The sequence below is a fragment of the Piliocolobus tephrosceles genome, chromosome 2, assembly GCF_002776525.5.
Source record: "Piliocolobus tephrosceles isolate RC106 chromosome 2, ASM277652v3, whole genome shotgun sequence".
In the NCBI taxonomy this organism is placed as follows: domain Eukaryota; kingdom Metazoa; phylum Chordata; class Mammalia; order Primates; family Cercopithecidae; genus Piliocolobus; species Piliocolobus tephrosceles.
The window spans coordinates 149,388,403-149,532,581 of NC_045435.1; the positions used below are offsets into that span (position 1 = coordinate 149,388,403).

Below are 144,179 nucleotides of genomic sequence, written 5' to 3' on the forward strand. Positions count from 1 at the left end.
TGTTTTACAGAACTAGGAGTTGTGGTGGGCACTTGTGTCTTTAAAAAGGAGGGTTGGTTCACTAAAAGAATCGTAATTCATAATTTTAAAAAATTCCTATATGTTTGGAATTATGGTCTCAGCATAAACTGATGATCAACTGAAAAAAGATGAATAAATTCCAGGGAATTCAATAACCATGGATACGGTGAAAAAGCAGCATGAATACATGCTGTATTCTCCTTTATTTAGAAAAACCACACAAAAATACAGCACAGTTGATGTGTTTGTTACCAGGGCTTGAAAGTCGAATCAACCACTGTGTAAAAGATAAAATAAGACTGCACGGATATCAGGATTTTCCCAGCGTGCTTTATTCATAGCCATCTGACACAACAGGACCTAACAGAGCTTTTAGGAAAAACTGAATTCTCAGCCCACAATCACTTTCCAGGAACTTCCCTGCAAACAGTGCTGTGCGCTGGCAGGATGGAAATCTTAGCAATCTCCCTCCTGCTTCCACAGTTCCCTCCTCTCTAAATAAAATTATTTATGGGGACTTAATGAGAGAGCAAGCCTTGTGTGAAAGGAATTCAAGAAAGTGCGGCTTCTAAAAATACACCTAGGCAGCTCTACAGTCCTTATTGTTACAACCTGACGTTTTGCAGTTCATGCCATGAACCTAACTACACTTCTTGCCAAATACACACACGCGTACAAAGAGGAGGAAAAGTAAAAACTATGTTTTCTCTTTCTGCAATCCCTTTAACTTTGAGTAAACAGTAGTAATTTTCTGTTGACATACTCAATGCAAATTTCCCAAAAGCTACACAATACAAAACAAAAGACCTGTTAGCTTCCTCAGAGCTGAGGGGAGGAGAGGCAGGGGGAGAGAAATAAAGTTGATGGAGCTCCAGTTTCTCCTAAGCCTGCGGTCCTGAGCCTCCTCCAGTCACCCTAGTCTTTTTGTAGAGATATTTTGAGTTTCAGTCTCCACTTGGGAAGGTTCCTTGACCCCTTCTCTCCCAAGTCCCCTGTCAATTAAATCCTCATCTCTCCCGCTTTGCCGCCAGCTTTCTGGGGAAACTGGACCTTGCTTAGGCGTCTTGTTCCAGTGGGCTGAAAAGTACAGCTGGTGACGTGAGGATAAATATTTAAACAAACGGGCTGGGTCACAGCGTGGGGGTCTTCAAGAGAGGGCCTGCTCCTCCTTCCGCCACGTGTTCCTCACTTGGGGTGCAAGGCTCCTGGATAGGGGGCTAAGAGGGACGAGGGTGGGATGAAGGCAGATGGACAGACCAGGCTGTAAGTGAAGGAGGCCCTCTAGGAAACATCGTCTCGACCGAACATTGACAGAGAGAAAAAAAAAAAAAAAATTGGCCCACATGCCCCTAGTGGGGAAACATACACCCCACGCAGGCTGGGTTGAGGTGGGGGTGCTTCGAGGCCTCTCACCTGACTTCCTCCTCCGCCTGCACACACACTACAGTAACCCCCTCTACTCACCCCCAAAAACCCAGCCAAACAACGAACAACAAGAGGAAGCCGCAGGCGACAACAGGAGGGGTGCGCGTGGTGGGGGCCCCGGAGAGGTGAGGGGGCAGGGTTGGCGGGCGACGAGAACCGCGCCGCGCACCCCAAGCGCACCCCCAATTGCCCACACTTACCCCTCGAGGCTGAGGGTCCTGTCTTCCGCGCCAACCCCCGTGCGCGCCCCCTCGCCCGCCCTCGCCCCTCCGGCCCGCCGCCCCCCACACCCCGGCCGGCGCGCTGGGAGGGAGCCCGGGAGCCGCGCGCAGCGGCGGCGGCGGCGGCGGCGGCGGCGGCGGCGGCTCGGGCTCGGCTCGGCTCGGGCTTCAGTGCGCCTAGTGTAGCCAGCGGCCGCCGAGGCTCCCACCGCCAGGGGGAGAAGCCGGGCGGGCGCTAGGGAGGCGGGCCGGGCCCTGGCCGCCCCGCTGGCCAGCCCGCGCCGCACAAGCTCTGAAGCGGCGGCTGCGCGGGGTCTGCCGAGCCCCCGGGCGCAGCGTGCCCGGTCCGAAGCGCCACGGCTGGATGCGCGTCCCGGGTGGCTACGGGCTCCCGCGGGGGGCGCGGGGGGCGCTCCGGCCGCTCCGGTGCGCCTCCAGACTGCGGGCGCCGCGACCGCCGAGCCGAGAGCAGCTCCCGCCGGCCCCTTCCCCCTCCCGCCCCCGCCGCCGCCCCCTCCCCCTTCCCCCCCCCACCCCGCCCGTTAACATCTCCTCCCTCCCCCTCCTTCTCTTCCTTCCCTTGGCCCCGCGCGCTCGCTCGCTCGCTTCTCGCCTCGCTCTCCCCTTTAAACGCCCACTTCGGATGGGGAAAGAGGACAACTTGAAGTCAAGTTGCAATTAACTTCCGCGGCAGCCGCAGCTCCGGCGGCGGCGGCGGCGGCAGGAGAGGCAGAAGCCGCCGCCTCGGAAGTCCGACGCCGGCGCGCCCGCCCGGGGAGCCGTTCCTGGTTTCAGGCCCGCACTCGACAGCCACCGCCGCCCCCTACGTCCATGCCTGAGTGAGTTCTGCTCTTTTGCCTCCCTTTTCCCCTTGCTACTCTTACTGTTTTATCTCTGTCTCTCTTTCTCCGGAATCAAACCAAACTTCTCTGTAGCACCCACCCCGCGTCCCCTGTTGGGGCGGCTGGGCTCCCCTCTCGTGGGCGCAGGGCTTCAAGGGTCTTCTGAGCCCCTTTTCTCACGCAGTCGGACCTCAGAGGGGTGGGCTGGTAAAGTAGGGGAGAGCGATCGGGATAAGGGACTTGAAGATGCCATTCGTTCTCTGTCTGGGTGTGGACACATCACCACACCTGCCCAACAGACCCTGGCTGAACAAACTCCTTCAGGTCACCGGTATGGCCCCTTTCAGAAGAGGAAAGGGGAGTGGAAAAGACCGAAGGAAGCAAATGGGGAAAGGGGGAGCCTCTCTGTGCGTTCTGGAGCCGGGCGGGCAGTAAGGTGCCTGGAGGAGTGGGCTGCGGGAGTGCTAATGTTCCCCCGCCGGATCGCGAGTCTGCTCAGCATCCTTTCCCGGTCCATCTCCGCCTCCCTCCGCTCCCTGCCGGCGCGACTGATTGTAAGCATCGGCGAAGAGGGGCCTGGGAAGTTTGTGGCAACTTCTGCATCCCGGGAGCTACTTGGGCGCCGGGGCGCTCCAGTTGGAGCCCGGAGTTTGAAAGCGGCGGCACTCCCCATTTCGAGCCCTTGCTGGCTGTAGCGAGGCTGGTCCGGGAGAGGCTGCTGGCGTGAATGTGGGTTTGGAGTTGGGCAAGAGGCAGAAGAAAGGGCCGTCCTCTTAGCTGGGGCCAGGACATAACAGGTGCAGCCTCGGAGTCCACACCATGTCTCCCTCCTGCTCTCCAGACCCGAGCGCGGTGGCCTTTTCCTATTGCTCCAGTGCCAAGGCTCCTGGGGCGGCAGAACTGGGGTTTGGGAAACCACGACGAGAAGGACGAAGCAGGCAGGTGGCAGGTCTAGGGAGTGCCACGTGCGTACCGGCGAAACACAGGTTCCTCTTGGGATGACCTCAGAAGACCAACAGGAGAAAGGGGCATAGGGATCTCCTTGAAGGTTTTGGCCTTGGCCTCCACTGGGGTGTTGCAAATTTCACTAACAAATGTCAACCACAGGGTCCTCTCTCAAAGTGTCCTGGTTGGCAACTTTGACCTCTGCGCCCTTCCTTGGTGAACTTTCTCAGCGGCTTTCCGGACTTACAAGCAAATGTTCTAAGACTTGGACTCCACATGGTTATAAAAGAGACAGGGAAAACAGAAAGATGCCCTATTCCCCCAGAGAACCTTACTGCTCTGACTGACTGGGGTTCCATGTTTGCATACTTGGAGGCCAGGGGACCTGACTTTCTCAAGGGGGAGGGTGTAGGGTAAGAATGAGTAAAATGTGACCACTCGGGGTCAGGTTTTGTCCTAAGCAATCTCTGATATTTACGGTGTTTGTACTGCTGACAGAGTAACTCATCCCGTTGAAACTTACTTGAAATTTACACTCTATCTAAAGTGGATTTTTCTGAGATGTCAGTAATGTGAGATTTATTCTGTGGTCAAATGTAGCTGCAAAAATCAAAAACAAAAACCCATGCTTTAAGTCTGAAGAAAACCAGGGTTGAGGTGTTTGCTCTAAAAACCTCTCATCTCCTGTATGGTACTAGTGCTATGATTTAGCAGTAGTCCTTTATTTCTATTGCATATTATTTTCGTAGAACAGTAGTACATTCATATACTGGCTGCTCCAGTCTGCTGGCAAATATTAGCATTCAAGCTTACATTTTTGACAAATGTGCAGACAGGAATAGCATGAATAGGCATCTTAAATATTAACAACCTAGGCATCTGTTGTGAAACAAATTTAATATATTTACTCTGTTTTTCTCACATTGTTAGAAAAGGTTATAATAAGTGCATAATTTCAACTTTAGTTAGCAGAAGTAACTGGCTGTATCTTTCACTACCTCTCCAAGTGTTTAACACAATCACCAGACATAAATACTTTAATCAACTTGGTTAAGCACATTATTAAATACACTGTAGACAATGTGTATACTATATTAAATGTAACAGTAGCAAACTTTATTCTATTTATACACATTTTAAATGACTATGCATTTTATAAATATACCAAATATGCTTATTCTTCATCTTCATTTGATACTTATTCATTTTTTTCTAATGAAAACAGTATTTTAAATGTAGAGTTGTTCAGTCATATGCAATACATAATATGTAAACAGTAGCTATAAAATACAAGACATTGTCAAATTTGGATAATACTACATCTAACATTATACAAGGGAAATAAAATCATGATTCAATTTTGTATTTCTTTCTGAATAATGAATATAAATGATGTATGAAAAAAGAACAAATAGGGATTTCCCTCCTAAAGTACTAGCTCCTTAAAATTTGGTAGGAGGGCAGGATGGGGTGAGAAAAAAGAGAGAGAAGACCTAAATAACTTCCAAAAGTCTGAATAGTTATTTCCAGAATCAATGCATTCCTCACTTTCCCACAAGCTGAATTATGTAATAAATAATAGTTCTTTGTATGTAAAAGTATTCAAAAGGAATGTTTTTTGTTCAGATTTGTAAGAAATTAATATATTCTTTGGTCAATAATCTACAAAAGTAATTCTTTTGTCTCCCAGCATCTTAAGAACGACAGCAAAATGAATATTGGTTTATTTCTGCAAAGAAATCTGTTGCCAGCTATATGAACTTGTGATTAAATAAGACATGATATGCTGAGTGATGGTAAAGAAATGCTACATTAACTTAGTAAAGACTAAAATATCTGGAGGAGAATTTTTAGTTCTTTTTCATATGACAGGTTGTGGATTGTAAATTAGGCCTAAAAGGTCAGGTGACAGGCACCTGTTCCTCATTATTGTAAAAATATTTTGGTTACAAACACTATTAAGCTAAACACAACATGGATATACAGCAGGGACTCTATAAAGCACTCTAGTGGGTTTTCATCTGCTCTGTAAATTTCCAAAAGGACTATACATAGATATACCCTTTACACACATCGTTTCTTCCATACATGTTGTCTTGGATGACTGTAATTAATATATTAGTACTTGGAATTGATGAAGCATATAAAATAAATGCATATGACTAAAGCAATCTTCAGACTATTTCTAGATGATGTAGTTGAATGCAAAAATGTTTTTTAATCTCTTTTTCTTTTTCAATATATTGATTATCAGAATTCTGTTCATGTTATAAATAGAAACCTCCCCAAATTGCCTTTTACACTTTTTAGATAAGATAGATTCTTATTTTAAATGATGCCACGAAGTATTTTGCTCAGTACTCATATATAAAAAGAAAATTAGTTGCTATATACTGTCATAGCTTTATGGCATACATAAAATAGAAAAAACACGTTTTACATGAATGCTGTTAGGAAGGGTATCATCATTTGATCTTCAAACTTGCCGCTTCTCTCAGGAGAGTTCAGCAATATTTCTATTGGAATTAAGGAATGGGGTTTGATTTTTATGAATGGTTTATCTTCAGATATTTCAGAGAACAGAATAAGCATACATATTGAAAAGACTAAAGTGGCCCAAGGTTGCAAAGTATTAAAGGTGCCAGGTGCTTTTAATTAACAAATGAGGACTACCTCGAGTAAATCAGATAACTCAGATTAAGTTCTATGATATTTCAAAATGTTTTCTGTCTTTTTCGGTTTTGTATGGTTTGTGCTTATTATATTAAGTATTCATTTTTAGCATTTGTGATCAGATTACAGAACAGTCATTACTCTTGCTTTTCAAATTGATTTGGTTTTCAAACTCTAAAACTCTGTGATGAATTTTACAAATTGGTTTACATTTTGACAGAACAGAGTTAAGTTAATTAATAGATCAGGCACGAAAAATCATCCACAGTAGGGTATATTTTCTGGTAAAATGAAAGTTATGTTTCAGCATGATGAGCATCAGGCTTCAGTAATCTGTTCCTCGTGTGGAATGAACACTTCCTACTTCGAGCTAGCAGGCACCTACTGTTTATTTACGCTGCATTAAACTGACAGTGCAGCAATCAGAGGAAAAATATTACTTACCTTCCTGAAGTAAATACCAGTTTATAGGTTAGTGCACGTATTTATATTCCTGTCACCACTAAATAACGGCTCTGTCTCCATTTTAATATCTACCTATACTATAATCCAGGGCTTCAGACTCTTCCTAGTTGGGGATAGGGGTCGAGAGGAGTTTTTCTTATTTCCCTATGGCAAAACTTTAAAGACAAGTAATTTCATCTTCTCATTTCTGTCATGTGAGAACCAGTTGAAAGAAATGTTATGCACTTTTACTTTGCATACCTCAACTGTAACATCAAAACCCCAAAAGAATCTGCATGCCACTTAAAATAGTTATCTTAAAGCAACCTCAGGATAAATATGTTCAAACACATTCAAATGTGTTTTGCTAAATTAACTTTCTACAACGTTCCAAAAAGATTAAACTATTTGATTCCTCAGATAATAACTTCAATAAAATGTCTCCTCTTCCAAGTCTTACATGAAATGTTTGAGTTTTTAATGGAGTTCTGAAAATATGAATACAAAGTGGGGCTCATTGATTGATTTATTGATTGACTCTCTGAGCTTTTCTCTGAAAATAGTCTTACCTCCTTCATTTGACTTCTTGTTAATCTGCCATCCTTAAAATAAGGGCGATTTCTACCTTGTTATAATACTAAATGTATTTGTTGTTTTTCTTTTAAGTTAAAAATCCTTTCTCTTTCAAGACCCCTTTGAAACATCAAAATACTGTTAAAGTTGAATTCCAGAACTCACAATTAATTTGAGAAAAGGCTTATTTTCACTTAAATTATCTAAGAAGCGGTTACACTTAACTGTCTATACACAATTATCAATACCTAATCACATATTCCACTGACATCAGGGTAGAATATAGTCTTAATACAACATATAAATCAAATCTGTTACAGAAGATTCTTCTCCACTATACCGAAGAAAAAGTGTCTACTATAGTAATTTATATATCGTTCCTAAATGATGTTCTCAATGGTAAGTCTATTTAAACTTGATGTCTTCATAGAGTGTGATCAACACATTAACACACATTATTTCATACTTTTGAACTTATGCCAGTGGTACCTTTTGCTGTTTATTTTTTTAAGTCTTTTTTGAGATTAGACATTTCAGAGTAAATAGATACAGATTGTGTGTATATCTATTCAGGGTGAGATTTAGTAGTGTAGCATTTCTCCAACATATTGACCTATTTTTATGCTTTCAAGTTATTTTGTATCACTTCTACAGTTGTTGCAGTTTGAAAGTTCATAATCGAAATTCTAATAACCTCTTTCAATGGAATTTCAAGGATGTAATTCAGTTTATGTGGTGATGTAGTTTAGTTGCAAGAGATGAAAATTAGTTAACTGGTACCTCAGGATTTATGTCCCTGGTTTCTGCTGAAATTTATTCAGTCCAGTTATTTGACATTTGGTAGAGAAGTGGCTTGTAATCAAAAATTAAGAGTTGGTTCAGTTTCCAGTGGAGGAAAGATTTTGCTGGATAAAACATTTAACTGTGCAATATTTTATTACACTCATCACTCATTTTAGAGCCTGTTTATTGTTGCACACATTTTTGAATACCTAGGGGTGCACATCCCCAGATGAGGCTGAAATGCTTACAGAAGAAGCAGATGTCAGACTGTACCTGGCTGTGCCTTTACTAGTACCTATGTGAACTTGAGCTGGCCCCCCCTCCTCTGCACCCCTTCCCCCCCAGGTGTGCAGGAAGTAGAGGGCGTTATACTGGGTGAAGTGGGTGGACTCTACCCAGAGCTATGACCTGATTTGTGACGCACCCTCAGAACTGCAGTAATGGTCCAGCTGCTTCACAGGCAACTGGTAACCACCTCATTTGGGGATGTTTCTGCCTTGCTAGCAGTGCCAGAGAAAACTTCATCATTGTCACCTCATCAAAGACTACTTTTTCAGACATCTCCTGTAGGGCTAGATTCGGAGAGCAGCTTCTGATATTTGGAGGGTAAGTGCCAGAAAAGTTACTATAATGTTACATATGGAGAATCAGGACTGCAGCCACAGTGACAGATAGGCATTGAGTGTTCGGGGGAGGGCTTTCTGTTGGGATGTTGCTTTTTCTCAGCTATAGAAAATTTGGGACCAGATACTAAGAAAAATTCTTCAGTGGGCATTCTTTTTTGGGTGGTGAGATGTAGTAGCAAGTTCCCAGGGAGAATTATTAGACCTTCTTGAAATATTTAAAGAAAAGGTAGTCAGTAATCTGTGTGAGGGGGCAATTCTTTAGATTCAATTTTCCTGGAAGCTAGGCATGTAGTAGAGTTGATTGCTAGAGATTCCTCTATAGTCTTATTCAGTGGTTCCTGATATGCCATTAAGAGCATGTAAGTGACAATTTGGCCTTTTAATGTTTATAATGTTAAGGACTTTAAGGCAAAAGAGGTTTTATGTTATAAATATTTTATTGTAATAATTATTGTAAATAAAATAGAACCTAGTGTATGCAGATATCTTTGAAATGGAGATAGTCTTGAATATAGCATATCCATAACTAGCTGTTTGATATTGAATGCAATTGAGTTTTCCTGTTCCAGTGAAACAGACAATGGGAATCACTGGGGACTAACAACAGGGCTATGTGATTCTTGATATAGCAAGCCGTTCTTTCCCCCAGAAAATATTTTATCAATGAATAAAGTACTAAATTAAAATGCATACAGTTTTAATTTTTTTAACAAATCTATAGAATTTGTAAAATAATCCAAATGCTTCCCATTGTATTTTCACCAACTGAAATGATACTTGGATAGATGTTCTGTTTAATGGTAGACAATTATCTCTAGACTGTGAGAGGAAAAAACAGTATTTTAATAACTACGTTTTAAAAATGTTCTTAGAGTTCCATTTCCCTTTGGGTGGTTTAAGAGGACTCAGAAACAATTTAGTACATTATCTTAAAAGTTTAACAATGACAGCTTGTATAAAATCACTGTATTTTAATAATACTATATGCTTATTAGTGTTATTAGAGGAGTAGACAGTTAATTACAGCCTTTTCTGAGGCATGTTAACTATATATTAACAACCATGTTAAAAAAGAATGATGTATACCCTTAACATACAAGCGGCTGCTTGCTTGATTCTTTAAAAAACTTCTTTTAGAATGTATGAGTCAGGGTTTTGGTTCAGAATTATGAAAGGTTTTCTATTAAAGCAACTTAATTTTAAAACTTTTCACTGGGTTATAAAATTTTTCTCCTTTTTTTTCTTTCTATAGTGTTGACCTGATAGTTTTTGCCAGTGTCATTAGAAATTATTGCCCCTCAGTGGTTTTAGTTTTTCCAAATTGTATTTTGAGATACCCATGTTTTCTGGTTTTTTGATGACTTTGGCCAACATAATCCATTAAAACCTTATTCAATTGATTTTGCTCCTGTTAATACTTCTTTTTGTGTTATAATTTTAATCACTTTTTCTTTAGCCAAATTGTGATTACTTGCAACTCTATATAATCTAATGTTTTACATACATTTCAGCAGTCAATCACAGAGGTAGTTCCAAGATTATTTCATTGTCTAAATCTCAAACCTGGATTTTCACTATGGCTTCCGGCATGACAAAACAATGGGTGACTGAAACTAGAGGGATTTAAAGCTAGACTTAGCCTTACTTAGACAATTCCATCAAATTGGTTAACTATTTGAATTATCTTGGTTGATTTGAATTTGTAGATCTCGTAACCTCGTACTATGCCTCTTAAAAACGCACTAGTATTCCCACTTTTTGAAGTTTGTAGAAGCTGCTATATATTTCTGTAAGTATTAAACTACAAAAAGTAAGTAATAAGGTACGTCTGTGTTATATAAAATAGAAAGTTCGCAGTTAGCATTCTGTGCCTTGTACATATTGAGCACTCATTAAAGAATTGCTAAATTAAAAATAAAATATAAAATGTAGCTTGTGCCGATAAAGATTTATTGGCGAAGAGACTTTTCTTTCTAATTTTCTGTTTTTACTGGGGTTATCTGAACACTTAATCTGCATATGCCTCATTTTCTGGATAATTGGATTTTTTTTTTTTTTTTTTTTTTGGTAGCACCTGGGTCTCTGTTCTATCCTCATTGTCTGACCTTCAGTATTAGGTTAAGTATCCCTGCTCAGCTTCATTCTTTGGTGTTTGGTTGTGGTAACAAACAATACTGGAGTCAAACGGAGCACTCCCCTGAATTCCTTGCAATTTGAGCCACCAAGTAGCCATCCTTCTGATATTCCAGAATCAAAAATACTATGGACTAGTGCCTCAAGGCTGATTGACCTTCTATCTGTTCTTTCCTACAATAATGATTTTTTTCAAGCTCCCATTGAATACATGCTACTGTAATTATTGCATAAAGAGATATTTTTCATTGCATCTTAAATACATTGTTTGAAAAGTATTCTAAGATTTGGGGTGTTTATATATGAATATTTTACTCCATTCCTTAAAACTAGTTCTGAAATTGCAGTAGGGTTGTGTTAGCTGCATCTAAAATATTCTGAAAAGTTCTAGGCATTCTATGAAAGTTATCTAAAAAAGACACTTCCTTTTAAAATTTATTTTCATTTTAAAATATGAGTGGGGCTGCTTGTAAGACAGTCCTATTTAGTTACACAAAAGACAGTTTTTTAAGTGGTGCACTGCTGTGTGACCTATTACATTATCATGCACATTCTGTCTCTTTAAAAACACAGTCTCCTCTATTTGCCCTATTAATTGTTGATATGTTGCCATCCACGAGACAAAAATTAGAGCTGTAATTAAATAATCATGTGATGCTCCTTAGTGCCAATGAGAGCAAACTCATTTTTCCAGGCCCTGATGGTCACTGATTATTGTATTACTACTGGCTTGCTTTATTTTTTTTAATGATTCTCTATCTGTAGATTACCTAACTACTGTCCTTCTTTTCAAAATTAAAAAAAGTAGAAAACATTCAGCCAGTTAATTGGCTAGAGGTCCTCAGGGACATAAGGTAGACATACCTTTTTTGCTTTTGGTCACCTGGTAGGTTCTTTGGGGAGGCTACATCAATGGTGTGGTTGCCTGCCATTTAATTTACACTGGTGTTTTGGCTGGGATGGAGGCATATGGGGAATGCCAGGAGAATTACAAAAGGAGCCGGGTATTAAAATTCAGAAATGATTAAAATTGAAATAAAAGGATGCTGCTTCTTTGCCAGTACTCTGGCAGTCATAATGACACATAGAGATTAGTTTCCACCTTCATCTTTTCCTTCTTTCTCATTTCCTCTTGTTTATTGTTGACACATTTTCCTTATGTCTGTCTCCTGTCTCTGTATCTTTTTGCACCATTATGCATTCCTACTTCTCCCTCTTTCTTTAAGCATGGAGAAGCCTACTTAACTGTATTATAACAATAACAGAATAGGTTATTAATATTTAATATGCACATGATTAAAATTTCTCTCCCTTAAACATAGGTCAGCTATATTATTACTAACCGGCATGTAATTTTTCATTTAAAATATTCTTATTCTGCCCCATGCCGTTTCTGAAATGCAGTCTACTTTAATAGTGATTTAATACACAACGTTTAGAAAATTGTGGTCGGCTAGTGAGAAAAGAATTTACCAGTCATGGATAATCAATTATGCATGAATTCAGATGTAACAGATGGAATCTGGTGAGTTAAAGTTTCTCTTTGCCTTAGCGGTTTTTTTTTTTTATTTGTTTGTTTGACACCTGTCTCTTATATAGAGATAAACATCTAACATAGCATGTGAGAAATTTATTTATATTTGTATTTTCTCTTTCAAGTGAACTTAATTTTTTAAATTAAAGAAAGAGATTTTTCATGTGGTCTTAAAGGTTATCAGACTCTCTCCATTCATTTTATAGATACGAAACCTGATCCTGCTTAACTAATGAAGGATCACTCAGCTAGTGAGTAGAGTAAGAAGCAAGACCCAAATCTAGTTTCTCTATCTTTTCTCCACTACTTTTCCCACTATGCCATTTATGCTCCTTTTTTTGGGAGTTACTTAATAATAGGGATATTATACTAACTCTGAGTTCTAAAGGCTTTCTGATGAAAACTGTGGTAGACTAGTTTTAAATTGTGAAATACTCTCTTGTATGACAGGCAAATATTATCTGTGTACATATAAAAATATTATGCTATGTGTATATTTTATACATATATATATACTTATTCATACTTTGATGTTGGTCAAACAATTGGATTTTTCAAATCTATTGAGAATGCCACAAGATTTGGTTTTACATCCTAAACTGCGGCATATGCCAACCTTGAAGATACATTTACACTTGGTTGCAGTGTTGTAAATTTTTAGTGACAAAACTCCTTTGTGCAAAACAAACTAAAAAGTTATTTTTGAGAGCCTTGTTACCTCAAAGAAGAGATAAAAGGTTAATTTTTATTAAATATAATGTGAATATGTAGTGTTTCTTCAACTGTAGAAGTAATAGAAGAATAGTGGATATTGACCTTTAAAGCGGTCTAGTCTCAAAACAGAAAGCTGGCTCCCATCAAAATTTTTCATAATGTGCTATTTGTTTCTCTCCCAAGTGTATTTATGTATTAAATAATACAAATGAAAAGTCTTTACAAAATAAATAAAAATAAATGATTAAAAAACAGCCTCAAGGCTCTCTAGTTCTTTTTTTAAAGTTCTACTGTGGCATTATTTGTCAACTTTTTCTTCATGTTGGCTCAAAATGTCCATGTATAGTCCATGCTAGTTATCTAATACATTTTTAAATGAACTCATTAATAAAGAAAAAGGCACCTACAAGATAGGTAACTGGATATGCTTTAACTATAGCTATACTGTGAAGCTGTTTTTTAGTATTTTATTTAATGCTTTTATACATAATAAATACATCTTTGTAAGTTGGTTTCACTATATTAGCATTCCTTAATTATGCATAAAGAAAAATATAGATATGAACTTCAATAAAATGCTTTACACACGAATTTCCAAATCATTAAAAACTCCATCAATACAAGAGTTCTTAATATAAAATCAGTAGGAATAGATGATGTAAAAACTGTGGAACAGTATAGGAAAAGATATTTCAAATTATTATATGTAGAAATACTTTCATCCTTATTACTGTCACTAAAAAAGTGACCCAATTAAATTCGAAAGCCTTTTTTTATACAAAATTTTCTTTTATTAAAAAAGTAGAATCTAAAGTCCTTATATGTAGACAATTTGCAAATTAGTACTTTATGCAATTGTTACAATTGCAGCTGTGCTGCATACATGAGCATGACACTCAAAGTACTGTTTAACTGACAAAATCTATTTCATGCATATAGGTAATTTTTACTGTTTTGAAAAACATTCCAAAAGAATTTTTTGGACTTAAGGAACTCTTGTTTGTTTTTGTCTATGCTCCTTTCTCTTTTTCTGGCTAAGATATTGTATTGAATAAAACCTTAAAAGAGAACCATTTTCTTACACTGAAGGAACCTCAAAGTGGGTGGGATCTTGGTCTCTAATTACCAATCCATGTTAATTATCCTTGGGTCAGGTATTCATCATATTAATTATGTAGCATAGACTGGACTGTAGCTGTTAGCAGGTAAGGACAAAGCAATGTAAGATTGGGGGTGGGGATGGGATTGTTCAATGTAATATAGCTCATTGTTTCTCTGAGGCTTGGCATGATATTTTCATGATATTGGAAATACTGGAAATATATCTGCCAATGTTAGGCATACATGAAATATTGTTTTGCTTCCGTGTTTTTCTGAAAGTGTTTATGTGGTAATATATATATATATAACAAAATGTGCCATTTTGACTATTTCTAGGTGTACAATTCAGTGACATTAATTACATTCACACCATTGTGCAACCATCGCCACAGTTTGTTTCCAACTCTTTTTCTATCAGCCCAAATACAATGTGCTTTAGTTTTGAATATAATTTCTCCTTCACTTCAACAAATTTCAAGTGTTATAGTAGTATTTAATTATTGTCCAGGTGTGAAGCATTTGATGCTGATGGTGGCTTTCCTTCCCAATGGACAATGCCTCCTCCAGTGCCTTGTGGTGGGCATAGCAGTACAATATCAAATATTGCCTTTGGCTGATATTGCCACAAAAATGACCTGGACAAGGATTCAGGACCATTGTAACCTCAAATTCTTTCTCCCTCCAATTAAGCTAGGAAAGATTAGAAATAACATTCACATCAACTAAGGAAATTTGGTTGATATGTACATCTTGGTTAAAAGTTGATTGGGAACAGTTGCTGTTTGATTTCACTGGAATTAAATATTGGAGGATTTTACCTTGAGCTTTCTGAGAATATTAAAGGCACGGCAGCTAGGTCTAGGATGCTTTGCAGTTGGCTCCTTGACATGGACAATCTAAATACTTTGGTTCTGTTCAAGCGCAGTGACAGTCTGGAAATAAGTTGAACAGTTTTCAGCCCTTCAAAGAGAAGCCCACTCAAGGTTGAACAGTTGTCTGGGAGAAAAATCATGTTATATTGAAAAAAGAATTAGAGGAAACTTGGATGGTTCTGGCTCCAGTAAATAATAGACTGGTTTGAGAACTGTACTTCCATGTATAATTTTGTGGTTAGTCACTTATGTCTATGATGATAAATCATATACCTGCACAGGATTTCTGGCACCCCAGTAAATCTCAAACAAGTGCCCAAATGCTAGTTTATTATGGTTCCTCCAATAGCATGTATTTATTTGCCAAATCAATGATCCAATAGCTTCCTGACCCCACTTTTATTGCCTTTTTAGAAATTTGAAACAAGTAGCTTGCCCACACATACATTTCTCAAATTTTGGTCTACTGCTGGTTCCTACAACAGCTTTAGCTTTTCCAAGTGACTCCAGGAGTGAGTTAAAAACCACCTCAGAGATGTCCTGGCAGGCATATTTGATTCTTTATCTCTAAAACATCACCTAACCTGGTAGATGCCAAACCTGGCTGTACATCAGAATCACCTTGAGAGCTTTAAAAAACTGAATGTCTTCTCCTCACCCTCAGCCATTCTGATTTAATTGCAGTGGGGTTTAGCCTGGACATCTGGATTGTGATCTCAGTACCTGGTTTTACTTCCTGAGATTGTCAAAGAGAATCCAGAAATATATACATAAGTAAACCTTAAAGATGCTTAGAGTCTTGCAGTTTGGAGAGGCAGACATATAGAGAGATATGAAATGTCACATTGCATTCAGGACAGGCAGTGTGATGGAGCTCGGAGAAGGAAATAACTAACAGCTGAAGAAGGCTTTGGACTGAAAAGGCGAAATCAAGCCGCACATTAAAGGAGATAGCAGAAATGAGGTCCTCAAGTGAGAAGGGTCAGGAAGGGTAATCCACGAGCTATAGGAAAAAAATGAGGCATCTTTGTGGACTCTAGGGCAATTTCAAGAATGCTTCCTTCTTCTTACTCGATTTTGGATCTGGGTCTAGATAAAGGTACCAGTTTTGATGACATTATTACCATTGTGCCTTGTCAAATAAGTGATCCATACTGACATCCATGGAAGGAAAGGCAGCTAAAAATTTTTTTCCAATAAAGTTCCCAATAAAACAGTATTATTTCTGAGTAAAAGGCCCAGATATCCTGTCAGTTTCCAGAGGCCAGCTGCAATGGCTGCTCATTTTCCCTCTCCAGATCTCCTAAAACAAACATAAACATTGGTTTTTTTCCCCCTCAACTATAATGACCTTTGTCTATTAAAACTGTATCATGAATTACCACTCTGTATTTACATCTATGCCAAGTAATTAGGAAACAACTTTTGATCGCTATCAGTCTAGCTAAAACTGAAACCCAACTTCTTAGGGGAAGAAAACAAAACCAAAAAATCCTTAAACCCTATATTTAGAGTTCATTATCATCACTCCTTTAACTCCCCTGCAACATTTTGAAGCTTTTTGCCATTATTCTCTGCTATGCATCATTATTTGTTATCTGGATGCCCTCCCAGTTCTAGTAGGAAAAGAGCCATTTCTAAGGGTAGCTATGCTTATATAATGTAGGTACAGGGTTAAGGGTGGGAATGACTGTGGTTTTTAACTTCACCTATGAGATATTTAAATGTTCATGGAAAGCAGCTTTTGGAGTAAACACATTATTTAAAATGTGTTACAGAACCCTTTCAAGTACAGACATGTCTAGAAAGTTCTTAAATTTGTGTTTAGCAGTATACAGGTCTCATTTCATGCAACTTTACAGATCTATAGGCTAATTCTAAAATGGAGAATTATCTTGATTCAGACGTCATTGGAATGTCTGAAAGCCATTTAGCACCTCTAAGACTCCTCCTGGCCAGGTCTTGGATTCCCTTAGTTGTCTTTTAAAGGAGTTCTCTAGGATAAGCACTGTCCAGTGGAACTTTCACAATGGGGAAGTTCTATAATCTACGCTGTCCACTATTAGAGTATTAGTCATATGGGGCTATTGAGCACCTGAAATGTGAATGAGGAATTAAAATTTTATTTAAATTAATTCAAATTTAAATGATATAGCCACCTTCTTCAATGTTCCCTCTTCCTACAATCTCTCTAAAAAATTGTCAATGCAATTTATAGTGGAAATTGGTTGCAAGTGACACTGTGAGCTTTTGTTGCCATGTATTCATTAATAAAATAAATATTACAAGGACACTGTCCAAATTCCTAGTAATATGGCGGCGAGCAAGACACCCAGTCCCTGCTCTCATAGGGCTTACAGTCTAGTAACGGAGACATTTATTAAGCCAATAATTACCCAAATTGTTAATTAATTAAGACTGTGATGACTGTTTCAAAGGAGAGATACAAGATTCTGTGAGGGTATATAATGGGGGCCAGAACTTCTTGCATAATTACTCAGCGAGTTTAATCAGAGTTCTGATTATTAACTACAAGAAAAGCATGAAGCAGCTTCCTTTCCCCAAGTTCAAGGCTGGGTCAGGCTGGCTGCAGGAGGCACAGCTCTCAGAGTAGGGCAGCTAGCATGTGCCATGCCATGACCTCCAAAGAAGTGAGATCTGTTTAAGACGTAGGATCTTAATCTGATTAAGCTGTGTGCACACACATACTGCAAACTTCTGAACTTGAACAAGTAGATTTTTCCCAATCTATGCAGTTGTAATGATGTCAGTCACAGATAATATGTGAGAAGAAGGGTGCAATGTTTACAGGATATTGCATTTCTTCTCCAATATATATTTTGACAAAGTTGTTTGGGCTGCAGCTCCAGCTTTTTCCTCGCTGCTCTTTCAAATTGGTATTTGGTCCATTCAGGAAACGATGCAGAAATCTGTCCTGACGTCCCAGACAGACAAAATGGGACACATGACAGCAAAACATATGGCTCAGATACACATCCTTATATGGCCAACATAGACCATATTCCCAGAAATTCATATATGGAAAACACCACCTGCAGCTAAAGCCAAAAAACAAAGAGTTGACACGACAAAAAGAGCAATATGCTACATAAATTGTGCTGCTTTAAAAGTGTAGAGATAGCCAACTGTATTTGAATTTAAAAAGATGAAAAAAAAAAAAAAGAAAAAAACCATGTCCTTAGAAAGTGTTATGGTGGTAAGCATTGCTTTGCTAACACAGCCACTGGTGGAGTTGCTATATCTTAAAAGCATTCGAATTCTAAATGCTTTCTCTGTTTATTACAAATGTATGTGCTATTCAGAACTCTGAATGTGTTTTAATGCATTCGGATATCTGCCTGCATATTTATCTTAATACATTGCCATCTGAAACATGCAGTAGTCCTTTCATTAAGGTTTTAAAAATTTTGTGTGTAGCCAGGATAATGCCTTCTCATGTGATAGAAAATTGATGCACTCTATTTTAAATGTGCATCCACATGTTAAATAGTTCATGTATTTGAATTGCAATATTTTATGTTCTTGAGGTTTTCTATTTTGATGGCCAGATTTACAACGTTTATTTTAACTTTTTTCAATACTTTCTTGCATCATAATTGCTTAATATAAGATCCCTGTGTTGATGTTTTTTCCTCCCACTGTGATAGTTTATGTCCACATATGCCTAGGAAGGTGGTATTTTCTTAATTATTGCTATGATTTGAATACTTGTCCTCTCCAAAACTCATGTTGAAATTTAATCCCCAATGTGGCAATATTGAGAGGTGGGGCCTTTAAGAGGTGTTTGGATCATGTGGGCTTTGCTCTTGTGAATGGATTAATCACAAGATTCGTGGATTAATGGGTTAATGGATTAATGGGTTATCATGGGAGTGGGACTGGTGGCTTTGTAAGAAAAGGAAGAGAGCCCTGAGCTAGCATACTCAGGCCCCTTGCCACGTAATATCCAGTACCACCACGGGACTCTGCAGAGAACTCCCACAAGGAAGAAGGCCCTCACCAGATGAGGCCCCTCCACCTGGAATTTCTCAGCCTCCACAGTGTAAGAAATAAATTCATTTCCTTTATAAATTGCCCAATTTCAGGTATTCTGTTATAAGGAACAGAAAACAGACTAAGACAAATTTCTTTCTTTTTTTGTTCTTTCTTTTTATGTGGCTTTACACTGACCAATACTCAGTGGCTTATAAATGAAATATTCTAAAGGGTAGTTAATATATAGTAATTAATTTCATCAGTGATGTATACCACTAGTACATAAACTTCTATGTGCCATTTTACTTATGTCATTTCTTATAATATAGTTGGGGAATAAAAAATGTGCTTGAGGGAAAGTTCATTGTGCTATATTGTTATTCATTATAATATAGTCATTATTAGATGCTTTTATGCTCCTTTGTTCTTTTCATCATTTTCCAAGGCCATGTCAGTCCTTATTACATACTTCTGTGTTTTGTGTTTATGAATAGATTTGTGACTCCTAGATAAAAGGTGCTATTCAAATTTAAGGATTGCTGTATTAATTCCCATATTATATTAGCATTGACCAGGTCATCAGGAGGGTAAGGCAAACAGATGGCATTTTTGTCGTATTTATTTCTGTAAAATGATGTTGCATATTTACAACATTTTATTTCAGTCTATCTTAATATTGATATTTCCAGTGATCTTTGTTTAGTGGTGTTTTCTCTTAGTTTAAATTTTATTTTGCCCAACAGCTTTCTCATTTCTTATACTTCGGCTAACACATCTTCCTTCAGATTTCCCCACATTTTAACTTTTAAAAATTTACTATCATTTGGGCTTTTTACTAAAAATTTGCCTTAAATTTCTTTTCCTATTTTGGATGCTGTGTTTTCTGTTTGATTATCACGTTCATTCTTTTGCTCAGGGCTTGGGTTTGTGTGCCAAGATTCATGGTTGCCTTCCCAGATTTTGACTAACCTTTCTGGTTTGTGGGTGAAACTTGGGTGCTATTAGAGTGATATATTTTCATTGTGTTTCTCCTAAACTTACTCTCCCCCAGGAGGTCATCATTTCCTACACTTTTCTGCTTTACCTTTTGGCTTTTCTTTAGATTTGTAATGTAAACAGTGTGCCTTAAGTGTATTGGTGGCTTTACAGAGCTTAATTTGCATGTTTCCCTCTTATCTCAGTACTTGTGCTAACTTGTTGCTTTTTTATATGTAACAAAATGTTTATCTGACTAATTTTTCTCTTTTCCCTACCAGCATATTCTGAAAAATAATTCTTAATTTTGTTGTTGAATGATTAACTGCCTTCAGGGTGCTAAAGTGGTAGAACTAAAACCTAAGCGATAAATGATGCATTTCTATTTTGGGTTGGATTGTAACATTCTTTATTTTTACATGAACTATATTTAATAGATTGTCTAAATAAGAGGATCGTACTTATGTGGTAATGACCATTTATCTAATTGGGTAACCTATCCTAGATTACAGCAGAAGTGTTTATTGCTACAACAGATGTATTTACCAACCCAAACTTTCCTTTTTTGCCCAGGATAAATTATTTGAAGAATGATAGCGTATTTTCCTTTATAACAACAAGTCAGGCCTCTTTCAAGTGACCCAAATTTTGTTTAACTCGGCCACGTATTTCTTCTTCCAAAGTATTCTATGGCTCAGAAGTGAGAGCGATTTGAACCAACGTCTGACTAGTACAGAAAGCTCTTCCTCAGTTCTTTCTAATATTGGCTCTTCGTAGTTTAAGGACCACCCTCCTTAGAGGATAAACACTCGGAGCGTTTCGAGGCTCCTGGCCTTTATTGCTCTACAAATGTTTCTGCACCCTCCGCGCTTCTCCGGAGAGATCTGCCATCCGTCTGTACCCCTGCAGCCACTTCCTGATGTCTCCCAACCTCAGTCCTCAGCGCCTGTCACCTGCGTACCCGCGCCCTTCTCCCGCGGGGCCGGTGCGTCCCCCTGTCCCCCCACCCCGCCTGTCCCTCTGCGACGCTCCAGGCGTACTACTTTTTCTGGCTTTTGTGGCGTGTGGGTGGCTGGTTAGTTTTCTCCCCTGGCCCTCGCCCCCTCCTCCCCGTCATTTTCCTTCCCCCCGCCCCCCGTGCCCGTCCTGCCCCTCCTCCCTCCTCGCTTCCACTCACACACCTGCCCCTGCCGCCCGCGCGTCGCGCGCTCCCCTCCCCGCTCCGGCGGACGCTGCCAGGGAAGCCCCCTCTCCTCCTCCCCTCTGCGCCCTCCCTGGCGCGTCTGGCGGCGGCCGGCGCTAGCCCTCGCGCAGCGCCCTGTTATTCTGGGTATTGTGTGTAATAAATGTCGGGCCGCCTCACTCTAATCAAGCTCATTACAAATTCTTGCGCGCCCAGGGCCGGAAATCGTGCGCTCCCCCCCTTCCCTCACTCATTCACTAGTTACTTGTCTTTCGGCTTTTTAACTCGCCGCCCCCGCCCCCTCCCCCAATCCCGGCCCTCCAGCCCGGGTTTTAATCCCCATCCCTTTTCCGCCCGCTCCGTGCACCCTGCCCCCCCACGCCGCCTTCCTCCTCGGCTCCGCACCCCCTTCCTCCTCTCCTCCCCCCTCCTCCTCCGCCGCCGCCGCCGCCGCAGCCACTTTCTCGCTCGCTCCCGTTCCCCGGACGCGGCGGATGAGCCGGCCCCGCTGGGGAAGGCTCCGGGCGGCGGCGGGCGGCCGGGAGGAGGCTGCGTGCTCGGGGCTGGGGCTGCGAGCGGGGTGATTTTGTATTAAAATGAGGAGGAGGAAGAAGAGGCACCCACAGCGGCAGCGGCGGCGGCGGCGGCAGCAGCAGCAGGAGCAGCGGCGGAGAGGGCTGCAGCCCGGGCGGACGCGCGGAGCCGAGCGGGGCACGGCGGCGGCGGCGACAGCAGCCGGGATGAGTCAACTAATAATTTAATGGGGGCAGAGACGGCAGCGAGGGGGAGAGCGAGCGAGGGAGAGAGCGAGAGAAGCAGCCCCGTCCGGGGACTCGCGCTCACACTCACGCACACACACACAAACACACACACACCTCTCCCTGTGCCACCCAGCAACACCCGGCCTCGTCACAACAACAACAGCCGCGGCCGCCCTCTAGCCTGCCTGGGGGCCCAGCCGAAAGCCAGGGCGACTCCAGAGGACGCTGCCCGCCCCCCTCTTTCATTTCAGGAAACTCCTGATCAGTTTTGTTGGGGTTTCTGGGTTTCGTGCCCCCCCCCCAAGTCCTAGTGCCATTGTGGTGCTCGTTGTTTACCTCGGACTCTGGACGAGTGAGAGCTTGGCGACTTTTTGGGGGGAGGGGGCGGGGAGTTTGTCGCTGCCTAGGCGGTGGAGGTGGCTGGGGGTACCTTCTGATTTTCCTCCTCCTCCCCCTCCCCCCGAACCTCTTTCCTCACTTGCTGGGATCCCAGACGCTCACAGCCCCGCGTCAATGGGCAGGGAGAGGGTCCTTGGGGCTGTTGTCAGCGAGGGCAGAATCAAAAGTGGCATTTTAGTGCCTTTCCGGGGCTTTTCTCGCGACCCTCTGCCCCCCACCCTCGCTGTCCCCCGCTAGATGCCCTCGTTGGGGGTGCGAGGCTGTGGGGAAAAGTTTAAGGTTTGTTAATATTAGTCGCGATTGTTGGGGAGGGGGGTGGGGGTGATTGGAAGGGAGGCAAGGTGGCCTTCCCAGTGCGCGTTCTTCGGGTTTGTTGGAGAATAATATTGCAAGTGACAGCCAGAAGTAGACTTTCAGTCCTCACACCGAAGAATCCGAGCGAGCAGGAGGGAGTGAGAGACGCGAGGGGCCTTTTTTTCCTTTTTGGAGACATTGTCCGCAGTGATTTTTTTTTTTTTTTTAAGAGAATCCTCAGTCACCACCTCGTTTCCCCAGCACCATCACAGTGTATAGCTCATAACGGGTTTTGCTTTGTTTTTACGATTTCCCCCCCCCCAACGAATCACTTGTCAGATCAATTTTATCTTCTTCCTCCTCCCTGCTTCCCACTCTCCCCTCCTCCCCATCGCAAACCCCGTTCTCTGAGGTTAGACATTTTACAAACGCATATATGTTGGTTTTCGAATTGTGATTTTTTTTTAAAAACCCATTTCTCATGGCCACTCTTCTAGACATTTATTTCTGCCCTTCCCCCGCTTAGGGGGGCGGGGGTAGGGGAAAGGAAAAATAATACAATTTCAGGGGAAGTCGCCTTCAGGTCTGCTGCTTTTTTTTTTTTTTTTAATTAAAAAAAAAAAGGACATAGAAAACATCAGTCTTGAACTTCTCTTCAAGAACCCGGTCTGCAAAGGAAATCTCCTTTGTTTTTGTTATTTATATGCTGTCAAGTTTTGAAGTGGTGAGTTTCAGGTCGGTTTTGCTAATTTCACTCAGTAAAACTGCAGTGTTTCTGTTTCTAGATAGTACTTTGCTTCTTTGTCTCTTTAAAAGGTCACAGTGAAAGCTTGGCCTGGATCGTGCCGGCCATATGGAATGGATAAGGGCACAATCTTAAAATGTGATTATGGGGTTGTGTGGGGACGAAGGAGGCGATCCAGCTAGAAACTCATTGAAAAGGATCTCACTCTGCAAAAAAATCGGTTCTTAAAAAACTAGAATTTCGTGCTTTTCTTTCTTTTTAAAGGAAATAATTGTTACTGAGTTCACTGTTTTATTAAGTAATTATCATATATGGTCTTAGTTTATGGGCAGATAAATGGGATTTTCAGAAAGTAACTTGCTTTTTGTGTGGCAACCAGACATTACACTAAAATGGGTTGTAACATGTGTAACTCAAACTCTTCAGCCTGGCATCTGTTGAGACCATAGTTAGTTCCTGCTGCTGTCATCCAGGCAGGCCTGTTGGAGATTGCTCTTTTCAATTCCAAACTGTGGTTTGGTGAACTTTAGCCCGGGCATAGAGTTTAAATGAGTAAATTGGGTGTTTTATGCGCATTTAATTTTGGTTTGTAATGTGAAGCTTTTTACACCATGACTTAGTGTTTAATAGATGCTTATAGGTGGGTATTCAAAGGACAGTTTTTCATGACCTATATGATACTTTGATTGTCAATACATTAACTAAATTATATCACTTTCATTTGCTGTACAGTTTATAGTGTTGTTAAGCTTCATGATTACTTAATATGTTTTATTGCATTAACTTTGATGCTGTTGTCTACACCCCCTCCCTTTTTTTCCTCTTTAATTGCCCCAAGGGCTAAACATTTTTCTTTTCGAATCATGTGTTTTAAAATTCATCTTCTGCTCTAGGATGAGGCAACCAATTTCAGAAACAGCAGCTCTGTATTATCCACATGAAACATTATAAAGAGTGGTTTGAATAAGTTAATAATCATTGCTTTCTAATTTTGGCTTTAGACTGCAGTTTAATATAATGGAAAAGAGTGATCTTGATAAAAAGTGGTTTAAAAAGGCACATTTATTGTTAATGAACCTCATAACCAAAAACAGATGGGACCTCGATCAACGGTAAACCTTTAGTTCTCAGTGTGCCACTCTGGAGTACAAAGATAAATAGCCGTTAATTTTTCTCAAAGTTTATAGTTCTTCAATTGGCATTCTTAAGGTTGCTTTTAAACTTCCAGATTAACCTTGCTGCCCCCCTTTTCTTGATTATATGGTAAGAAGTAGGCTATGGTTAAACAGAAGAAAAAAATGTTTGCAGAAAAGCCATGCTAACACAAACTGGCTCTCAACAAATCCAGATTTAAATAGCTTCAGTGTAACAATTGACAACAAAAACAAGCCATGTCAAATTACTAGACAGCTAGGAAAAATGGTAATTATTCTCTCTGGTTTTCCTAAATATGATGCCTTAGTTTCATAAGCTCAATATTTCAAATACCATCAAAGTTCGTAAAATAATTCTACTTACCTATTCTTATCAATTCTAATTAAAACTATGCTTTAAAAATGACTTTGATATTATCTAATCACTTTACTATAAATGATGTGAAAATTGATGTCTAATATATAACGGAAAATAATTATCTGTTAATTTTTTTGAAGTTAATTACAATGTTAACGCCATTGCATGCTGAGGTTATTTCTGAATACTGGATATTTTGTTTTACCAGTATCATCAAGGTTTTGTGTGTCTGTGTGTGTGTTTTTTAATTGAGCTTGGCACTCCAACCTAATGTGCATATCACAAAGTGTATTCTAAATTTTTAAAAAATATTAATTGTTAACAGCCCTCTATTACTAATGGACACCTAAATACTACAAAACACATGAGTTTTAATGCATCAGTACATTGGATATTTGAAAACCCTTCACTTCTTCCTGTTTCCTTAGGGGTAAACTGATCCAATCACATGTTTGACCCAAAACTTGACTAGATCTGTCACATAACTCTTGAAACTTTGATAGTAGAAAACTTTTTCTATGCATTAACTTATAAAAGCCAATGGGGAGTTTAAAAAGCAGTTAGATGTTTGTTACCTTCTTTTGAGATGGTTTATGATTTTTCTCATAAGAATTTATATCATATACATACAAAACATTTTATATGTATATGTATATTACATGTACATACACATATAAACATACACATTAGATTTCTAATATTTTGAACTGTGATCATCTTTCCATCCTTTATTAAAGTGTTTCTGCTGTATTTTGTAATGAATTTCTAATTGTTAAAAATTGGGACTACATAAATACAATTTGCTGTTTTCTTTTTAGCTATACTTGTGATAATTCTTGTTCTAAAAGTAAGCCCACTTCTCCCCACTTAGTTTTTTTTTTTTTTAGGCCAATTGCCTTTTTATTCATGTGTATTGGTACAGTTTCCACAGATCATTTTGTTAATTTAAATAAGAATGTAAGGCTATTATCTAGAAATATAGTAACATCTGTATCATATCTAGATAGGCCATTTTACCAATACATTATATTTGTGGAGAGATATCTAGAGCTAAAACATTTACATAGGACACATATATACACGTAGGTCCCCACCCAATTATAACATGTCTTCTTTTTAAATTCTGGCAGGTGATCTTTAGACAGTGACTGAGTATGGATCATTTGAACGAGGCAACTCAGGGGAAAGAACATTCAGAAATGTCTAACAATGTGAGTGATCCGAAGGGTCCACCAGCCAAGATTGCCCGCCTGGAGCAGAACGGGAGCCCACTAGGAAGAGGAAGGCTTGGGAGTACAGGTGCAAAAATGCAGGGAGTGCCTTTAAAACACTCGGGCCATCTGATGAAAACCAACCTTAGGAAAGGTAAATACTTTCAAGCCAAATCCTGGAAAGCTGAAAGCCCTATTGTCTACACAAGGCCACACTGGGGGGAGCTGGGGGGGAGTGGCAGAACATGTTTTGTATACCCTGCCTTTATTCTCTTTATGATCTTAAATTAGTTACATTCTGGGTCCTTAGTATCAATCATGTTGGAAAGTATAGGCTCCATGCTTGGGTGGAACGTTTTACTATAGACTGGAATCATTGAACATTTTGGATAATAAGGACTGAATTAAATATAATGGTTTTAGTTTACGCAAGGGTCCATTCAAAAGGTGTTACAGTAGAGGATCGTAGGCGGCTGTTGCTTTAAACTAACCTGATTAAGAATAAAACACTTAGGTGGTTTGAGAGCTACTCTAGCTTCTTCCTAAGATTTTGAGTTGTAAGGCAGTTTCAGAGATCTTGGAAATCTTATGTAGACGTTTGGTAATGTTATTTTTTGTGGCTTATTTTCTTAAGAGCAAATTCATTAGCAGTAAAAGTTCTGATGATCCTGGTTTTTAATTTTTGTTTTAATTGGGTATTTTTGATGAAGAAAGAGCAGATATAGGAAAGTTTATAAGGGGAAGATGTGTAACTGTGTGACTCTTTTCTACCGATATTAAATTGATGCAGTTTAACAACTTTGACTGTGTTTAACAGTGTTGTTCCTGTAAAGCAGTGCCTACCCTAGGTGTAATGCATGTGCCTCATAAAGAGCTTCATTTTGTGTCTGAATAACGTGTAGGAATCAGATTTTCCTTACATTTGCTAAGCAATGGATAAAAATGCTGTATTTTAGCAACCAAGAATATTAAGTAGATAAAGTCAGAAGGCAGAGGAATTTCATTGTGTTTGATGCATAACATTTATCATACAATCATTTATTTTTTCCTTGGTTTGGCGAAAACAAAGAATATATTGATCCTGAAATGAACAGACACAGCAGTCCGTATTGTTAGATCTTTATCTATTAAAAATGGAAAAACAGCACTTCAGCAAATTCTTTGGCCTCTACTCATGATTACCCTATTTATTGATTGTTTGCCAAGAATGTATGCATCTTAAGAAAGCCAGGGTAAGAGCATTAAAAATATAATTTATTACGGCTTTTCAAACAGAGTGCATTAATATTGTACTGTGAAGCACTGGGGCTCTATAAAAAAGACTTTCTGACGCCTGCAAACATGTAAGTTCCATAAATTCCTAAATAGGAGATTTCAGCTGTCTCTGGTATTATGTGATATTTGCACAGCAAACTTTAATGCCAGGACAGTTTTAGACAAGGATTCTACAGACTTCACTGCTCCTTATGGCAGACGTGCTGTTTACACAGGCTCATAAACCTTCAGCAAAAGCTTCTAAGACTGCCTTCAGGTTTAAATCATGTGGTATTTTTAGCATTCAGCAGTGACCAGTGCTCTCCCCTTTAAATGCTGGAAGGTTATGAAGTTGCTGTAGTTGGAACTCTCGCCAAACACTAGCACGAATAATCAGACAGTTCAGAAAAGGCTTGTGTTCAGCATTACTCCCAGGAACGGGAGGGTAACCGCAACAGTTTGCTAGAAGGTCTGTAATTAGATGGTACTATTGTCACTTTATAGCCATCTTTATTATTTTAGGGTACCTCTAAACATGATCAATAAAATACACAATAAATCTAATATATTTCAATAGTTTGAAAACCCCGCAGTTGTTTTATAGATCTAAGGAAAAGCGTATTGTGGAATACATGTTTCATCCTACAAAAGGAAAAATCAATGTGTATGTTTTTGTTGTACTTACCCAACTCTTTGAAGATATCAGGACAGGAGGAGGAAGAACTAAAAGTACAGTAAATTCACTACCTGCTCAAATGCTTTTTTGTTTTGTTTTGCTTCGGATGTATTCTAAAAATGCAATTTAATTGTAGGAGGGTCTCAGATACTCCAAATAACAAAATTGCTAAAGTCTTTTTGTGGGTTTTTATTAACATTTTCATCTTATTTTTCATGTGGATGGTTTCTGTCTGACAGGTGCTAGATGAAAATTATGGCTGAGATGAGAAAACACTACTAAGAAAAAGGGATTGAATGCTTTTGTTTGTTTAGGCGATTTTGCCAAAATACCTTCAAGCCAAGGAAGGAATCACCAGTTTGCATATTGCTATTTTTGCTGTGGTCTCCCCAAGTTGTCTTCTGATCCCTGACGGGTTCTCTCTCTGGTATAAAACAGCTGAATGAATGACAAAAATATTGGCAAGCTCTGCAGCTTGTTTTTCATGCCTAGCCTGTTGGTACCTCCGAATGAGTTTGTGAGGTTTTCTAAGTAAACCTAAAGGGGTTTATTTGTCAGACCTAGAATCTCATGTGAACAGTTCGCTAAATAAAGCTTTGGTGAAGACTCATATGTAGAAGGATGTAGCTGTTGATTGCCGGCTTTTGTTCAGCAGAAACAAGCAAATAGAGAATCTTTGAAGGGCCTCTCTGGTGTCAGTAGGAAATCCTGATTTTTTTTTAGCTACGGTTGGTGTGTACTAAGACATCTTCAGAAGTTGGTAGGATTCTGTGAGTCCAGAGGACAGAGCTTATAGAGGCATTAGTATTGTAGGACTAATTGTGGATCCTGGGTGCCCTGTTAAAGTAACCCTTGTCATCATTTATGCTAAAGATGATACCCTTCTGGCAGTTTGCCACAGTACAATTCAGATGCATCTGCTTTTAACCCTTTTCCGTTGTCATTGGAAGTCTGACAGTGCGCTGCGTAAACACCTTGAGTACCACAGCATTCCGTAATACCAATTTCTAGAAGCAGCCTCTTTCTAATAGTGGTGTGGCCTGTGCTTATTAATCATCTGGCTACTGAGTTACTATATTGGATTAAAATTATATAAAGAGAGAGTACACCAAATCTATGCAGATTCCTTTTTCTTAGTATGTCCTGATAAGGTCAGTTTCCTTTTCTCTCTCTCATTTTTACCTTATTTGCTATAACAAAGATTGTTGATTTTAAAGACTTGAGGGTACCGTGCTATCTTTTTAGGTAGGTTAAATGAGTATTCATAATGCAAATGTTATTTGTCTAGATTATGCACATATTGAAATTCTGTATTATGATGACTGGTTTGGTTAAGTACTTTTTGTGGAACCAGTTAGAGTTAATATCTAAAAAAGGAAGAAAATGAAAATTTCTTGGTCGAAGATAATTTGTTTGGACACAAACAGGAAAAGTTTATTATTAACAAAATCATGTAGGCAGTAGAAAGGTGGGTTCTTCTGAAGATAGACAGTGAGTTATGTTTGCATACTGTATACTACTCATAGCAAATTAGGGAAGACACATTTTTCTTTCGTCACCATTATTATTTGATCAGAAAGGTAATTCTGCATTCATTGCTTTTGGAAAATGCACTGTTAATTTAGAGCACAACTTACCTTAGGACCAAGTTCACATTCTACTTAAATATTTCTGTTACAACTTTAAATAATATGAGAATGTATATATTTGTGTGCATGTGCCTGTAGTTCTGTACCCAGTCTGCCTTGGAAGCACAGTGAATCTCTTGTGATTATTTATTTTCATGGCTAATTTTTCCTCCCCCTACCAAGCTGTATTTCTGAAGACTGTTGGTTTTCCATCCCTCTTTCTTCATCTTTTGGTAGGAACCATGCTGCCAGTTTTCTGTGTGGTGGAACATTATGAAAACGCCATTGAATATGATTGCAAGGAGGAGCATGCAGAATTTGTGCTGGTGAGAAAGGATATGCTTTTCAACCAGCTGATCGAAATGGCATTGCTGTCGCTAGGTTATTCGCATAGCTCTGCTGCCCAGGCCAAAGGTAAATAATGTGTACGTGGGGTTGGAAAAATTGCTTGGCATTCTTTGTTTACCTTGCAGAGAAAGCACTGAATATTTTTATTCAAAGAACTGTAGCCTGTGTATTACATTGGTTCCTTTTAGGCTGTGGCTTTAAAAAATTGGCTTAATTCAGTTTAGTTTAGTTAACACACATTTTGCTCATGTGGAATGTCGAGGTAGATTTTTTTTTTAAATTACTTCAGCTGAATCATTAGTATGCTTATTGACCTTAATAATCTGCTCCACTGAGGACCCACAAGGAAGTGAGGAGCGTATTTGAGCAGATGGACTGTTGAGAGTCAATTTGCATTTATGACTGAATATCTAGTTCTGTTTCTTTTATTCTGTTTCTGATGGTTTTATGGGCTGTAAAGTATTTTTCAATGCTGATTCCCACTGCAATAGAGAATCTTATCTAAATCATAAAGCCATTTAGAACTGGTTCAGCTATGTCTTATTAGAACTTCCTGTAAGTTAGGAAAATGTGGCCTTATGCATAGGTTTTATTGATGGGGTTTTATTTCCAAAATAATAAACAACCCTACAGTCATTTACATAATTTTACAATTTGGAAAGCTAAGCTGTGAATATTTTCATTGACCTGCCTTTTAGAGGGAAGGGAATCATTCAGACAGAAATAACGGTATTGCTTGTGGTAGGGGTAGTAGGAAAGAACACCCTTCTACTAGATATATTATTTGAGGGTAAAATATTTAGTGACATATCCTCTTTATCTGAAATAGGGCTAATCCAGGTTGGAAAGTGGAATCCAGTTCCACTGTCTTATGTGACAGATGCCCCTGATGCTACAGTAGCAGATATGCTTCAAGATGTGTATCATGTGGTCACACTGAAAATTCAGTTACACAGGTGAGTCAAGACAGCAAATCTAGGGTGAAACATTCTTCTTACCTGATCTTTTGAAATGAAGCATCTCTCTCTGGTCAAACTTCAATTTTTTTTTTTACTCCGTGTTTCAGAAAGGTTAATACAGATCGATTCGATTTTGTTACCCTCTCCTTCTGCCTTTTTTCCTAACTTCAATGTATAGTTTAAAAGCAACTCTCCCCCCACACACACACACAAAATGTGTGGGTTTGTGCAGGTTATCAAAAGAGAAGACTTTTTACGTTTAGTCAATTAAATAATGCATTACAAGAAGGCATTTTACATAAAGTTTACTTAAGAAAAAAATATTTTTGCATATTATGAACAGTGCCATCTGTGTACATTTTGTGAAAGACTGTCTTATTCACTATTACCACGATCTTATTTATTTATTTTTTTATGATTTTAATTCATATGTACAGAGTAATGAAAGGAAATCGGTTAATACGTTAAAGCTTTTCACGATGGCTCAGGAGAAAGCAGTACACCTTAAATTGTCTTCCCAAGCGCATCAGAGCAGGAAGGTAGAAGTAACATGAAAAAATAGCCACCACAGGCAGCTGATGTATAATTCATGCATCGATACAGCAGATGTGTTGTATAAAGTAATTAACTAATCGGAACAATCAGGAGACCGAGAGCAATCTCCAGATGCATCTGTTTGATGCGCAAAATGAAATCTGTCTGTCTTAAAGGAATGTTCTGCAGCGGGATGCAATCTTGTAATAATCCCCTTTCTAATCTATGTCTCAAATAGTTGCCCCAAACTAGAAGACTTGCCTCCCGAACAATGGTCGCACACCACAGTGAGGAATGCTCTGAAGGACTTACTGAAAGATATGAATCAGAGTTCGTTGGCCAAGGAGTGCCCCCTTTCACAGGTACTTAGCATAGCATGTAATAAATAATAAGACATCATGGGCAACCGTGATTTGAGGTTTGATGGAGCTCCCTGGTTTAAAGCAACTGGTATCTGAAGCAATAATCTGCCAAAAATGTAAAGTGACTTGACCACTGGTGACCTTTTAAAATATGCCTGGTGTGTTGTGAACAGAGCCTATACGCTTTTTCTCCCTTGGGGAAAAGAGCCAAAGGACTGTTTACAGGAAAAACAGTTCAGTGGAAGACTCCGCTGGCTAATTTTTAGATTTGTCTTCTGAGTGCTATGAGCATGATGGCTACATTCTCCTGAATGCCCTTATTTAAGAAAGAGTCAAGGTGGTACTAATCCCACAAAGCTTCGGTGAGAGGGAATGGCAGTGGCAGTGTTCATGCGTAAAACTTCACCATGCTATCTGAATAAAATAACAGTACAGTTCTTGGATATTCATTACCAGAAAATTAAAAGTATTTTAGTACAAATAATTATGAAAATAATTACCCTTAACTAAAAGTTGAATAGTGGGTTAATTCATTAGGATTTTGTGACCAGTTTTGTGGCTTTGGTTTACTACTTTTCTGGTTTTTTTTTTTCAGTGGAATTTTCTTTTTTCGCTCTGAGATACCTGTCATACCATCAGGGATATTTGAAATGAAATAAAGATTTTTAAATTATTTTCCTTGATTTCTTTGTTTAGAATAAATTTGGTGGAGGGCAGCTAAAACTCTAGATAGAGACTGCCTACCTGCTTACAGACAGAAAATCAAACATCATTTTTGATGAAACTCAGCTGATTTCAATTAAAAAAGAAAAAGGATGCCATGAATCTACTCTTAAAAGGCTGCTTAAAATGGGTTTGGGTACTGAAGGGATGACTATAACACACGTAAATATATGATCTGTTATAGTCATCCCCTCAGTACCCAAACCCATTTTAAGGCCATTCCATGATACAGTATTATTAAAATGTTGGTCCAACTAGATTTTTACCAAATTTTTAATGTTTTCTTTTAATTTGAGTTTTAATTCTGAATATTAGTCTCAGCCATTTGAACTTGAACTGTATGACGCTGCTGTCAACATTTATGCAATTGAGAGATCTCAAAGTGTATTTCTGCTATATTCTGAGTAGCAGATATTCTCAAAATGTATTTCTAATATGAGGCTCATGAAGATTATTGGGTACCTGTGAAGGGAATCTTGTGGGCTTTGTGCTTCTGTTTCATAGAAACTCCATGCATTTCAGATTTGCTAAGTTACATTCCAACATTTTTACTTTGATATTTGCTACAGATTTTAGGAATGAAGCAAATGAATTAAGTTTATATTTAATAGCTTTCTATATTCTTCTAAAATAAGCTATAGCCACAGTTTACATATTCTCTGTATTGCTAAGTGTCCATTTCTTGCAATTCAGAGAAAACTCTTTTTTGTCATTTCAGTTACTCCTTCAGCTAATCTCCTATCTTCCCTCTCTCACCCTTGGAATAGAGAGGATAGGAATTTATAACCATCAAATAAAAATAATTTAAATTAATTAAACACAATTAAATCAATAGGATGATAGAATAAAGGGGTGACTCTTACTTCTGGGACTTTGTTTCGCAGACAACTCCAGATAACCTGTTACATGGTTGCTAACATTTGAAAATTTGAAACGATCTAGAAATAAACTTGTTAAAAACTCAGTTAAAACATAATATAAACACCCAGTACTGGAATCGCATGTGTCTTTATGTTACTAAATGTCCCATTGATCGTGGAAGCATATTCAGATGAAGACTTAAGGCATTTACTATGAGCTGAAGAAGAGGATGTTGGTACAAATATTTATTGATACAGTCAGTGAGAACTAATTGTTAAATGACATCAACATTCAGCCAATAAACTCCACCTCACTGTAACTTATGAATAGAATTGTGAATTTACTTAATGTTATCATAGAAAATGAATTGCATACAGACAATTATAACATTAAGTAGAACGACAAAATGTAATTCAGGACTTGGTTTTGGAGTCATACATTGATGAATTTCTGTAGAGAGAGGTTTGCAGATACATGGCCTCCTGTGGCTGGATACCTCACTGTAATCATTAAGTGGTGGAACTAGGCTACAATTTCAACATCAGTTATAATTACAGTATTCTTTTCCTTAAAAAAACTTCTAAAAATTATGCATAGTTTAGCAGTGAAGGCAAATATTTGAAATTAATTTAATATTTAACAGTATGAAAAAATGTAAATTGTTCTCTAAATGAGGGAGTTATTTTATATTTTGCTAAACCATCTTCTCTTTTTCTACGAATCTGATACTCCAGTCAGAATGTTTTCAATATAAACTGTTTTCTGTGTGCTTCTTTATTATGTTTTTCTGTCTAGAGTTATTAAGATGAGAGATGCAAGTTCCCTAAAGCCTATGTCCAAAGTATATGCCGAATTTGACAAAACTACTCTTTCTCCTATGGTTAAGATTTGGTGATGAAGATGGTCATGGTGAAAAAAGCCTAGCAAATAAATATGGCCTCAGTCTTGTGCAAAATGGGACTTAACACCAAGAAATGCCAAGTGTTAAGCCCTTTCTTCCCCTGTGGAGTGTTGATTCATTCATGCGAGAGAACCTTTAGCGTGCAATTCAGCATACACGTTACTGTACAGTAAGGGTTTTATTTTGTAGAATATGATAAAGTACTCCAGTAGCAAGTATGGCTACAGGGGCCCTAAATATTATGGTTAGTAGAAAGTTCACCCTGTGGAAAGGTAAATTCCTTTTATAGAGCAGGGGCTAGGAGGAGTGGAACTGGGGAACCACCAGGATTTTGCCTGGGGTGTTGAATAAGGCCTACCTCCTGTGCTTTTAGGACGATTGTCTAATACTTGGTAAGCAAATGTCCATTTGAACTTGGCTTCTTAGAACCAGAAGGGATTATCCTTCCTAGGCTCCTCCCTTTGACAGTTGAAGGAGCCAGTGTCCCTGGAGATTAAAATCACGGTGCCGGTTAATGACTAACACAAGTCCTGACTTGCTAAGCCTATGTCCTTGCCTGTGATAAATGTTAAAGTGCTGATTTAGCTACTTGGGAGGCCGAGGCAGGAGAATCACTTAAACCTAGGAGGTGGAGATTGCAGTGAGCCAAGATCGCACCACTGCACTCTAGTCTGGTGACAGAGTAAGACTCCATCTCAAAAAAAAAAAAGAGGAATATTTACATTTGGGTACAATAATGTTTCCTTTGATAATATTCATAAGGTGTTCTCCAGCTGCAGAAATTCCGTAAGTGGGCTTGGTTTGATTTACAACTCATACCTTTATTTCTGTTATCACTTTCCTATCATAAATCTGCCCAAATAGATTGACATTAATTTATTAAATTCTTTGTACCACGTGTTTTTTTATTTTTGTAAAATGTTCTAAGACATAAGAAACGCCTAGCTCATTATAGGTCTGAGGTTAAATGTTTTGTTGTTGCTTTTGTTTTTTTCGGTGGATGTGGTTAGATAAGTTGAATGTTGCATTCTAAACTGCAGCTAAGGAGAGAATAAACTCTGATTTGGGGACCAGAAAGCCTGTAGTCATAAAACTTTTGAGGATATGGATTTGGGAGGAAATTTGGGAATTTAAAAAGTAAACATTTTTATTTATAATAAAACATTACATTTTGATGCTTATTTTCCCTGGAGTTTTAGAAATTGCGTTTAAATACTAGATAAATACATATACATTCTGATACAGAGTAGATCCATTTTGTTAAGTAAAAGGTCAGCTATTCTACCAGCATAATGTCTTCCTTCTAAAAATGTTTAGGTCAAGTATTTCATGGAGGTTTTGATCTGATTTGCGCATTTTTACCTTTCCCGTGTCACCACACACATGGGCATATATACACACACGAGCGTGCACACACACACACCACAACTTTCACATTTTTAAGGCATTGGATTATTTTCTATCTTATTTCTCACCTGGAAAAGATATCTTTAAGCCAAGTCATATAAAATGGGTGAGAAGTGTTATTTTTATTTTCAAGTAGCAAAATACATATAAAATAAATTTAAATTTGAACATTCCACTTAGAAGTAATATTGAGAAAGATGATTTTCCAATTTTCCTTTTATTGACAGCATCCTAGGATCTCAAATATGTTGGACAATTTATTTATTAATGGCAAAATAGATTTTAAAAAGAAACTACCCCATACTCCTGAAGCTTAGCTTCAGTACTGCTCTCCTGAAACGTGACAGTCATTTCCATAGGAATTAAATACACGTACGTGTTTAGTTGATTTTCAGTCTGTATTATAAATGATACTGGAGCAACAATTACAAATCTATCATGTTATATAAATGTGTTTTTAATAAACTGTATTTCAGTTTTTAGACTGAAATGACATGTTTCTTAAAATTTTAAGTCAGCTTTAGTAGTCACATTCTTAAGAGAATAGCCAGGATCAGTGTTCATATATTGCATTTCACGTGAGAGTCTAACCTATGAAATTTGTTCACTTTCATATATTCAAAAGTATGTATTGACAATCTGCCAATTGCCAGGCATTCCATTTCCTATGTAGTGTTAAGGATATAGCATCTTATTAGTTGAAATAATAGTATTACACTTTCATTTAGTGCTTCTGATGTATCGAGAGTGCCTTTGGTCCCCCTAAGTAGGATATAGTCTTATATCCCCATTTTTAAATGAGGAACCTGAGGCACAGAATGTTGACATGAGTGTCCATGGCTGCATTGCTGGTGAAGCAGAAGAGAAGACTTCATACCCAGAGCCTGTGAGCTTCACCGAGTAGCCCTTTCATCACATACCACAGATAAAGGAAGTTTAAAAAGACAAAATGAAAGCCTCTCGGATGAATTGGATAGGTTTTATAATACACTTTGATTTTTCTAAAGTACTGATAACTACTTGTAGTTTTCCAAGTGTATTTATTCTCATTGCGGAAAATTTTCTTTAACGTGTTTTGGTTTTGTGTCTTTGATTTTTTGTTTGTATATTGTAGTGTTTTAAAAGTACATTGCTGTCATTTCAAGCCCCTAATCATGGGTGATGTAGACAGGAGCTGACTTTTGGGATAACTTGGCATTTGGGATGTTCAGAAGATTTGCCAGTATAGTTCTGTGCAGTTATTTCTCTTTCCTATTCTTTCGTATCCTCAAGACCAGTAGGCATAATTATGCTAATAGCCCTTTGTTTTGAACCCCAAGATAACATTAGGCATTTTCATTAGAAATAGTGGGCAGGTGAATTTCTTTGGTCTGTTTGAAAATACAGACTCCAGTCATCAGACTGGCCTGATCCAATGAACAAGTCTTTTCTGAGCAGCTCCATTTTAAAATAAAATGATTCCTGTTTGAGATGAGCTGGAACGATTTTATACTTGCCCCTTCCCAGTATAAAATTATCTTATGTTAAAACATCATATATTTTGAAGAAAAGCTCTACAGGGTATCTTCTTTCCTTTTTAAAATTACAAAACTTTCCTTAGTTTTTACTCTGCTGACCATGGGAAGCTCAGATTATAAATGTCTGCCTTGCCAGGCACTGAAGTGCTTGATACTAATTGGACATTATGACCACTTTTCAGCAATTGTATTACTGTAATGGTGGAATCCATAAAGGAAATGGTAAACCTGTCTTATATGGGTAGTTGTGTGAATTGCAAAACTTATATCAAATAATTTTTTTGCCTCGTCTTTTGAACCAGTCATGACATCATTCTAGTTCCTTTTTCAACTTAGTGAGATGTCTGCTCTGTGTTAATATTATAATATGTATAATCTGCAACAGAATTGTCCTCCTAATTGCAAGTTTTCCTTTTTGAATCTAATATATCAGGCTCATTTTTAGATGACTTAGATACATAAGGATTTTATTGTAGCTTGATGTTAGCTCTCTGTAACCTTTCAGATATATTAATCAAAAAAGCCAAACTTAATAAAGCATCTAACTTAAAATGGATTGATCTCAAATATTTTATAGCCACTATCTTTTCACAATAGTAAAACATAAAAGAGTTTAAGCCATGCCAATTTAGAGAGTGCTTAACAATGTGTAACTACTTTATTTTCACTTAATAGATTTTTTACCTGTGTCTTGTTTCAGATCTGAACAGGTTTCCTTTGACCTCAGAATCACTAATGCAAGGAAAATTACCATATCATGAGAGTATTTTTCCTCTCTTTTTGCCTGATGCTTAGAATAATAAATACTCCCAAAGCTTAGGAGTAGACATGGCCTGAGAGAAAGCCTATTAAATGCCATTTTCTAATGGTTTTAAAAAACAGCTTAGGCAAATCATGCTAACCAAACTGATTTTCTTGCTAAAACAGAACTAGTTTTAGCGCATATTTTAGACATCTTTTTTCCTCAATTACTACTGAAACTTCAAATTGGGCTCTATCTGGATTTGCTTTATAGATCTGCTTCATTTCATGCCAGATTTGGGCAAACTCATAAACAACCCCCGACTCCAAAAAAAAAAAAAAAAAATCCAGATAATCAAAACAAACAGATACACGAACTCAATTTCCCCGTCTTTCGTTGGAAACTGCTTGATTATAACGTGCTCTGAGTATAAAAAACATAAGAGAGCCTTTAACATAACAGAGGAGAGCCTCAGTCCTGGTTCTGCAGCTCATTGCCAATTGAAGTAAGGAACGCTCTGGCTATTGGGACTTTTAAATCTAGACTTAAAAGTTATTTGTTCTGTTTAGCATTTTTTAAATGATTCTATTAGGAATTGTGTGTGCTTCAGTTTTAATTTTAACTCATAATGATTGTAAAGCACCCTGGGATGCTTGCTTGAAGGGCGCTACAGAAATATAAGATTGTATTGTGTTCTAATATGCAGTCTTATGGGGTGCTGGAGTTTCACCATGGACAGTTCATAAGGTTGCAGAATTCCTCATGGCAGAGAAGGTGGCTCGCTGACTTCTTTAGCAGTCTTTTTCTCTCGTTCTTACTCTGAAACTTTGTTCTCTTTAGTCATCATCTTTCTCTCTTAAAAAAAAATTGATTATTTTGTATTGTAATATTTTCCCATAGAAATGCTAATCTAACTTAGTTGACTCAGATTGAAGATGCAAACCAGTTGATAAGTTGGAAGTTAAGAAAAGAGTAAAGTTTTTAATCGCTAGCAGTATTTGAGGTCACATTCTTATCTGAATAACAAGACATGATACTTCATTACTGGATACCACCGTCTCAGGCTTGTCCCATTTTACTGTCCACCTGGTATTTGTTCCAAGGCAGTTCAGAAGTGTAACAAGTATTAACTTTGTGAAATGTCGCAATGAGACTCTTCTCTGTATTGAAACTCCTGGGTTATGATAACATATGACACAGCTTGATCTAGTTTTCTTTTTACTTTTTAATGGGACTATTTCTTTAGAGTAATGGCGTTTCTTCAACAACTTCATTCTGTTACTTTTTGTGTGTTTTTGTTTGTCATTGCTCTGTAGCATCCCTTTAATTAGCTCCCAGCATTGTAGGAATCAGGAATGTGAGTTCTGTTGCGGCCAGCTATATGAGCTTGGGCAGCTGACTCCATGACTCAATTTTCTCATCTGTAAAGTAGGAAGATAATAGTACCAATTTCTCAGCCTTGTTTTGAGAATTAAATGAGCTGGTACTTAGAAAACATTTAGAACAGTTTTCAATCCTAAAGTATGCCATAACTAGTTGTTTTTCTAAAATGTGGGCATTGAGAGTTTGAAATCACACTTGCACATGCCACATGGTCTAAGTAACATGGAAGATTTTGGTGCAATCTTCATTTTTAGTGAAAACAACCAAATACTTTTCATTTGTGAAAAAAATTAAAGGGCTATATTATAACTCAGTCTCAACGTTAAGGAACACTAGGAATCATTATAAAGTTATGATGTATTTTAAAATGGAAGTGGAAGACTGAAGCTTGTACTTTAAATAAATCGATTTGGAAGTTTAGCAAATATGATACCCTAGACTAGACAATGTCAAATAGAATAAAGATGGGACCGTTATCAAGAGGTGAGCTTTTGCCAGTATCTTTTCCATTAACTAACCTCACCTGTATTCCCAGCACCCAAGGTTCTGTCCTCTCCTTATGCGCCCATCGTAGCATTTTCCACATTGTTCTGAAATAGTCTGTGGACTAACTCGGCTGTCTGTGTGCACTGTAATTGACTGTCCCAGGGGAACTAAGTTGTATTCATCACTGTCATAGATCCTGACACACAGTAGGAACTTGGGAATATACACACAGTAGGAACTCGGGAATAGACTTAACCTTGTAGGATTTGCACGTGTTTATTTCATAAACCAATATAGCACATCAGTGGTTGTATTAATAGTTCTCTATAGATACTTTTATCTACAGTATCCTATCTTATGAAATATTTTTCTATTACACTTAATTCTGTATTTTTACCTAACAAAGAACAAATGGCTTCTGAATTTTTCTCTTAAGAAAACCTACTGACATTCCAAGCTGTCTCATGCTTTTATATATTTGATAATGTTCATGAATATGTGTACTAAACTTACACATTTGTAAGCACAACAGTAGCCTTGGAGTTACAGGGAACTCAGAGGTCTGAATGCTAAAAAAGACCTAATTATACATCACAGTTAAGGACAAACTTTAAAAACATATGCAGCATTTTTACATTTTTAAATTTTTCTTCCACAGTGGTGGTACATGTATTTCCACCTGGCTAATAATTTTCATTTTGTCTCAGTTGCATTATATTTGAGACCCATACTTCTTTACTGTTATTTTCATTTGTTCATTTTCTTCTCATATTCAAGAGTAAAATAGGAAATTTTCAGTAACAGTCAGATAATTTATAGACAAAGATGCTGACATTGCCAGCACAGAAATGTTAACAGTATCACCCCATGTTCGCTTACAGTGTCCATTCCTCAGTTGTGTTCTAAAGTCTACATTTGGCATAAGAGACTCCATTTAAGGCTATCAGCATACAGTGTTTTAAAGTCATCTGTGTAAAGGTCTAGAGTCACCTGAATATAGAGAGAGCTCCAAGAGTAGATAACTGTTCAGCCATTCCATAATGGGCCTTAGGGACTTGCTTTGTCCACCTTCTAAGCATGATCACCAGCTCAGCCTGGAAAACACATGTTTAGTGATGGATGGAGCTCTTTATTATATGATTTACAACCCATTCCAACACATTTTTATCATTTCACCATAACTTCTAATGAGACGATTACCAGAGGATGGCATCTTCCTACACTGTGAAGGATTTTCATAATATTGATTGAGATGAAGCCAGATTAATTTGATTTTTCTTTATGATCTAATCCAGAGGTGACATTGGTTTATATTTATCTGGTAGACATGGGAAGTCTTATCTAAAAGCTAACAACGATGAATAAAACACAGAAATCAAAGCTATGGTTTAGCCCTCAGTCATCTGTGAAGTCTTGGATCAGATCTGAGTGGGGTCCGTGGACCCCACAATCTGCTCCAAGGTTTTATGCAGACCCTGAAATTATAAGCCAGTTTTGGGAATGCATGGGGCACAGGTTTCATAGGTTTTATGTAATTTTCAAAGTTAGTTCTGTGACCCCATAAATAGCTAAAAGCCAGGAGATATTTTACCCCCAATTTTTGGGCAGTATGGCTTAAAAATCTAATATGCTCATGTACAGAAGGAATGCAAAGAGGTAATATAAAGTCTCCTGTGAAGAGTTACAGAACCTAATTCTAATATTTACTTTTGGAAAATGAATTGCTCGAAGTACTTTAGTTCTTGTTTTCGCTCTGTGGTTTAAGGTTTTTTGTTTGTTTGTTGTTTTAAAAAGGTTCTATTTAGGACCTCTGGAACTTAACAGGAATTTGGTATCTTTTTTTCTTCTATTTCTAAGTGCGGGTACTAGAAATTTTAATCTCTAGAGAGGATGAGCGATTTAACCACACAAGGGCATCAGAGAAAGAGATTTCTCAAATGGGTACATTGGTGTACTATAGTGCCTAAGGTTTAGAATCAGGAAACAGTTTTTGCAATAAAATAAAATAAAACTCTTTGGATTCATATTTATCTAATGAAAAACTTGTGAAAATTCTATTTGGATATAGCATAATATTTAACTTAATAATGAGTATATTTTAAATAGTCATAAGCAGGATGCCAGTGGGGCCGTAACCTTCCTAAAAAATAAGACTCTAGTTGGAGACATTTGCACAGTGAGTACCTGAGAATGAATAATGTGCGTTACAATTGAATCTTCTTTAGTCCCTCTGTTTGAGAAGACATACAGATTTCATAGACTTTTAAAGCTGTTAAGAGGAGACATTGGAGATTATCTAGTTCAGTTCCCTTCCTGTTACAGCTCCTGTGTGCAGTTAATTTGGAATATTACATGCACTCAATATACCTTTTAAAAATATTTTATAGTTTAAGCTCTTTACCAATATATTCATTTGGTTTGAGTAAGGTTTCAGTGTGATAAGAAAGGTCTGGCTAGGTACTTATACAAAAGGGCAGAATAGAGAATCTGGTCAGAACATATTATCTGGGCATTATATAAGTTACTTTATGGGAAGAGTCATGTAAACTGTGCACCAACATTTTCTTTAAAAGTTATGAATCGAGTATTTAAATCAATAAAATTTCTGTGCTTTGATATGATCACATTTTCATCTTTAGGAAATATAGTAGGAAAATTAAAATAGAATTGGATGTGTTCTCTTTGTGCTTCCTTTTGTATTCCTTTAGAGCTTTGTACTGAGTTTCCAATTTCAGCAATGTGCCAGGGTTACTTTGTATGAAAATGCCATTTTCAGGCACTAGGATTGATCAAGATGGCAAGAGCCATAACTATGACAACTGGAGTTTAAGTAAAATTTAGAAGTGATTAGTCTCTTCTCAACAAATTGAGATTCCAAATATGCCCCAGTTGTATCTCCCAAGAGAATAGCTTAGAAAGCAATAGAGGATCCAGAGGGAAAGATTTGGGAAACAGAAGCTAACAAGCACAAACAGAATATTTCACTTAGAAATCCTGCCATTCGCTCTCATAAACTGAAGCCCATTTCCTGTCCTTCCCACCCCCAAAATACCAGATGGGAGCTACCTGTTAATTTTCAACAAATTCATTTCTTGTCAATACATCATATCTCATACGATGCCTCTTAAAGCTTGTTTGTAGTATTTGGTGTCCTCTGAGATTAAAAGAAAACCTCATTTACGAGGAATCCCTGTGAAAATTGTATTTGAATGTGGAGTTGATGTGAAGTTAAAGTTTGACCTTTGAATTTTCCACGGCCAGATAAAAAGCTGCTGTAAAAAATCAGGCCATAGGTAGTCAGGACATGCACAAAAGGGTGGGAGATTAGAATGTATGAAGTTGCACTTCTCAAAAAATAAAAATATAAAATAATAAAAGCCAGTAGTTTGACAGAGTGTTCAGTAAATGCTCATTTTATTGAAAATTACAAAAAGGTGCTTAATGCCTTTGCGCCATTAATACAATACATTAAAAGGTTACTGTCAAGATTAGTGTTCCATCCCTGAAAATTAACTATAGGGCTTTACACATCACCATGCACAGACTGAGAAGTTAAAGGTTTTTTAAAGACACATTTTGCATTGTGCAGCCATTTATTTCAGAAAACAATTATTTTAGACTTTGCCAAAGACATTAGGAATGATGTGCTTTCATTTAAAGCACGGGCATAACAGATACGTATTATAAACAAGGTAGAACCATGAAATTCTCCTTATAGAATAAGACCTGTGCAAGATTATTTCCCTTGCTGTCTCTCTAGAGTATTCCAATTCAAAACATACATTCCTTCCTACAGAAAAAAGATATTCAGATTCCTTAGTTGAAATTAATTAGCATTCAGAAACCAGATAGCATGTTTTTGGGTATTCATGAGATCTCTGTTTGAAAAAAATGTTTTTAACTTGTAGAAATGTGTTGCAACACACAGATGGGAAGAAAAAGAAAAAAAAAATCTCTTTAGCAAGCACTGTGTGTAAAAGGAATATTACATTTTGCACGCTCCTGATTGCTCTGTGTAAACAGTTTTTGACATCTGTCTTTATAGTTTTCGAGGAGAGGAAGACTTTGTTAAAAGAATCATTTTTATACAGCAGTCACCATTTCAGTCTTGCTTTACCTGTATTATGAAAGCAGATGGTCTGCATGTCTTTTGAATATTTATAACTATCAAAAACAATCTCTTGCTATTCACCCTTAGGCTTATGAGATGTCAGGACTGTTCTGGTTGAAAAAAATCATCTTGGGTGTTTACAGAAAGAGGATTACATTAAGCTAAAATGACTATACATTTTCCAGTTTAATATTTGTCCATCAGCTGTTTAATCGTATTTAGATAATTGTGTAAATAAGATGTTGTAGCCCTTGCCCTCTCTGCTGATGGAGCCTGAAAGCTTTAAACATGGGTGAACCACCATTTTGTAGATGCATTTGCTACCTCCTCCCCACCTCAGCTAAGCCATCAGCTAGTCCTTGGTAAGTTTTGATCATGATATCACAGTCCTGGGTTTCTTTCTTTTTTTTTTTTTTTTAAAGTAGTGCACAAAAAGCAAGTATGTAGATCATATGAAATACTAGGAAGCTGCTGGCTTCCTGTACAGGCTGTCTAGTTTATTAGGGTATATTGTAATATGCAAATACGGTACAGCACTCCAATTACCCTTTAAAGCTGACATGGTTTTCTCTTTATTGTCTATGAGCATGCAGAGCTCTGAGGGTATTTTGGAAAACTTTTGGTATAGTGGGGGTTAACTGTTTTTTGACTGGAAGCTGAGCAATCAGAGATAACAGATTTTGCTGTGGTTGGTTGATTTGGCAGAAAAGCATGAACAGTTTTGGTTTAAATGATTGAATAACCTGATTAGCATTGTTTTGGAGTGGATTTTTTTGGTTGTTGTTAAAGGCACAACAAAGCAATTTTAAGGGTAATCAGATCACTGCCTTTCCCCAGCTGATGAATCTTTTTTTGAGAAGGGCTCACCTCTCTCAAAACTCCTTCTTTGGCTACTAAGATGAACAAGTAAAAAAATAAAACAGTCTTCCTTCATTTTTTAAACGTGTTAAAAATATATACCTACAGTACATCTGATGTTGTAGCAGGGGTTTAAAAGAATATAATTTTTTGAAAAATTATGTAACCTCAACCGATTCCTTGTGGTTTTTGTTTTTCAAATTTGAAAGAGCTAGAGTATTTTAGAGCAAAGGTTCAGAATGTTCTATCTATCTTTAAGTTAGGCTTTAGAAAAATTCCACCCTTACCTTTTCACAATTAGAAAGGTTATAAATAATGTATTTGGCTGAAAAGGAAGCTCAGCCTGTGGCAGATGGTATCATTCTAGAGTACTGGGGTTTCTGTGAAGATGGCATTCTTTCAGATCGGAACTTCAGCAGACTCTCAGAAAGAACCGAAGCTCCTCATAGGGAGTAGACATGTGCTTTATGGATCTTAGAAAAGCTTACAACTTGGCTCCTAGGATGAGAATATTGTGTCACACTGGGGTTATGAGACCCACAGCCAATTTCTGCCGACTTTGAAATTGTATTTCCCAACACTGGAAGCTGTGGCCTGTTTATTGGTTGGTACACCGTGTAACATTTGAACTTGGGATTTCAACCGACTGAGTTTTGTCGGTTGGTTTATTTTATTCTGTGAACATTGATGTTTTATACAGACCAGCCACTGAATAGGAAACTTGCCATACAAGTTGTGTCTTTTTCAAAGTGCTTTGGATAGCTCATATAAATAGACACTGAGAGAGAACTGGAATAACATAACCACCGAGCACTGCAACTTCCGAGACATCTGTGTGGATGTATTTTGAAAAACCTGGGAAGGGATCTCTTGCAAATTAGTGAACAAAGGTTCTTGAAACTATGATTTATATCACGACAGCCAAAGCGATGGATTTGAAAGATTCGTGTCACAGTTAAGCTGCCATTATCTTTGACCTTTAAGGGGAAAAAAGGGGAAGAGGATTTCTGGTGGCTTGTTTCAGTGACCATTTTTATTGATCACCTAGTTTGTGTCCAGCCCTCTGATGAATCCAGGATGTATTGAGATGAGACCTAAGGCCCACAGTCCAGTGCAAAATAAACAGCAGGATGAGTGCTCTAGTGCAGGAGGTTTGGGAAGTTAGGAAAGGCCTCATGGAAGCAAGGATGCCCAGGATGAATCCTGAAGGATGAGCAGCTGTTAGCTAGAGACTGAAGAGGGCATGGGTCATGCATCCAAGCCAGAGGAGTGGTGTGCCTTCTTGATGCTTTCTACCAGATATAGGCCAGCTTCAGAAAACACCACCAAATTGGGAGTATGAGAAGAAATGAAATATTTCCCTTTGGTGTTCTCCCTTACTATTCCTTGACCCAACTTGGAACTTAATAATTTAATCAGTATATTTTATTCTACATTAAAAAGACTCAAAATACTGTATATCATTTGAAACTTTTATCTGATACTCCTTTGATATTTAAACATAGTCACCTGATGTGAAATGTGATCATATAATGAAAGCCCAGTGATGAGGAGGAGGCAGAGGGTTGTCATAGTAATTAATATCTCTTCAGTTTATACATAATATGTTACAGGCTCTGTGCTAATTGTATCACATCTATTATTTATTGTCTGTCCAAGGGCAGAGAGTATGTCTCTTCAAGTCATTATTTTCCTAGTGAGTTGCCCAGTGCTTGGCACATGGTAGAATATAAGTATATGCTAAATGAATTTTAAAAATACCTGAATGGATGGATTCTCAGAACAACTCCATGAGGTGTATGCTATTACCATTCCCATTTAGCATGGGAAATTGTGATGGAATGGTCAACTGTTTGACCCAAGGTCATGCTACCAGTGTGTGACACATCCTCACTTGAATGTGTGTTTATTTCTATTCTGTTTTGTCAGATGAACATTTAGTGTTTATTTTATTATGTACCAGGCATTGAGGTAGAAAATAATATAGTGCCCCAGACCTGTGTGAACTCACAGCTTAGTGCAGTCTTTTTAAACCAGTATCTCCTTTTAAGTGACGCAAGAGTCCCAAGCCTTTCTCACGTGGAACTTGGCCTACTATCTGTACGTCCCACCAGCTAGGAAAATATTACCAATCATGACTTTCTTTTATTTGTGTTATCAAAACAATAGGTGTTTTTTTCCTGATATTCTAAATTAAAGATTACACTATTGAATATGATTTTTCAAATGCCATGTGCACCACAAAATTCTGCAGTTTCTTTCCTGCCATTGAAACCGGCTGACTGGTCTATTCCAATGCTATGCCTAAGCCTTTAGTAGGAATTTTACCACCTGAAACACACACACACACGCCCACACATACTCCTCATGAAGTGACTATATGAGCAATCTAATTGGACATATTATTGCATATTGTCCAATAAAATCAGACATGACTCCAAGTTACCTGAATTCGGAAATATTTCCTAGTCACTCAAAAGCACAGAAAGATAGGGAATCCAAAAAGTTGCTTTGTCATGCATTATTAGTTATGAATTAGCTTTTTTATTTAAGTCTTGCTTAGGCTATTATTTACATTAATCAGAGTTCCCTAACCATGTTACAGAAAAGCACTTAAGCCCAGAACCTACCAATTTAGGGTTAAATAGGGTAGGGGGAAGTTTTGACGATGATACATGTATGGATATTATTTTCCATGTATGGATAAGAATAAACTGTATAGCACTACTACATATAGGGTCTGGTTTTATGATATGTAAGACATTTTTTCACACACACACCATGGATTCTTCTTCCTTCCGTCATCCCCTACATTTTCCACTGTTGATATATCAAATCACATTAAATTGAGATGATCTATTTACATATCTGTGTTCTTAATGGATACTAAACTTCTTGTAGGCAGAGGCTGTCTGCCATCTTTGGATGACAGGTGCCTCATCTTTGTAGGCAGATGCCTCTGCCATCTTTGCATCATTAGTACCAGCCAGGCATATAGTAGGTGTGCAGCAAAGCGCAAATTTCATATATAGAACTGTTGGCAAACTGAAGTAGACTGGATGTTTTTCAAAAACCTCAGCAAAATTTGGATATTCTATACATTTCTAAAAAGTAAAACATAAACCACATCTAAAACTTACGTGTATTATTATATTAACATTTAAGAAACTGCCAGATATCTAGATAAAGAGTAATAATTTTTTAAAAAATTGGACCAGAGTGGAAGAACATCAACTGTCATCCATTTGCAGAAGAATCATCATTATCCATCAGCGATCTCAATAGTTTTTATTAGTGTCTGACTTTATTGATCCCTTATTACAAGAGAGTAAGTGAGATTGAAGCTGACAGATCAGGTAATCTTCTGGCTCTGGTTTTGGCAACTTTGCTAAGTGTCTTTTTACACTGTGGACTGTGGGAGGCTCTTAGTGAAATTGCAAGCTATTGGATTAATGGCAGAGCATCATGAACACATTAAGAATGTCTTTTTAGAGATATAAAATGTGAAAATGACTATAAAGTAGAAAGTGTCAAAAAAAAAAAAGATATCACAGTGCCTCTTAGGAAAGATAGCTGTGTTTTACATAAATAATGCGACTCCAGCTTATCCTTCACTGGAAGTTCTTTAGAGATCCCCCAAATTTACATATTCCGGAAATGTGTGCATGCTACAGAATTAACACTGATGGTGGATGTCAGGAGAATGAATAATAACCGAAAGAGCTTTACATTAGAGGTAACTTAAAGAAGATACTTATGTAAAAATACTTTTGTCCCCAAACTGGCTTTTCTGGTTGCTCACTGCCTTCTGAACAGTGCTGCCTTCTATAAACTATTTAACAATAGACCAACTGATGTCTAAAATGTGAGTTCTCCTGTTTCTGCACATAGGGTTGAGGGATAGATTGGTGCTGCAAAATCTTACTCCTAAGACTCGGTAGGAAGTTGTTAGCTGTTACTAGAGAATATGGGTAACGGGTTAAAATGGACCATGAATTTAGTCATTGAAATTAACATAACCATAATTTGCTGGGGAGATTGAAAATGATTTTTTAAAAAATCCTCCTAGTAATACATTAAAATCATGTTTTTCTTCATTTAAAAAAAAAACCCTACTTAGTAATACATTAAAATCATGTCTTTCTTCATTTTTGTATGTTAAAGAGCTGACACTGTTTTCAGGGCATTTATTAAAAGCAGGATAAAGAAAAGTCACAGTAGGTCATGTTTTTGTGATATCCTTGAGAAACTGAGAAGCATGAAATGTATAAATTTAAAATTTTTATGATCAGTTTGAAATTCAGAATTTAAGCTTTACTATTCATGAAGCCAGTAATAAGATTGCAGAATGTTTTTCTCTTGATAAAGGATCTCTGTGAATAGTTTGTTTCTTCTTAAATACGATCAGTTAACCTTTGATCAGTGTTAATGCACCTCCACTTTAAATCCAAATAATAGAGTGGAAAGCGCAAGTGCTGTTTCTCAAATTTTAATATACATGCAAATCCCCTGGGGACCTTGGTAAAATGCAGGTGCTGAGTGCACTGGTCCGGGGTAGGGCCCAAGATTCTGCATTTCTGTTTTTTGAGACGGAGTCTCGCTCTGTCGCCCAGGCTGGAGTGCAGTGGCCGGATCTCAGCTCACTGCAAGCTCCATCTCCTGGGTTCACGCCATTCTCCTGCCTCAGCCTCCCGAGTAGCTGGGACTACAGGCGCCCGCCACCTCGCCTGGCTAGTTTTTTGTATTTTTTAGTAGAGACGAGGTTTCACCGTATTAGCCAGGATGGTCTCGATCTCCTGACCTCGTGATCCACCCGTCTCGGCCTCCCAAAGTGCTGGGAGATTCTGCATTTCTAACAAGCTTCCAAGTGATGCCCATATTGCTGGTCCCTGGTCTATACTTTGAGTAGAAAGGATGTAGAGTCCAGTCAAAAAATCGCAAAGTCACATATATTTATGAATCACAATTATGAAGTCATCTTCATGTGTTTGGATTTACTGGGACCAGTGAAAGTGTGACAGCCTAGGAATAGATGACATTGATGGAGATTCAATAACTGCTAAAGCAAAGTCTGTGGATTTGATAACTCTGTACTGGTCTCAGTGGCCTGTTGCTTTCTACTTAAATAAGCATTTGATGATCTACTTAATGAATTTTAAGAAGTCAAAGCTTTCAGCTAAAGTGTGAAACCAAAATGTATTGGTACTCAGTTGATTAAAAAAAATACAGTTGCCACAATTGAGATCACTTCTGTGTTCCATCTTGTGCCTCTGTGTATTACAAATGTTCTCCCCCCTTCTTCATGCAGAGTATGATTTCTTCCATTGTGAACAGTACTTACTATGCAAATGTCTCAGCAGCAAAATGTCAAGAATTTGGAAGGTGGTACAAACATTTCAAGAAGACAAAAGATATGATGGGTAAGCAAAAAAACGTTGCAGCAGTGGCTACATACCATTACGTGTCATTTGGGGGTTTATCAAAGTCATATCTAAAGCCAGGTCTTTTGATTGCCCAATTAGAGATCAATTTAGAATGTTTCTTTGGGGGTGGGAAGTGGGTATGAGTATAATGAGATAATTAAATTCAATAAATGTTTGTGTTTAAATCAGCCAAACTGACTTGGTTGTCAGACATGCAGAAAATCGAGGCATTAGGAGGGGAGCTGTCATTTTTTAACATCTCAGTGAAGACCTAACCAGGCCTTGAATAACTAATATTAGCTGTGATTTCTTTCAGTGATAAGTCATGCTTTTAGGTTTTTTGTTTTTGTCTGGTTGAATGAGAAAGTCCCTACTTTTACACCCAATTTTTAAGGAAATTAAACTTCTTAAATTAAACTATATTTATAGTTTCCACAATAGAGATCAAGTGATTTTTTTTTTTTGAGACGGAGTCCTGCTCTGTCGCCCAGGCTGGAGTGTAGTGGCCGGATCTCAGCTCACTGCAAGCTCCGCCTCCCGGGTTTATGCCATTCTCCTGCCTCAGCCTCCTAAGCAGCTGGGACCACAGGCGCCCGCCACCTCGCCTGGCTAGTGTTTTGTATTTTTTTAGTAGAGACGGGGTTTCACCGTGTTAGCCAGGATGGTCTCGATCTCCTGACCTCGCAATCCAGCCGTCTCGGCCTCACAAAGTGCTGGGATTACAGGCTTGAGCCACCGCGCCCGGCCGAGATCAAGTGATTTTTATAGCTCTAACCCCCAGCCCCCATGGATGGGCACTTTGATAAGCATACTGCTTTACCATCCATACTAGAACAATTATTGCATCATTTCTAAACTTTTAATTCCAAGAGAGCATTCTGTCTTAACACATAACTTTAGGTGAATATTTGTTATACAAGAAGTACACTAAAATTATCTGCAGTGTAAAATGATAGATAAAAGTTGTGTATGATACCTAAGCATTTAGATGATGGCATTTTCTCCCTGTTGAGTTTGTTAATGTTCACAAAAGCAAATACTGTGATTAAGGTTAATGTTTTAATTTTTATTAATGTTCTCTTTCACTTACTTGTACCCTCCAAAACATGTATTTTAAAATAATACAGGAATGGGCATTATGTTCTGTTTTAAATCTATTTCTGTTTATTTCTTTACATTCATTTAATAACTTTTTTCTAAAAATTTTTTAAGCAATAAGAAACCCAAATTTTGAGCATGTTTTAGCTCTTAATATTTGAAGAAAAACCATCCATCTACCAAAATGGATTCTTTGCCTTTTATAGCTTAAGGCTGTGATGAAGACAATGCATCATTTTTGGAATAATTGCTTGAATTACTATTCTCTGTGAATGGCCCACTTGGGCTGATATCACTGGTAGAAACTGAAGGTTTCTTCCCCAATTCTTAGTTATATTTTGCATATATCAGGAGCTATAGCACTATGATAAAGTTCCTCTAAATGTAAAACTTGCATATTTAATGAAAAGAGAATTGATGATTAAAATCAAACTAGAGTCTATACATGGGAAGTCTGTGTACAATTTGGAAACTCCTATTTACGTACAGCTTCATGCTCAGCCCTTCCAGCCAAGAGCATTGAACCAGTCTCCTCCTCGTACAGAAAAGCATTTACACACTTAGAGATGATGCTCAGCCAATCCATATGAGGAACCTAGCCCAGGGAGAAGCATTCATCCTGGGTAGGTGGGAATAAATTGCAAAATCATGACAGCATCACCATTGTACCAGAACGATTCCCTGCAAGATTGTCTTTAGCATCTGGTGATGGCCATAGCTTCCTGAAGAAAAACATTTGGATCTTAGCAACACTGGGTATGCTGGCTTGATATACAATAAATCACTTGCTTTATTCTAAAAAGTATTTCCAGATATACCTACTGCCCATGATGGTTAGAATTAAAATGAAACAAGGCATATACGATATTCAGCAAGCATTCAATATACACTTAACTCTTATGCCCATTTTTATTTATTCCATTAACTACTTCTATTCACTGCTAGGTAAAAATTGAAAGTAGGTAACATTTTACGTCATTATTTTTTCTTCTACACCTTTTTCCTAGAGCACTAAAGTTAGTGAATACCATGAGAATATATTTGTAAAAATTTTAGTTGCTTATTATAGTTTATTTTCTCAGCTCAGCTTACTGTTTTTAGTTGTCATTAAGCAAATGACGTTCTTTTAGAAGCCATTTTTAAAAAAATGTTGCTTATAAGCGTTCTTGGGGTAATAAGTGAGAGTGCAACTAGTCAGAAAGAATTTGGATATAATTGATTTTATGCCTTAAATCTAAACCACTTTTTAAAAATGAGATTAGGAGTGCTGTCCCACTTCCAAAGTTTGTAGAATTGTTCAGAAAAGAAGAGCAAAAACACAGCCTGGTAAGTTGCAACTTGAAATTTTCTTGGTTTTTTTGGATTTGGGGTGTGCCCTGTGCCTACCCTTTTTTAATTTAGGAAATGATTAGAAATCTTTATCAATGCCAATCATTGTTGGCTAAATGTGATTTTACTTTTTGTCCACTTTAGTTGAAATGGATAGTCTTTCTGAGCTATCCCAGCAAGGCGCCAATCATGTCAATTTTGGACAGCAACCAGTTCCAGGGAACACAGCCGAGCAGCCTCCATCCCCTGCGCAGCTCTCCCATGGCAGCCAGCCCTCTGTCCGGACCCCTCTTCCAAACCTGCATCCTGGGCTCGTATCAACGCCTATCAGTCCTCAGTTGGTCAACCAGCAGCTGGTGATGGCTCAGCTGCTGAACCAGCAGTATGCAGTGAATAGACTCTTAGCCCAGCAGTCCTTAAACCAACAATACTTGAACCACCCTCCCCCGGTCAGTAGATCTATGAATAAGCCTTTGGAGCAACAGGTTTCGACCAACACAGAGGTGTCTTCCGAAATCTACCAGTGGGTACGCGATGAACTGAAACGAGCAGGAATCTCCCAGGCAGTATTTGCACGTGTGGCTTTTAACAGAACTCAGGTCAGTTGTGTTTGGTAAATGGTTCTGTATTGTCTACTCTTTTCTCTTTAGTCCCATCTATAACTGAAGTTTATTATTTTACTTCTGTACTAACATTTTCTCTCTCTCTTCATGTGATCATATTACCTATTCCTGGTGGAGCCTCAATTTTATCACTCCTTTTCCTATGATACACTTCTGAATCAAGGGAAACCTATGTGCAGATTGATCCCAATTCAGGGGCTTTGAAAGACTAATTAAATGTCAAACATGTTTTAAACTGGCATTACTTGTGCTTTTATATAATGGAATCATAAACTATAGTAGATAGTTAAGAAAAGTTTCATGACTCAGTCAAGGCCATTGGCAGGATTCCAGGCTTCTAGCCTATCGTCTTTCCCATTTATGTTACGTTACTGCCCATATCAAACTTAGGTATATAAATGTTCCCTGTTAAAGTTCCACAGCAGTGTTGTCATCGTCGTCGTCGTTGTTGTTAACACCTTGGAAGCAATAATCCACTTAATTCTAAGCAGCTATTTTGAAAAAATATTATATGATGTATTAACATAATATGTTGGTAAGCTTTGTGCTCTCCCTCATGCTGTTTTCCAAACTTCATTGTCTAGACCAGGCATCAGCAAACTTTATTCTGTTATCGACCGGATAGTAAATATTGTAGGTTTTGAAACACGTAAAATCTCAGTCACACTGTAGAGTAATAAAGCAGCCACAGACAATAAATGAATAGCACCGGGTATGGTAGTAATTCAGTAAAATTATTTACAAAACAGGCCATGGAGTAAGTGTGGCTGGCAGGCCTTAGTTTGCAGATCCATTTGTAGAGATCTCACTGCCTGCTTCTTTATACCCCTAATGTGCACAACTTTTTCTTCCTGGCCCAATTCCTGTGAAGATACTGTCTGTCAGCATGGAAGATGTTTAAGAGGGTCATGGAAAAAAAGTGATGTATATGAGAGGTGACAAGATAAAGATATTTGAGAAGCCCTAAACAAATGCATTCTATTGAACTGTGAATGAGAATAATTTTTTTCCTTGTTTTGAAACTAGTATGATACATTATATATATGGTGTTTATTTTTGGCCCAAGTACACTAAAACAAAAAACAAAACCAAAAAAACAAAAAAACAAAAAAAAAAACCACATAACTTTGATTAGAATGAGGACATTATGTCTTTTCAACTTTTTTGTTTTACCGCTGTTCTTTCTTCTGTCAATTTATCTTATTTTTTGGCCTGACTCCCATTTTCCTTTCATATTTAAGTTATTTTGTTTATTACATGATTATGATTATAAGAATAAAATTCTGGTACAGAAATAATCTAGTATTAATTCCTAGTTGGCAGAGTTTCCATACCTAGGAGAATCCCAGCTGTGACTTATTTTTGGCTTGCCTTAACTAGATGGGGAGTTAGGAGACCTGACAAAGCCTCTAATTCAGTGTTTGTTTTCAGCTGATTCATCTTTTTTTTTTTTTTTATACGTTTGTCTGTTTTTAAAAGGGCAGTTGCACAAGGCTATGTCTCAGGTTAAAGTTTTGTGGTTTTACCTAGTTCCATATCCTTATAGCTTAAAAAACTGCGTTCATTATTAGCTGGTAAAATTAGTATGACACCTATATTCGTTGTGGGGTAATTATTGAAAATGAATGAAAAGTCAACCCTCTCAGTATTCCTGTTTCTGGTAGCATTCTTTATTTTAGTAAATATTATAAGTACTAATAATTCTCCATCTAGGCCTAAAAAAGTAGGTCTCTACATAACAGTTCAATAATGCTTTTTTGAATTGAGTTAAAAACCCACAAAGACATCGTGACATAGACACAAATTATATATACGTGTGTGTGTATATATATGTATGTATGTGTGTATGTGTGTGTATATATGGATATATGTTTATATATATAGTTACTGTTGTCTTAAAAATTGAGCAAATAGTTATTTCTTATAGCACTAAGTGTCCTTCATATAGTGAAGAATGCTAAGATAGTAGAACTCAGAGAAGTGAGGATAAAGTTGCCACCCATCATTACAGCTTTTCTTTTCTTGGGTTTATGATGTTATAGCCATTACTATGAGGAGTTGGCCATTTCTTCTGCCTTTGGTCTTTAAAAGGACAAATTCTACAATATCTACAGGATTTGTTACTGGAAGAAAGGCAAAATTTTCTCTTTTATACCATATTAATCTCTTTGAAGAGGTAATCATCTCTGTGGTTAATGTCAAAAACAGTGACTTTATTTTTCTGAGAGTGAGAGGAGAATGAAAACCTTGTATAGCTTGATTACAGATACCTCGTTATTAATAATAGCCAATTTAGAAAAAGAAGTCATTGCCCAAAAAATATTTAGTGCCCTGGATTATGAAGGAGGTTTTAAAGCTTTATATTGATAATTGATACACTTCAGTCAAAGTAGATATAGGGCCATATTTGAAGATGTTTGACTTAAGAGGAAATTTTTATATATATTTCAATATTAATTCCTTGAGAACTAGCTTTTGCACATGCAGGCATGAATGTATTTTCATTGGTCATTCTTAAAAACCACACATACATACACAGCTGCATTTATTTTTTAATGATTATGCATTCGTACGACTGGATGTAGTGTGTTTATTTCAAAGTGTATGCATTTCAATAAAAGCAGGTGCAGAGTGAGGGTATGGTGTGAGTGTGGAGTACGAAAATACACACGCTAATGCATATGTATAGACAAGGAGCTCTGCAGAGTTAAATCGCACATCACACATTTGTGTGCACCTAGTACAATGTGCAATTCCAACTCTGACTTTTAAAAAATTAATGTAAAATATGTACATACAAATACAAAGTTATATGATAGGGTCAGATAAAGACACTGTTCCTTAAAAACAGCATTAAGACCTTAATATGATAGATAACACTTTTATGAATTGAGGATTATTTTAGTCATTGACAGCTCTGTATAACTTTAAAATCCTGGGTCTTATGTTTTAACTCTTGAGAATTTTCTCATCATCTTAATAGGGTTCCCTATATTAACACATTACCCTCTCTTAAGACTTTCACACATGGCTATTTTTTTAAGCCTACCTTTTCTGAAAATTTATGGTAAACTTATATAATTACTTGTTTTAAGGAATTTTTCCCCCTCTGAATTGATGGGCATATGTTCTTTAATTGCTGTTGAAGATACCAGCTTTTCACATATGTCATTCATTCAGTTATGCCTATTTGATGTCTTTTTAATGGAAACCTATGGCTAAAAGTAATTGCCAAAGCATCTAGATTTATACTTTCCAATTCACTTCTCTATCTTATTGCTATTTAATGGTTCTGACACATGCGAATACATTCTTTAATATCCTTTGATTTTTTAAAAGAATAAAATCCAGAGTTTAACTCTGATCCCACTCTGTGGCTTTTTCCCCCTTTTTCTTCCCCCTCCTCTTGTCTTTGGCACACTTTATTTTCCAGTAAAATAAAGAATGAAGATGGATTATTCAAAACTGATAACAGTAATGGACCATCATGTAATGTTTTATTAAATTTGAGTTCTGTAAATTATGTGGTGGAGAGAAATTTGCCTGCTTTAGTATAACAGAAATTGCTACTGTGTTTCTATAATTCTTCACAGTGTAATTTAAGAAAAGTCCACTATCCATATCACTGTTGAATAAAAGGTAAAAAGGTGCTGTTACCCGAACATGACAGTTCTCTGGTTAGTCTGCCAAAGGACAGAGATAAATGTATCTACTAAAACTTACTTGGCATGAGTCCATGGTAGTAGGTGGAGTTTGAAAATAGTCTTTTACCTGGACATGTGATTAAAAATTCACCAAACAACAGAGGCAGGTAGCCTTGAAGAATATTCTATGTATTTTCTTTTTAGGAGGGAGGTTTCATCAAATCATATTTTCTTTCTGAGGGCTTTGAAGTTCCATGAAGCTGATAAAATCTATTTGAATCAGTGATTATGTTCAAAGAGGAGACAAACGGGAGGCCAGACAGGCTTATTGTTCAGATTGGCAGTCTCTTTCGCTTATCTGCTGTTTTAAAGAATTCATAATTAGCTTTTGGAAATACTGATAATATTTATTGGAGGTTTTTTCTTTCTTTTACAACTACTAATGAATTTTACTTGTAATAACTTGTAAACTGTTTTTGGAATGTAAAAACAGGTTTAGGAATTCAGCAGTAAATTCATTCTTTAGTTGAAAAAATTAGAACTCTGACTTAACCACTATGTGATGACAATACAAAATAATTTTATGTTTTCATAGATACAGCTCACATCTAATTATTGGTAAGATGTGAAGTCCCAATGAAAGGCAGCTTCTGATTTTCAATAAAATTAATATTTATGTGGTACTGGTAATGGCCTACATAACATACAAGTTCTCAGGTTCTTTTCAGACATAAGAATGACTAATGATTTTGTTTAGTTTACTTCCACGAATTTATTGAGCGCCAGTGATTCTTGATACTGATGATATATTTTAGTTCTGATGTTTCAGCATATTCTGTGACATAATAAGTAAGGTACATGATGGCCTTGGCATACTATTTTTTAGCATGAAAAATTTTTGGTAGAAGGTCGCTCTTACTGTCCACTATGTGGGGCATTAATACAAATGACCTTGGCAAGTCTATACTATATATTCAATTAGAGGAAGTGGGAACTGGTGGCCACATATATCTTGAATTCAGCATATAAATATGAATGCAGCTATTCAAGTAACAACAACCAGAACAGGACCAAAACATGCATTCTGGGATCTGATAGCAGTCATTTTGCATCCAAAATTATTCTAAAGTGACTTTTCTTTTTTAAGTAATTATCACTAATCAAAATGTTTTCTGACAATATTTTCAAGCATTTCCACCAGGGGGCACTCCCCTCATTGAAAGCTCTGGGCCAAAAAAAAAAAAAAACCAAAAAAACCCCGAAGGTTTCTGAAACACCTTAGACTGTCTACACTGGCTGCTTTAAAGCTCCTTGAGTGTTTCAGGGCTTGAAACATCACTTTACACCATCATCATATTTCGTACAAACAAAAAACTTTGTTCCAGTAGAATAATTAAGTGGAAGTAAAATGTTTTGCCCCTGAAAACACGTGTATGCTCAAATAGGAAGTCACACCAACATCAAAATGTAGGTAGAGATCTTTTAAAATTTTCTCCCAGGTAACATACTATCTTCCAGTCTCAACCATATGGAAATGACTTAGTCTTATGTTAGCAAGACTTGAGAGAGAATATTATTTTGTATGTTTTCCTGTATTTGACTTTCTCACTATAGATTTCTGCTGCCTCAGGAAATATTTTTGATAGAAATATGTGATATAGTACTTGTTTTTTGGGATATTTATGTATCTAATTTCAAGCTTCCCAAATAACATTCTAAATATTTATAACTATCTTTTTGCCCTAATCTAATTTTTAAAATTATTACACAATTAGGAAAAACATCCCACAAAATGCCACAGAACTTTTCACTGTAGGCCCAACATGAGTGCCAATAACTACCGCTAGAATTTACTTATAGGTAACACATCTTATTCTTAAGTTTCTATCACCTATTTATGATTGTTTTCTCCATTGTAGTCTTTATACACATGATCAGTCCATTTAGTAAATATTTATCAGACATTTACATGAGAGGCATTGTGCTGGGATGATGAAAGCGAATATTAGATTATTATGCTCAAGGAATTTGTAGCATATTGTGTTTATACTGATGTTTGCCTGTATCCATATCTGTGTAGTTGAGAATATATTGCTTTATCAAGTACATTTGTTAAGACATAACATTTGGTGGAGAGGAGTAAAGAGCAAGGGTTATTTCATTACACCTATTTTCAAACTTTTTTTTTTTTGAGACCTGAATGTTTTACTTTCAATATGACATATCAGAAACACAGTCAAACTAATTAGTTGGCCTTGTGCAAATTAAATAGCTGGATGATTGACTGCCTGTTTGACTGAATTTTAGTTAAATTAACTAGATGTTTTGCTCTTGTGTAGACACAGTTACAGCATTACTCATTAGTATCCTAAGTAAAAGGACATGTGCCCTTCATTCTTCAGTCACATTTCTTAGGGTAAAACCGAAAGTTCAGGTCCAATTTCCAGGCTTTAGCTGTAAGAGACTAAGTGAGGGACAACTTTAAAGTGGACTCTGAAGCCCTCTGCACCCGTTTAAAGTTCTTTTTAAATACCAGCTTATAAATCATTTTAAGAAGTATCAGTACTTTTGTATTGTCTGCACCCAACTTTACATTTAGGCAGTATGGTACATTATCTCTAAATCTGGGAACAAAACCAGGTTTGTACTTCTAATAAACCATGAAAAAAACAAATGTTTTAACCTTGGGGTTTCATTGTTTTGACATGACACGTTACCTTCTTTCCCCCAATATACCTTTAACCATTTCTGCAGAATCTTGGAAAGCAGATTTGCAACTTCGATAGAAATCTTGACAAAATTTTATTCTGAAGCTGATACTCTGCTAAGTGAAGAAACCAAATATGTCTTACTATTCCAAGCATTATTTCATGTACAAGATTAAAGAGAGAAGGGCTGCTTAGCCCTTATGAAATGAGCAAAAAATTTTTCCAATACTTTTGTTTCATACTGTCCCATCAACGCAATGGGGAGAACCACCCATTTTTGAAAGAGTTCTTCCAAAAGTTAAAAAAATTAGTTGAAAATTGATGTTCTGTTATTTAGGGGGTAAAGACACCTTAAGAGTTTTCTAATGGTTTATAAATTTCTTCTATCACTAATAGCAATTTTTATTCCCCAAGAAATTTGATAATTACAGAATTTGATACTCTCTTCCTTGGCATGCTATGATGGATTTTCACAATGTTGAAAAGTGGTTAATATATTTCAATTCTTATCTATGGTTTTTAAAGTTCAAAATATAAACCTGTTATCCAGTGGTATAATACAGCAAGATAGTATTTAGAATCATTTGTGATAGTCAGTGAGGTTCTCTGTAAATGGTAAATTGAAAGGGTCATCTAGTGTCATGTACTTTGATAAGTTGGAGTTTAAGGAATAATTTTAAACATTGCCTGTGAAAATACAGCATAAACCTTAGGTGATGCTTTAGTAAACACCTTTGTTCTAATATGTTAAAATTCATTTTCTTTGAAAGTTCTACTTCTCTAGGAATGGCTTTGTATCTTTACATATTGGGCTGTAGGCATTAGACTGCCTTTGTCTAGGCAGCTTGAGAACTATACAGTTCAATGCTGTTGCATTATGAGGATTTCATTTATTCTTAACTTCCCTGGATCGTCTCTCTGTGAAAGATTTCATGGCAAGTTAAGCTACTCAAAGGCGGGAGACCAATTAGGCAGTTTCAGTTTATGTTATATGTAAAGCAGATGCTTAATAAAATTAAGAATACAATTGAGGCTCTCTTCTCTACCACTTCAATTGTAACTAATATATTCCTATGCAGAATTAATGCCTCTGACTGTTAATTTTCTAAACAGAGTGGAGAAGAAAAGGGAAGGATCACTGCTGGCCAGGCAGAGCACGGGAGCAGGCTCACCCTGTGCCTTTCATTTCTTGCAGGGCTTGCTTTCAGAAATCCTCCGAAAGGAAGAGGACCCCAAGACTGCATCCCAGTCTTTGCTGGTAAACCTTCGGGCTATGCAGAATTTCTTGCAGTTACCGGAAGCTGAAAGAGACCGAATATACCAGGACGAAAGGGAAAGGAGCTTGAATGCTGCCTCAGCCATGGGTCCCGCCCCCCTGATAAGCACACCACCCAGCCGCCCTCCCCAGGTGCAGTCTCCTTTGCCTCCTTGCCCTTCTTTGTTTAGCACTTTTTTTTAATGCTTGAGGAAGAATCTCAATAAGAAATTCAATAGATAGATAGATTAGATAGATTGATTGATTTAGATGTTTTTAAATTCTTATAGTTGCTTGAGGAGAATTTGGTCCCAAATCATTAATTCTCATATAAAAACAATAAGCTGCTAATTAGAAGGAAGAAAATTGCTTTGTGTTCCTTCATTCTTTGGGTTATTTGGGGGTGAAAGTAATCTTTAAATGGGATATTTGTCTCTACTGTTGTTAAGTAAAGAAGTATTTTAAACTCAATAGAAAAAGAATAAAGTCAGTTTTTTCCCAACTAGTTTTAGAATCGCCATTTGAATAGTAAATAAAAATAAATAATTTCATTTGTATTTATACTTTCCAATACGAACTGCAGCTGGTACCAATTACACACCATCTCATTTGTAATCTTTCATAATTAAGTTTAATAAAATCCTTGAAGGCAGCTTTAAATGGGGCTGATAAGGAATTCTATCCATATTCCAAAATATGGGCATGTTTTCTCTTTCTTTAAATTTTTGGAGTTTTAGGAAAGAAAGTTGCCTTCCAGGTAACTCTGGGTATGTGAATCTGTATTATTTTTTAAACTAAGTTTAAAAAGTAACCTCATAACTGTTATGATTCAGTAAATCAATTTGCATTACAAATCCTTAGATACAAATTTGCTAGTTAGTGTATTAGACTCAGAAATCACAAGCAATTTTTTTTTTTTTTTTTTTTTTGAGACGGGGTCTCGCTCTTGTTATCCAGGCTGGAGTGCAGTGGCGTGATCTTCACTCATTGCAAGCTCTGCCTCCCGGGTTCACGCCATTCTCCTGCCTCAGCTTCCCAAGTAGCTGAGACCGCAGGCACCTACCACGACACCCAGCTAATTTTTTTGTATTTTTAGTAGAGACAGGTTTTCACCGTGTTAGCCAGGATGGTCTCAATCTCCTGACCATGATCCACCCACCTCGGCCTCCCAAAGTGCTGGGATTACAGGCCCAAGTCAGCGTGCCTGGCTGCATATGTATTTTCTTACATGTTTAACTTGTGACATTTACAGCTCTTAAAAATAAGGTCAGCTAAAATTGGATAAAAATTGAATGGGGAAGAATAAGTCAAAATATTCGTATGACAATGTCATAGTGAAATTGTATCTTGATGTTACTTTATTCTCATTAATAGTAGAAAGTAGTCATACATTTTCATGTATAGAAATCTAGAAAAAGCTCATTCAGCACTAAAGACTGAAAGTACTACAGATACTCCATAAATAAAACATAAATATTTAACCACTTGTTGAGTGGCTAAATAATAAACTGTTTATCATAAGATTCTGAAACAATTGTTTTTTAGAAATGTCACAAAATCCATTTTCGCTATTTTATTTAATGAAAATCAATCTGGTCTTGATGTCTGTAGGAACAGACTATAAGGAAATCATTGCTATAATTGTGAATAAAAAAGCCATGCTTCTTTAGGAGAAAAGCATGGCATCTATATACATATGTACACACCCACCTGCCCACGCACACAGAGTTACTGAATTTGATCTCTAAATGCTTATATAAAATATTTCCTAAGATAAAGAATGAGGAACTCGTTATATATAAAAAATACGACTTCTAAGAATAGTTAAAGAGAAAAGATAAACTATGACTTCTAGGAATGATTAAAGAGAAAAAATTTACGAAACGAAATAATTTGGTTTGATACTTTTTCTGTAGTGTTTAGTGTTAATACACACACTTTTATTAGTTAACTTTGCTCCTAAAGTCATCAGTGACAGGACTCTGAGCAGAGAATTACTTTACTTGTCACTTAATCTGCAATACTAATAAAAGAATGGCTTACTTAAGACCAATATGAACTTCAACATTAAACTGCTTTAAAAAAAAAAAAAAAAAATCTAGCCAGATACTTGATTTTGTGGTTTCTTAATACAGCTTTTGTTTCTTAATTTTTCTAGGACTCTATGATTTTACTTATTTTCCAAATGTGATTTTGGTATCCTTATTCAAGTTTTTTCTTGAGCTAAAGTTATACCAATTCTTATTAAGTGATATTTCTTTTATTATGCTGTTAAATTACTATAGGATAACTTTCCTATATGTATGTTTAAAGGCTTTATCTGCTGAGAAGTTGGGATAGAATATATGTTTAATTTATTTTTGCCTGAATTATTTGTTAACTGGTTGAGCCACCCTTAGCTGTATTTGTTTGTTCTAAAGAGGAGTTGAGACCAAGCCCATAGCTAGGGTATTCAGCCAATGATGAAAATATACAGTATATACATACTATAGATGCTTAGTGAAACTCTTTCAAATAAAACATTTCTATTAATGCAGTATTACTGACCATCTAACCAAACTCCAAAGTGATTAACTGACATGTGTATGGGTGTGTGTAATTTTATTTTGTTGCTACAATATAAATCTTTAAATTATTAATATTATTATAATGGAGATCACTACCAGTTTGTTCACATTCTTCCATTTAACCATGATTCAGGGAATTAAATTTTAAGAAATTCTTAAGGTATTAAAGGTATTATCAATGCAAAATTAGTGCTTTAGATTTGGAAAAATACGTAATAGAGCACTTGAATTAGTACTGTCTTGTAGCAGCAGTCGACATAATGAAATAATGCTTAAACTGGAACCAGTATGCGTATTTAAAATGATTTAAAATAAAGGATGAAATGGAGAAAACCACAGATAAACAGACGGCAAAATTTTGTCTTTTTAAATTTTACATTTTGCCAAAGAGGAGTCCATGTGAAATCAGTATATATTTCATTTCCCCCAAAATGAAGAGATTTGAAACATATTTTGAGACAAATCTTGGGTTTGGGTTGCACCTGAAACCTGATTTCTTTCTAAAGAACCACATGTTAAAAGCAGAGGCCCTCAGTGGTTCACAGAAGACCCAGCCCCCATTAAGGCCTGGGAAACTGGATTCTCTTCCAGCTCCTTATAGAGTGTAAAACCTACAGAAGATGATTTTGGAGTGCCCTTAGGGCATACCATAAGAAGGACCTAAACTATTGAGGGACTTGAATTCTAAGTCATCTTCAACAAAGGACTTCCCTGGCTAGTCAGGCCCCACCTGGGGACACCTAGCCTCAGGAAACACCAGAGCTCCTGGTCCAGGTGAGATGCCTCCCTGCAGAGGTATCCCTTGTGCTCCAGGAGGGACAGTTATGCCCTGTGCTTCCTCCTCTGCCTGGGCTATAGGCTCTGGGCCAGACCTGGTTTCTGCAAGCATATTTTCGCAACTTACATGCTCTAATTCAACAAATAAGAATATCTTGCACCTGATAATGATTCACACCCTAACTTGATAAAAGCCATTCTGAAAGCAACTGAATACATCAGTTCATTGAATCTTCATACCAACCTTTTGCTAGAAGAAAAATGAGAAAACCAAGTTTAAGGTTTAGTCAGTTTTCAAATCCTCTGCTAAGTCTCTTGCTCCTTCCTCTACTTCAAGCCACGTCCTCAGAATACAAGCAAACTTATTTTAGAAAGGGAAAAGTGAAACTTGGAGATCTTTTTGTTTGTCATAGAGGATGGGAGGTTTTATTGTTAGAATGGGAAGAGAAGCATGTGTGAAAGCATTGCCCTAATAAAATAACTTGTTTTACAAATTATCTACTTGGGAAGAAGAGGCAATGGCATTTCTGGGATTGTGGGGAAAACGGCCTGTTTTAAATTTTGGTCTTACGAAAATATCTGGGAGAACCCAGTCCTCCCAAGTTCCTTGGCCTTAAGGTTTGTTTTCACTATAAGCTTTGCAAATTTTCCTGGGTTTATTACAGGAATTTTATCAACAATGATAATTCATAATTATTATCTGAGAATTACATATTTTACAGAATTTTAAGTGATAATTTCTACCGTAGGAGTATTTTTTTTTTTAAGTTTTGTTTGTACATTTTACTATGTGTGACTTTTGGAGTTAAATTAATTTAGCAGTTTGTTTCCATGAAGGCTGTTTGAAAGCATATAATTATCGAGTTACAACTTTTACATGAATTACACAAGTCTTCTTTTCTTCATTTTTTACATCTCTTTATGTAATTCTTTAGTTTCTACTAAAGGTGTGCTGTTTTATAGCAATGCTTTAGAAAATTTACGAAGTTAATATAAAGAGTATATAATTAATCTGGTAGTTGCACTGTTCTCTTTACAAGAAATCCCTCTATGATATAATGAAACGTAGGTTCATCTTGATCTCAGGTTAAGTTACAGGCAGGAACTTATGTAGTTAGAAAATGCATTCCATTAATTGTCATCTTTTAAAAGCTGGGAGACTTTTAAAGCCTCGATTTGGAAAATAATACTGTTCCTGGAAAGAAACAAATATCTAAAAGTGTTAAATCATGGTGCTAAAGACAGTGTTAATAAAGTTTGAGAGTGGGAAATATTTTCCATCACTAATAAGCATCCATAAAATAGGATATTTCTTATTTTCATTAGTAAAAAAACATAATTTTTATACCCTGAAAATAAATTCAGATTGGATTTTAATATTAAAATCAATAGCTATTAAAAAATTAGACATTAATGAGCTAGATTTATCAAAGGACCACCAAAAAGCAAGTCCAGCCTGCTCTAAAAATTAAGAATTTTTTCAAGTAAAGAAGGTGCATGTAATGTCATGAACTCTAAATAACTTTGTGGTTTCTAGTTAAGTTTAGATCTCAGCATCGCCCTACCAACAAATTGTTTAACATGTTTGATTTAACGGAATTTTCTCAATTTTAAGATGGGACAATCATAATACCTCCTCCGGGCTGCTAGGCAGGTTAAGAAGTTAACATACGTTAATACAACGTCCAGCACACAATAAACAACTAGTAAATGTCAGTGTTTATTATCACTATTATGAAAACTACATATAACTTTAATTTTGTTTGTGTAAAAGCAGTGTGCTTGCAGGCAATTCCTCATCTATCAGAATAGGATGTTCACCAATCAAGGCCAAAGTAGAGTTCATTTTCTGTAATCTAAAAGCGTGATTTGATGCATTTAGCAATCCATGAAGAAGCAAAATAGAGTTTTCATGGAAAATTTGTGTCCTGCCACACAATTTTAGTTAAATAAAAAGCAGACCCTAGTGCTACACCCTATCCCCACATGGGAGGGTAAATAGTAGAAGCTCCAATTCTTAACTACTTCCCCGGCGCCGCCTTAATAATGGAGTAGTACACCCTACCTTGATAAAAGCTATTCTGAAAGCAACTGCATTTATTTTACCTCCTGTGCTATTTGCGGAGAAGAGCTGAACAGTCGTTTGTTTTGCCTGGAATGAACTACTTTATGAATTTTAATGTGTGATATAATATTAAAAGCTAAACCAGGATTAAAGAAGATTTTTTTTGTACTGAGCTAAAATAGTACTTAGTAGAGTGAGGTATAAAAGATTTTTGTTTCCATTTTTACCTGGGGAAAAATTCAGCTTTCATATTTCTGAAAAGCTGTCCAAGTCAGTTTCCCTTAAGCAATAGCTTGTGTTTAGGAAAAAAATGTGATTCTAGAATTCTAATAGCTTATCTATGATAAGATGCCTATCTGGGCCAACTAGATGGTAAAGAAGAGCTCTCCTAAATATTTTAAAGTGAGTAATACAGAGATACTTTCTAATTTTGTAATCATTAAAGTTTTACCCTCACATTCATTTAAAAAAAAAAATTCTTGTATATTTCTTTTTCACTTTTGATTGTGTTGGCTACTAGGAAATGATTTTTTTAAAATAATTTAGAATTGGTGCTTGATTGTAATTGCTTTATAGTAAAAAAAATTAACCAAAGAAGTTTTTAGAAACAAAGTCACAGGGTTGAAACAAATGATTATAACACACCTCAAAGATAAATTCTTAAAACATCATTTTTACAAAATAATGAAAATTATTGTAAAAACAGATCGAAAGACCAACTTTCCAAAGTCTGTTCTTTTAACTATTGCTTAGCAGATCACTACCAAGGATATGTTTCTTCAGTGCACTGGACTTGGTGCCCCTATTTCCATAACATTCAATTTTCAAAATGATTGAAATGGCTTTTCTTTTCCCTTTCATTTAAGCAGTGAGAAAAATAGGTATTAAAAGGGACCCCATGGGGTGATCAAATCTATCCCTTTGCCTCAAAGCAAGACCACCCCAGAGCAAAGTTTCCAATCTCACCAAAGAAACTTTGTAGGCAATTTATGATAATGCGTTAACTCTTCTGGCTCTTAAAGTGGTGTTTAGCAGATTATTGCTTCAAAGCCCTGTATGTGTTCTAGTGGCCTCCAGTCATTAATACATCTCTATGAGTGCCCTTGCTTACTAGAGTGGCAAAGCTAGAAGGGGAACTCTGGAGAGGAAGCGGATGAGGCCCCACCTTTGGTCACCTGTCCTGCCTTACCTGCTGTGTCCTCTTCAGGCCTGCGGGCCAACTATTTCCCAGCATTATCTTTTCCATGCTTGAAAAGGTGGTATCGTGGTGGAAGCATCCACCAACTTTCTCAAGATAAGCAAGAGGTGAATTATTTTGCTAATTGGCTAGAACTTAGGATTCAGCAGGCACATTTTAAAGGGGTCTCCTATTTATGCTTTAAGTACGGAGAATTGAATCACCGAATATTTTAGGAACAGAGTAAAATAAATCTCAAAGTCCTGCAGCTTGACTCAAAGGCTATATCATTTAATGCCAAAAAAAAATCCTTTGTTTATTCTACAGGGTACTTCATTTTCTATTTTCATGATTTATGTGAGAAATTGTCCAGGATGATAAGTTTCTAGAGGATAGAAACCTGAGTTCTGTTAAGTAACCAAAGAGATGAGGTCCTTACGGGATTAGTTTGCTGGAAGAAACATGGTTTTCTATCTGTAGTAATTTTTCATTTATATTTTTATCAGTTTCCCAGTAAAAAATCAGCTACATGGTTTTTATGTAAATTTTCCAGGCTAGTTCATACTACTGTGTAATAAAAAATAAATTTGGAGTTTTAAAAATGAGTAATAGTATCAGTACATTTGGAAGTTGAGATTTGATTTCACCTCCTAAAATTTTGTGGCATTTTACTGCAGATATCTGCTTATCACTATTACTAAAGGCATTGATACTGATTTTTCACTCAAGATTGTACCTTTTGAATATATTAGTAAAGTCACTGATTATATATTTTGTGATGCTTACAGTAATATTTTATTAAATATTGTGAAACATTATCTTATCGTGTGGTTTCACAAGTCAAAAGGAAATAGTTATATACAGGGGTGCCAGGAAAAGATGAAATAATTACGCAGAACAGCTTGGACATGCACGTGTAAAATGCAACCAGCCTTTATGATAATTAAGCAAGGCACTCTACCTGCTTCATGGATGGATAGAAGATTTAAATATGCAGTTCTGCAAATGGCTTTGTTATGGAAGATTTTTAAAATGAAACATAAGAGGAAAATGCATAAAAATAGTCTAAAATTAAAAAGGCCATAGTATGTAATAGCTATTAGTGATGCAATTGTCTATTAGGCACCGGGCACCCAGTGAAGATACAGCACTGTGCATTATGATTTTAATTGTGAATTTCCTTTGTTAGGATCGCAATGGACGGTAATTGGGAGACAATTAGTTTAGGGTTTTCAAGTCTTTGAAACTATTTCGTTTTCCAGAAAACTTACTTTATGGCATTATAATTCCTGGTTGTCAGCTGGCAGTTGCTGTCATATTACAGATGCAATCACCTGTGACAGTGTGACTTCCTTAACTTAAGCAATCTGATCTCAGGGCAATAACTAATGTTGAATGACTGCACTGTTGATCACCTTGATCATAAAAGGAGCAGCAGTGTCCAGTTTGGATGCTGAGCCTGAGAAGCTTCAAAACAATTTAGCCAATGAAAAATGACAGCCATGTTCAAAATGTTTTGTAGGTGAAAACAGCTACTATTGCCACGGAGAGGAATGGGAAACCAGAGAACAATACCATGAACATTAATGCTTCCATTTATGATGAGATTCAGCAGGAAATGAAGCGCGCTAAAGTGTCTCAAGCACTGTTTGCAAAGGTTGCAGCAACCAAAAGCCAGGTAAGAGCCTCTGTTAGGCATTGAGAATGTTTATCTGTGTTGCCTGTGGAGTTTTCATTAAAAGGAGTGTCTATTTTCAATATGAACTTCATCATGGAGAGGCCTCTATGTCTAGGATTATTTCTAGAGCTCTAAAATGAAACAATATTCAAATTTAGGTTATAGGCACTTGGTATTTTTTTTTTTTTTTCCAGTAGCCACTCCCCAGACCAAGGATTTTACAGGAAATCCCCAAGTCAGTTAATAGGTATTTTCAGAAGGATATCATAATGGATAGTCAGTTTCTCAGTCTGGTCTATTATATAGAATACATAACCTGAATTACTATTATTTCATTATTGCTTAGATGATCTTGTTGTTTTTTCCTACTAAAATGCTACAAAACTATATACAGTTTGTTCTGTTCCAATTCAGCCATCTAATGTGACATTGGTGGACTAGTGGTGAGAATAGTTGCCTCTCAACTCAGCTGTCTGCAACTATTAAATGCACTTAAGACAAACTGACACACACAAACATATCTCTTTGCATATTAATAATTTTAATTTTTCTGTGGAGTATACAAGACACACAGATTGATTACAAGTTGTCCAACTCTGAATTACAGCTGAATAGACTTGAATTGGAAAAGTTGCAAATTTCTACCAAACTAAATAAAAAAGGATAGATTGTATAGTCTTTTATCAGGATAATTTGTCATATATTAATAATTCATATTCATCAAAAGTGGAATCATCTACATGAACAAACTTAGTTATCTATAAACTCTTCTCCAAAGCCAAGAATACTTTTTAAGGGACCAGAAGAACACTAAACTCAAAACTTTTCCCCTTTGAAAAAGGATTTGGTAACACTGTCAAGGTGAGATTTAGAGGCAAATAGGGACTCCAGGTAAGATTTTAACAACTTGAAATTTTACACAAGTATATTTTCATTATCATTAATGAATCCTAAAACAGCCTGGGTGTTGTCAACTTCTGATAAAATGCACAATTGTGGGAGTGTTTATAATCCGATATATTTGTAACATAATAATCTTTTCAGATTTTCCTGAAGTTTTACCCTATCGACATTTATAGTGTTACTTGACAGGAGTTTTGCTTTAGAAGACTGTTGTTCTTATTTAAGTTATAGGCTTGATGAAATACTTAAGGGATATCTTGGAAATGTTATATAAAAATGATTAAACTCAAGCTGTGGACTGTAAAAAATTATAGCTTTATAGGCCACATGCCTGCCTACCCTTCAATCACTGTCAAAGTGATAATTTCTACAATAATATGTTTCTTTTATTGTGAGATTCTAAACATCAAGTGCTGTTTAAACATTAAACTGAATTGTTTATGTTAGTGCTGTACTCAGCGTGTCATACATCAGGCCACCGTAATCTCTCATGGAATGTAAAATTCTGTCATGAATCATGGCTTGTATATCGGAAATTACTGTAATTTTGATTGGAAATTACAGGGCTCTTGAAATGTTTCTAATTATGATAGAATGTTAGAGCCGCTTTAAACCTGTGTGCTTCTTCCGATGTCTTCATTTACATGCCAAGACTATGCGTTAAAGAGAAATGTCCTGGTCTCACTTTACCGCACCCCCCCCCCACCTACTTGCTCACCCCACACATTCTTGTTTTGGCTCTTTAGCCTAATTATGATGAGGATCTCATATTTAAACATATATTATCTTGCCTTTCTTTCTGATTCTACATTTTTTTTCTGACCTGTCCAATCATCAGTAATAATCAGACTGCATTTCTACAAAAGCCACTTTCCCTAAATCTCCAAAATGGAGAAACTAGACATGTATCATTATGGTAAAGGTTAGCTTTAAAACAAAAATTAATATTATAACTTTTTAATAACCATATTTAGTTGTCTATCACCTGTCATTTAATTCAGTCTACCCCTACCCCCTGCCGTCATTTTCCTTTCTGATTCCTTTTGATTCATAGTTCCTTTGCTATCTTTGACTTCATCCTTTTAAATGATACCCCAGGTTCTCCCCAACTTGGGCTGAGTACTGATTTTGCAGCTATTTGGACAGTAGCAGCAATTGGCTAATAATGTCATGTAGGTGATGTTCTAAGCCGTTTTAAACAGCCCTGCTCTTTGTACCCTCTCCTACACAGCTCCTCATGGGTCTCTATGTCAGCAATGTAAATAAGCAAATTCCAAGCATCTTCTCTGATGGTGTGTTTCCCAAAACCCCCAAAGCTTTTAGCTGATTACTCATTACTGTTTGAGAGAAAATCAAAGGGGCCAATTGTGGGCTATGGGAATCAAGCAAACTATTAACTTTATTCCCTTGGATAGTTATTCTCAACTTCTCATGTACTCTAACGTCCTAGTACAGCATTTTTGTAGTCTTGTCTTAGTTGTTCAGTTTAATGTTAGCACTACCCTGTTTATGAAAATGCATTGAAAGATTGATGGTTGCTTAAAAAATTAGTCCTAAACCTGTGTATATCACTAACAAACCTGATTTAATAAGGAAAAGTGGCCGTTTGCTTAGGTTCTGTTCTCATGCTATGATATTTTGTGAAGGAAACAGAAAAACTAACAACAACAAAAACTTCAAATCAGACTGACATTTTTAATGGTCAAAATGTTGCACTTCTAAAATAGATATTTAGACCTCACATGTGTGCCAGGGCTTGCCAAAATGAGGCAGCAGTTCCCCAAGACAAAATGTGTGTGAAGCCAGAAGAACAGAGTCTCTTCTGTCTCAGCCCATCTACCTCTGCTTCTGTGTCTTGCCCTGGTTGTCTGGGTTGACTTAACCATCATGTTCTTTGTGCTAGACCCTATCATACATTATAGATTATCTGCATTAATTTAGTAACCCTGTGAGCTATTATTTTCTTAATTTTACACATGAGAGTTTCTTAACTAATAAATGTACAACCAACTCCAAATTCTCTTCATTTCTCCTATTTTAGATTGTCTTCAGGGTTCAAGGCAGCAGCAGCATCACTGAAATACTACCCTGATCTGGGGAAGAGGAATTAGGGATAGTGGCCTTATTGATAGTGCAGACAGTGAGGGCTTTCCTTTCTTCATTGACATATTCGTGGAACACAAGGTTCTTACCACACAAGGTTCTTACACAGAGCCTTCAGAATCCAGGCTCTATCATACCTTATGGAGGTGGGTGTACAGGGTGGAGGAGTCAAAGGAGGCCAACTCTGATCCAGATTGTGTCATAGGTGCTATAATATTGGGAAATTTTAACTTTTTAGCCCAGGATTATTTTAACATAGAAGGCACATGCTAGAGCTTTTAAATTATATAGCACTGTACCCAAATGGTAATGTCTCATAATGTGCTAAGCAAGAGGTTCAGTCCTCCACATGGATAAGAGATTTATTTATCATGTATTTGTGTATCATAAATACCTTCAATTTTAAAAGGTAAAGCGTGCTCTGTAGTGACTAATGCACAAAGTATTTTCTGTAAAAGAAACCAGCTCATGTGGATTCCGCCATTTCACATGTATTGTCTCTTCTCTTCAATGAATAATAGATATGGAATTGTTTTTAACTCTAATAGAAATGTCTGAATAAAATATGCAAGTAAAAACTGAAGGTAGGCTACTTTTTGTGCTTGGTTAGGAAAGCAGGCTAATGCAAACTTTAAAAAGATGATATGCTTTAAACATAATGTGAATAGCTACAAATGAATACACTTTATATTCTGGGTATTCAAATAAGCAGCAGTTTTTCCAAGTGAATCATATTGGAATTTTATCAAACATTTAGTCTGATAACATTCAAATAATTATGAGAGCAGAATTTGCTAATTTTACTGTTTAAAAAAAAATAGTTGATTTGGGTAATAACCGTCACAGTATCAAGGTTCAGTTACTGTTCATTGGTTATAGTGTTTTCATATGGGAGATGGAAATGGAGTTTTTTCCTTAATGGTGGCAGATGTTGGAATCTAATTTTATTCCACAGCAAACCCCTTGAGAGCTCTGAGACTTAAGGTGTGTGTCCAGCAAGGGGACATTAGCAGCACCGTAGGCCTTGCCTTGTACACTGAATTGTTACATTGATTTTCATGTTTGCATAGGTGGAGCTTGCAGATACATAGTACAGTAAGACAGTAAAGGGCTTTCACAGAACCACACTGTGTCATCACTTGTGCTTAGAAAATAATTTCCTTTAGTGTTTTATTGAACAATGTGTTTATTTTGGGTAAAGCAACTAGCCGATGAAAATTCTATTTGACTAATATACTTTTGATATAATATTTTGCAGTCTGAGTTGTAGTACTTTCTGGCTGCTACAACTTTGGCTGATGAATAGGTATGTTTTTAATACTTAAAAAAAAGCATTTCTGACTTTGCAAAAATAACATGGCTAGTAGAAGAGACCAAATAATTTAAAGCCTTTTCTTTCATCTACTTTTCAGTCGCTTTGTTTCTCATTGAGATTCATGGCCCCTAGGATGAGAGAGAGGGGAAAACAAGGAAGAAAGAGAGAAAAAGAATACCTCCGTTTTCCTTAGGTTTATAGGTGAAGAAAACATCATTCTGACCTTTTCGTTTGGAAATTCTCACACAGTAATGGATATCTTAAATGCAAGTAAGACATACATAACAAATCACTGGGGCTAGAAATAGGGCTAAAAATGTAATTTTCATTGCTGAAAATAGAGCTATAGTGACAAAATCCAGGAATAAAATCATGGAACCATTGACATTGCATTCTGTATGCTAGCATGCTAGTAAAGGCATCTTTTATTCTGTTAGAATTAAATTACACTTCAGTTTTTAACTCTGTGCTGATTCATTCTTTTGGAATGTTCACGTAACAGACTTTGCTGCAACAGGAGTTCACCTGTGTGGCCTCCTATTTAAGGCACACAGCAGGCCCTGCAGATTTGAGAATCATGGTTTCTGTTATTCCCAGTGCTACATCCTGTTGTAGCAGTCTGTGGGATCTTCACATTGTGGCCTAAGAGCCCCTTCTCTTGGGCAAACGAAGCCTTCTTCATTCACTTGCTAAGGAGAGAACTGCCCCTTTGCATGTTCTCCATCTAAATGTGTAGTGTCCACCCTGAGGTGGATACAGCTTCTGTTTCCCTGGACCCACTTGCCTGGAAGAGGAGGAGGCAAGAGAAGTATTTGTGAGGAAAACAAGAAGACACGTAAGACAGTCCAGAGTGTGGTCCCTGCATCTCAGCAGTCTGCCGGTGTTAAGTTTAACACAGATCTTTGGAGGTCCCTGTGCTCCATTCTTGAGTAAGAAGGATATGGAATTCATCAGTCTCCTATTTAAGGTGTTCTATATTAGTAGCCATTTATAAAAATCTCTTACATCTTAATGTTGGGAATTCATATTGGATTCAGTTTTCTAAAACGTTGACGTATTTTTGCATTTCTAGTTGAATGCCAAACAGGACTATTAAAATTAATGGCTTTAAATATTGACGTAATCTAATAGTTTGAAGGTACGTGATTGTATATGATTTTTTAAGAGCTAATTGAGTTTGTGGCTCTGAATATGCGTTCTTTTCAGATTTCTGCCTTCTACAAATAAGTATGTATGTTTTAGTATATCTAGGATTTGATCAACGAGGTCCAGAATTCTTAAATAGAACAGTTGCTTACCTATCATATTTTTGGCTAAAAAGTTGTATCAAGGGGTGATTTATCCCCTAGATACTTGTTGGTATTATCTACTTTTTAAAAAATGAACCAGAAGATCGTGTTGCTTCTTTGAAATAATTTAAAATTTTCACCTTTTTCCCATAAATTTAGAATTAACTGAAAGTCAAATTTATTTTCTCTTCGACCCACTTAATAAGCTTAACTGTTACAAATATAGACATAACTCATTAAGCCTCATTTCTCCATCTTTAGAAGATGTCATAAGAAAATTTTTAGACCAGATTTGAAGAGAATTAATTTGTGAATATTGAGCCAGCTTTAAGGAGGTTCATCATGTGAGGAAGCACAAAGAAGGTCACTGCAAGAGTGGTCCCTTTACAGCAATCCAGCATATATGTTCTGAAGCACGGCTATGCCAACTATACATTCATAGAACCTGCTTTAATATGAGAGCACCTTTTGTCCTAAAATGTTAGTGTAAGCTGAAAAGTGTAAACTAAGAATATTCTCTAACGTTTTCTCTTTTTGGAAGCTCTTCTCTATTCAGCTTTGTCAGTTGAAGAGTTAGTTCTTCAGGACAGGTTCGGGTGGGTACTACTGAAAGTAGGGGAAAGAGCAAATCAACAAGGTTTCACTCCTATCAGGAATTAATCTTAAAACTGAATGTCATTCAGTTAAACTTATCACACAACTATAACACTGATATAATCCTTTAACAATCTACCAAGTTAGAAGACAGAAGTATTTTTTCTTAAAAGTCTCAGTAGTTGTCTTTTATGTTTTTGATAATGAAGGTAGGTTTTATTTTAACTTTATCTTCCTTTTCTCCTCACATGAGAAATGAAAATAAAGACCCTGTGAAATGAATGAACTATGAAAATGCATTTATACTAAATGACAATAGAAAAATAGCTCTGGAAGAAACTGTACCATTAAAATTTCACATCAATGAAAGGTGCTGAGACAGGAATGGAAGAACTTATGTTAGTAAAATGAATCTAATGTAGAAATTTTCTGCCCTGCCAATAATATCGATGGTATCTTAAAAAGTAACCTTAGAGATTGCTCATTTTTCTAAGTATACTTGTTATGCTTTTAGATATGCAACCCATTTGCTTGGCAGAATGACACAAATCATAGACCACCCATTTAAAAATATGTATCTATATTTTAGAGATTAGTAGACATATAAGTACTCTATAATTTATAATTACATACCACGTAAAAATAGAAGTTCCAAACCATTTATGGAATCAGCATGCAATTGTCAAATTGATGATTTTTTTTCCCTAAGTCTTAATCTACTTCTGTTGTATGTTAATAGAAAATCTCTTCTCCTTTGATTTTGTGATTCAACTATTCCAGTTGCCTTTGTGTATTTTTTTTAACAATTCCCTTTTCAACCAGGATGCTTCAGGAATTGGGTTTAAACACACTGTTTCATAAACTGCCAGCCTCCTCGGCCGCCTCAGTGCCTCTGATTCCGTAAATCAGATCATAGGCAGCATGCTGTCATATAATAAGGTGTCTGATCCTTATTACCAGTTTGTTGATGCACAGACTCCTTCAAATTGACCATTGCAACACATGGTTTCCCCTGAAACTAGCTGTGATAATTAGCGTGGTTCTAATGAGACAGAATGTCACTGATCTTGTGCTGAACTGTCGAGTATCGACGCTACGGATGGGAACTGTCAGAGCCTGCCATCTGTGACAGCGCTTGGCATATTCCAGTGGCAAGGTAGAGCATGCTCAATAGAGTATTTTCAAACAAATGGCCCTTTTCTTGATGAGGCCTCTGTTTGCTGTTCAACAGGAAGAATGCATGCCCCAACTCTGTCCTATGCTAAACCCATTTTGAGGTCCAAATTTGAATAAATATTTGAATCTGTTATGTGTTACGTAAGAGAGGAATCTTTTGTGTAGCAGGTGAATCTTAAGTGGCATTCCTTTCCCTGTTTGGGTTTTTTTTTTTTTTCTTTTTCTTTTTTTTGCCTCTCTCAGTTGTCCCATATTGTCAGTTAACAGTACAGCAGTCGTTTAAGATACTTTTTCCCAATTTTAAAATTGCCTTGTTTAGAAGAGATTTGTTGGGGAGTTGGGAAAGGGGAAATGAAAGAAGTAGTTCAGAATGTGTATAAGAATACACAAGTTGGATAGAAGAATTAAAATGGACAAGACAGTTAGATCTGTCGGCTCCAGAGAAAAGTAGAGATTTTTTTGCTATAGTAAAAGTCCAGCGCTGCTTATCATTCCAAAATATGCTTTGTTGCTTTTTATTTCCTCCTCTCTGGCAGACCACACAGGGCTTGTTCTGAAGAACATTTTCACTAATCTGATCAGGCAGCCAAATACGCCGGGAAAACTGCTTTAATGATCCCACTAATTACCTCAAGTCAATATGAACTGTATTATTAGACTGAGGGAAAATATTCCATTAGGTCTCCCCCTTGGGAGTTTCTCCGCTTTGTGATGTCACTGAAGCCTTCAACCTCTCGCTTGTAATTAATTTTATTTACACACGCAGGCACGCACAAGGTCACACCTGCACAACCGGCGCTGGCCAGGGAGCTTGTGGCACTCCGGCTTAATCAGATCTGTCATAATTACCATTCTGCATGTTTCTGACACACGCTGTGAAATATTTCAATTTAACTGCCGCTACCAGCACAACCAGATGTAGTGCAAGTGTGGCTGCATTGGAAATATTATTCCTCAGGATAAACTCTCTCCTCCTCCTTTTTCCTCCCCCCCCCCCCCCCCCCCCCCCCCCCCACAGCTAATGTGGCACAGAAGCTGATGTATCCTGTAAATCTTGAATGCAGTGCTAGATTGATAACAGGCGATTAGACAGTTTAACCACAAACAGCTTGTTCATTTTTCACAAATGAAAACCACATGTGGTGTAACTAAAATTTCAGGCCCCCTTTTTTTTAAGGGTTGGGATATGTATGTGTGTGTAAGATATTCTTAAATAAAAATAAAATACGATCAGAAGAAATTGTGTCTAGAAAAATGGAGTTGTCTAGTTTTTTCCAGGTTATTTTATGAAAATCTCCATCAAATTCCATTTTTATACTTTTACCAAAATTCAAATGGGTAAAAGATTGTATTCAGTATTGGGCTTTTCATTTTTTTCCGTAAGTTTTTTTTTGGGGGGGATGGGTAGGGTGCCTAATGTCCCTCGATTCTATGCCCTATTATGTTTTCAGTGTTAAACTGTTTATTTGAACCTAAATTCTCAAAGAATTTCTAAGACTGGACATAAGTAGTTTTCTAAAGGACAGTTTTTCTTATTTTCTTTTAATGCAAAGTTGTTACTTTAGGCTTTATAGTCAGATACCAGACAATCAAAAAGCAAAAATGGCCCCAGTTAGGAACTTTATTTCATGGAGACATTTGCGGATTTGTGTAATTGATTTGAAAAGCAGAGTTGGAAACCCTGAGGATTCTGTTTTTATAGAAATTGGAGATAACCTGGCAAAATGCAGGCACAGTAGGTAACTGTTTAAGGCTAAAGTTATCACCAGTCTCAGAAGAATCCCCCTGTAAAAAATTGGATCCGTAAGAAGGCAGATAAGCTGGTGGAAAACTAAGGCTGAGCGGAGGAGGAAATAGGATCAGTAGTGCTTTACAATCATACCTCCCGGAGCCAGATCACAGCAATCCACTTTAGAGACCATTTAAAACATAGATAGAACCTACTTAAGTATCTTTTAACTCCAAATAAAATACACTCTTTTTCTTTGTATCTTTATTTTTGTTTCATGACTTCAGTTATGAACCTAGCTTGGAAACTTCTTAGAATGGTGGTGGTGGTGATTCCTGTTATCCAACTGAGAGGTGTACTTTCCCAAAGAATAGTGGGTTTTAGGGTTTTGTGTTTTTTTTTTTTTTTTTTTGCTTACTCATTTTCCCTCTTGCTTAGTAGTTTCCTCATGTTGTGTTTCTTTTTCTTCCTTGTATAATTTTTGCTTCCTAGTTTTTTTTTTTTTTTTTTTGAATTTTCTTCCCACTTAGTCTGCCTATTTATTTTCCATGTGTTTTGGGTTTACTCCATGGTAACTTTCAACTTTAAAATCTGATATTTTTTCTTCCTATTCATAGTTTCTTTTGGCCTAAATATCACTTTAAAGGGAAAATAAAGTACTGTCTTTGCCTTTTAGTTAGAACTCTTCTTCCATCTAATTTAGGTCATTTGTTTCCCCAATCTTAATCTACCTCTGTAATCATTTTATGAGATGTGCAGTTATTGTAGAAGATTTGATTCAATTCCATATCACAGCACTCTCCTGATGAGTACAGATGTCAACTCAGAATCCTTCTTAACACGGAAGTAAAAATACCCATTGCTAATCAGTGAGATGAACCCATCCCTGCTATAGTCACTTGTATTTTAGGATTCCCAAATGGGGGTTTGCTATTCAAAGCATAGTTGTGTGGGATGAGTCTTAAGAAATAAGAAAAGTGGAGGTAAATAAAGTTTATGGTTTCATTGCTAATGCCCTTGCTTTAATAACCCTGAAGGATTTTTGCACAGCTACTTGAAGGTATGTTAGGGATAAGCCAGCATGCAAATTGAATCACATTTTGCAGTCACTGGTGTAGCTCACCATTAAAAGGAGTCCTGAATTGTTCCTTTGCTAATGAAAGATTTCACTTGCAAGATAAAAAATTATCCCCTAGTTTTTCATGTTTGCAAACATTTTTGTGTATTTGTTTTCTTTGCCTGGCATACCTGTTGATACAAAAGGGAACAGAAAAGAGAGGGAGAAAAAAGTTGCTTCATTATGGATGCTGTTGTGTATATGGAGCTTAACAAGATCAATATTCTGAGTACAAAGAAAGAGCACATCTTTTCATTAAATTTTATTAGACTACAAGAATCCCACGTTTCAAAGAAAATTGTTTATTTATGGACCCTTCTAGGTCCCTGTCTAATAAGGAGACATTTTCCATTTGTCTGTTAACAAGTCACAGATGAAGAGTCAATAGAAGTGTTACAAGCTTTATCTTGCCCAACTCAACCCACCATCCTCAGTCACTCTGCAATCGCTATTCTCCGGTGGTCTCATATCCTCATGAAAACGTACAGGAAGGAAAAGTGATTCCTTTTAATGTTCTTTGTTATTTTCTTCTGGACCCACTTCGTCATTACTGAAGTCATCAATATCATGTACCGGGTAGCCCAAGCTGAAAGGAATTAAAGGGCATGGCTCCTGATTTTCTACATATTATAGAAATAAGGTAGTAGTAGCTAATTTGTAAACTCACTGATGTTTTACCTAACAACTTGTACACGAATTGCGTCATTCATGGAAAACATTGAGAATTGGAAAGAGTGGTAGTCCCAGTTCCACTGTTAACCTGCTGTGTAGCCCCAGGCAAGTCGTTTAACCTCTCAGACATTGAACTTCCCCTTCAGGAAAGTAAAATAGGTTGGGTCGTATTATATCTAATGTCCCTTGAAGTTCTAGGTCTGTGTGTTTGTGACTGAGACAGGTACACAAATATGACAGAGCATGCTTGATTGAAGACTGCTGACAGGTGTTCCAGTCTGGGAAACAGAAGGTAAGATTTTGAATAATGGAAGGGCTTAGTTTGGGGGATAGGCAGAAAAGTGATATTTTGGGGTCTAGAGCCAAGAAGGGTTATTTACGGGTGGCATATAATGGGTAGAATCAATTGTTAGAATCCAGTATATGAACTCCATGTTATATGGTGTGAGTTGAACTCATGATTGATAAACTTTCTTCATCTGAGACTTGTTGATAGATGACAGAGAACTCTCCCTTTTATCATACAGAGACCTAGCAGAGTGTGAGATGAGCTGAATTCCATTGGGGAATGGGCTTGGTTTAATATGTGGTGGGGTGGTGATTGCTAGCATGATATGATTTGAAGGTTGCTAAAGACTTTTCTCTTTAAATATGTCTCTTTTTTTGTTTGCTTTTCAATTGATGCCTGAAGGTCTACCCTTAGCTGGTCTTTTGATTGATTGATTGATTGATTGATTGATGAAGAGAAGTTTTTTTCTGGCACATTAAAAACTTTAATAGCACATTAAAAAGGGGAAAACAGGGCAATGTGAGAATACTCAGTTGATGAGAAATCACAGATTTGGAAGAGATTAGGGAGATAGAGAGTAAACACAAAGGAAAAGGAAGCAGGGAGTGACAGCTCATTTGAGAGAATAACTTGAAATCCATTTTTGCAAGTTTATAAATTGGTACCTGTAGCATTTAATAGCTGCCGAGATGTGTCCATCCCCAAATGTCTCCTTTAAATGTTTACCCATTTTACTTATGGTACCAACAGGAGTGCTACTTGTCATGGGTGTTACTTGACTGGTTCATTGATGAAGTATTTGGTTGTTTAAATGAAATGCAGATTAGGTAAAAATAAATTACTTTCAACAAGGTCAAGGAAGTGAAGGTTGTAAATAAAATATACATTCACAAACAGACAAATGCTATTTGGAAATCTAGCTCAGTCCATGCCAAGCTGTTACTGTCTAAATTACCTTCTTTCTTCCTGGCTTGCAATTAATTTTTGCTTGTATGTTTGGAGATTGGGGGAAGGGTAATAGCCTAATGGGTAGTGATTTTATTTTAGTATTTTGATTAAAGAGACTAAATAGCTTGGACCCTGGATAACCATAAGGACGAAAGCCGTATCCATCAAGCTTAATTTCTAAACAGAAGTTTATGCTTGTATTTCTGAGCAAATTAGCGCTGAGCCACATATAATATAAAGTTATGAGATGGTTATGTGCTCAATTATTTTCTACCTGTCTCCCCCCTTACCATCTTTTCTACTCGCCTTCTTTGATCTTCTATTAGACTGGAGGACAAGGCAGAAGGCATCTAGTTAGACAGACAAAAACTGTAAAGCCATGTGCTTTTTGAGAAGCAGTGATGAGAGAGCAGGGACTGGTGTTTGATCACTGCTGGTTTCCTAGCATTTGCAGAGCCACTCCCCTCCCCCACCCTACCCGCCCACACATCCAGTGCTCATGCCACTCTTCCATTCCGTATCCTGTCTCTATCCTGTATCTGTCCTACTACCTTATCTCCTTCTATTTGGAAAACCCTTGTGTCTTTGGAAAAACTTGTTGGTGTTCTCCTGGCAGATAGACATTTCTGAAAGGATACTCTGCTAATCTTATTTACCTTTAAAATTACTTGGATGATATGATGCCAATAACCCCGTAAGAATTTAGATGCTTTATTCAGAAATCGTAAACCCAATCTCTGCATTTGTAACAGGACCAAGAAAACAATGAGGTATATATGTGCTAGTGCAATTGTAAACCAAAAAATTGTAAGCTGTAGAACCATCGTTTAATCAATGAAATCTCATTCAGAACTGAAATACATAAATCAGATGAAAGTTTTCTCCATTTTGATCTGAGGATTGAATGGGGGCAGGGACCTTCTCATCAACCCTTTACTCTACACATACACAACGCGGGTACTTGTGAAACACCTCTAATGGAAATCTGGGGCTGCTAAGGACACAGTCTAGGAACCCCTGTGGTAGTGACTGTTTTTCTCTAACCCATCTCTAAGAGGCGTGGTCCTTTAGTGGCAAAAAAAAAAAAAAAAAAAGGAAATTTGTTTCACAAATCCGTAAATACTAAGATTTTCTAATATATTAAGAACTTATAGGAGATAGTTCTGGAACAGTATTTTAAGTGTGTCTATACGTACATGTGTATATATATGCATACATATATATATTTGATAGCTATGTTTGTATACACACACACACGTTTGTGTGGGTAAGAGGAAGGGCCTCCCATTTAGGGGTTCTTAACCTTGGCCCACCTTCTCCCCCAGGGAACCATGAACTTGGATGGAAAAAATGACTTTATTTTCTCTAACCTCTTCTTACTGAAAGTTGGCATTTTACTCAATTATCAATATAGGCGACAAATCACAGTAGCAATACCTATGAATTTGTCACCATTAAAAAAAAATCACAAAATATTTTCATATCCTATTATGTTGTTCTAGATATCTTAAAATATCATTTATGCCCATCACTATAAAATTACAGTAGTTATTAGATCTGTTGCTAACCCTTGTTATTTAGTGTGTTAATAAAGAAGTATATATATTACTGTATCACAAATTTTTGATAGCTGTATTTCAGTATAATTGGTTTTGTTTGTAATCTTATGTATTTTATTTCAGGCACATAAAAACGCTGTTCTGAAAAGGCATCCATGGGCTTTACCAGACTCCCGGAAGGGTCCATGGCACAAAAGAGATAAGATCAATGATTAGATAAGTTTTGTAGAGGAAAAATATATATATGTATTTTATCACATGAGCCAAGGGATTCTCAAATTAACCTGAGAAACATTTACTTTTTTGTTTATTGCTTTTTGGTATGCTTGCTTTTCAAGCATCCTTCACTCCAAAGCATGTAAACAGAGGTAACAATGATGCAGTGACATTTAAAACAACCACCAAAACAGAAACCTTACAAACTTTTCTCTGATATTCGCATGCCCATATACAGTGCTGTAGGACTTTGTGAGAGAATGCTTTTGCCTTTAGATTAGACATTTTTTTTCCAATTGAACTAACTATACCTTTAGTATCAACTTAAACTTGAAGTTTAAGTGGTTCTTACCTCACTGGACAAGAAGTTTTGTCCCCACATTTCCTGTTAGCCTACACAGTGACTAGCACATAGATGGCACTCAGGAATTCTTTGTAGAAGGATAGAATGATTCAGAAGTAAATTTTAATCAGCTCCCAATATTACTCTCACAAATGCCAAACTATTCCAAAGGGAGTCAGTGTGGGACAGTGGGAAGAGGCGCTGGAGTGGGCTCACAAGGACGGAATAGGGTCATGCTTCACTGCTGCCATTCTCCCCTGGAGCCTTCTCTGAGCTTGCTTTCCCCAGATGTAAAATGTGATCAGAGGAGTGATTGAGACAGTCTGTGGAAAGCCCCAGTCTCCCTTGTCTCCTTTTATTCGTAAAATTATAACCCGGCCATTGTCACTGAGACCCACATGATGCTTCTAGAAATATTTATGCTTGCCTTTTTTAATGCCTACTTGTGAATCACAAGATTTGGGTCTTTCAAATTAAGCCAGCATCTGATTAGCAGGTTTGTATAATGGATAAAATGATGGGGTTTCGGCCACAAAATGCGTGTTACTTTATCAGCAAAATCATAGGCAAGTTGGGAGCTCATAGTGACCCTGCTTGCTTGTTCCTTTTAGGATGTGATTCCTAACTTCTGCAGTCCCAAATTGCCTTCCCCTGCTTTTAAAAATGTTTTGTTATCTCTCCTAAAACATCAAAGAGGGAATATTTAAATTTTTAATTCCCAGCCCCTAAATATGCATAATAGGGAGTGTAGCTCATTTTAGGATATACGTGCAGTGTTGAAAAGTTTTACATAAATCAATTTAAAATGCAGTGGCAGAAATATTTATCTAAATCAACCTGGTAGTAAATAATTTTTGTAAGCAAACAAACTACCCTGTCAGGTAATTGTCACCTTAAAATTATTCATTTTATGATTTCTTATATTTTGTGGGGTTTGGGGTTTGGAGTTTTTTGTTTTTTGTTTTTATTTCTTGCACATGGCATATTTGAATATTCAGCAATATTTTTTCCTAATGACCTTCATTATTTTGAATAGGAATAGGAAAATAAATACTGTAAATTGTTAATAGTGACTTTAGGAAGCAACATAATAAATTTGCTTCATAACATTGCAGTATGAAAGCACATACTCATTTGGGTTAAGAAATTTAGGAAACATAAAGTTTCGTAGCATAAATTCTTCTTTTTAAAGAAAATAATTTTATTTGCCTTTGACAGGGATTTTTATAGTGCTATCCTGTCTTAAACCTATTATGCTGAGTTCAGTTTGAACCTTATTTTTATTTTTTTTAAATACAGAAACATGATTATGAATACAAATTGTTGGACTTTGCTACTATACATGAGCCCTCAGAAATTGTAGAGGTGTATACAGTATTTTACCACTAAATGGCCCAGATTGGGCTATTTTTGTATCTTTCTGTGTACACTCATTTGCTGCCATTTGAATTTGTTGTGGTGAATCTTTTGCCGTATTTTTATGTTCACTCCCTGAAGTGTGAGCCTCAGGGTGTTTCCAGGCTCTTTGGGTGAAGGAAAGTGAGGAGTTTGCCACTCAAAGGGCTATTTGTGTTCACATTTGTTTGTGATAAATGTAACTCAAATAGCAGGGTTGGGGGTGGGCTGGAATAAAGAAACCCATCAGAATTAGATTATTGAAGAAATGCTGTGGGACTGAACCATAGCAGGAGGAATGGAAAAGAAGGAACAAATTCAAGAGATGTTTGAGGGAGTATTGACAGGAATTCATCAGTTATGGAAGAGACAGACAAGAAAAGTTAGATTTTTAGTTAAAGCCACTTGCTGTATGTTTTTATTACAAAACTAATACCTAGCTACTATAGAAAAAGTAGAAGATACAGGCATAAGGAAAAACATAAAGTTATCCATAAATTTAATCACCTAGAGATGACCACCTTAAGGATCCTGATTGTCACTCTTTATACATACACATATGCATGCACATGTGTCTGTATGTATATATGTGTGTATGCATGTATGTCTTACATTCATGTGCTGAACATAGCATTGAATTCCCTATTGAGGTGTATTTAGGCTTTATACAACTTTTGCTAGTACAAATAATATGAATGTAAACATTATTATAGTTAAATATTTGTACATATCCTTATTTCCTAAAATCCTTAAAAGTGAAATTACTGGATCAAAAAAGACATTTGTGTTTTACAGATGATTGCTAGATATTTCCACATTCTGCAATTCACAGTGTCCTTCAGAAAGACTATGCCAATTTATGCTTCAAATAACAGCCTTTCAGCCTAGGTGATTAGGTATGTGGTAATACTATTAACTGAGTGAAACTTCCTAGGAGGAGAACCTGGCTTAGGGGAAGATGCTTGGTTCAGATTGGAATATTATAACTGAATTATTTTCTTCAGCTCCTTTGATACTCAAATCCCTTGTGTGATAATGACAACAACAATAAAATAATAATAGCTTACATTCATCATACTGTTATTGTGTGCCAAGACCTTCTCATGAATTATTTTACTTAATTCTCACAACCCCGTGAATTAAGTGGTAAAATTAGACCCCATTTTATAGAGCAGAAAATTGAGGTTTAACGAACTTGAGTAATCTGCCCAAGGTTACAAGGCTGATAAACGGTAGAATAGATATTCAAATTAAAACCCAGACTTCTTAACAAATAGATCTTAAAAGTCCAGTGGAGGAAATGAGGTTACAGTAACTAAGTAGTATTCTCAAGAAAATATGGTAAAGAGCTATTAAAAAAGGGTCATAGACAGTCAGTTCAAAAGCAGCTGGTCTGTTTTCCCAGCCTCCTACTAATTCATCTTGTTCTGTTATTTATTATTTTTCCTATTTTAAATATTGTCCCCTTTTCAAATCCAAACCAGTATTTCTCTTCATCAATGAAGAGTTCCTTGACAACCCTACTTCAACTCTTGTTCTCCACGTGGATCCCACTTGATGTCTGCCCGTCAGTGACCTTTATCACGTGCTATTTTGCACTAATAGTTATTTTTGAATACTAGGTTTTCCCAAATGTGCTTGGAGACATTTAAGGCAAGTGCTTTCAATAAAGTTTATAAGACCTTTTGGTAGTTACCGTGGAGCAGGCATTGGGCTGAATGTATTCTGTTTCACTTGTACTGCCTACTGTCCTGTGAGATTAATACCATTATTACCTGCAGTTTGTAGAGGAAGAATCTTGAGGCTCAGAAACTTAATTCAAGTTCACATAGATGAATGCCTATACGGGATATAATCATTTTATTGGTATACAGAAGCGCTTGAGCGTGTCTTGAAAGACAAGTAGTATTTGAATGGGCACCAAAAAAAATAGGAGAAAGGACTTTCCCATTAGAGAGAATTGTATAAGGAATGGAGAATAGAATATAGGGCAGTGCTCAGCAATAGCTAATAAATAGTCCAACAGATTTGGTCATCAGTGTCATTGGGAGGAACCTTGAAAGCAGCCCCTGGGAATGTGAACTTTTCTCCTACCTTGGGAAGCCACTGAAGGTCATGGTACATGGTAGGGTAACTATGGGCAGTTTGAAAGTGGAAGACTAATGTAATGATTCTCACTCTTGGATCCGATTTACAAAGATACCACAGAGATGGTTAAGAGGATTCAAGAAAGCTTAGTGAAGCCCATTTCTTTACCTATCAGTAAGTTTCACGGGCGAAATGAAACATCAGATTAATATGCTTTTTTGTAGGAATCACATCAACTCTGTATGATAACACTGGTTCTCTATTCTTCTTCAAAACTCTGGTCATCATTGACTTACTTTTCAACCCTAACTTAAGAGAGGGAAAGGAATGATTACTTAAAATCTTTTTTTTGTTCAGAAATCAAAATAATTGCCCATTGGAAGTAATTAAAAAAGAATGTTGTTGTCTAACAGTAATTCAAGGAAGAGTTGCTCCAGTTCTGACAAGTCAATAGTGGCAGAATGGAAAGGAGTAGATGGTTCTTAATGATGGAAAGAAAGACTAAAATTGATGAAAATGTTACAGCATGAACCTTGGGAGTATTGAGTTTTGTATTTTTTTAATGACACCAGCTGTGAAGAATGAGGAGAAAATTAAAAGTTAACATTTGAAGAGAAAGTGCATAAATGTTAAATAGGAGCCAGATCATATCACTGAAATTTATGTTATGTCAAAAAATATATCTTAGGCTGAGGGGAAAAAAAACAGGAAGATTTTTTTTTCAGAGTCCTTATTCAAGTATCAGATACATAAGCCAGAATTTTATTTGTTTTGTTTCAGCTTTGACTGAACTATCCTAAAAGCAGGTTTGACGTATATATGAAAATTAAACTTTCAAATTAGGTATATTTCAAATCTAATGTTTTAAAAATAAATTCAGACCTTTTTTGGGAAATTCTCTATTTCAATTAAGAGCTCATCTTTTTGCTAACTGGTTTAATGGGTTGTCTAGAATTTTATACTTTTATCTTCATTCCTGTTTTATTTTTCTGCCCCCTTCTCAAATTCTCCCTCTGAAAATATTTTTTTAAATGTGAGATCTCCTTGCTCAACAACCTATTTAAGTCAGAACCATTTGTATCTACTCTGGCCAGGTTGTCATTTGATAATCTTGTTATGGACCAAATGATTGGTAGCCTAAGAAAAACCACCAAATCCACGTGTGCCCTAAAGTTAGTGGCTTTGAAAAAGCAGAAAAGAGGTAAACATAAAAACCATTACAAACAAATGATTTGCACTTTTTTATCTGATTAAATTATAAATGAAATTGAAAAATAAAGATCATTTACCAGTAATTTGAGTATTCCTTCCAAGTTCAGAATATTTTAATAGAAACTTTTCTCCAGGTTTAGGCAAATAATTTTCTTTATGTGTAACCTTTAGAAACTCTGGTAGAGGTGTGTAACTTCTTAATGACTAAGTGGCAAAATTTACTCAAGCAAAAAATTTCTTGATAGCCATTTTATGTCCTATTATTACCCCAGTATTGGAACGCACAAATTTTTGGCCAAGGTATTGAGTCTGTTAAATAAACTGGAGCCTCTAGAGGGAATTCAAAAGCAGTAACAGTTTGGAAGTTAGGAATAGTAACATTTAAAAAGATTATTATGTTTTTTTTTCTTTCAGCAAATGTAAGTATCAGAAACCACACTTTGAAAAATAAACATATTGGGGGATACATACGTGCACACACATATGTCTTTTAAAATATATTTCTTTTTTAAAACCCGTCTTTGAATCAAGTGGATGTAATGTGCTACTTTTAGAATGGAAAATGCATTTACTGGCACGTCTCTGTTCAAATTTATTTTCCATGTTTTCTTTAATAAGACCAATGTTAACTTAGCAGGAAAAGTTACTTACAGTGCCAGCTGAGGTTCTTTTCACTTTACACAAAGTAGATGTTATTAAGCTGGGGAGAAAGATTAATGCATTTCCTGCTAATTCCATAGAGGAGAACATGTATCTTTATTAATGTTAATGGTGGGGGCCTCTCATAATGTTATAGAATAATCTGCTTTAGCAAAGGTTTTTCTTCTAAAGAACTTCATAACATTTAAAGGTTAATATGTTAGGTAAAGAACAATATCTTAAGACAAGTGTTTTTATTACAGGACATGATGGGATGGTTTATATTAAATTATATGATGATTTGAATGGGAAAGAAGAAAAAGTGCATCTCTTCTTGCCCTCAACTTTAATGCCTTTAATCAAATAATGACCTTCTGGAAAATAGTTAATTTTAAGCATTTGGAAAGATCAATACCACTTTGCCACCAAAAAATGGTCTAGATGATGAAATTTGATGTATTTAAAGTATCATTTCACCCTTTTAACCTAGTAAATAATTTAAAATGCTTTCAGTATTGCTTTGCCACTGTTTTGTTTCTCACTGCACAGTGTTATGATTCTTCATAAAAAAAGGTCACAAGTGGGTGTGTGAAGCATTTAGACCTCACACCTAGAAATGGGGTTGTATCTCCATTAGGTCTTGGGTGTTTCTGCATTAGGACCCCTGCCCCAAAAGTAATATGTTTAAATAGTACCTTTGAGGCAGAGTGTGCATAAAACATATGAAAATAGAACCCTTCTGTAACTATACTGTTGTAATGTTGTTTTAGTTGTTTTTTCAGACAGAAAAGGGGGTGGTTTAAAACATTATTAGTCACTTTGCATCTTTGTGATATCTTTAAACCGTTATGCTAAAGGTGAAGGATTTGGTAGCTCTGACAATTAGAACCCATTTTCCCCCAGCTTGTAGAACACACTGATATGAAATTACCCTTGAGTGCCGACAGCTTTGTTTAAAAAAAAAAAAAAAAAAAAAATGCCCTCTATTAGCATGTTTGTGGGCAGATTAAAAACTGTCTTCATTAGCATAAGTAACACTTACAGATTCTTTTAAAAGTAGAAAATTATTTGCTGAATGATAAATTGCTAGCTTTATAGTTAGTTGTTGTTGAAAATGTACTCATTCAAATGCCTGGTGTAGTTTAGTCTACAATACTGAATTTTTTCTTAGAAGTACTATTTAATGGATTATGTACTTAATCCTTGTTCCTACTACTTGCTGAAATGTAATTCATGCTTTCCACTAAAATGTTTGTATCAAATACTTTCCTATTTAGATTGATTTCTTTTAATATCATATATTATTATACTATATGCCCCAGAGATTGGAACAAAATATTCCTGCAAATAACACATAAAAGATGAGGGTGAGGGGGAATAAATACAGACTATAAAATGTTTTGCTTTTTAGAACTCAAATTACCATTCTATTTTTTCAGATGTATTTTTCCTTCTTAGTTGGAGTAAGAATTATTTGTCATTTTCTTTCTCTTTTTGCAGCTCTTAGTTTTAAAATGTATATGTACATAATGATAATATATACATATATGTATACTGCATTAAATGACTTTTTTTCTCAGAAAATACCAAAGTCTGTTTCCTCCTGGAAAAGTAGTTATGTTACATACTCCCAGCTTTGTCACAGAACAGGCCTTGTTAGGGGTTCTCTTTTTATGCATGTGAGGCTTTATAAAGTACAATAAATTCATTTATGAAAGGAGGTTACTTTCTTGACTCAATTAAAATCATTGTGCACCCCTTATCTGTTAAAATGTTAGAAGCGAATTGACTTGAATTAAATGTTCTAAAAAGAGTGGAGTGGAAATCAGAGATTGCGTTTGGTTGGAAATTAGCAGCTGAGAGATGAAGGTGCCAGGATTTTTATTTAAATGTGGTACAACAAGATTTTGTCAGTAAAGCACATCATTAGAATATTGAGTTGAGAACTGCTAATTTTTCCTTTAAAATGAGCATACAGTCATGTGTTTCATGGACCATAATAAATTGCCATTGTGTTATCATTGAGTTTGTTTTGCTTTTTTGCAGTACTAATTTGGCAGTTATTCTGCATTTTCCTTTTTTTTTTTTTTTTTGTTTTTTCAATCTTACATTTCTTTAATAGATCCCTAACTAAAACCAGTCAAAAGAATGTTACTTATTTCATGCCGTCTCAGGTTTAGCATCTTTTGCACCATTTTCTTGCTTACGGTAGCAAGACATTTGCAGATGGTTCTTGGTTACTATAAAGTACATAACAGTATTTCCTTTGTGGCAGATGGATTTAAGACTTTTAGTTCTCAATAAATGTAGGTTTACAATACATAACTTTACAGGATTTGTGTTGTATATAACAGGTTTGAACATACTATCTCAGAATTCATCTGCATGGCATTTTCAGCTTATTCAGGGTCCATGCCAGTTTTTTTAAGTAATACGGGGAGCACTGTGATTGATCGCAACAGCTCAAGGCGTGATTTTGAATAGAAACAAAGGGTTTAGAACAGAAGGTGTCAAATTAAACTTTGTCAGTTTGAAAAGTAGTAACATCCTGAAAGTTTTACTAATTTATTTACATGTGGCTACTGTTTATATTTTGCCCTCTTTATATGCAGTGTAATGTTGCTTGGCAAATTTACTACATTTAAAGTTTAGGTTGTTCCTTGTACCATTTTAGTTTTCTGAGAATGAATCGGTCTCATTATTTTAAGGCTGTTAGTCCTCTGTCTTTTCTACTGTTCAAAATAGTTGTGAGCTAATTTAATTTAGAGAACAGTTCCCTGTTCCTTCCTATGGTCTTATGTATATCAAGTCCCAGAGACCTCTCTTAAAAATGTAATTATGTTTTGTTTTGTTTTTTGTTGATGTTTTTTTTTTTCTTTTTGCAACAAAGCACTGCATTTCATTCTTCATCTCTGCTCCCCCACATAAGTCTATGCAGTTATCACTTAAAAACTAGTACAGTACTTTGGGGAATCATTAGTTTTGTCAGATATTAAAAATATTGTGACATATTCATTTTCTTCCCAAGTTTATTTGTTCTAACAATATCACTTGTGGAAAACTGACCTAGAAAAAGGTATTGAAGTATTAGAAAGCATTTGGCTTCTTTAGTCATTTTCTGCAAAACATAAATCAGATTACTGTCATTATTAATAGAGTAACAATCAATAGGATTTGAGGTAGTCAAAATATTCCAAGGTATTTAAATAGCATTAGAATAAATTATATTTTTGCCAGTGTAAATTGGGAATGAGCCAATTTATTTCTACACTGACAGAGAGCTAATGTGTCAAAATGTCTGTTTTCCATTATTTTTTAAGAGCAATGCACATCAAGAGCAGCAACGCCCCCCCCGCCCTTTACATTTTTTTGGAATACCCTTTAGAGCTAACAGTTCCCAGCTGCACCGTTAAATATTTTTCTAAGAAGCATCTGATTTCAGTCTCTTAAAATCATCGCATTTCTTGAAAGGCTAGTGGAGACAGGCTTCAACTTATAATTCATCAAATTATTTTTAGATAAGGAATTAGAAGTATTATTTAAGGGCAGAGGTTAATAGCAAACTACTGGAAATGTTATGTTAGTCATGGGCAATTAATAAAAATAAGGATCCGTCTCGTAAGTCTAGAGACACGGAAGTGACAATAAGAGCAAAATATTTGTTGAATGAGTCGGGACTCTTTTTCTGAAATATTTGTTAAACCAGCATGAGTGTGATTGTTTAGGAATTAGCTATCATTATTAGCCATTTAAAAAGAACTAATGATTTTCTTTTCCAAAGAACATCTGTGATCCACATGTTTTTTCACATATATCCAAGTACTAACTGATCTCTGCATTACTTTAAAAAGTTTCTAAAGGATGTGAAAAATCACTGGAGTTTTTCAGCTCTCTCCAAGAAGCTTTTCTTACATGAATCATTCTTAATTTAACTTTTAGCAATTTTTAGTCACAAGCATTTATTTCTAAAAAAAAATTCTTAGATGCTCAATGTGTATGCATTTATTGCAATAGTAGAATACTAGCCAAGTTTAAAAAAAAAAAAAAATCTGCTCTGTTCTTCGTGAACCTCTAACTTCTTTGGAAAGATATATAAAACCGTGTGATCTGCTGTGTTCGGGTAGAGGGGTCCTGTCAATTATGATAGCTAAAGGAGGCAGACAAGGGAGAGAGGGAAAGTAATCTTACCCACAGTTAATATTCAAGCCTACCGGAAGATAATATATCTAAAACCTACATAGCAACAAATTTTTTTTTTTTTTATTATACTTTAAGTTCTAGGGTACATGTGCATAACATGCAGGTTTGTTACATATGTATATCTGTGCCATCTTGGTGTGCTGCACCCATCAACTCGTCAGCACCCATCAATTCATCATTTATATCAGGTATAACTCCCCAATGCAATCCCTCCCCCCTCCCACCTCCCCATGATAGGCCCCGGTGTGTGATGTTCCCCTTCCCGAGTCCAAGTGATCTCATTGTTCAGTTCCCACCTATGAGTGAGAACATGCGGTGCTTGGTTTTCTCTTCTTGTGATAGTTTGCTAAGAATGATGGTTTCCAGCTGCGTCCATGTCCCTACAAAGGACGCAAACTCATCCTTTTTTATGGCTGCATAGTATTCCATGGTGTATATGTGCCACATTTTCTTAATCCAGTCTGTCACTGATGGACATTTGGGTTGATTCCAAGTCTTTGCTATTGTGAATAGTGCCGCAATACACATACGTGTGCATGTGTCTTTGTAGTAGAATAATTTATAATCCTTTGGGTATATACCCAGTAGTGGGATGGCTGGGTCATATGGTACATCTAGTTCTAGATCCTTGAGGAATCGCCATACTGTTTTCCATAATGGTTGAACTAGTTTACAATCCCACCAACAGTGTAGAAGTGTTCCTATTTCTCCACATCCTCTTCAGCACCTATTGTTTCCTGACTTTTTAATGATTGCCATTCTAACTGGTGTGAGATGGTATCTCATTGTGGTTTTGATTTGCATTTCTCTGATGGCCAGTGATGATGAGCATTTTTTCATGTGTCTGTTGGCTGTATGAATGTCCTCTTTTGAGAAATGTCTGTTCATATCCTTTCCCCACTTTTGGATGGGGTTGTTTGTTTTTTTCTTGTATATTTGTTTGAGTTCTTTGTAGATTCTGGAAATTAGCCCTTTGTCAGATGAGTAGATTGCAAAAATTTTCTCCCATTCTGTAGGTTGCCTGTTCACTCTGATGGTAGTTTATTTTGCTGTGCAGAAGCTCTTTAGTTTAATGAGATCCCATTTGTCAATTTTGGCTTTTGCTGCCGTTGCTTTTGGTGTTTTAGACATGAAGTCCTTGCCCATGCCTATGTCCTGAATGGTACTACCTAGATTTTCTTCTAGGGTTTTTATGGTAATAGGTCTAACATTTAAGTCTCTAATCCATCTTGAATTAATCTTCGTATAAGGAGTAAGGAAAGGATCCAGTTTCAGCTTTCTACTTATGGCTAGCCAATTTTCCCAGCACCATTTATTAAATAGGGAATCCTTTCCCCAATTCTTGTTTCTCTCAGGTTTGTCAAAGATCAGATGGCTGTAGATGTGTGGTATTATTTCTGAGGACTCTGTTCTGTTCCATTGGTCTATATCTCTGTTTTGGTACCAGTACCATGCTGTTTTGGTTACTGTAGCCTTGTAGTATAGTTTGAAGTCAGGTAGCGTGACGCCTCCAGCTTTGTCCTCTTGACTTAGGATTGTCTTGGCAATGCGGGCTCTTTTTTGGTTCCATATGAACTTTAAAGCAGTTTTTTCCAATTCTGTGAAGAAACTCATTGGTAGCTTGATGGGGATGGCATTGAATCTATAAATAACCTTGGGCAGTATGGCCATTTTCACGATATTGATTCTTCCTATCCATGCGCATGGTATGTTCTTCCATTTTTTTGTGTCCTCTTTTATTTCACTGAGCAGTGGTTTGTAGTTCTCCTTGAAGAGGTCCTTTACATCCCTTGTAAGTTGGATTCCTAGGTATTTTATTCTCTTTGAAGCAATTGTGAATGGAAGTTCATTCCTGATTTGGCTCTCTGCTTGTCTGTTACTGGTGTATAAGAATGCTTGTGATTTTTGCACATTAATTTTGTATCCTGAGACTTTGCTGAAGTTGCTTATCAGCTTAAGAAGGTTTTGGGCTGAGACGATGGGGTTTTCTAAGTATACAATCATGTCATCTGCAAACAGGGACAATTTGACTTCTTCTTTTCCGAACTGAATACCCTTGATTTCTTTCTCTTGCCTGATTGCCCTAGCCAGAACTTCCAACACTATGTTGAATAGGAGTGGTGAGAGAGGGCATCCCTGTCTTGTGCCGGTTTTCAAAGGGAATTTCTCCAGTTTTTGCCCATTCAGTATGATATTAGCTGTGGGTTTGTCATAAATAGCTCTTATTATTTTGAGGTACGTTCCATCAATACCGAATTTGTTGAGCGTTTTTAGCATGAAGGGCTGTTGAATTTTGTCAAAAGCCTTTTCTGCATCTATTGAGATAATCATGTGATTCTTGTCTTTGGTTCTGTTTATATGCTGGATTACGTTTATTGATTTGCAAATGTTGAACCAGCCTTGCATCCCAGGGATGAAGCCCACTTGATCATGGTGGAGAAGCTTTTTGATGTGCTGCTGAATCTGGTTTGCCAGTATTTTATTGAGGATTTTTGCATCGATGTTCATCAGGGAGATTGGTCTAAAATTCTCTTTTTTTGTTGTGTCTCTGCCAGGCTTTGGTATCAGGATGATGTTTGCCTCATAAAATGAGTTAGGGAGGATTCCCTCTTTTTCTATTGATTGGAATAGTTTCAGAAGGAATGGTACCAGCTCCTCCTTGTACCTCTGGTAGAATTCAGCTGTGAATCCATCTGGTCCTGGGCTTTTTTTGGTGGGTAGGCTATTAATTGTTGCCTCAATTTCAGAGCCTGCTATTGGTCTATTCAGGGATTCAAGTTCTTCCTGGTTTAGTCTTGGGAGAGTGTAAGTGTCCAGGAAATTATCCATTTCTTCTAGATTTTCTAGTTGATTTGCGTAGAGGTGTTTATAGTATTATCTGATGGTAGTTTGTATTTCTGTGGGGTCGGTGGTGATACCCCTTTATCATTTTTTAATGCGTCTATTTGATTCCTCTCTCTTTTCTTCTTTATTAGTCTGCTAGCGGTCTGTCAATTTTGTTGATCTTTTCAAAATACCAACTCCTGGATTCATTGATTTTTTGGAGGGTTTTTTGTGTCTCTATCTCCTTCAGTTCTGCTCTGATCTTAGTTATTTCTTGCCTTCTGCTAGCTTGTGAATGTGTTTTCTCTTGCCTCTCTAGTTCTTTTAATTGTGATGTTTGAGTGTCAATTTTAGATCTTTCCAGCTTTCTCTTGTGGGCATTTAGTGCTATAAATTTCCCTCTACACACTGCTTTAAATGTGTACCAGAGATTCTGGTATGTTGTATCTTTGTTCTCATTGGTTTCAAAGAACATCTTTATTTCTGCCTTCATTTCGTTATGTACCCAGTAGTCATTCAGGAGTAGGTTGTTCAGTTTCCATGTAGTTGAGTGGTTTTGATTGAGTTTTTTAGTCCTGAGTTCTAGTTTGATTGCACTGTGGTCTGAGAGACAGATTGATATAATTTCTATCCTTTTACATTTGCTGAGGAGTGCTTTACTTCCAATTATGTGGTCAATTTTGGAATAAGTGCAATGTGGTGCTGAGAAGAATGTATATTCTGTTGACTTGGGGTGGAGAGTTCTATAGATGTCTATTAGGTCCGCTTGGTGCAGAGATGAGTTCAATTCCTGGATATCCTTGTTAACTTTCTGTCTTGTTGATCTGTCTAATGTTGACAGTGGAGTGTTAAAGTCTCCCATTATTATTGTATGGGAGTCTAAGTTTCTTTGTAAGTCTCTAAGGACTTGCTTTGTGAATCTGGGTGCTCCTGTATTGGGTGCATATATATTTAGGATAGTTAGCTCTTCCTGTTGAATTGATCCCTTTACCATTATGTAATGGCCTTCTTTGTCTCTTTTGATCTTTGATGGTTTAAAGTCTGTTTTATCAGAGACTAGGATTGCAACCCCTGCTTTTTTTTGTTCTCCATTTGCTTGGTAGATCTTCCTCCATCCCTTTATTTTGAGCCTATGTATGTCTCTGCATGTGAGATGGGTCTCCTGAATACAGCAGACTGATGGGTCTTGGCTCTTTATCCAGTTTGCCAGTCTGTGTCTTTTAATTGGAGCATTTAGTCCATTTACATTTAAGGTTAATATTGTTATGTGTGAACTTGATCCTGCCATTATGATATTAACTGGTTATTTTGCTCATTAGTTGATGCAGTTTCTTCCTAGCCTCGATGGTCTTTACATTTTGGCATGTTTTTGCAATGGCTGGTACCGGTTGTTCCTTTCCATGTTTAGGGCTTCCTTCAGGGTCTCTTGTGAGGCAGGCCTGGTGGTGACAAAATCTCTAAGCATTTGCTTATCTGTAAAGAATTTTATTTCTCCTTCACTTATGAAACTTAGTTTGGCTGGATATGAAATACTGGGTTTAAAATTCTTTTCTTTAAGAACTTTGAATATTGGCCCCCACTCTCTTCTGGCTTGTAGAGTTTCTGCCGAGAGATCTGCTGTCAGTCTGATGGGCTTCCCTTTGTGGGTAACCCGACCTTTCTCTCTGGCTGCCCTTAAGATTTTTTCCTTCATTTCAACTTTGGTGAATCTGGCAATTACGTGTCTTGGAGTTGCTCTTCTGGAGGAGTATCTTTGTGGCGTTCTCTGTATTTCCTGAATTTGAATGTTGGCCTGCCCTGCTAGGTTGGGGAAGTTCTCCTGGATGATATCCTGAAGAGTGTTTTCCAATTTGGTTCCATTTTCCCCCTCACTTTCAGGCACCCCAATCCGACGTAGATTTGGTCTTTTTACATAATCCCATACTTCTTGCAGGCTTTGTTCATTTCTTTTTCTTCTTTTTTCTTTTGGTTTCTCTTCTTGCTTCATTTCATTCATTTGATCCTCAATCACTGATACTCTTTCTTCCAGTTGATCGAGTCGGTTGCTGAAGCTTGTGCATTTGTCACGTATTTCTCGTGTCATGGTTTTCATCTCTGTCATTTCGTTTATGACATTCTCTGCATTAATTAGTCTAGCTGTCAATTCTTCCACTCTTTTTTCAAGATTTTTAGTTTCTTTGCGCTGGGTACGTAATTCCTCCTTTAGCTCTGAGAGGTTTGATGGACTGAAGCCTTCTTCTCTCATCTCGTCAAAGTCATTCTCTGACCAACTTTGATCTGTTGCTGGCGATGGGCTGTGCTCCTTTGCAGGGGGAGGTGAGCTCTTATTTTTTGAATTTCCAGCTTTTCTGCCCTGCTTTTTCCCCATCTTTGTGGTTTTATCTGTCTCTGGTCTTTGATGATGGTGACGTACTGATGGAGTTTTGGTATAGGTGTCATTCCTGTTTGATAGTTTTCCTTCTGACAGTCAGGACCCTCAGCTATAGGTCTGTTGGAGATTGCTTGAGGTCCACTCCAGACCCTGTTTGTCTGGGTATCAGCAGCAGAGGTTGCAGAAGATAGAATATTGCTGAACAGCGAGTGCACCTGTCTGATTCTTGCTTTGGAAGCTTCCTCTCAGGGGTGTACTCCACCCTGTGAGGTGTGGGGTGTCAGACTGCCCCTAGTGGGGGATGTCTCCCAGTTAGGCTACTCAGGGGTCAGGGACCCACTTGAGCAGGCAGCCTGCCCCTTCTCAGATCTCAACCTCCGTGTTGGGAGATCCACTGCTCTCTTCAAAGCTGTCAGAGTCGTTCGCGTCCGCACTGGCCTCTGCTGCTTCCCCTGTTATTTTTTAGTTGTGCCCTGTCCCCAGAGGCGGAGTCTACAGAGACAGGCAGGTTTCCTTGAGCTGCTGTGAGCTCCACCCAGTTCGAGCTTCCCAGCGGCTTTGTTTACCTACTTAAGCCTCAGCGATGGCGGGCGCCCCTCCCCCAGCCTCGCTGCTGCCTTGCGGTTAGATTGCCGCAGACTGTTTTGTTAGCAAGGAGGGAGGCTCTGTGGGCGTGGGACCCTCCTGGCCAGGTGTGGGGTATATTCTCCTGGTGTGCCAGTGTGCTTACCGCGCATTATTGGGGTAGGAGTTACCCGATTTTCCAGGTGTTGTGTGTCTCAGTTCCCCTGGCTAGGAAAAGGGACTCCCTTCCCCCTTGCGCTTCCCAGGTGAGGCGATGCCTCGCCCTGCTTCAGCTCTCGCTGGTCGGGCTGCAGCAGCTGACCAGCACCGATTGTCTGGCACTCCCGCGTGAGATGACCCCAGTACCTCAGTTGAAAATGCAGAAATCACCGGTCTTCTGTGTCGCTCGCGCTGGGAGTTGGAGACTGGAGCTGTTCCTATTCGGCCATCTTGCTTGACCCAGGTATCAGTATTAAAGATTTGGAGGGGATTAGCCTACTGATGGTAGTTAAGGCCCAGAGAATGGAACGAGATTGCTTAAGAAGAGTAATCAAGGCCCGGTGCGGTGGCTCACGCCTGTAATCCCAGCACTTTGGGAGGCGGAGGCGGGTGGATCACGAGGTCAGGAGATCCAGACCATCCTGACTAACACAGTGAAACCCTCAGCAACAAAATTTAAAGGTAAAATATAAAGAATAGCTTAGTTGTAGGAAAATGTATATTTTCAGAGCTTAATTCAGATGGCAAATATTTACCAGTAAGAGCTAAGTAAACATCTCCAGGGCACCATATGCACGTGGGTCTCAGATACTTCAAATGTTCACATACAGTTTTATAGTTAATATATTCACATAAATAGAACTGAAATATGTCATATTATAGTATTCTGGAAATAAACATAGAATTGCCATGGTTAGAAGAGAAGCAAGTTCAGTGACACTGCAGTCACAATGATTTTTATGTTTTATTTAGCTAACAGTCTTTCAGGTAAATCTTCAGTTTACTGCCTGCTCTCTTAACCTTGAATTATGCATTCAGTGGCATCAAATGAGTGCATGGTTACAAGACCATCCCATGCATATATTTACTTAATTAAAAGACCTGTTGAGTAGGAATACTAGATGTCATGAGATATAGCAGTCGTCACGATGAGCTGGTTAACAGATAGGCCTTGGGAAGCTAATACGTCAGTTTTCTACCTTTTCTTTTAAAATATTTCAAGTAGGCCATTTTTGGGAGAACAGACCATGCTTCTTTCCACTACATATTGCAGTCAAAGAAGAATTTTCTCTCTGATGGTTTCAGTTTGAGAAGGGAAGGAAAGTCATGCCATCCTCTGGCCTCACCCCTGGTAACATAAGAAACAAAACCTTCCTTGGCTAGATCTAAAAATTTCATAATAAAAAAAAAATTGTACTTCCATTTTCATCCAACTAATTTATTTAAGATTTCCAAGAAATGTCTTTGTCTTAGATCGAGTTCCCTAAATGCAGAGCCTAGGATGGGGAGTCAGGTGGTGATGATTTGGTGGGGGCCCTAGGAAGAAAGGAGGAGGATAGGGAAGCGAAAGAGGTCCCGTAAGGATGTGGTCTCAGGCAAAATCTAGCCCTAGATTGATGGGGGAGGGAGCAAGAATGGGGATGACTGTCTCTGGAGAGTAAATTGAAGGGTAGAGTAAGTTGTCGGTTTTCAGAAACAGGGGCAGGGACTTTGTGCCACTGGATCAGCGAGATCAGTGAAGTGTAGACATGGCTTCAAGACATTTTTCCAGAGCAGAGTGCAGGTGAGAGGTATTAGCAGGCAGCAGAACAGCTGAGGGATAGCTGCCTTGGCTGGTGGGGGTCTGGATCGGACACCTTCACTCTCCCCCTTCATTCCATTGTTTAGTGTCCATCATTGCAGCCAAGGTGAAGACTTGAGATGACTGGAAAATGTATTCTCATGATCATTCAGTTCTTGATAGATAACCTCAGGGTAAAAACTGGGCCTTGGAAACATCAGAGAGGTTCAGATTTTGGCAGTCATTGGACATTTCCTTCTCTCTTAGCCCAAGAAACCTATTAAATTCTTGCCTGACAAATCATATGCTCCCACTGCAGCAGACAGAAAAATAGGACTCCAGTGTCTCTTTTTGGAGAGTTCTTTCATAGCAAATTCCTTTAATGCCCATTCTAATCATTATGCCTTATACTGGACAACATTCTTGCTGGTACAATTGCACATGTCCTTTCTGTTTCATACACGTACACACACATAAATATTCACACATGGTTTTCTTTCAAATCTAAAAATTGCGAACTTAGGAAATCCTTTTAGAAAAAAAAATATTTCTAAAATCTGTCCTGCCCCTTAAGCACTTCAGTATCTTCAAATGGTCAGCCACTCATCAGACAGGAAAGTTGTGTAACACTGAAGCACATCAACTTTGTTTTTCTCCTATTTCATATATTTAAAAATCTGTGATAAATGCTCTCTTACCCTCAGAGTCGGAAAAAATATGTCCCTCCTTTGAGATGCAAATCTGAACTTTGATTAGAAACAGAGTCTGCCTCCTTGACAGCCACAGATAACCCCTCGTAACAAGTTAAAAAAAATGTTTTAAGCAGATTGGCATGTTCTGAGCTTATGAAAAAGTTAATTCAGAGGGTTTTTCCTTTTTAGCTCCTAATGGAAAATGCCAGCCCCCTTCATAGGCACAAACTGACCTATTATGCCCTTGTCTCTAAGGGATGGTTATGCGAGCTGTTACGCTGGAAAGAAGATCCTTCTCCAGAAAACAGAACCCTGTGGGAGAACCTCTCCATGATCCGAAGGTTCCTCAGTCTTCCTCAGCCAGAACGTGATGCCATATATGAACAGGAGAGCAACGCAGTGCATCACCATGGCGACAGGCCGCCCCACATTATCCATGTTCCAGCAGAGCAGATTCAGGTTCGTTTACTTTGGCCAATTCAATATAGCAATAAGTAAATAAAGCTTTAAACTTACCAGGGAAATTAGAGTTTCTCTTCCTCCTGCCAGTCTAAACATAGGCTTTTTAGCAAGAGGTAACAATACACTGCCATCTTGCTCAGGGGAATAAAATGAAAATGAACGTACTTTTTCCAACATATGTATTGTGTTCCTCTTTCCTCATCCCCCAACCCCCAAAGCAACAGGAACGCCCTTTTTACACTCCTTGTTTGGCAAATGTCTCTTTGTTGGTATTGGGTTTTGTGTTAAGAGCTTAAAATTTTTGTATGTTTTTCAAAAATCACAATTTAAACCACCACCTATTTTTTAATTAATACCACAGTGCCCCTGAGGAAAAGAGCTACCGCTGTTGCTGTAAAGGAAGTTTGTAGAATCACAATTTTATACATTGGATTCTGTCCAGAAAGAGGGGAGGGAAGCTTAATTGGAATCTTGCTTTACAGTCCTTGGGCCTTCCTTCCTTCACCTTGTATTTAATAGCTGTCTCCCCACACTTTACAGAATGTAGGTTAGGGGTGAGTCATATCTGTTTGTCTTTCCTTTAGAGCCCCTCTCCCACCACCCTTGGGAAAGGAGAGTCTAGAGGCGTTTTCTTACCAGGCCTGCTGACCCCTGCACCATGGCTCGGTGCTGCTCCTCAGGTGAGCGGGCACAGTTACCTATGCCAGCAAGGGACACGGGGTGACCTAAAGACCTGCTCCCCAGGTCAGGATTTTCAGACCTGCAGAGGCCATACTGACCATGGTCATGGCCAGAGCTCACTGTGCCAGCAGATGCAGCCTTATGCTTTATCATGTCATGGGACTTGTCATCATTCATCTCCTGAAGACACTCTCCTGTGAATTTAGATGGAAAAGTTCTGGGATCAGGTAGTCGTTAGAGCTCTTAGGGCCCCAGTTGCTTAGGAGGCGTGTTGTCATTGAACTTGAGCTGTATAGCTTATTTTTGTTAAAGGGGATGATTTTAGCTTTCTCTTTCAAAGTAAAATGCCATTGCCTTCCAGAGTCCTAAAATTCTACCACTGTTGAATCACCTGCATTCTGCAATTTTTTAATATTTCTGTGAGAAATTATATATGTGTGTGTATAGATATATACGTATAACCAAAAACAATAATAGAGTTGTTTATCTCCCAGGACAAAAAACTTCTCAAGTATGTGTTAAAGATAAAACAAGTTGACAAAGAGCTTCCCCTTAGGATATCAAGCACAAAATAATCGTGAAAGCCTGAAAAACTTCCTGTTTAGCAAAAACGAAAAAGAGAAGATATATGTTAATTAATTTAAAAACTACTTATTTGAAAATGCAAATTGTTAATAAAATTGCTTCTTAGGGGTATGAAAGGAAATGCATAGAAACGTTATCAGCATTCTAATATTTTGCCACTTAGGTTGATTTGCTTTGCTGATAAGAATTATGGATATCGAGTGTACAGTATGTGCATGTGTGACATATTTATGTATAATTGTGCATGGAAATTATAGCACATATACATATACTAATTATGAAAAAGTGTCTGTATACACTAAATTTAAATCCTAATCACATCTGAGTTCACTATAGACAAAACAATTCGCTAGCCGTCGTATGGTGGATTGAACCTTTTGAGGTAAGAAAAAAGCTTGCAGTGTCAGCCTAGTGCAATTTGGTAAGAAATTGTGTGTGTATTAAATTGGAACTGTCTGATAGAAAATTCACAAATGTGAGAATACCAGAAATCCTTTAGTCTCATGACAGATAACACTGAGTAAGAGCATAAGCTCATCTTCTTCCTGGCCATCCGATGAGACGGAGCAGAGCACAAATTTCTTTCCCCGCTGCTCTGTAGCTCACCTTTCTAAAATGTATTTGAAATCCTTGCCTCTCAATCTTCATTTTAAATCTTTGTTAATTATTTACATCATAATGTGATGTGCTGTCTTCGCCTTTGATGCATATCCTTCTAGTGAAGTTTATGGCTCACATTTTCAGAGCACTGAGCTTTCACTTCCTCCTCTGATGTGTGATAAGGAAGTGCAGTAGCCCCCAAAGCTCTCTTAATTCATCCCTTCCTAGTTCATACCATTTTGATTTTTTTTGTAAATGCTGTGGGCCATTTAGCTGGCCTACCTTTTCATTCTAAACCTTCATCCCTATCAAAAAAGCTATATGTAGGACCCTGGACCACATGTTTCCTGATTCTAGACGGCTTTGTGTGGAACGCCACGATAGCAGAGCTCTGATTGTCTCCTTGTTTCTTTCCAGCAACAGCAGCAGCAACAGCAGCAGCAGCAGCAGCAGCAGGCGCCGCCGCCTCCACAGCCACAGCAGCAGCCACAGGCGGGCCCTCGGCTCCCCCCACGGCAACCCACGGTGGCCTCTCCAGCAGAGTCAGATGAGGAGAACCGGCAGAAGACGCGGCCACGAACAAAAATTTCAGTGGAAGCCTTGGGAATCCTCCAGAGTTTCATACAAGACGTAGGCCTGTACCCTGACGAAGAGGCCATCCAGACTCTGTCTGCCCAGCTCGACCTTCCCAAGTACACCATCATCAAGTTCTTTCAGAACCAGCGGTACTATCTCAAGCACCACGGCAAACTGAAGGACAATTCCGGTTTAGAGGTCGATGTGGCAGAATATAAAGAAGAGGAGCTGCTGAAGGATTTGGAAGAGAGTGTCCAAGATAAAACTACTAACACCCTTTTTTCAGTGAAACTAGAAGAAGAGCTGTCAGTGGAAGGAAACACAGACATTAATGCTGATTTGAAAGACTGAGATACAAGTATTTGTTTCATTCAACAGTGCCACTGGTATTTACTAACAAAATGAAAAGTCCACCTTGTATTCTCTCAGAAAACCTTTGTTGTTCATTGTTTGGCCAATGAATCTTCAAAAACTTGCACAAACAGAAGAGTTGGAAAAGGATAATGCAGACTGCACTAAATGTTTTACTCTGTTTTACAAACTGCTTGGCAGCCCCAGGTGAAGCATCAAGGATTGTTTGGTATTAAAATTTGTGTTCACGGGATGCACCAAAGTGTGGACCCCGTAAGCATGAAACCAGTGATTTTTTTTTTTTTTTTTTTTTTTTTTAGTTCTTATTCTGGAGCCTCAAACAAGCATTATACCTTCTGTGATTATGATTTCCTCTCCTATAATTATTTCTGTAGCACTCCACACTGATCTTTGGAAACTCGTCCCTTATTTAAAAAAAAAAGAAAAAAAAAGAGTTTGTTACTCTATTGTATGTTACAAAAGAACTATAGACTGTGGAATGCAGTTTAAAGATGACATATGCCAACAAATGCCTTGTATTATATGGCACTGCCGTAATTCAAATTTGTTTTTATTTTGGAAATAAAAGTTCACTGTAATTTTTTTTTCATTCTCATTGTTACATGATTTTTTTAAAAAAAGGAAAAGAAAATGTGAAACACAATTTAGTCCTCATTATTTATTTGTAGATCCTGCAGCATCATGTTGTAATTAATTTTTTGGAAGTTTCCGTTAAATGTAATATTGCTTCTCTTGTTACCATACTGATTCTTTTCTATTTATAAATGTATTTTGATGGGCAGTAAAACAAAGTGTCTTAAAAGTTTTAAATAGAGAAAATGTGCTTTACACAGTTGCCTATAAAAAGTGCTCTATGTTATCCAAGCAATTCATACTATAAGCTTCACTCTTATTGTTGTATGCAATTTTTACTATCATGCAAATAAGCTTAGGTAAATAAAACTAATAGATCACCTTAGAAAATTATGCAATTAATGTGAAAATAATTGATGTTTGCAATGTGTCTTCCTTTGGTTTACAATCAATTTTAAAGCTACATCTGTATAAAATTTCTGTATAAAGGTGTATTTCTTTTTTATGAGTTTATGGCTATGAAAACACCAGCTATTTTGTTACAGCTGGCTGTTTTTATAAGTGTATCACAATTTTCTTTATGCAGAAATGTTCTGACTAGGAGTGGTTATTGACTGTAACTACACAATTAAAATTGTTTGTATCGTATGACATGGTAGGGTTTGTCTGCTTATGTGAAGTAACTTTAAAGAAGAGTCAAAGGATGGCCCTCTCATTTAGGTGCATGTTAATACTTGATATTTTACTGATTTTAAAAAGAGCAATTGACAAGTTACTTGAAACACTGTAAATTGAAATCACAAACACATGCTCATTTTTAAATAGGTATGAAATTTCACAATGAAAATAACCTGTTTTGGTTAACATTTTGCTTCATAAATAGAGATAGGATGGTCAAAAGACTCTCCAACAAAAACATAAATCCAGTCTCTAGCAGTTATGTTCTTAGAATGGATTCATCTATGCTTATTTCACAATACTTCATTTATAGCAACGCTTTTCCTTAACCTTATGTACAGATATTTCTAAAGGCCATTAATAGTAACAAAATGGAAAAAATAGACCTTCTGTATAAAAACCCCTTAATGAGCTTTTTTTTCACAAGTTATAAATGGAATAAGTTAATAACTGAGCTCATAAGTGTATGTCATAACTATAAGAGCCACATGAAGAAAATAGGAATGACACACCTGGTATTTAAACACAATCTTCAAAATTCTTGCAACATTAAACATAGTAAAATGCCAGAATATAAAACGAGGTGTGCTAATGGTCACAGGATTGAGGCCAGCATTACAGTTTGGGGTGATTTTTCTTCCATTTGCTTCCTCACTTTGTTTCCTAGATGCTAGTAGGGGTGTCTGGGTTGCTTGAGATACCATTCTGCAATTGCCCCTTCTCTCTCTGCCTGCCATTTTCTCAGGCCCTGATGAGCTTATTGGTAGGCAACTGGGCTGCTTTACTGTTGACTGAACTTGTACTTCAGAAACTGAAATGGAATCATTGAAAACTCAATAAAGCTTTAAAGTTCCATTTACTTTAGAAGCACAACTAAGCTCCTCTGAAGGCAGCTGGTTTGTTGCAAACTTAAAATTGTACTGAAAAGTTGCCACTTTTTATTAAGTAAGAAAACACAAACATTCTTGCTCACTAGAGTTCAGAAAAGTAATAATTTGAGCCAAAGGAATTTGAATTAAGAAAATACAAACTAGATTTCATGTATTTAAAACATATAAAATAAAACAGAAACTCGGATGCCATTAAGATATCCTCCTCTTCCTTATATCCCCTAAGTTTAAGGGAAAAGGCTGGATATAGCAGAGAGTAGAATTGATGTCCTTAATTTTTAACCAGCCCAACCCTTAGCACAAGGTGTCAAATAGGTATGAGATTTAGTAATTTTTTTGGAAGGAGAAATTGGGTTGCAAATAACTTTCCCATTCCTAATAACCTGAATTATTTTGAAATAATGTTTTCAGTGAAATGATGAACGTGTTTGATAATCAACATAATGCTAACGAAATTCCCACTTAGATTTTTTTTTAACTTTCAAAAGTCAGCATGGTTTTGATAATTCGATATTTTAAATGCCCCCCCCCCCCCCGCCCACACACACACACAAGCACATGTTAAACAATGATAGATGGAGTGAGCAAAAGTGTTTTCAGGGAGGATGGCACATTTTAGAAAAGACTTGCCCAGATGATCTTCCATATTGCTCCCCCAATGTCATTTATCACTCATACCAGTCCTCTTGTTACCTGTAGCTATGGCAAAATTCCTTTAACAAGCTTCATTGTGTTCAAGTATTTCAGAGACTTTTAAAAGCTGGGCATGACGTAGCATTTTGTGCTGTTAAGACCTTAGCAGAGTCAGGTAGTTTACGGGTAATATTCAACCTTGTGCATCTGAATCTGTCATGGATTCTCTTCACTCAGCACTTTGCCACTAATTTGTATTACACTCTGTGGCCATATAATACTTGCACATTATGCAAAAAATAAAATGTTGATAGTATCTCCTTGCCACACAGTATGCAGAGTTGACACAGAACCTTTGAAAACCAAGGTAACTAATATGTATGTCCTGGTTGTGTGGCACTTGGTAACAAAGTCTGTACATATTATGTATAAAGTGTGTATTGGTTAGCATTTAGTACTAAGAAATTCTCAGTTTAAGTGTTTTTTTTTTTCAAAGTAGCGATATCTATATCTGTGTTTATCTAAAAATACTAGCTTGAATAGAAAACATTCTCAAATGGTTCAAGATTGAGTAAAAATGAGAATCCCATACATTCCATTATTAAATTCCGCCCTATTCCCAATTGTTAGCATCTGGCTGATATTAAGGTCTTTGATTGTCACAATATTCTCAATAAATGAGACATTCTGAACTGCCTGGTGATATTTTCAAAAAGCAATTAAAATGTGTATTCCCTATAATACAACTGATAGAACTGTTGTGTTAAAGCAAGTTGGAAATTTGCATGATAGTGTGGGAAACCAATGGAGGTCCAAAATATTAATCATATCTAAAATATCAGGAAATAATACTAGTCTTCCTTATGCATATTTTTGTTAAGAGGGCTTATGAATTCAATGTTTCTTCTGAGGCAATCATTTTAATGTAAATACTAAATACTTGCATGTCTTTTGACAAAGGCTAAACTACAATCTATTAATATGCACATTTTTGATAAAATATAAAGTACCCTAATTAAAGAAATTGTGGTAGAAGGTGTATGTCCTGAATACTATACCTGTTTAACAATACCAAATGTTAAATAAAAATAGTTTGAAATTAATGTTTAAAAGATGAGCAACATTTTTAAGACTTTTTCACATTACCCTACTTATAGGGAGCATATATCTCCAAATTTAATCCCATCAAAAGAACACCACCAAAATTACAGCTTCTTGCCTTGTACCAAGGTTGTGTGGTTATCTTTTCCCAACAATTATTTTCAGCTGATCATACACTTACTGTGATCAAAAGCACTTGACTTGGGCCCTGTTCTCTATGATAGTGGTTGATGAGCGAATGCAGTAGAGCAGTATGTTATGCAAAGTAAACACTTGCAAAGAAACTCCGAAGTGACATATTTTGCAACAAATGTTGAACATTATTTACTGAGTTGAATCAGAAATATTTGCTTTTTGTGGTACTCAAATACAAAATTTTCATTACAATGCCACTTTAATGCATGCCTTTACACCACCACCCCCACCTGACACAATGATGTCCCTTGTGCTGCTCTGATTTTCCTTTCACGGGAGAAATAACAATACCTGTTAGATGAGAATGTTGAAGAATATTCAAATATTTAAATATGCTTATTCGTTAGTCTGTGGCAATGTGATGCAAAATGAGCATTTGTCCAGAGCACAAACCTGTTGAACAGAATCTTAATGTGGGGACAGGTTTCATCTACTCTACCTTTGTTTCCAAAGGAAATTGGCAAACATTTGTTTCGCTAGATCTAGTACAAAGGCTTTCTCCTTCTGAGGCCCCCTTCCTAGCACCATCCTGACACATGTTTTAAATATAGAAAAAACATTTGTAGAATGCTTCGTTTTATTAGGCACTGCCACAAACATATCTTGTTTAAACCTCTGCATTCCACTATGAGGTATTTAAGGCAGGCACTGATATTCTCACTTCAAAGACAAGGGAAGGGAAACTCAAATAGGTTAACTGATTTGTTCAGCTGTTAAGTGGCCACATTTCTCTCAAGTCTATCTTCACATTTCTCTCTCTCTCTCTTTTCCCTAAAAAAAGCTTTCTCAAATGCAGAAAAGGCACACACAAAAACCTAATGGCAATTCAAAATTTTCAGAAATATATTGTAATGCATATTTTGCTAATATGAAGACTTTGATCACTAATTGAAATCAAGTGTGTGGAATATTTCATCATGAAATAGTGACCTCCAAAGACCTATACACACCAAATGTTATGGAAAATTTCAGACACACTCACCAAAGTAGAGACAAGGAATTCCCATGAATTTATCACCTAATTCAACAATTGTAACATTTTTCCATCAATAAATACTTCACGAAACTCATTAAGATAAAACTTCTACAAAAATCTTTAAACTGTTCAATGGATTTTACCCATAATATCATTATGACATCATCTTTTTGTAAGATATGAATTTTCTGATTTCTAGAGAAAACATTAAAACTTGAAGTTTTTCTCAGAGCTCTCTGAGCATTTTCAAAAAGCCAAGTTTTAGAAGGAGAACATGTGAGAATTCCACAAATATTTGTAATATAAAAAAAGAGAGACAAACCAGTCTCTCTTTATTTATAAACAATACATGCTTTCATATCATTGTTGAAACTAAAGTACATAATTTTCAGTTATGCATAATAAAATATGTAATTAAGCAACATTCCATGGTGGATTAAAGAATTAAAAGCTTCAGGTGCAGAAAAGAATTTGTTGGCATTTTCCTTTTCAAGGTGGTATTTTGAGGTGTTACTTTTCATTTTCCTTTGACATCTTACACACAAATAAATAGACAAAAACAGGTGAGAAGCAGAGAAAATGAAGAATTGGCTCTATTACAATAGACTTGAAAAACATAACTAAGTAGAATATTTGCAACATGCCCAAGAAGGCTAAATAAAAAAGAACAGAAATCTTAGCTTGGAGAGAAAAATCCCTAAACAGGGGTATATGCCTCAGGAGATAGAAATAGCATAATAAAAACTTAACTGGATTTGGTAATTCCTATATTTCAAACTACATTAAATTAATCCACACTCCAGTTGATAGAGTCCAGCAAACTTATTTTTCAAATGAAGAGCTAAATTTAATTAATAATTCTGTGCTGTAAACACTGAAGTTGATACAGCCATTTGGCATTTGTCCTATTTTTTTAAAGGATAATACATCATATAAAATCAAACTACTTAAATGTCAGAATGTGTCAGGATGATTCTGAAAATAAATTATTCTACCAAGCATCTAAGAAGAAAATAATGTTATAGAAATGAAACTGCATCTAACATCAGTAGGACTTGCTATGTAGTGTCTAAAATTGTTCATGTAATGCTTAAACTACAGTTATAATCAACCATATAAGATCAAGTAAATTCAATATCATGTACTTGTATCACTCAAATCCTGCCACAGAAATATGTTCAGTGAACGAATGAATGAATGAAATTAGACAAATTAGAAAAACCATTGAACAGATTGCATGGGGATGAGAACTACATCCTATCGACAGTCCTCTTAGTGGGGTATTCTAAATTGACATGCAAAGAGGCATTTGTTGGCCTTTAAAATATCACATCTCATGGTCCTGTTGAAATATAACATTGTTGTACATCTTATTACAAAAAGAATTTGCCAAGACTTTCATATATACTACAATGAAATAGTATCTAAAAGAAAAAAATACAACAAAATTAACGCAAACTTGAAAATAACACAAATTGGAAGGAAAGTTTGACACACAGAAGTGAGTATCATGAGATCCTATACAATTTATTAGAGGGGTCTATCAAAATTATTGATGTATGATTAACATAAACTTTACCGATTTACAGTATACAATTGTTTTGACATATATATGAAAAATATATATGAAATGTTTGTATGTATATACAAATACATACATACACACAACTTGGAAACATATTGAACATATCCATCACCCCAGTAGTTTCCTTGTGCCCCTAATCCCTCCCTCCTATCCTTTCCGTTAGCATCAATCACCATCCCCATGAAATCACTGATCTGCTTTATAATGAAAATTAAATTCAAGTACCTTAAGTCTTCTATATTTCTTCTTCTTCTTCTAACTTGTTTCAGTGATTCTGGGTACTTTCATTATGAATTTTAGATTCAGATTGTCAATTTCTAAAAAAAAAAAAAAAAAAAATACAGGATTTTGATTGAGATTGCTTTCACTCCATAGATCATTTTGGGGAGAACTAGCATGTTAACAATATTGAATCTTTAGATCGATCCATAAACACAATAAATTTCTCCATCTATTTAAATCTTTACTTTCTCTCAGCAATGTTTTATAGTTTCCATGTACAGTTCCAGCACATCTTTGTCAGATTTATTTCGTATTATTAGCAATACTAAATTATCTCATTTTTCTATTTGATTGTAAGTGATATTTTTATACATTTTCATTTCTAATTGTTTTCAGTATAGGGAGATACAACTGATTTTCTTTTGTATATTGAGCTTTTATCCTACAACGTAGTCTGAACTCACTCAATAGTTCTAATAGCTTTTAGATTTCACCATCAGATTTTCTACATAGACAACCATGTCACCTCTGAATAAAGACAATTTTACTTCTTCTTTCCAATAAAAATCCTTCTTTCTTTTTAGTTCCTACAATGTCTAGTAAAATGTTGAGTACAGATAGATAGTAAGAACAGATATCCTTGCTTTGTTCCTGAAGCTAAGTGCTAGCTCTGTTCTAAGCCCTTTACAATACAAATTCACTTATTCTGTAAAAAGACCATGGAAGGTAGCTACATTATGATCACTACAGAAAGGTTATGTAACTGGCCCCAGTGGATATGCTGTTCAACTCTCAAAATGCAGTTGTACTTTTCGCCCTACACTCACTGGTCTATCCTGACTTACCACAAGGAATCAGCTTCTGATTAGGTTGTCAGGCTAATCCATAAAATCCTATTTAACCAAAATTAAGATGAAATATGGTAAGGGGAGTAGCAGGAAAATTGTGCAAAAGAATAAAACTAAGAGAAGACTAGGAGAGCCAGGAGAAGGGAGAGGGACACAGGAAGAGAAGGATGAAGGGTGTGTTGGAGAGATGATAGGAAGACTTTGGCTGGTAAGTGCAATTACTCAAAGGGGAAGCATACCTGCTGCATGTGTTCATATTATGAGTGAAAAACAAATTCTAGGAACCACACAGACATTTACTTTGTAATGATTCTAAAGAGATTACCTATTTATAAGTTTGGTGCTTTCTTTAAAATGCCTTAATTTTGGAAAAAGAATGTATTTATACACACAATTGACCCTGGAACAATGACCGAGTTAGGAGCACCAACACCCCACACAGCCACTCATAACTTCTGACCCCCCCAAAACTTAATTACTAATAACCTACTTTTGACTTGAAGCCTTATCAATAACATAGTCTATTAACATGCATTTTGCATGTTATATGTGTTATATAATGGATTCTTACAATAAAGTAACCTAGAGAAAAGAAAATGTTATTAAGAAAATCATAAGGAAGAGAAAATACATTTGTAGTGATGTACTATATTTATCGATGTCATAAGTTTACAATTTATTCACAAGATGAATCCTCTGTCTGAAATGCTGGGCCACCATGGCTGCAGACCTCAATCTATGATACATATCAAGCAATTTAACTTTTTCTTGTAATGTCATCACTTTGCTCTGCTTCTTGGAAGCACTTCCAGTATCACTAATGACACTCTGTATGTGTCCCATGTTACTCAAGATTTACAATATTCAACTAAACATCATGAAAAAGACACAGTAACTACGAAAGATCACTTTTTACTGAGATGCAATTTACTGGAGAGAGGAACAGATCACATGAAGGTGATTAATTAGTGTCACGTGGTGTTTTAAGCAGACACTTGAAGCATGTAAGCTCAACACAATGGCTACAGAGGTACAGTATGGACTGCCGTTAATTTTATGCAGTTATGGTTTCACACTGCACCTTTACATTTGTTTACATTTCTCTAGACTGTGAATGGCACATGTACAGTCTATGTTTGTGTTCCTAGGTTCTGATAATTTTAACTTTTTAAAATAGATTTATATATATTTTATGGTAGGGAATGATAAAAATAGACTGATATCTACATATATTTTATGCATTCATGACATACTTAACTTTTTCTTAATGTTTTCATTATTTCTAGGCTATGTGGTTCTTCTTCAAGTTTTTTCAAATTGTTGCAAATATCAAAAAAAACCAATATCTTTATTGAAAAAAAATCCATGTGTAAGTGGACCTGCACAGTTCAAACCCATGTTTTCAGCATCAACTATATTATGTTAGAGGAGATAAAATGATAATGCCCTAGATCAAAGATCAGCAAGCTCTGGTGCATGTGCCCAGTTTGACCTGCCACCTGTTTTATAAAGTTTTGTTGGAACACAGCCGCACCCATTCATCTACCTATCTCTATGGCTGCTTTTGTGCTACGACAGCCAAGAGTGGTTGTAAAACAGACCATATGACCCACCAAGCCTAAAATATTCACTCTCTCGTCCTTTACACAAAATATTTGTCAACCTCTGCCCTAGATCACTAAGCTGTGCCTAAGTTTGCAAAGGTCAAACATTAAAGCAATTTTCTAGATAACTTGTATCAAAACAAAATAATCATTTCAGTGTTTTTCAGAAGAGTTGGAGCATATATTAACCAGAAAACTCTTTCACTCCCAGTTCTACATTTCACTTGATGTGTATGAAGAACCTAATTTTTGTGTTTCTATTAATTACATTGGCCTACACGAGAGCATGAGATCAGAGATCCTACACCCTGTTGCTCACCCGTAAATATTCTATAAATTTAGAAAATTATTGAGTAGAAACTTCACCCCTTCTTGATAAACTCTAGAAGTGTTAATATTCTTGGCAAAATTGTTTTTGCACTAATTGCTGTATCCATCTGCTCTGTGAGATTGATTAGACTGTGAGAGCATTTGCTCTCTCCTGCAATCAATGCTTCCTGGCCCAGCAGAAAGCTAGAGCTGTTTTATTTCCATCCTGAGAAGGACGCGCCACTGACAACTGTAAGCTTTTCCTCTGAGGATTTGAGATTAAATTGGCACTTGGCTTGATGGTCCTTTGGGAAATGATTCCGTCTAGAGAGAGTTCCATTGAAGTAAACCAAGACCACGAGGATTTAAATGATTCCTTCTTACACAAAGAACCCTCCCCACGCCCCAATTTCAGAAAGGCTGTTTTTTGACACAAAGTTGTTTGGTGCTATATCCTGAAGAAATGTTCTACTGACCACAGGAGAACCAATGTAGAACAAAGGGCTCTACCCTCATCTCTCTTAACTATCTGGCTCATGAAACCTGCAGAGACTGAGTAATGCTGTCAGTGTGTCTAGGAGACAGCAGCTGCAAGGACTAATTCTGTCTGGATTGGCTGATATTTATCTGAATTTTATTTATTTATTTGCTAAAAATACACTCATCACGATAGCCTCTGGTTAAAAAAAAAAATGAGGAAAACATGAGAAAGACATAATAAAATTTTATGCAAAAATAGCAACAAAGTGTAATCCCCCTCATGGATCTTAATGTAACACCATATTGGACAATCATTCCAGAATCTGGGAGTATGTGTATAGTGTACCACACAGAATAAGCAACTTGATTTTACAGATCAAGTGTGAAAAGGTACTCTTCTCTGTAAGCCTCACAAAATGAATCTGGAGAGTATTTCATTTAACAAAATTGTGTTCTCTCCTTACTTTGAGCCAGGCAGCGTTAGTTTAAAATTCCCATTTCCAGAAAGGCCAACTATAACAGGAGTTCCCACACACTTGACTCTTCATACATGTCTAAGGAAAGCCGGGTTTCCACTGGACCAGAGAGAATTGAGAAAAATAAAAAGACAAGGGAGCTCACTTTTTTTACAGTGCTAAATTTGTGCATCTGAAAGGACTGAACCTTCTGAGCCTTTAGTCTTTTACTTCTGGCAGTAAAACACCTCTTCTGTGAAAAGATGGTGATAAGTTATGAGAAGGTCATTTGTTTTCTACTGTCTTTATGTGGTGCAATGAGTAAAAGGCATTCTTACTGAGACCACGTTCAAAGATTTTGTTTGTTTGTTTGTTTTACATATTTACAACATTTAATACCGAAGAACCTTTGAATTTGGCCAGCAGTTGTCAAACCTTTTAGACTCAGGATTTCTTCACATTCTTAAAAACTATTGAGACTCCCGCTTCTGGGAAAATGGAGCAGATGTACTTTTCCTTATTCCTTCTGCTGAGTACAGTTAAAAAGCCCTGAACATTATACATAAAACATGCACTGAAAGACTCTGAAAGTGGACAAGAAGAAGGAAGACCAGGTAGGGACCTCAGGACCGACGGAACAACATAGTGATATGTGCTCTGGATTTTCTTTTTGCCTCATCCATCCCAGACTTGAAGCTGAAGAGGCTAGCAACCCAGAAATAGCAATGGATATGACAAAGGAAGTCTCCCAAAGCCTGTTCTCTCTAACTGAAGGAAAAGAGAAAGGACAGCTTAGCAAGACAGAAAACTTTTAGACCATAACTATGTTACTCCAGCCAAACACTATAGAAAAATTGCGGCCCTACCTCCACCCAGGCCAAAAATGTTGAACGGGGAGCCCAGATTTCCACCCTCGAGAGGCTATAAAAAGGTTCCCCAGTGTCCCCAGGGAGTGGTGTCTGAAGAGAGCCTACTGGACAGTCAAGACTTTTCTCACTGCCCAGTGGTGACAAAGTCACCCGAACCACCACCCAATTATGTCAGTGGAAGGTGCAAAAGGAGTAGTAACAAGGTACTCCCACTTCTCCCAGCCAGGGAGATAGCACTGGAGTCCTAGTGGGGAGCTGGAACTCCTATCCCCACTTGGCAGTAAAAAGGTGGCATCCCTACTTTCCTTGCCAAAGCAATGTCAAAAAAAGACAGCTAAAATAGAGGATTTAAATAAGATCCAGAGTCTCATAACATAATACCCAAAATATCCAGGTTTTAAGAAAAAAATAAGAAATTATACTGCAACCCAAAAAAATCTCAAACTGGATATAAAAAAGGAATCAATAGGGGTAAAGGGAGAGGGGAGGATAATTATGTGGCACACAGATGATTCTTAGGGCAGTAAAACTACTCCCTATGATACCATAAGGGTGAGAACATGTCATTGTAAATTTGCCCAAACCCATAACATGTACAACACCTTGTAATGAACCCTAATGTAAACTATGGACTCTAGGGGATGGTGATCTGTCAGTGTAGGTTCATTGACTGTAACAAACGTACCACTGTGGTGGGGGATGTCACAATGGGCAGCTCTGCATGTGTGATCATGAGGGCAGGGATGTATGAAAATCTCTGTACCTTCTGCTCAATTTTGCTGTGAACCTAAAACTTCTAGTTTCTTATTTTTGGTGGTAAAACACCTCTTTTGTATTCTGTCTGTTAGAACTAAAAACGCATTTTTTGCTCTAAAAAATGAAGCTTATTAAAAAATGTTTAAACCTAAGTATTACTTACACTAGTTTGAATTAATATGTTATGAGAAGATGAGGTTTTTAATGTTGTTCATAACTGTGGGGAGCAATGAACATTATTTCAGATTGAAAAAATAGACCTAGGCTGGGCACAGTGGTTCACACCTGTAGTCCCAGAACTTTGGGAGGCCAAGGCAGGCAGAGTTTTTGAGCCCAGGAGTTCAAGACCAGGTTGAGCAACATGACAAAACTTCATCTCTACAGAAAATACAAAAATTAGGCAGTCATGGTAGTGTGCACCTGCAGTCCCAGCTACTTGGGAGGCCGAGGTGGGAAGATCATGTGAGCCCAGAAAGGCAAGGCTGCAGTGAGCCATGATTGTGCCACTGCACTCCAGCCTGGGCAACAGGAGGGAGACCTGTCTCAAAAAAATAAATAAATAAAAAGAAAGAAACATAGACCTATTATGATTGCTTTGCTCCACAATGAAATAGAGAAATACAGGATATATTCATTTTACCCACTTTTACAAAAAAGATCAAGATAGAAAAGAATTTATATGTGTGGCTTTTTAAAAGATCATCTTTATAAAATGAACATATTAAGCATTAAAAAATACAATATGTGCAGACATGGAGATTACAGAAATGTTAGAATTATCCAATACAGATTTTAAAGCAATCATATAAATCGCTTCAATGAGCAAGTACAAACATGTTGAAAACAAATGAAGAAATACAAAGTCTCAGCAAACGAATAGAAGATATAAACAAGAACCAAATAGAAATTTTAGAACTGAAAAGTATGAAAACTAAAATAAAAAAACAAACTGAGGGGATGGGCTGAACAGCAGACTACAGACAGAAGAGAAAAGATCAGTGTATGGAGGATAGAACAATATATGTTACCAAGTCCGAACAACGCAGAGGAAAAACGCCACCCCCAAACCCAATGAGCAAACAAAGCTTCAGAGATCTGTGAGATGATCAGTAAAGATCTAACACTGAGGCCGGGCGCGGTGGCTCAAGCCTGTAATCCCAGCACTTTGGGAGGCCGAGACGGGCGGATCACGAGGTCAGGAGATTGAGACCGTCCCGGCTAACATGGTGAAACCCCGTCTCTACTAAAAACTACAAAAAAAAAACTAGCCTGGCGAGGTGGCGGGTGCCTGTAGTCCCAGCTACTTGGGAGGCTGAGGCAGGAGAATGGCATAAACCCGGGAGGTGGAGCTTGCAGTGAGCTGAGATCCGGCCACGGCACTCCAGCCTGGGCGACAGAGCAAGACTGCGTCTCAAAAAAAAAAAAAAAAAAAAAAGGAGTCATATCACCATCACAAATAAAGAACTACAATTAAAAAAAAAAAGATCTAACACTGATGTCTTCTGAACCTTAGAAAGGGAAAGAAAGCAAAGCTGAAGAAGTACTTACATATTATATATTTTACTTTTTTAGTGTATTTACTACTGTATCCCACTTCAAATCTCTATGGATTCCAATTTCATTGAGTTTGGCTATTATAAATGTATCATCTGGAAGATTAAAAAACAAAGAAAAAGAAATAATAGCTGAAAACTTCCCAAATCTAGCAAAAGACATATAGTTAAACTGATGAAAAGTAAAGACTAAGAAATTATCTGGAAAAAGCAAGAGAGAAACAACAAATTACAAACAGGGGAAAAACAATGTGAAAAACAGCACATTTCTCATCAGAAACCATGGAGAACAGCAGAAAGTGACACACCATTTTTTAAGTACAGGAAGAAAACAACTGTCAATGCACAGGTTAAGAAGGGGATGGGAGGGGAAGTGAGTCTGACTATAAAAGGGAACCATGAGAGCTCACTGCGATGATGAAAATGTTTAGTATCTTTATTGTATCAGTGTCAATGTCCTCTTTATGATATTGTGCTATCATTTCCAAGATGTTTCTCTTGGGGATAACTAGGTAAAGGATGCATAGATCTCTCTGTATTAATTCTTAAACTGCATGTGAATCTACAATTATCTCAAAATAAAAAGTTTAGTTAAAAATAAATTGTTGAATCAAAAATAGAAATACCATATGATCCAGCAATCCCACTTCTGGGTATATATCCAAAAGAATTGAAAACAGGATCTTGAAGAGCTATTTGCACACCCATATTCATAGCAGCACTATTCACAGTAGCCAAGAGGTGGAAGCAAATCAAATGTTCATTGACAGATGAATGGATAAACAAAATGTGGTATATACATACAGTGGAACATTTTTCAGCTTTAAAAAGGAAGGAAATCCTGTCACATGTTACAACATGGATGAACCTTGAGGACATTATGCTAAGTGAAATAATCCAGTCACAAAAAAATAAATACTATGTGATTACACTTATGTGAGGTATCTAAAGTAGTCAAATTCATAGAAACAGAAAGCAGAATGGGTTTTCCAGGGGCTGGAGGGAGGAGGAAAAGGGGAGTTGTTGTTTAATGGGTATAGAGTTTCAGACTAATGAGGTGAAAAAGTTCTGGAGATCTGTTTCATCATAATGTGAATTTACTTAACACTACTGAACTGTACACTTAAAAATGTTTAAGATAATAAATTTTATGTTATTTGTTTTATTTGCCACAATTAAAAAGAAGGAAAAAATTACTAAAAATCCCAAAGAGTTTTTGTTTATAAAGATGGTATCTATTAATATTTACCATATTTGAAATTAAAACAGAAATTTTAAAACTATGTATTTGTAAATTCATTTAAAATGATAATTATAAAGCCATTACTTATTAACATAAATACATTTTTATAAAAATTGCCATATTTCTGGAAATAATTTACAGGAACAGTGGTATTGTTTTACGTTCTGCAAACTTCTTTTTTTGTTTGTTTGGTTTCTTTGAGACAGGATCTCACTCTATCACCCAGGCTGGAGTACAGTGGTGCAGTTGATCATGGCTCACTGCAGCCTTAATCTCCCAGGCCCAGGTGATCCTCCTACTTCAGCCTCCTGAGTTGCTGGGACCACAGATGTGCGCTACCATGCCAGGCTAATTTTGTTTGTTTGTTTTACTTTTTGTAGAGATGAGGTCTTACTTTGTTGCCCAGGCCATCTCAAATTCTTGGGCTGAACCAATCCTCTTGCTTTAGCCTCCCAAAGTGCTAGCATTACAGGTGTGAATCACTGTTCCTGGCTTGCAAATCTCCTTAATGTCTGCCTCCTCAGAAGAGAGCTGGAGTTTTACGTCTGCTTCTGCATTCAATTGCTATCATGTTACACATTTTGTAGACTCTGGAAAACTACACTGTACATTCATGAAGGAATAAGAATAAACAGGTCAAATAACTCCTCATTATTATTATTGTGAACATAGTTTTAACCTTGCAGATCCCAAAAATATTCTTGGGGATCCCAACATGTTACAAAATTACACTTTGAGAACCACTAAACAAGACCATTTATCACCCCAACAGAAAGAGCACTGTAGTGCATTGAGCTATTGGTCACACAGTTCTTGACTCCCATGTGGTAGTGTTTACATCCTCATTCCTGCCATGGAGAAGTGCATTCTCCCACCCCTTAATTTTGGGCTTGGCAATGTGATTTGCTTTGGCCAATGAAATGTTCGCTGATTTGAGAAAAGTGCGGGTGTTAAATGTTTGGGTAGCTACTTTCCCTTCAGCTGAAACCCCATAATAAACATGGAGCAGACCTGAGTTCAACTTACAGTAAGGAAACAAACTCAACCAAATACCCAGATTAAAGTAGAACTCAACTGAGCCCACCTTGATTAGCTTAAGCCACATACTGCAGATTCATGACTGTAAGAATAAATATTTATCATTGGATGCCACTGAGTTTTGGGTTGGTTTATTACACAGTATTACTGTGACAATCATTTACTAACTAAAGCCTAAATCTTGTCAATAGAATAACCGAGAAGAAACAGCAGGATTATTCAGATAAAAGAAAGATAAAAGTAAAGGGCAAAATTATAATCTTATCAAAAGAATTCTGATCATGAATCTTGTCTTAAATGAGGTCAGAACAAAAGAAAATTCATTAAAAACACAACTAAAGTTCAGTGAAATGAAAGACAAATTCTTGATGAGAGTAGCCATGAAATATTACTGAAGCTGACCCAGACAGGAAGAAGCTCTCTTTCCTTGCATAGGGAAGCTACTAAACTAAAGGTGAATTCCAGTAGAGAATTTTAGAAACCATGTAGAATGAAGCCCAAAGTTGCTCTTCTGGGAATGGGAAGGCTTGGATATTTATCCACTGATTTCTACCTCTCATTGATGGTAAGATGCCACTCCATCTATTAAATCTGGTAGGTTTGAATTGTTATCATGATAGTTATTCTTAATATAATTTTGTTGACAAAGAGTTGCCAACTATAGCAGGAAATACTAGAAATGTGACTGTGGTGGAACAGGCAAACTGAACATATTCCAGATAACCACTTACCTGGGAATATTAACAATTCACGGCTGGGCGCGGTGGCTCAAGCCTGTAATCCCAGCACTTTGGGAGGCCGAGACGGGCGGATCACGAGGTCAGGAGATCGAGACCACCTTGGCTAACACGGTGAAACCCTGTCTCTACTAAAAAATACAAAAAACTAGCCGGGCGACATGGCGGGCACCTGTAGTCCCAGCTACTCGGGAGGCTGAGGCAGGAGAATGGCGTAAACCTGGGAGGCGGAGCTTGCAGTGAGCTGAGATCTGGCCACTACACTCCAGCCCAGGCCACAGAGCGAGACTCCGTCTCAAAAAAAAAAAAACAAAAAACAAAAAACAATTCACACGTTGATTACGCCAGGCCTTTCATAATGTGGCCCGGAGAGGAATGCCCTCGGTTCTTTTTAGAAATGCCGATTCCTAAATATCTGAGGGTGACTCTTATATCCATGAAATGTCAGACTTATTTAGACTGAAATTTAGGATCTATGGATTAGGAAGTAAGAATCCGTTGATAGGGAAACCACAGGACACTGGAGAAAGATTTTTTTTTTCACTCTAGAAAAAAGCATACTACAGTCTATTAATTTCCAGATCCAAATCTCACCTACATATATTATATATTTTATTCTATTCTGTTGTCCCCAACAACTCAGTAGGTTTTGAAACAGTGTGGAGGACATATGAGGATATCTAAAACTGGTGACAAATCAATCATAAGTAGAAAATCCTGCAATGAGGAAAATGCTACCAAAATACAGAGAAAAATCTCTCTCTGGGACATTCACCACAGATCTTTATTCCTGAAAATGTTTCAAGGTTGTTTAATTGTTTTAAAAATGTTATCATGAAGTTCCTCTTCCTACTCGCTGAAATGGGTAGGGTGACAGTGAGGTGAAATGGGAATTCAATTTACAACCAAAAACAGTATCATCCATATGATTCTCCAATCAATAGGCCTCTAATACATGAAAATTTACTTTCCAGTTTTTCAGTTAGAGATTGAAATACAAAACAAATTCACTTTCACTATAAATATATGTTAGAAAAAAAATCTTTATCAATAAGACTTAGGTCTTACTGACCTGATTTTAATTTATTCCAGTATACCTTTCCATGTTCAGAACAGTTGTTTCACTGGAGTAGAGATTGCTGGCTAGATGACAATTCAAAAAGTTAAGATGGGGTAAATTTAAGAGAATCAAAGTCACAGAGTGTATCTTCAGACATAATGGAATTAAACCAGTAACAGAAAAACATGGGAAAGTCTCCAAACACAAGTTAAACAATATACTTGCAAATAATCCATGGGTGAATGAGGAAATCCAAAAAGATGTTTTAAAATATTTTGAAGTGAACAAAAATTAAAATACACTACAGCTAAAGCAGTGCTTTGAAAGAAATTTATAGCATTAAGGGCTTGTACTAGAGAAGAAAAAAGTCTCAAAGAAATAACTTAGTTTATCATCCTTATAAATTAGAAAAAGCAGACCAAAATAAAGCCAATTAGGCAGAAGGAAGAAAATAATGAGCAGAAATTTTAAAAATAAAAACAGAAAAACAATTAGAAAATAAAACCAAAAGCTGATTCTTTGAAAATATCAATAAAATTGATAAACCTCTAACAGGATGACAAAGGGAAAAAAAAGACTCAAATTATGCATCTCAGAAATGAAAGAGGAGATATCACTACAAACCCAGCAAATGGTAAAAAGAAAATAATAAAAGAACACTATGAACAATTCTGCATACATACATTTGCAAACCAAGATGAAGGGGACTAATTCCCCCAAATCCACAAACTACCAAAACTCACCCTAAATGAAATGTGTAACCCAAATATCTCTATAATTATTAAATAAATTAATTTTAGAGTTAAGAAAAAATATTTTTTTAAAATTTCCAGGTTCAGGTGATTTCACTGGTGAATTCTACCAAACATTAAAATGAGAAATAATACTAAGTGTGCACAGAATAGAATTTTCACAGAATAGAAAAGGAAGAGACACTTCTCATTCATTTTATGAGACTATTATCCTCATACAACACCAAACACATTAAAAGAAAACTAAAAACCAGTATCTCTCTCAGAAACAAAGTTACAAAAATACTTTTAAAAAAGAGCAAATTGAATCTAGCAACATATAAACAGAATAATACACCACAAACAAGGGGGATTTGTCCAGAGAATGCAACACTTGTTCAATGTTTGGGAATCAATCAATGCAATCTACCACATTAGCAAATGAAAGAAGAAACCCCACATGATAATATCAGTGCAGAAAAGCATTCGAAAAAATTCTACTTACAGCAAACCAGAAATAGAAGTAAACTTCCTCCACCTGATAAAGGGCATCTATAAAGAAAAAAAGAAAGAAAGAAAAAACCCTACAACTAACATCAAAATCTGGAAAGGCTGAATGCTTTCTACTTAAGATCAAGGGAAAGACAAGGATGTCCACTCTCACCAACCTATTTTGTACAAAAGGGTGAGAAAAAAAAAAAGGGCAAATGGTCTGGAAAGAAGGTTAAACTAGCCCTATCTGCAGATAATATGATATATTTTTATGTAGAAAATTCCAAGAAATCTGCCCAAAATAACCTTCAGGAGATAATAAGTAAATTTAGAAAGGTCATGGAAATCAAGGTCAACAAATAAAAATAAGTTACATTTCTATAAACAAGCAATGTAAAATTAAAAACTGAAATTTAAAAACAATACCATTTACAAAAGCTTCAAAAAATTAAACACTTAGGTATGTATCTATCAAAACATGAACAAGATCTATGTATTAAAGCTATAAAACACTGCTGAAAGAAATGAAAGAAGTTATAAATAAATATCATATTGATGGATTAGAAAACAGCAAAATGAAAATATCAATTCTCCCCACATAATATGTAGATTTAATGCAATAGTGATCAAAATTCCAAAATGATTTTTTGTATATTTATGCAATGTTCTAAAATTTATACAGAAATATGAAGTAAAAAGAATAGCTAAAACAATTTTGAAAAAAAAGTTGAAAGGAATCATATCATCCAATTTTCACACTTACTATAAAGTTACAATAATCAAGGTAGTACTGCATTAGCAAAATGATAGACATAGATCCATGCAACAGAATAGAAAAGACACAACTAGACTTGCACAAATGTGCCCAACTGATTTTTGACACTGTGCAAAGGAATTCAATGAAGGAAGCATTAACTTTTCAGCAAAGGGTGTTAGAACAATTGAATGTCCATAGGCAAAAATATTAACCTCTTCTGCATCTGTTGAGATAATCATGTGGTTTTTGTTTTTAGTTTTGTTTATGTGATGAATCACATACATTGATTTGCATATGTTGAACCAACCTTGCATCCTAAGGATAAAGCCAACTTGATAGTGGTGGATTAGCTTTTCGACGTGCTGTTGGATACAGTTTGCTAGTATTTTGTTGAGGATTTTTGCATCTGTGTTCATCAAGGATATCAGCCTGAAGCTTACTTTTGTTGTTGTTGTTTTGTGTCTCTGCCAGATTTTGGTATCATAATGTTGCTGGCCTTATAGAATGAGTTAGGGAGGAGCCCCTCCTCCTCAATTTCTTGGAATAGTTTCAATAGGGGTACCAGCTCTTCTTTATACATCTGGTAGAATTTGGCTGTGAATCCATCTGGTCCTGGGCTTCCTTTGATTGGTTGGCTTTTTAGTACTTCAACTCTGAAACTCGTTTATCAGTCTGTTCAGGGATTCAATTTCCTCCTGGTTCAGTCTTTGAAGGTTATATGTGTCTGGGAATTTATTCATTTTTTTTCTTTATTTTCTAGTTTGTGTGTATAGAGGTATTCACAGTAATCCCTGATGGTTTTTTGTATTTCTGTGGGCTCAGTGGTAATGTCCTCTTTCTCATTTCTAACTGTGTTTACTTGGCTTTTATATCTTTTCTATTAGTACTGCTAGCAGTCTATCTATCCTATTAATTGAAAAAAAAAAAGAAACAACTCCTGGATTTGTTGACCTTTTGTATGGTTTCTCATGCTAAGGTTTTTTCAGCTCAGTTCTGATCCTGGTTATTTCTTGTCTTCTGCTAGCTTTGGGGTTGGTTTGCTCTTGCTTATTTAGTACTTCTAGTTACGATGTTAGGTTGTTATTTTGAGATCTTTCTAACTCTTTGATGTGGGCATTCAACACTATCAACTTCCCTCTTAACACTGTCTCAGCTGTGTCCTAGAAATTCTGGTATGTCGTGTCTTTGGTCTCTTTAGTTTCAAAAAATTTCCTGATTTCTGCCTTAATTTCAATACTTACCCAAAAGTCATTCAGGAGCAGGTTGTGCAATTTCCATGTAATTTCATAGTTTTGTGCAATTTTATTGCACTCTGGTCCGAGAATGTGGTTGTTACTATTTTAGTTTTTTTTTTTTTTTTTTGAAAGGTTTTCAATAAAATACAACATCCCTTCATGTTAAAAACCCTCAACAAACTAGACATTGAAGGAACATATTTCAAAATAATACAAGCTATCTATGACAAACCCACAGCCAACATCTTACTGAATGGGCAAAAGCTGGAAACATTCTCCTTGAAAACTGGCACAAAACAAGGAAGTTCTCTCTCACCACACCTATTCAACATAGTACTTGAATTCCGGCCAGAGCGAGCAGGCAAGAGAAAGAAATAAAAGGCAAACAAATAGGAAAAGAGGAAGTCGAACTATCCCTGTTTGCAGATGACATGATTCTATATCTCTGGCCCAAAGCTCCTTGATTTAATAAACAATTTAAGCAAAGTTTCAGGATGCAAAATCTATTTGCAAAAATTAGTAGCATTCTTGTACAACAACAACATCTAAGCCAAGAACCAAATCAGAAATGTAATCCCATTTACAATTACAGTTGCCACAAGAAGAATAAAATTCTTACGAATACAGCTAACCAGGGAAATGAAAGATCTCTACAACAAGAATTATAAAACACTGATGAAAGAAATCAGAGGTCACACAAACAAGTGGAAAAACATTCCATGCTCATTGGATAGGAAGAATCAATATCATTAAAATGGTCATACTGCCCAAAGCAACTTACAGATTCAATGCTATTCCTATCAAACTACTAATGACATTCTTCACAGAACTAGAGAAAACTATTTTAAAATTCATATGGAACCCAAAAAGAGTCTGAATAGCCAAGGCAATTCTAAGCAAAAAGAACAAACCTGGAGACATCACATTATCTGACCTCAAACTATATTACAGGGCTACAGTAACCAAAACAGAATGGTACTGGTATAAATACAAAAATATAGGCCAATGGAACAGAACAGACAGCCCAGAAATAAGGCCACACACCTAAAACCACCTGATCTTCAACAAAGCTGACAAAACAAGCAATGAGGAAAAGAGTCTCCATTCAATAAATGGGGCTGAGATAACAGGCTAGCTATAGGCAGACAATTGAAACTAGATTCCTACCTTATACCACATATAAAAATCAACTCAAGATAAATTAAAGACTTACATGTAAAACCTAAAACTATAAAACCCTGGAAGACAACCTACGCAATACCATTTTGGACATAAAACTTGCCAAGAATTTTATGATGAAACCCCAAAAGCAATTGTAACAAAAGCAAAAACTGAAAAACGGGATCTAATTAAACTTAAGAACTTCTGTACAACAAAAGAAACTATCAGCAAAGGAAAGAGACAATCTACTGAATGGGAGAAACTATTTGCAAACTACGCATACAACAAAGGTCAATATCCAAATCTATAAGAGACTTAAATAAATTTACAAGCAATAAACAGCTCCACTAATAAGAGAGCAAAGGACATGAACAGACATTTTTCAAAAGACACATACGTGGCCAAAAAGCATATGAAAAAATGCTTAATTAACATCACTAATCATTAGAGAAATGCAAATCAAAACCACAATGAGATACTATCTTACAATAGTCAGAATGGCTATTACTAAAAAGTCTAAAAACAACAGATGCTGGAGAGGTTGTGGAGAAAAGGAAACACTTATACACTGTTGGTGAGAGTGCAAATTAATTCAGGCATTGTGGAAAGCAGTGTGGCAATTCTCAAAGAATTTAAAACAGAATTACCATTTAACCCAACAATCCCATTACTGGGTATATACCCAAAGGAATATAAATCATCCTACCATGAAGACACATACAGGTGCATGTTCATTGCAGTACTATTCACAACAGCAAAGACATGGTGGAATCAACCTGAATGCCCATCAATGGCAGGCTGGATAAAGAAAATACAGTACATATATATCAGGGAATACTATGCAGCCACAGAAACAAATGAGATCATGTCCTTTGTAGCAACATGGATGTAACTGAAGACCATTATTCTAAGTCAACTAACACTGGAACAGAAAAGCAAACACTGCATATTCTCACTCATTAATGGGATCTAAATGATGAGAACACATGGACACTAGGAGGAAAACAACAGATACTCGGGTCTACTCAAGGGTGGAGGGTGGGAAGAGGGAGATCAGGAAAATTATCTACCAAGTTCTATGCTTATTACCCAGGTGACAAAATTATCTGTACACCACAACCCCATGACATGCAGTTTACCTATATAACAAACGTGCACATGTACCCTTGAACCTAAAATAAAAGTTTAAAAAATTAACCTCAACCTAAACTTCACATCTTTTATAAAATAAATATATAAAGAAGCCAGGAATAGTGACCCATGCCTGTAATCCCAGCACTTAGGGAGGCTGAGGTGGGAGAATTGCATGAGGCCAAGAGTTTGAAACTAAACTGGTCTACATAGCAAGACCCTGTTTCCAAAAAACATAAAAATGAAAAAAAATAGCTGGGTGTAGTGTCATGTACCTGTAGTCTCAGCTACTCAGGAGGCTGGGGAGAAGGACTGCTTGAGCCAAGGAATTCCAGGTTGCAGTGAGCCATGATCACACCTCTGCACTCCAGCCTGAGTGACAGGGTAAGACCTTGTCTTAAAGAAAAAATTAACCTAAAATGAAACATGGGTCTAAATGTAAAAGTATAAAAATTTTAGAATAAAAAGAGAAGCCCAGGTGTGGTGGCTGATGCCTGTAATCCCAGCACTTTGGGAGGCTGAAGAGGGTGGAAGACCTGAGGTCAGGAGTTTGAGACCAGCCTGGCCAACACGGTGAAACCCTGTCTCTACAAAAAATGAAAAAAAAAAAAAGCTGGGCATGGTGGCAGGCACCTGTAATCTCAGCTACTTGGGAGGCTGAGGCAGTAGAATCACTGGAACCCAGAAGGCAGAGGTTGCAGTGAGCCGAGATGGCACCATTGCACTCCAACCTGGGTGACAGAGGGAGACTCCATCTCCAAATAAAAAAGAGAGAGAGAGAAAATCCATGTGATCTTGGATTTGGCAATGAGTTCTTGAACATGACACCAAAACCATAAGCCATAAAACAAAAACATCAATAAATGGGACATACAAATTAAAAATGTTTGCTCTGCAAAAGACACTGTTCAGAAAAGAAAAGCTACAGAAAATATTCACACATCTTATATTCAACAAAAGATTTATATCCAGGATATATGAATTCTCAAAGCCAACAAATAAGCCCATTTTTTACACAGAGCAAAAGCTATCAACAGACACTTCAACAAAGAGTGTATCAGAATGTTGAAAAGATGTTCAACATCATTATCTGTCAGGGAAATACTGATTAAAACCACAAGGAGAGACCACTACACACCCATTAGGTGTAAAATATACTGAAAATACCAAGTTTTGGAGAGGATGTGGAGTAACTGGAACTCTAATACATTCATTATGGAAATGCAAAATGAGACAGCCACTGTGGAAAATTGGTTATCGGTTTCTTACAAATTTCAAGATATGCATGCTTTTTAATCCCACAATACTACTACTGAATATTTGCCCTAATGAAATGAAAACTTACATCCACACAAAAATCTGTACACAAGTTTGTAGTAGTTCTATTCACAGTTGTCAAAAACTAGAAACACTCTAGATGTCCTTCAAACAAACAAACTGCAGGAAATTCATACAATAAACTACTATTGAGCAATAAAAAGGAATGAAATTTTGATAAATGAAACAAGTTAAATCACAAAAGCATTGTGCTGAGTAAAAAAAGCCAACCTCAGAAAGGTTACATTTTATATGATTCTATTTACCATTGAACCTCATTATTCATGAATTCTAAATTTACACATTCACCTACACATTAAAATTTATTTGTAACTCCAAAATGTTTACTTGGGGCATTTTCATGGCCATTTGTAGACACCTGCAGAGAGCACATTCCCAGCTGAGGTAGAATAAGACAATACTCTGCTTTCTTGTTTCAGCTCTCATCCTAAAGAAGTGCCCTTTTCAAAGTATATTTTTTTTGCATTTTTGTGCATTCTGTTGGTGATTTTGCTGTTTAAATTGGCCCCCAAGCATAGTGTTGAAATGCTGTCTGTGTTCCTAAGTGCAAGAAGGCTGTGATGTGCCTTACGGAGAAAACATGTGTGTTAGATAAGCTTCATTCAGGCATGAGTTACAGTGCTAGTGGCTTGAGTTCAATGTTAATGAATCAACAATCTACAGCAGACCCTTTATATCTGTGGGTTCCACATCCATTGATTGAACCAATCACTGATCAAAAATATTTGGAAAAAAATTGCATCTGTATTGAACATATAAAGACTTTTTTGGTCATTATTCCCTAAACAACAGAGAATAACAACTATTTACATAGCATTTATATTGTATTAGGTATTATAAGTAACCTAGAGATGGTTTAAGCCATATAGGAGGATGTGCAGTAGGTTATATGCAAATGCTGCATCATTTTATGGTAGAGACTTAGGCATTCACAGATTTTGGTGTCCATGGGAGGTACTGAAACGAATCCCTCAAAGATACTGAGGGATGACTGTATACTGAATAAGATATCTAAACAGAAACACATATAAAACAAGATTATGTATTGATAAGTTGATGAAGATGTTGTGATGAGAGGCTCACTGTTTAGCCCCAATCAACAGGTTAGTATTTGCTAATTCAGTATTCATAGCAATTTCATAGAAGATAACTACTGAGAATCAACTGCATATGATATTCCAAAAAGGCCAAACTATAGGGATGGAAAATAGATCAGTGGTTTTGTGGAAGTGTGGAAGGGGAGTGTGAAATAGGTGTGATGACAAAGGAATGGCACAAGGGATATCCTGGTGGTGAGAGAAATGTTCTGTGTCTTCATTATGGTGGTGGATACACAAATGTATACATGTATTAGAATTTATGGACTTGCATATTAAAAAAGAAAAAGTCATTTCACTATACGACAACGTAAAAATAAAATTTTTGAAAGCTTAGGAAGGCTATGTTATTGCAAAGGGCTTCCCTGCACTGATTATAAAATACAAAACTTACATTCTATGTTTCTCCTTACACTGACTAATAACTGATGACTTCTATACCTTTGAATGATTATGAATTTGAACTCACATAGCTACAATCTACAGATTAAACATTTGGAATATTTCACTTTGCTGAGTCTTTTTACAATTTGTATTCTTCAAAATCAACATACAAGAATCATTAGCATTCCTATGCAACAACATCTAAGGTGAGTACCAAATCTGGAATGTAATTCCATTCACAATTGCCACGAAAAGAATAAAATTCCTAGGAATACAGCTAACCAGAGAAGTAAAAGATCTCTACAAAACGAAACACTGATGAAAGAAATCAGAGAGCATACAAACAAGTGGAAAAACATTCCATGCTCAGGGAGACGAAGAATCAATATCATTAAAATGGCCATATTGCCCAAAGCAATTTACAGATTCAATGCTATTCCTATCAAACTACCAATGACATTCTTCACAGAACTAGAGAAAACTATTTTAAAATTCATATGGAACCCAGAAAGAGTCTGAATAGCCAAGGCAATCCTAAGCAAAAAGAATAAAGCTGGAGGCATCACATTATCTGACTTCAAACTGTATTATAGGGTTACAGTAACCAAAACAGTATGGTACTGGTATAAAAACAGAAACATAAACCAATGGAACAGAATGACAGCACAGAAACAATGCTGCACACCTAAAACCATCTGATCTTTGACAAAGCAGACAAAAACAAGCAATAGGGAAAGGACTCTCCATTTAATAGATGGTGCTGGGAAAACTGGCTACCCATATGCAGAAGATTAAAATGGACTTCTTTAAACTGTGCACAAAAATCAACTTAAGTTGGATTAAATACCTAAATGTAAAACTTAAAGCTATAAAAACCCTGGAAAACAAGCTAGGCATTAACATTCTGGACATAAAACTTGCCAAGAATTTTATGATGAAGACCCCAAAAGCAATTACAACAAAGGCTAAAACTGAAAAATGGGATCTAATTAAACTTAAAAGCTTCTGCAGAACAAAAGAAACTATCAACAAAACAAACAGACAACCTACAGAATGGTAGAAACTATTTGTAAACTTTGCATCAAACAAAGATCTAATATCCAAGGCTGGGCACAGCGGCTCACGCCTGTAATCCCAGCACTTTGGGAGGCAGAGGCAGTCGGATCACTTGAATTTAGGAGTTTGAGACCAGCCTGGCCAACATGATGAAATCCCGTCTCTACTAAAAATACAAAAACTAACCAAGTGTGTAGTGCATGCCTGTAGTCCCAGCTACTCCGGAGGATGAGGCAGGAAAATTGCCTGAACCCAGGAGGCGGAGGCTGCAGTAAGCCAAGATTGTGCCACTGTGCCACTGCCCTCCAGATTGGGTGACAGAGTCAGACTCTATCTAAAAAAAAAAAAAAAAAAAAAAAAAAAAAAAAAAAAAAACCTAATATCTAGCATCTATAAGAAAATCAATTTTACAACCCCATGAAAAAGTGGGCAAAGAACATGAACCAGACACTTTTCAAAAAAAGACATACATGTGGCCAATAATCATATGAGAAAAGCTCAATATCATTGATCACTAGAGAAATGCAAATCAAAACCACAATGAGTTACCATCTCATGCCAGTCAGAACAGTTATCATTAAAAAGTCAAAAAACAACAAATGCTGAAGAAGTTGTGGAGAAAAGGGAACGCTTATACGCCATTGGTGGGAGTGTAAATTAATTCAGCCATTGTGGAAATAGATCCCTCGAGGAGCTACAAACAGAACTACTATGTGACTCAGCAATCCCATTACTGAGTATGCACTCGAAGGAATATAAATCATTCTATCATAAAGACACATGCTTGTGTATGTTTATCGTAACACTATTCACAATAGCAAAGACACAGAATCAATATAAATGTCCATCAATGGCAGATTCAATAAAGAAAATTTGGTACATATACATCATGCAATACTATGCAGCCATATAAAAGAAAGAGACCATGTGCTTTGCAGGACCATGGATGGAACTGGAGGCCATTGTCCTTAGCAAACTAATGCAGGAACAGAAAACAAAATACTGCATATTCTAACTTGTAAGTGGGAACTAAATGATAAGAACACAGGGACATTAGGAGGGGAAAAACAGACACTGGGGCCTACCAGAGGGTGAAGACTGTCAGGAGGGAGAGGAGCAGAAAGCATAGCTATGGAGTACTAGGCTTAGTACCTGGGTGATAAAATAATCTCTACAACAAATCCCTGTAACATGAGCCTACCTATGTAACAAACCTACACATGTACCCCTGAAAGTAAAATAGAAGTTAAAAAAAATCAATCAAAAAATGGACAAAGGATTTGAATAGACAGTTCTCAAAAGAAGACATACACATGGCAAACAGGCATATGAAAAGGTGCTCCACATCACTGATCATCAGAGAAATGCAAATCAAAACTACGATGAGATATCCTCTTTCCCCTGTTAAAATAGCTTTTATCCAAAAGACGGACAATCACAAAGGCTGGCGATGACATCATTGATCATCAGAGAAATGCAAAGCAAAACTATGATAAGATATCATCTTACCCCAGTTAAAATAGCTTTTATCCAAAAGACAGACAATAACAAAGGCTGGTGATGATAAGAAAAGGGAACTCAGGTATCTCCTGGTGAAAATGTAAGTTAGTACAAGCACTATGTAGAACAGTTTGGAGCTTCCTCAAAAAACTACAAGTAGAGCAACCATATGATCCAGCAATTCTACTTCTAGGTATATATGCAAAAAAAGAGTGGAAATAAGTTTGTCAAAGACATATCTGTACTCTTATGTTTGTTGCAGCACTATTTACAATAGGCAAGATTTGGAAGCAAGCTAGGTGTCTATCAACAGATGAATGGATAAAGAAAATTTGGTACTTATACATATGGACTCTTCAGCCTTTAAAAGACTGAGATTCTGTCATTTGCAATAACATGGATGGAAGTGGAGGTCATTATGTTAAGTGAAATAAGCCAGGCACAAAAAGACAAACATCGTATATTCTCACTTATTTGTGGGAACTAAAAATCAAAATAATTGAACTCACAGAGATAGAGAGTAGAGGGATGGTTACCAAAGGCTGGGAAGACTACTGGGGGCTCAAGGAGGTGGAAGATAGGGATGATTAATGGGTCCAAGAAATAGTTAGAAAGAGTAAGACCTACTATTGATAGAACAACAGGGTGACTACAGTCAATAATAATTTAATTATACATTACAAAATAAATAAAAGAATAAAACTGGATTTTTTGTAACACAAAGGATATACTTCAGGAGATGAATTCCCCATTCTTTATGTGATTACTACACATTGCATGCCTAAATCAAAACATCTCATGTACCATATAAATACATACACCTGCTATGTACCCACAAAAAAATAAAAATTAAAAAAATTTACAAAATAATAAAAAAATTATCCTTGTTCCTAGGACTCTTCTGAAAACCACATTTATTTTACTTAAAGTCAACTGTTTTGAAGTGAGCTAAAATGTTCAACATTCTTCATTCATGTGATGTGAGATTTTCAAAGTAGCAGTAAAGGCCAGTGTCTTACCAACTGCCTCCTAACTTGCCCACAACCACCATCACCACCAAAAACTGTAAATGTTAGAAACATTGAACTGAACTAAGCTACTAGTACTGCATAATTAAAATGCAAATATTAAACCTTAATATCTCATTACTGACCAAATTAGTGAGTATCTTACCTTCCAGAAATAAGATGTCAGGGTTTGCTATGGGTATTTACAATCTGTAGGTACATACAATAACAGAACTAACTGATGTTTAGAATTTTTTCACTGTTTGTTAACTTAAAAATATGTGATAGAAGTGTTAGAATATAAACATCTATTTCTATTTTTCATTAACTTAACTTGATATAGCACATAGATGACATTTTATACACTAAAACCACCAAAGACAGTAGACGTATTTTTATTTAGGATCTTTGTGTGATTAGGGAAATGTTTAGAAAAAACAGAGCATTTCTTTTTAGGAGATGCAAAGTGGTTTTAGGCCTATGAGACTGTAAACCCAGAAGAAGTCATTCTGCCCTACAAGGCCAAACGTTGGGAGCGAATATAGCATAAACACATGAAAAGAAAATGGGATTGTTGCACTAATGAAGGAGTAGTTGAGATCAACAGACTCTTTGGGATATTCTGAGGCTTTTTCCTGGATGGGTGGGTCAGGACCAACCTGAGCAAAAAATGTTGATAGGATAAACTTCTGTTTTGCTTCCTTCCTCCTTTCTTCATGGAGTTCTGTTCATGTTCTTTGAAGGCAGATACATTTTGGGGGAGTTGAGGAATCTCAATGACAATATAAAACAAAAAAAAGAAAGATTACGAGAACATTAATTGGCTTTTTAAAAGTCAGGACCATATGATCCAGCCATTGTATGCCTAGATATTCACCAAGAGAAATGAAAGCATATGTCCACACAAAGACTTATATACAAATGTTTGTAGCAGCTTCAGTCATAGTTCCAAACTGTAATGTCCATCAATTCCATCAATTGGTGAATGGGTAAACAAATTGTGGCCTATTCACACTATGGAATATAACTTAGCAATAAAAGCATTAAATTACTGATATATACTACAGTGTAGATTAATTGCAAAACATTATACTGAATGAAAGAAGCCAGATACGAGAGAGTGTATACTGTATTATTCCGTTTAAAGATAATTCTACAAGAAGCAAAACTGATCTATAGTGATGGAAAGCAGATTAATGGTTGCCTGGGGCAGGGGTGGGGAAGATTATAATGGGACATGAGGGAACCTTTTGGGGTGAGGGAAGTGTTTTGTCAGTTGTGGTGGTGGATATGCCAATAAATAAATTTGTCAAGACTTACAGAAATTGTTTCACTTAAAATGGGTGAATTTTAATTTATAGAATTTATATCTCATTACGGTTGGTTTTTAAAGAAGACAATCACTTTTCTTTACTTCTTTCTACCAACTATCTGGCTCTGAATTATTATCTTTCCCTTCCTCCCTCCCTTCGTTCCTTCTTTCCTTCCTTCCTTATCTGTCTTTTTCTTTCTTTCCTTTATTATTACTATTATTATTTTAAAACTCAAATACTCTTCAAGCTACAGATAGTTCCACTGATCCTGGGATAAGAAGAAAATCAATATCCTCTGGTCAACACCTCAAAATATTAAAAAGGCATCGACAGAATGCTGGAATTATTTGGAATCCGGTGTGATAAAAACATATGCAGTCAACTGGTAGAAGGCATAAATCATACCTGCATGTGTATTTCTGAAACAAGCTCAAGCTTAGCATAAAATATGGTGGACAAACTCTCTGAAGTGGCCCGCCTAGCAGAAGGCAAGACTTTCAGGCTGTCAAAGAATTCAGGGGAAGAAAAATGTTTTGGAGGCTAAGATATTGCCAATGGTGACCCAAGCTGACTGAATTACTCTAACAGAGAAGACAAAGATGGCACTTTCTCTTATTGTCAGATTTGGGCTCACTACCAAGATGGATGAAAGAAATCGTTAGGGAGAATTTCTCTTCTGGGACACTATGGTCACAAAATAGGGCATTTAACTCTTGTTTTATATTATTCTAATGTTTGGAGTCTAATTCCTATCTTCACATAAATTTTATTTGGATCAACAAAGAATTCCTTCAAAGAGGAAAATCTTTGCTTGGTTCACTGAGACAATAATTTTCCTTTAGTTTTTAATTCATAGAAATCAGAGTTCTTCCTAAGGACAATTTATTAAACAGCTAAAATTTTAGTCAAGGAAATATCTTGATATCATTTAAAACAAAAATTAAGCTGATGTAAACTTTTTTCACTTTCAATATCTTATATTTGAAAGCACAATCTAAAACCCATTTCTCTGCCTAAAGTTCACCAAGCAAAAAAGAACCAGTAAGATTGTATCAGCACATACATGTGGGTACACAAATCAATTTGGACAGACAAGACAGAGTACGAATATGGATAAGATCAGCACTGTTCTTTTCCAGTTCAGTGGACAAAGCCACATAGTGGTCAAATGGTTTGACCAAACATCTTGTGCTATTGGTATAAGTGCAAGAGACACACACAAGTGTGTGTGTGTAATGGTTTCCTGTTCCCACAGGTTAATCTTGAACCAATAATCACTGAAAGTTTGAAATGTGACTACACCCCACCAAAAAACAACCAAAAGTTCGTTAGTGAAAGAATGTTCTAAAATTAGCAGCATGACATTATTTGCTAGAATGACATTATCTGCCAGATACATAGAGAAAAATGTCACTTCTGTACAGTATTATTTTTAATTATAAAAACAACATATTGACACAAAAGATATTTTGAAAGATAAAAGCCTAATGTCATCATCTTAATAGGACTTTTTTGTGTGCTTTTATTATTGGCCCATTCAAAATAAATATCTGTTTACTTTATTGAAGTCTTATGTTACTTACAATTGTGTTTTGAGAACCTATACCAAGAACACTATGAAGAAACAGTTCCATTTTTTGCTGTTGTTTCTAAATGTTCTAAAATAAAACTGTTAAAAATTTCTGCAATAGAACATAACTCACAAGGAAATGAACTCTTTTAGTGAAAGAACAGGTTTTTTTCTTAGTTCTATAGTACCTTAATTTTGATTCTGAAACTTTAGAAAATACCTACTCTGCTTGCCAGAATGGTTGATGAAATCCTACTATGCTATAAAAGAATGAATTATTGGTATCACATGTAGTTCTTTAGCAAACATTCTACTAGCTTACATACAAATGTTATTTAAGGCACACTGTATTAGTAATGTCTTAGCTCAAAGCACTGCTTCTAGATGATATGAGTTAAGGGTTATTTCTGCTTGTTAAAAAAAAAAAGAAGTATCCTTTCCCTCATCCTCAGGATGGCAGCTGATATTCCCAAGATATCTGTATTTCTTTCATTTTAAGACTTGATCCATATGTAACGCTAATATAACCTCATCAGTTTGTATATGCAAATGAATTTTCAAGAACGCAAAGTTCTTGTCCTTGTCTCTGTCTGCCCAGACCAGAACCTTCCTTTCCTTCAAAATCTCCTCAGAAAGCTTCTGGGACTCTCCAAAGGGCTAGACTTTATCTGGCATATGCTGGTCTACCAGTTATTTTTCGCAGGTTTTCAGTCAGATTGGCTGTCATGGTATCATGCCGTACAGGTTGTTAAATATTTTACATTGAACCCCCTGTATGTGCTGACAAACTAGGCTATGTGCTATGGACAACTATTGGCTCCTGTTGCTTCTCCTATATGCTTTGCACAGAGAGCGACCTGTTTCACAAATAAGCCACTCTCTAATTTCACTCCTGCCATTGCCAATGGAACTTACTGTAAAAAAGTCTGCCATCTATGCTCCTAAAGCCACCAGTCTCGGATGTGTCATGACAGACTGTGCAAAGAGAAGGAGAATGACTCTTGCCCACACTCCAGCCACACTTTATCACCTATAACCTAAAGCAAACTTGCTCCTGCCCAGAGCTTCATGAAGTCCCTCATGAAAGGAATCACACTGTCCTCAGACAATTCACCCGATAGACCCAAACCCAGCCCGTAACAACTGGGTCAGTCTTAGCTGTTTCACCAGAGTACTCATCACTTCTCCACATTTTGTGAGTTCTTCCCTCAACCATATTCTTCCCTTTTCAAACAGTTTCAAAAAGAAAGTTCTCATGAATATCAGTAAATGCTACCAGATAGGTGGTAGTATGGGAATGAGTATAGATCTTATCAATTGCTACCTGGATCCCAAGTCAAGTCAAAAACATACCCCTTCAAACTTATTAAAAGGTATCAGGCCTTGGAGGGACAAATGTACACACTTGTGTACATTAAAAGACTTGCATAAGGGATAAGAGAGAGCACAGAGGAGCGGGAAACTGATGAAGCCATTTGTAGCACTTATATTCAAACAGCGATTTCTTGGGTATTTATTGAAAGTGTTGACTGTTGATAACATAGACTATTCTTCTTAACTCCACAAGAAGAAAAAATGCATCAGAATATTTTATTTTCGTTTCAAATGGTAGGAATTTAAGGTATAGGCCTATACCTTCAGATTTAGAACTGCAACAAAAATCTGGCGTTTAAAGTTTCCAGTTTCAAAACACAGATTCTGTGAAAGAATGAAAACACTGAGGGTTAAGCAGCCATGGTCAGGTGAAAACTTTAATGATATTGGCTAGATTCTATTCCAAGCAGCCTCTTTAAACAATCAGACATGATGTAGTCTTTCAAATAACATATGAAGTCCCAATCAGTGGAGACGGAATATTTCCAAAATTAAAAAATGGTGACATTCCAAAGCTGATTTCACAAATTAAATCAATGCATCAGTGTAACTGTGGCATCTCATACTACTGTTGCTTTTTTTAAGTTATGACTCTAAAAGAAATGTTCAAAAAGTTAGTACATGGTCATGTAATACAGTAATGTTATTATTTAATGAGAATTATCTTCAATATAAACTTATATCATGATTCCAACTTTGCACACAGAAAGGAAGGTAACATTAAGTGCTGAATATTCTTAGTGCCTAGATTATATTCTCATTCAATATGGTAGAGGCTGTTTACCAAAATCTTGGTGCTTTTCTTCCTGAGCACACAGTTATGTTAATTTTCCAGACTTCCTTGTAGTTGGTTATGATCATGTGACCCAGCTCTAGCCATGGTGTGCATATAAAAGTGATGTAAGCCATTTCTAGGCCAAGGCTTTTAAGAAATGGCAATTTTTTCTACATGCTCACTTTCCTTTTATAGGCTGAATGTAGATAATGGCAAGTGCTGGAGGGGAATGTGATGTTCAATGATTCATGGGTGTAAATGAGTATAGTGGATAAAGAGGATTGCAATTGTATGTGTCACAGAAACATAGACACATAGGACTGTCATGGTAAGGGTTAGATCATGAGGACTATTTTTGTCTTACCAACATGTACTGGCTATGGAGCTATGGAAGGGTTCTAACAAAAAAAAAAAAAAAAAAAAAGAAGCTACTTGTATTTAGAAAAATCAGTCCAGCAACATTAGAGAGGATGGACCAATGGCTCAGAAGTCTGGAGGTAGAGAGTCAAATAAGGAGATGATTGCATAAGGCTTTACATAGAAGACAAGAACTTGGTCAATGAGAAAAAAGAGCAACTGAGCATTCAGGAAATGCCTCAGAAACACAATTCATAAGGCATGTGATTAGATGGATGTAGATAATGATGAAGAGAGATAAGTTTAAAATAATTCCTGTTTTGTGTATGTGGTTTAGTTTCGCCTTGAAGGCAGAGTGGATTATAATACCATTTACAAAGGAAGGGATTTTTTTAAAGGGGCATAATGTGGGGCAAAGCTGAGGAATGTGGTTCTGGATGTCAAAAATGTACGATGTTATCACAGATGTAGTAGGCAGTTATATATCTGTGCATCTGGATTGCAAGAGAAGTCAGGGAGTGAACGGGATTTACAGACCATCAGCAGAATTTGGAGTTGAAATATTGAACGAGGATGTGGCAATGTACAAATGAAGAAAAGACAAGGCCAGAGAGACGAGTGTTGAAGAGCACCGATTTCAGAATCAGGGGAAGTAAAGCCTGAAAGAATGAAGAATGTTATAGATGCAAATGATTTGACAGATGTTGATGAGGAGAGAATTTCTGAGAAAAGAGAAAAAGTTGATACTGTTGTTTTGACTGTCAGGCCTCCCATTCTCCATGCTCCTTTCCTTCACTGTGAGTAGTGTTGGTCAGAGGGCTGGCCTATTCTCTGCGATGAAACCAAATAAGGCCAGGTCCCTCCTTTTCCTACCCTGAGCCAATATAGATCTAGGCTGGGCCAGAGGGAACATTCTCTGTCAAGACTTTCTGTTTTGAATGTAAACAGCAAGAAGGTAGGGAACAATGGAGAGTTAAACCACCTCAGTGACAATGTGGACAAGTCTGAACCTGTTATGTGCTCACAGGAGTAGTTCTTTTACCAAGTTCACCTGAGTAGATTTGTCCCTCCTAATTTTCCAGTTTCCTAATCATTTTCCCAATAAATTCACTTTTACTTAAGATGGATAAGGTAGAGTTAAATGAGTGACACCTAAACACTCTATAATAGTTTCACTATATAAATAGAGTAGTAAACGCAGGTTCAGTAAAACTAAAATCACCCAGAATCATAGTTAATTATGATGTAGATGGGACTAGAATTTATGTCTCTTAACTTCTAGGTTAATTTAAAAAATAATTTTAATTATGATAAAATACACAGAACATAAAATTTATCATTTTAGTCCTTTTTAAGTGTAGAGTTCTGTAGTGTTAAGTACACTTACATTGTTTTGCATCTAATCTCTAGAACTCTTTTCCCCTTGGGCTAAGATACGTTTGGTCATACTACTTGGGTAGGTACTTTTGTATATCCCCTCAGTATTCATTCTCCCCTTTGCTTTTACGGTAAAAGGACTCCTCCAACCTCTGCAAGTTTAACCTGGGCACATGGCTACCCAATACAAATCTACTTTCCGAGTATTCCTTGTAGCTAGGTCTGGTGGATGGATGTGAGAGGATATGACTTGTGCAACTTCTAGATTGTATCTTTGAAAAGAAACAGCAACCCTTCTTTTTTCCCTCCTATTAAAAGAAACATGGACTATGGGCCAAGATGTTGAAGGCAATAGGTAGAGACGAAGGCAGAACAAGATTGAAGAACACCCTAACAACCGACAACTCATCAAGCAGAGAGCCCATGATAGCTCAGCCTATTATATGCTAAAAACAACAACAAAATCCTCCTATACCCTTTAAACCACTATTATTTTGGGTGCATCTGCTACAAAAGCTAAACTAATTGCACCTCATACAACCATACTGAACCTTACTTTCCTTACTCTTCTCAAGCCCCACAAGAAAAACGGAAATAGTTTAGGTTCTTTCCTTCTGAAATGTCGAATAGACAGACTCACATTTAATATCTTTGAACTGAAAATCCAAGAATGACATTTACTTTATCTGGTTAGCAAAGTCAAGTTGATGGAGACACACATGCATATAATGCTACAATTGAGTGGATGGGGAAGCCGGGAGGAAATCTATTTTAGACAATGTGTTTGAAGTGAGACCTTGGTACCAAAGCTTACCAGATAAATAAAGAGGAAAAAAAAATCTCTTTTATTCAGGTTTATTTCCAGAAGATAAGTGTGTGCAGGTGGGGCGGGGGGTGAATAACAAGAATAATGCACAAACATTTAATGTATTCTTACACATGTGAAAACTAGGAATATTCACTCAGGAGCCAGTAGTTCCACCAGGTGGTAAAATCCTGGATAAATAATACAGAAAAGAACGTTTTGTATTTTAGCAAACCATGGAGAGCACTATAAACGTCATTCATTCTAATTCACAAAAGCCTATAATTCTTATGAAACATTCCTTTATATAAAGATGAATTATAATGCTTAACACTCTTCTTCTAGAGACTTCTTAGATAAATCAATCATGTACTACTTCAAATAACGACAACAAAGCTACTTAATTTTCCTCCAGTAAGGTCATTTAGTATATTCAGTATAGATGCTCAGTACCTTAAACTCTCTCATCAAGGAATCAGAAAGACTGTGGTATGAACTCTACCTCAACCATATGGTAGTACACGATTTGGAGAAAGCTACTTAGCTTTTCTGAGCCTCAGTTTCCTCACCTGAAATTTTAGATAATTATGTTTTTACTACAGGGTTGCTATGTTCTTTAGAGAATATAATTATGAAAAGTGTTCCATAAATAGTGCATACTGCTATTGTTTATTATTGTTATTACTATTTCTAAATGGTAATTTCATTATAATAAAGCTTGATAGTTGGAAGCACCCCCTTCATGTGTCTTTTTAAAAATTTTTCTTGGCCCTGGTGATGTTTTTGAGTTTAAATTAGAGAAATTACAATTCAAAAAACTTTAAGGAAATATTTTACCTGAATTAAAATCAGGATGAATCTTTTCTTAAAAGAGGAGAGAGAGAGAATGAATGAGAGAGAGAGAGAGAGAGAAGGAATTCAGACATATATAAAAGTGCAGAAAACAAAAGAGTAAAAAAATAAATCAAAATAGCAAAAAACTAAGATGTCGCCGGGCATGGTGGCCCATTCCTGTAATCCTAGCACTTTGGGAGGCTGAGCTGGGAGAACTGTCTGAGCTCAGCAGTTCGAGACCAGCCTGGGCAATATGGCAAAACCCTGTCTCTACAAAAATACAAAAAATTAGCCGGACACGGTGGTGCACACCTGTAATACAAGCTACTCAGAAGGCTGAAGCAGGAGAATCACTTGAACCTGGGAGGCAGAGGTTGCAGTGAGTGGGGATTGCACCACTGCACTCCAGCCTGGGTGATAGAGCAAGACTCTGTTTCCAAAATCAACAATAACACAACAACAACAGTAACAACTAAGATGTCTAGTATTTTGTTGGTGCTCAATAAATATTAAGTATCACTAGTGTGAAGTTTATTATTGAAAAACATTGCATCAACATACATAGACCAAAAGCTTTTGGAAATACAAGGAACAATACACAGCATATTATTTTACCAAATTACTTGATAATACAGGTAAAAAGTAAATAATGACATATAGAACCGAAGTAATACAACTTTTCTAATTGAATAAAATACACACACACACACACACATGCACGCACACGCACACATTAGTCTTTAGACCCTTCCGAAAATAAAAATAATATATATATTTTAGGCAAATATAGAACATGTACAAATTTTATTTGTCAAAAAGAATCTCCACAACTTCTAAAAAGCTAGATTTATATAGGCTATGAATGCCAATGCAAAGAAAAAATAAATTAGTACTTCAAGCTAAAATTTAAAGGCCAAATTACCAAAAAAAAAAAAAAAAAATTAAACTTAACTTTTGTGTCAAAAGGGACAAAAACATTACAATTACAAAAATATTTAGAAAATAGCAATAACAATGCTATGCATCTGTAACTGTGCATTGTGGCCAAAGATACACTTTGAGGAAAGTTCATAAACTTTCACTTTTTAATAAGAAAGAATTTTAAAAAACAAAGCAGATGTTTAACCCAGGGAGGGGGATTTGCTGAGATCCTAAATAGCTTTAATCAGATAATATTCACTTTAACCAGATAATGTGTAGCCTGTATCAACTATCTTGAATTAAGATACATTGAGGTAACAAATGACTCAAAAATTATAGTGGTTTATAATAACAAAGGTTTATTTTGAGATGACTGCACATGCTCATCATGAATTGGCTGCAGCTCCATGCTTTAACTCCCATCTCTAGGGTGATAGAGTCAGACCTTAGGGAGCTGGCTCATGGCACAGGGAAAAGAGAGCATGTTCATGCTTCTTCAATGTTCTTCTCAGTTGTGGTACATGTGTTTTCTGCTCACATATCATAGCCAAAACTGACTTCAATCAACATAGTGTACATATATAATTCAATCACAGGAAAGGACAGCAAATGATTTGAATACTAATGCAATCTTACCATCCTTCTCCCTGTTGGTCAGAAATATTTTTTCCTTTCCTTCTGCATGTAAAATACACTCAGTTCATCCCTAAAGGACACAATACAAATGACTCCTCCAATCATAGTATCAAGTCTTTAATAACAGAATTGTGATAGTTTATACCAGGTGTG

The 144,179-nt window shown here is 36.8% G+C and overlaps 1 protein-coding gene across 7 annotated transcripts; it reads left to right on the forward strand.

Annotated features, from left to right (window-relative positions):
* The first annotated feature begins 1,479 nt into the window (after positions 1 to 1,479).
* Positions 1,480 to 107,836, forward strand: SATB1 (SATB homeobox 1). 7 transcript variants are annotated; one of them, XM_023207323.2, is made up of 12 exons: positions 1,480 to 1,571; positions 25,903 to 26,137; positions 29,779 to 29,955; positions 30,719 to 30,845; positions 31,621 to 31,744; positions 50,042 to 50,153; positions 52,728 to 53,182; positions 60,754 to 60,966; positions 68,922 to 69,077; positions 101,350 to 101,553; positions 102,141 to 102,236; positions 103,840 to 104,349. In XM_023207323.2, exons 2-12 carry the CDS (start codon positions 25,927 to 25,929, stop codon positions 104,347 to 104,349), a joined length of 2,385 nt encoding a protein of 794 aa, XP_023063091.1. In that variant the 5' UTR covers positions 1,480 to 1,571; positions 25,903 to 25,926. The 7 variants fall into 7 exon arrangements, with proteins under 7 accessions (XP_023063091.1, XP_023063087.1, XP_023063092.1 ...); XM_023207319.3 differs by lacking the exon at positions 1,480 to 1,571 and adding an exon at positions 1,825 to 2,506 and having other exon boundaries at positions 103,840 to 107,836; XM_023207322.1 differs by lacking the exon at positions 1,480 to 1,571 and adding an exon at positions 8,325 to 8,533.
* The last annotated feature ends 36,343 nt before the right edge of the window (positions 107,837 to 144,179 follow it).

What these genes read in the sequence shown, in the direction of transcription:
- SATB1 (XM_023207323.2), top strand. Translation starts at nt 25,927, where the DNA reads ATGGATCATTTGAACGAGGCAACTCAGGGGAAAGAACATTCAGAAATG. An exon ending in CTCTGCTGCCCAGGCCAAAG is followed by an intron (nt 29,956 to 30,718) that starts GTAAATAATGTG and finishes TATCTGAAATAG; the next exon opens with GGCTAATCCAGGTTGGAAAG. An exon ending in GAAGACAAAAGATATGATGG is followed by an intron (nt 50,154 to 52,727) that starts GTAAGCAAAAAA and finishes TGTCCACTTTAG; the next exon opens with TTGAAATGGATAGTCTTTCT.